Source organism: Lytechinus variegatus, chromosome 15, assembly GCF_018143015.1.
Source record: "Lytechinus variegatus isolate NC3 chromosome 15, Lvar_3.0, whole genome shotgun sequence".
NCBI lineage: Eukaryota > Metazoa > Echinodermata > Echinoidea > Temnopleuroida > Toxopneustidae > Lytechinus > Lytechinus variegatus.
Window position 1 is genome coordinate 27,332,562 of NC_054754.1, and position 144,179 is coordinate 27,476,740.

The following is a 144,179-nucleotide window of genomic DNA, read 5'->3' on the forward strand; positions in this document are numbered from 1 at the left end:
GCGATGTATATGATGATTATTGTGACTCATGATCGCTTCAATACACAAAGAATGGTGTGTCACCGTATAAGGATGGTGCATTAATAAGATGATATCATCCATGTCCTCATTGTCCTGTGCTGCATTTGCTTTTTTGTTTTCATTTTTGGAGGGGATACAGCTTGTTTTCAGGGAGGATATATACGAATGGGGTAATAAGCTTATAGGGTTTCAGTATATTTCAAAGAAACAGAAGAGAGGGTATGGTATTTTAGAGACGGGAGGAAGGGGAGGGGAAAAAAGGAGGAAAATTGATAGAAAAATAAATGAAAAGAGAGGGGAATGAGAAAGGAGGAGAGAGAGATGGCGATGGTATGACGAATGTGAACTTCTTTAAGGTGATTGGTTAACATTGGTTTGATTTTTAAAAAATCTGAGCTAGAAGGTCACACTTGTCACCTGTGTCTGTGATATGTTACAAAAATGAAGCCCAGAAAAAATTGCGTTCGAAAATAATTATTTAGTGCTTCAAAAATTGAAATATAAGGTGACCGGAAACACCATCTTAATTTCATCCCATACACTTATGTGTACTATTTAGGCGTCTATAAGACACCTATTTACAAAATCGGGTTTGCCTTGTAGTTTTAGCTTTTCATTCTCAATAATGGTTGTTTTCAGGGTTTATTAGTTCTAATACATGCACTTGTACACATGTTTCATCTTGGTTTGAGAATTTTTTAAATCGGCTGCTCACAAAGTTAAACAATACCTTTAATCTTAAATGTTTATTTGATTACGTGTTTTTCCACGTGCTTTACTTTTTTGGTAAGAGAGAACTTAAAAACAAAAACAGATCACGCAGACAGGGCGCGGGTGAAGCCATTTAGGTTGGGCGGGCAGGGCGAGTTGTAGGCTATGAGATACTCGTGTAATAATCGTACTAATTAATTTGCCTCCTGGCCCTAATCATAATCAGTTTTATCAAACAAAAATAAGAAAGAAGGGGGGGTGGGCGGTCCTAGAGTATTCATAAGGACCGGGGAATAAGAAGACCTATAAAGGAGAAGAAAGAGACATGGTTGAGGTAAAGGGGATGAAAGGTTGATACCCCTTTCAAAAGAAATAAAGGGGTCATAGCTCATACATGTTTATTTACTTGAATAATGACCATTCATCATTGATATTGTTGTTATTATATATTTTCAATCATCCAGAACAGTTTTCTTTTATTTGATGATAATCAATTATAGTTGTAGGTTTATGACAGTCAATTCTCACTTAAATATGAATTTTCTACCCCTCCCCTCATATTTGACTGTGAACATCGCGCATGCGTTGTCTGTTGTGCACGCGCTGACTTGAGTGGTCTGAATACGCAGCCTACACAATGTCTTGTGTATTAAAGGAAAAATTGAAACAGCAGGTTATTTTTGTGCTAGTCTTGTGTGAAGACCCACTTGTTGATCAAAATTTCAATTCATTTTTAAATCTCGAAAGATTTGAATTTAAATCATTTGAGATTTAAATTTAAGTCTTTAGGATTAAAACTAAATCCAGAAATCGATTGGTCCCTAACTACAGTCCATCTGGACTTATTTTAAATCCCTGTAATTTAGAGTGCACACACTATGGAATGACCAACTTCAATCCTGGATTAACAGTAAACCTCAGATGAAATAAAGCCAGGAGCAATTGTCACTGGAGCAAATATCCTTCCCGACTATTCCAACATTATCCCATGCACAGGCATGACAATGGGACAAGGTAACAAAGTCCGCACAACTGCATGCGTATTGCGTAATTTTCCATTTTAAGGTTATTTTAGATTATTCTGATGGCAGAGTATAGAACGGGGAATGCTTTGGGGATTTTTGCCAGAATGGATAAAAGAGAAAATCATCATATTTTCCCGGTCGTGCTTCCTTTTTTTGCCTCCATGCTTTTCCAGTGACCGAGAAAACTACTTGTATTTTGAATAGTGGAAACGGGGAATTACATGGGGTTTTATATGAATAGAATGGAACATATACAAACAGTTTATTTTCCTCTCACTGCTTCCCTTTTCAGTTTGATGAAAAAGGTCATTGTGCCGTGTCGAGAAGAAGTAACTCACTTATCATGCGTGTGGGAACTCCCCCAAATAATCACAATTTTTGTCGAGCGAAATATTTTCCCAATTCCTATTGTAAATCCGACTTTTATAGTTACACGCTTGAATAGCAATATTCAATAAAATAAATCGTTGACATAATGTGAAGAATTTCATTCATATTGATCAAAACAAGTTTCCATGTACATCGCGGAATGAAATAAAAACCGTGCAAGACAACAGTCATAGTAGATTTTTGTAACAGTGGTAAAATGTGTTGAAAACGATGACAAAATATGTATCATATTGACCAAGTAAAATATCACGTTTGATATCAACATCGCCCTATTGGGATACAGTACTCATTATCGTCGCGATTGTCGTGCGAAAATATGATATTAACCTAGTAATTTATTCAGTTGTGGGATATTCATATTCTTACATGGTCGTTTGGAAAGAAATATTGCACTGGAAATCCGGTTAGTTCCGCCTCAATAGCATCGAAGCTGACCATGATGTATCTCAAACCAGACAAATTATTACACCATGAAAATGCAAGCATAGTACGAATGATACTTATGTATTTTGGTATATAATTTCCGATTGAATATGTTTTCTTCATGTTTGCAATAAGCTATACAATTTTAAAAATGTAATTCATGTTTGGAGAATTTATATCAATAGTGTTTTGTAATACGTTACGGTTATCTTGTAGGTTCGGTGTAACCATGGACCTGGGTGGCAACGATTCCTTGTGTAATCAAACCTATTGGCTGCAAGAATTTTCAGTATTATTGTTTAATAAAACTTTAGTAAATCTAGCATTCAATTCATTATGCTAAAATGTACGAAGGACAGTAACATTTTTTTGCCTTACACTAAAAATTGCTGGGATTTAAAATAAATCCAGCTGGACTGCAGTTAGGGACCAATCGAATTATTCTGGATTAAGTTTGAATCCTACAAATTCGTTTCAAAGCTCAAATGATTGAAAATCAAATCCATCGAGGTTTAAAACTACAAACTCAAGAATTCGATTGGTCCCCAACTACACTCTAATTCGATTGCTTTTACATCCCTACAATTTAGAGTGTAACAAGCTGTATCTTAGGGTATAAAATGTAAACCAGGTATAATTTGGCCTTTATACACTCTAAAAAATGAAGTGCTAATTCAGCTCTTAAAGAGCGTGTATAGCGACTGCACTTCGGAGTGCTGATTTTTCTCGTTCAAATTTGAACTAGACAAATCAGCACTCCGAAGTGCAGTCACTATACACGCTCTTTAAGAGCTGAATTAGCACTTCATTTTTTAGGGTGTAGCATCACAATGATTACAAAATTCATTAATTAGTTATGAAACATGATCGAAAGTTTTCTGAATATTTTTTTTTTGTCGTAATACGTGTCACATAGCTACAGGTGTCTTCGCCCAAGCTCTCATGGTGTCCGAGACGATGGGTCTATACTCTTCTATTTTACAATCGGTGCATTTTTTCATGTTCTATAAGCTAATAGCAAAAATTAAATTAGACTTCAACGAGTATGATTGTCAGTAAGAAATCACACTCCCATAATGCAAAACAATTGATCATTTATCATCTTTAATCAAACTTTCGTCATACATAGAGATAGTTTCGGTGATAAATTACCTTCTATAAATACGACTGATTGGTAAACAGCACAAATTCATGTAATTAATCAAACCAGAATTTATGGCCAAGTATTTTCGTTTTGAAAAAAGTGAGATAAAGGAATAGGCTAGAATAGAAAATGTCTTGTTTAAAAAGTTGATTTCACGTTGGAGTTAATATTTTTAACATGGATGAAAAAAAACGTAGCTAACAGATTCAACCCCAAACTTTTAAAAATATAAGAGGATAAAGGTTACATAAAAAAACCACATAGTGTAGATATATACTAGTGTAATATAAATTTTGTTCTCTAGCATTCACATTTTATTATCACCTACCTCATGCTGTATTTCTATCAGGTTGAAAGGTTTTGGGTTTCGAAACTGCGTGGATCTAAAACCACGACCCAATAGGCCTACTGAATATATATTGTCCAACCCTTGTCCTTGTTTTTCTATCACTATTATTCACAGGTTTAGAGGACGAAATTCTGAACAGAAATCGATATGGTTTATTGTTCCGACATAAACCTACGAATTCGTACTGTATCTATACAGATATTCCGTTCATGATGCCAATTACAAGGAAACAAAAAAGAGACGGGACTGTCGCAAGAGAAGAAAGTGAGAAGCAGTTTCCTGTATATGTATAACGGATATTTCCAAAGGCAAATAAATGTATTATTACAACGATTACATCGCTAAAAATAACGGATTTCAAATGATTAATTTGCTTGAAATATTACGGAGGAAAAGATGTGGGCAGCAATTCTCCATTTTCTTCAGGTGAAAGATGATACTCTAGAGATTACATGTAGGCCCTGAATTGAATATTTGTATTCATACAAAATGATCAAATGGGTAAAACCATGGGTTAATAATGATTTTAAATCAGAAAATAATGGTGGTTCCTGATCTCACAGGCGCGGATATATAGTTTGGAACGAAAAGTGCCCCCTTAAAAATCCTAGATCCACTGCTGTGCAATATATCCCCATGTTGTGGGATTTCACAAATCAATTTACTGATTATTGTCCCATGCACATGATAATCGTCATGACAACGATCATGATAATCGCATAATCTCACATCATGCACCTAAGGCCTATTATGCTACTACATTGTACAGCCCTTGGGGTTGGGCTCCAGGGGAGGGGTGGATGGTGAAATGGGGTGAGGGTCATGTGTTCCGTACATGTAAAAAAACAATTCGAAGCGTCCCCTGTCATCAGTTACTATTTTGGTCGTTGTTTATTCACCGATTCTTATCATAAGATAATGATTGTGATATGTTGATACAATAACATCTCAGGGTACATAGTATGCCTCGAGCAGGAACCCAGCTATATCGAGATACGTGTCGTGTCAAAGATCGTGACTTGTGACTCCGGAGAATGAGATATGCGGGTATATCTTGAGTGAATATATATATTTATAGGCCTATGTTGTACAACGACTGGGCTCATTATTATTGCTCTGCAGTTTTACACTGCAAAAACACCGGTGTTGATTTAACACCAGCCCGGAATCTATATTATGTCCACACCAGATAGGTGTTTATACATTACCAATTATTATTAAAACAGCATCGGTTTGATTCCAAACTGGTGTTGTTTCAACACTGTCAATACTTCCGGGCTGGTGTTAAATCAACACCTGAGTTTTGCAGTGTACAAGAATAACTGAACTTACTGATGTCCATGGATCCTGAAAACACCGTTCAGTTATTCTTAAGCAAGCATCTGAGATACATTACCAAAGAAAGAATTAAACTGGGTACCATAGGCCATACTTGACTGTAAAGGTTTGAAGTAAAAACAAAATGGTAATCTCCTGAGTTTGTGATAATCATGGACTGATGGAAGGCTACAATTCTCCTCTATTAGGTTTAACCAGAAATTTTCCATTTAGTACAAATGATATTTTTTTAAGAGGAGTGCTGGTATTGGAGAATTTTTTTTTAAAGAATTAACAAAAAATGTTTCGCTCCAAGATGAAGGTAATTACATTTCTATTTTTTGCATATACACTCAGCAGTACCCTGGAAATCAGATTGGTATACCAATCTGATTTCCTGATTTCCAGGGTACTGCCGAGTGTATGATGTACGCAGCACACACGTTTCCCATGCGGAGCCATGATCAAAGATAAACGACCCAATGTGACCCTAAGAATATAGAATCCCGCAAACATGATTTTTTCCGGGGGGGGCTAAAAAGAATCATTGTCAAGAAAAAAAATCATGTTAATAATGGACCATGGATGGATAGAGTCTTCAGGCTTTAGCATTGGCCTACATACATATCACCTGCCATAAAGTGATACACTTGGTACACTGAAAAAAAATAGTAAAAAGTAGGTCCATGGTATGATCACATCAGAATTGCTGACCTTGAATGCACGCCTATACACATCCACGCATTCGACTGCAGATGTCATTATCTACTCGTTCCTGTCACAAAGCGTGCAATATGATTCGGGAACGATAGTATCATGGATAATAGTTCCTTGATAGTAATATTTCACTTACCTTGCACGTTTGAACGATCAAAAGTTGTACGAGGCATGATGATGTGCTTCCTTGTCCCTCAAAGCTGATCCTCAAAATGACCGCTTTTTATCGAGATGATTATAATACTCAACCCAGATTCCGGTTTTCCCCTTCTTTTGTTGATACCCAAATGGACCCAAATATACACCAACACGTGCGATCTTCTATCCTTAGGCGTGACGAGCGCACACACTTTTTTTTTCCACCGCTTATACACTGGATTATAATGCGCTATTTCGGCGACATTCGTTCCTTATTTTGACTCTCTTTCCTCACCACGACCACTTTGCGATCCTGCTTGGATGTGTAACTGAATACGACGATGACCCTGATATGCTCGAAAGCATTCATTTACATCTTGTGTGTGTGATGTGTGTGTGATTTGTGTGTATAAATCCTTGTCTCGGCATCCAGCTATCGATAGTTTAACAACATGCTGCGTATCGTCTGCTCAGCGAGGGCAACACGGAAGTAAGATCGCTGGGGGAATATTCCTTTCGTTTCCGTATTCTTGAAAATATTATATTTGGTTCCCACTTCATAAAGCGGTTCAAGCAAAGATAAACGTAGTCTGAACATTTAGTCCTTCATTGTAAATATTAATCTTGGTGAAGGTCCAATTTATCCTCTTCGATTCTCCAGCAGATATATATACACGTCTTCCTTGTACAAGTTCAGTTTCGAAAACGATACTAGAATAATTATTATTAGGTATACACCCCCTCCCCCCTTTGAGGAGGATTAATGAGGGGGTAGGGGTAACAAAACAGTAAAGATTGCAATCTGTTGACCTTGTAATTGATCTTTCAGAAACATTTAGGAAACGTAAAGGGTACTTTATATGCCTTAAGATTCAAAGATTTGCTGTATCGCTCTGGGAATCGCCGAATATTATTGTTTTGAAATTAAATATATATTTTGTGCTTGAACCTATATACTCTGCTTCGATTGCGCATTTACTCTGTGATTTGTTGTTATAATGTGTACAGTTGAAGTGGAAACTCAAAGCAAAATCATGTATGTTTATATGTGATATATGGTGTGAAATCAACCGGTGTTAACTACAAATTTACATTTTCCTCTTCCAATACAGAGCTCTATCTGACGAATTTCTTGAAAGATATGTATTTTTACTTTCTCTAGCAATTAGCAATGCATTCTTTCAATATCGAGGAAACAGCTACTTTTGAAGTGGTTCTTTTTGGAATCCGGGAAATCATTGTGTGGTTACTTTCATTGGTTAGATGGTCAGTTTATTTCCATTTCGATCTCTCTTTTTTTTCTTTTAACATAACACACTCGATATTTCTTGTAATTATTTTTTACAGACTGATAAGATTTCAAATCTATATCCAATTAGATATATATTATTGTTTATTTTTGGTGTTTAACTTGCTATATATATATGTATACACACACATATATATAGCAAGTATAAATGTAGGTCTTAATGTGAGGCTAAGTTGTTTGCATTGTTTTTTGAATGATTGAAATGTAAGGCAAGTTTGGACATGAATTGAAAAATTGTTAAAAATCAATGTGCCCTGATCATGCTGATAAGAAGAAAATTATAGTTATTATATTCTATACGTGGAGTTGGGATAAAAAGAGGTTTATTGGCAGCATTTCTAGTCGTGCAATAAATTGGCCTATTCGATATTAGCTTATCACATGTCTTTATTATATACGATAGGCACGTATGTTGATATTGCTTGAAGAAAGGTGTACTGGAAGAATACTGTGATATTCTTTTTATATTTCATTACTTAGCACCTTTTTCTTTTCACCAGTATCACTTGGCACATTATTTTTTTAACTATCTAAACAAACACTTGTAATATTATTAGACTCTGGTAATCAATCAACACCACCTTGGCATAACTTTCTAACAATGTAAGAATAACATACCGAGGTTTTTTACCCGACTGCTAAGAAAGCACGAATGCCTGTGAGCAAGCAACCAGGGGACCAACGGCTTAAGGTCCTCTCCGAGGGACCTGGTAATGAGGATGAATGCCTTACCAAAGGGCACTAGCGCACCACTTGGGAATCGAACCCGGGTCACCGGAATCCGAAACCCCCGCTCTACCGACTGAGCTATCGTGCCTCTGTTTCGAACTATTTTTTGTAACCGTCACTCCAGTGGAATAATTTTCAATGAAGACTTTTTAAAGTTTTGTTAGAGGTTCAATGATATTATTATTCTAAAAATTTAACATTTAAATATTTCTCGGTCACAACCTCTTTTTTATCAATCGAAAGTTGAACCGGAGGATCATATCAAGAGAGCTTAGACCTCCGAGGATAGATGAACGCCCTCTCCCGGTATAGTTTTTATAGTGTAGGGATTTGTTATGAAATCGTCCTAGCGATTTTCTTTTGAATTCGTTTATTGTTTGTGAGAAAGACGTGGGATTTCATACCGGGGGGGGGGGTGTTTTTTATGTCAGGTACTCGCCACGTGTTAACATTGGTAGTTTTTATCAAAAATCTTCCGTGCATAGGCCATATCATGATATTTTTTTTCTATCGAATCTTTCATACGATTCTCTTATTTCTTTAAAAATATATATATAATATCCGCATAAAAAAACCCATATCGTTAGAGGGGTCATTATTGTGTTAAAATGTTGAAAGTCAAGAGCTCGTCAAAAGGTGCTCCCTCTTACACTAGAAGATATTTATGCAACACGAAATAATATAATACAACATAGACTCTAAACAGATTTAATGTTAAATCAACACTTGAAAGGTCTGGTCCCATTGCCCTTACGGATTCAAAGCATAATTATGCTGTCATCCGTAGGAAAACGCTATTATGGAGTATATACATCCGTTACTCATCGCATACGTGTTACGTACGGTAAAAGATGAAATGAATGATCCATTTTACAAGGCGTAGCCGAATTGAATGGATCGTTCATCTTTCACCTCATGAGTTATTCTGTCTATTGCACTCATAAACATTCCTTATTTGTACACTTTATATCATGTCATGTTATAAGAATTTTTTTTTTCATAAATTTGTGAAACATGATTTAATTTGGCCCTATGTGTTCATCATAATTATTAATGGTGATCGCATTGTCTGTTTAATGGGATATATATTTCTGTTGTACTAAAACGTCCCATTTTCAAGACAATATACACCAAATATATTTCCTCGCACTTCGAGTTATTGTTTTACGTGGTGACATATGTTTCTTTTCATGACTATTTAAAGCGATTGCCCCCTTTAAATGTCTGAATATATAATACTTCCAGTGCGTGCTTACGTTCGCATTAGTGGATTTGTGAGATATGTCTGCTTTTCATGAATTCCTAAAAAAAGTCCTTAAAATTTTCACTTTTCTGGACAGAATATCAAAAAAGTTCAGCTCGCTGCGAGCGCGAAGCGCATCATTTGGTTAGTGAAATACGTATGGTCTTTGTGAGCTCTTACAAACAGGCCTTATAATGTCCCCTTCAGGTCGGAATTTCAAAATTTTCAGCTCGCGCTTCGCACTCGCAATATTTGATTAGTGAGATACGTATCATGTTCATAAATGCAATGACTTCATGTGTTAAGGTGTAATTCAGACAAAATCTGCATGCAAGCGCTTGGTGCTCACATTAGATGACTCCGGTGAGATATACTATGCTCTCCATTAACTCGTGAAAAAAATATTCCTTAGAATGTCACTGTTTGGGGTCAATATATACACAAATTTCAGCTGGCGCTTCGCGCTCAGATTGTTTGTTTAGTGAGACAGGTACGTATCATGATTACAAAAATTTGCTTATAATTTCCCTTTTTTGGGTTTGAATATACAAAATTTTCAGCTTGCGCTTCGCGCTCGCATTATTTGGTCAGTGAGATACATATTCGTTTAATGGCACAATCCTTAACATGTATCTATTACGTTAGTGTACCTGTCAATTGAGCGCGTTTCCCGCGCACACTAAGTTACTCAAAATTTTTGGTGGTGCCCCCATGCCGTGATCCAGTGCATTGTCCACTGCAGCGGAACAACGGGAAGAGGGATGAAAGATAAGGTATACGTACATGGAACGTCTATACATCGTTAGTAGCGCGGAAATGGAAAGGATGTAAGCGTACGCATCTGGTATATAAAAAAAGTTTTTAAAACCCCCCGGTGACCCTTTCGGAGCTTCTAACCCCTTTCATTCGCTAGGCTCCCCATGAACATCCGTTTAAGGCTTGGTCCCACTGCACTTACGGATGCAGAGAGGATGTAATACTGAAAAGAATCTTGCCATCCGTTCGGAAACGTTATGTATCCGTTGTGCACTCTTTGCATACGTGTTTCTTACCCTCAATATCTGTCGACCATCCGTCCACTGTGATTTCATTGTTCGCCCATTTTGTCCATTGTCTGGAGCTTATGAAAACGGATGGAGCCATCCCTAAATTTTCTTGGTCCGCTGTATCCATTATGAATACGTTTTGTGTCCGTCGGCCAGTGGGACCAGGCCTTTACATCCCCGCTAAATACTACAAACATCTGTTAGTTTCCGTTCTGTTTTCTCAAAATTATCGTTTTTTTCCATTTCTGGAACGGATGAAAACAGATGGAGCCATCCCGATAATTTGCTCGTCCGCTGTGTACTTTTATGAAAACGTTCTCCGTCCATCGGCCAGTGGGACCATGGAGCTATTACTAGTTCCATGGTGGGACCATGCCTTAAGCATGTTAAGGAGTAAAAAGTATTTCGATATTGTATCAAACCTTGTATAAAGCTTAATCGAACAAAGTACTGGGTCGCGTTTTAAAGTGCTAAATGCAATTTTTGTAAAGTTTTTTCACTCCTACTGCAATTATCAAGTATATCTGGGGGCGTTTTATGAAAGGACTTGTTGGACGTTTTATCCGACAAGTCCCATTTTATCAGACAGTTACCATAGGAACAGTGCCCCTCAGCCAATCAAAATCATGGAAAGATGTCAGATCTGACAACTTGTCAGATGAAAATATTGATGAAACGCTCTCCCGATCCCCATCGCGGGGATCACTAGATTTAACTAATTGCAGACAAAGTGCCCCCTGAAAGTGAAAGTGCGACAAAGCTTTTGTAACGTTACGATTAGGCCGCCAAGAATAATTACGGAAGAACCGGTGGGAGATTTTAAAGACAGATAATACGCCAATCAAAAGAAATATGTTTCATGGTAACTGCCGTAGGAGCTGACAGGACAGCTTTTTGTTGGTAAACGCCAAGCTGGTACCAATTAACTTGGAACCTAATAATTATTCATAAAGACATGCCTAGAACTATTTCACCGGAATAATGCAAATATTTAAAATTCAATAACTTTGTTACTTGTTACCCGATTTTTATCAAATTTGTAGCATTTTGCTCTGTGAGTTTTACTCTATTTATTGAGATATGAATATTTCCAGCCTGGACCATCCCTTAAGTAAATCTACAAATTAAAAAGTGAAAACACCGACTACGAAGTATTCAACAACAACAAAAAAAAAACCTCACGAAACGGAAGAACGGAATTTGTAACCTTTGTCTTGAGGAGCAATGTTCATGAAAAAACACACTCTCATCAAAAGATCTGAGCTAATCACAATATGCAGACTCTTACATGAGTACAAAGTCACCTGGACATCATATCAGGGGGGATATATACTCCCAACTCCCTGATCAGACCGCCTGTCGTATGTGGGGGGAAATGGGGGCCTTTTGATAAAAGCAATAATAATAGTAACGGCATATTTACCAAGGGTTGCCACTTCAGTTCCGAAAACTGTTCTCCCAGCGGGCCCTGCTATTATTGTTACCCCGGATTTAGCCTGGCTACCTTAATCGGGCGCTCGAGCATTCGAGGAATTTCTTCCTACCGGGTACCCATTCACCTCACCTGGGTCTAGTGCAGCACAATGTGGATTACTTTCTTGCCGAAGGAAATTACGCCATGGCTGGAATTTGAGGTTACATTTCGTAATTCCGAAGGTTCGTAATTCCGAAACACGTAAATTACCATTACCTCGATGTTCGTTAATCCGAAAACGTAAAAGGGTTCGTTAATCCGAACATTTGTGGCGTTATTCCGAAGGTTCGTTAGTCCGAAAACGAAGTAAGGTTCGTTAATCATTACGTTTTCGGACTAATGAATAATAATAATAATGAAATAGGGTATTTATATTGCGCACATATCCACCTTGTTAGGTGCTCAAGGCGCTCCTATATTACCCGGCTAAGCTAGGCGTTCATAGCGCGCACAGCTTTTTAAGGAATTACTTCCTACCGGTACCCATTTACCTCACCTGGGTTGAGTGCAGCACATTGTGGATCAGTTTCTTGCTGAAGGAAATTACGCCATGGCTGGGATTCGAACCCACGACCCTCTGTTTCAAAGTCCGAAGACTAATCCACTGGGCCACAACGCTCGGAATTATGAACCTCATTTCGTTTTCGGATTAACGAACCTTCGGAATTACGAACCTCACTTTGTTTTCGGACTAACGAATCTTCGGAATAACGAACCTTCGGAATATCCGAACCTTCGGAATAACGAAGCTTCGGAATTACGAATGAATGCGGGGATTTGAACGCAGGACCCTCTGTTTCAAAGTCTGGAGACTAATCCAATGGGCCACAACGCTCCAGAAATTATTTAATATTTCTCTAGAAATTCTCTAATATCCCTTTTCTCCTTGTCTTTCTATTGTTTTCATGGTCTGGTGTTTTTTTTTTTTTGGGGGGGGGAGTCGCCAAACCTCACTTGTATGCCCAAGGCACAACACATTAAAAAAATTGATGATTTTCTATCTCCTTTAATGAAATACAAAAAGAAATTAAAATAAATTATGTTTGGATTAATTGGCAGCGCAGTGATGATGATACCCTACAAAATCATTTCAGAATTTAATTAGTTCCCTTAAGCGAGGCATCGACCCTCGTTACCATGGTTTCGGTGTCCTTTCATTTGCTTAATTGGCATCATTCCTGGGGACGGTTTCACGAAGCTGTTCGTAAAATTACACTCAAACGTATTAGGTGAACGAAACTTTCGTGTATAACATTACGAGAAGCTCAGCAAAGGTTTCATAATGCACAACTTGAATACAACGCCGAAAAGTGAACACATTTGTTTTTCTGAAGATTTATGTATCTATAACCAGGCATAAAACTTCCATATCTTCTCATTTGAATCATGGCAAACTGGCCTAATATTACTTGAGACAAAAAAAACACATGTCAACATTGACCTTGACTTTACAGTGCGTATCAAAAAAAAAGTTTACACTTTAAAAAAAATCCTGTAAAATTATATATTTGTAATATCCTGAAGATCTTTCCACATTTTAACATTGGTACAGATCCATTTAAGCAAATGACGATATAACTGTCGAAAAATATTTCCGCTTGAGTGAGCACCGCTTACTTTTTAAAAATTTACACTCTTAAAACAAATCAGTCAAATTGACTAGACGAGTAGTCAGCTGGGAGCAACTGATATGGCAATCACTGATATTCACATTTCTGACATATATTCTAGTCAGATATTGTCAAGAAATCAATGAATTTATGGATATATATTCATATCTCGATTTTTTTAAACAAACATACATTTTATATGTTGACTTTGCTGGCTTTCCATAGTTGCGATTGATCGGATCAATCGCAACTCTTTGTAAGATTGGCCCAGGTGTTAAACGCTGTAAACATATTGTGAACACATTATAAGATACTTTACAGCCGGGATGTCTTGAATATACAAAGTCAAGCAATGGCAAACTAATTTAGATTGAATTCCATTGTAAATTATATATATGAAGGAAAAATTGGCAAGTTTTGAAGAAATAGGCATATTATGCATATTCAAAAAGGGGGTCTTCGAGAGAAAAATCCCCTTGCAAATTGGATGAATAATATCATAATCAATGCCAGAGGGTAAACCTTTTTGCGTTTCAGAAGTTTTCATTATTACTACCCCCACAGATTAATTATCTAGGCCTAAAAAACTAGTACGTCTTGACGTTAGGGCCCTCTTACACAAAGTTTACCTACTGATCACGGATAGGGACAGATTTCTACAGCCCGTGCCCCCCCCCCTTTGTGAATCAAAATTAAAATTTGTAATGTAAAAATGCCATTAAAACAAAATTGTGCCCCCCCCCCCCCTTTTAAAGTGGTGACTTTTTGGGGGGAAAGGGACGAAATATCATTACTTACTTTGTTAAAAACTTTTTTCCCTCCGAAAAAAGTGCCCCTCCCCTTTGGAAAATCTTGGATCCGCCCCTGGATTGATTGCACTGACTATTGTGTATGATCAATCGATCTATCTTAAATGTGACCGGTGTTACTGTGCACAGATTCACCCTTATATCCAGAGATTGGTCAGCTGCAGTGTCTTTGTGTACCAATCAAATTTGTTGTTGCAAATAATTACAAAATAGAAATTAGCCGCTCTCCTCTCGTCCAGTGACGTTCACTTGTCCTGGCGCATGCGCACACCGTCTTTCTACGAAGTCGCCCCGAAACAAGTTGTATTAAAAGGGGCGTGGCTTGAATTAAAATATGAATCCTTCTAAGTTATAAAGGCATCATCTCATGCCGCGAGTTGGCTGCATGTTTGATGACTTGCAGATGTAAAATACAACTTGCTTTACTTATCTCTTGGTGCTGAATAAGAACAGGCAAAGATAGCGAACAAGGGCCATCAGAATTCTTTACTACAAATATATTTTCAATCTCTTTCACATGATTATCTGCATAATGATTGATATAATATTTCAGTGAGGTCTCTTCTGAAAATATTCCTTCATTTTTAATGGTGACTTTTTCTAGATCATGATGGAAACTCCACATCTATTGTTTGTTCTTTTAGCTTTCTTATCGTCAAGCCTTCAAGTCAACTGTGATGTACCAGGTATGATACTTTCATCTTTTCTTCTCTTGGGATATCATTATGCTGTATTGGTTTTCTGTCTGTAAACAGGTGTAGAAGAGTGAGAAAGCGCTGTTTTGTGATTATGTCCCTCATTATGATTGAATTTTCCTTTAGTTAAGATGTACTGATAAATTCTAATGAAAATGATAAAAAAAAATCAACATTCAATGTTATTTGTTTTTAATTATTATCACTATCACCACCGCGATCATCATCACCGTCATATTATCATTTTGTCATTTTTATTATCATCATAATCATCTTCATCATTTAGCATGTAATTCTGTTCCTTCTTTGTCCTCTTTTTCCTCCTCCTTCTCTTTTAATCTTCTCGATCATCATCCTCGTCCTCCTCCTCATCATCACCATCACCAACACCACCATTAAAAGTTTGCGAGCGCGTATTTCCTGCGAGAAATAAAATATTGCAATTCTTCAATGTTTCCCCTTAAAATCTCAATCTGCTTTATCCTCAAACCAAGTCAATTATATCGAAATATGATAAGTTTATCATTTTGTCTCCCTGTTTACGTCCATCTCTGCAGAATAAAGATCTAAATACACTTCGTATTGAAAGGTCAAACTTAGAACATATCATTTTTCATGAAAATATTTGTAGTATCTCGATTTCCCACATTGGCATAGTTTTGATTTAGCAAATGACAACATGACATTCGGCAACCATTTCGGCTTGAGTGAGCACCACTGACTTTTCAATAAAATCTAAAATTGCAGGGATTATAAATCAACCCCGAATGGACTGTAGTTAGGGGCCAATCAAACTCCGGACTTAGTTTGATTGCTACAGATTCGTTTTAATAATCTCATATATCTAAATTCAAATCTCTCGAGATTTAAACTAGATTTCTATGATTTAAATTAAATTCAGAATTCGATTGGTCCCTAATTACAGTACATCTGGATTTATTTCAAGTCTCTGCAATTTAATGTGTAGTTTGTGAAAAAACACTGGTGCTAAAATATGAGCTAGTTATATGGATGAAATAATTAAAAGCACATATTTTAGCTAAGGAGATTGTTTTGAATTTTTTTTCCATTTTTTTTCTCCTTGCAAAACAATTCTTTCCATTTATCGAGCTTCGATGATAGGCATTCTTGTGCTTTTCTCCGGCCTCAAGCCCGTGACGTCATGTTGTGTTAAAAGTGTTGTGATTCCATAAGTTTGTACATAGAAAAAATGGGCAATTTTTCTGCTTTTCAGATTACGTATTTCATATCATAAATAGTTTTCCCTGCAAGCTTGAATGAATGAAATTTATAATTTTCGACTACTTTCTGCCATAATTTATTGCCCGCTTATGTGGCACAGCTTTCCAATTCTATTGCATTCAGATTATGTGCTACGTGCTTGATGAAAAAAATTGTCGAAACCGGTCGTGAATTTGTTTTTTTTTCTATATGAGATCCGCTACGAACATCAAAAATCGGCCTTTCATAGTTGTTCGAGAGAAATCTTGAACAGTCCATTTTTTTCTACGATCAATTCAATTGGAACTACTGGGGCCCGTTGCAGAAAGAGTTGCAATCGATCGCAAGTCTAAAAATCATGCGCAAGTCCCAAATGCGCGTTGTTGATTGGTCGAAAATGAAATTGCGCATGATTTTTAGAGTTGCGATTGATTGCAACTCTTTCTGCAACGGGCCCCTGATCTGACACGATCTGATATGGTCAGTAAGATACCCTGCGAGGTTTATTTCCAATTCGTCTAATTCCAATTAGTTCAATTGCCAACTCGAGTTCTATCGTTTGGTCTACCATCAGTTCGTCCACTATCCACATAGCGCAATTGCCAATTCGTCCACTCACTATTTCGTCTAATGACCAGTTGGTCCAATAGCTACTTAGTGAATATACCATTTTGGACTAAGTGTTAATTGTGAAAATTAAATGGACATTAGACCAACTGGTTATGAAATAGTTATAGACGAAATGGTGATTAACCGAAGTGATGATTAAATCAAATAATTATTGGACCACATGGTTGTTAGACAAAATGTTGATGGACGGAATGGCATAAGACTAAATGAAAATAGACCATTTGGTGAGTGGACGAGTTGGCAGTAGACTAATTGGCGATTTATCCTCTGCGATAGTGTAAATTAAGACAACGGTCTCAATCTGACGCGAATGGTGACAATTGCAACTAGATTTAAGCAAAATACTTTAGTTAGCTGTCAGGCGCAGAATATGCATAAAACTATATAGCTTTTTTTGTCAATTTCAAGTTTAGCTGGGGTCTGGGTCTTTAAGTCCTGCTTGGAATTTTTTTAAATGCAGAAATGTAAACTCCTTATCAAATGACGAAAAAAAAACAGTTTAACGGAAAATGCTAGAGATGTCTGAAATCAACTTTCGCTTATAACTGTTCTGATCACTTACCTCACTCCTCAAATTCCTCTGAAACAAACAATTTAAAGTTGTGATAAAGTTTCAATGTACCATAAACCAGAAACGCAGAGAAATCATGAGAGTTCGTTTTATCGCTTTCTTCCGCATTTGCATAACATTTAAGTGAGAATCTTTTGAAAAACCGGTTTTGTAGAGCTTTTCAAGATTGGGCAATGCTTACCCAAGCGTACATTTCTTTGATAATCATAATCAATAACATAATGTCAAACAAATTATTCCCATGTTGTATTCTAAAATTCACATGTTGTATTTTAAAATTCAATTTTGAATTTCAAGTATTTTTCAAAATAACTTTTGATTAATATAAACTGTATAGCTATATACATGTAGGGGAAGGCGGGGTAAGTTGAGCATAGGGGCAAGTTGAGCCACCACCCCCAGGCCAATAATGAATGAGTCAGATATTGTGGTGGTGTCATGTATTGATGACCCATTACATAACCCTTAACCCACCACATTGTTTTCAACTTTGAAACAAAAAGTATTTTTTTAGAGGGAAAAATAAAAATTTCAGCAAAAAAAAGTAAAAAAGGGTTTGAAATAGATAAGTGCTTTTTATCTGCACAATGTAATGTGCAACGTAATGTATAATAATAAGATAAAAAAAACTTACAAAACCATTGATATGCAGGCAGAAAGAAGCAAATTCACATGACAATTATTTTACTTTTAGCGGATGTTAGTATTTATAGAGAATTAGCAAGTGAAAAGATTTAAAATAAAAAATGACATTATGGCTCTTCCCGCATACATTTTGTACACAGTTTTTGTGGCTCAGCTTACCCCAGGAGGTGGCACAATTTACCCCATAGATGAGGCAAGTTGAGCCATTTAACATTGTTTTTTCAAACGTCACAATGACTTTCAGTGTGGGGTTAGAAAGTTAAAGGTGAAAAATATTTCCCAATAATCAAATCTAAAGGCTAAGTACTTATTTCTGCAATATTATTAGTCATATCAATTCTAACAAGCAAAATGCAAAAAGTGTCACAACTTACCCCACCTTCCCCTATATATTTCTTCATCAAAATTTTTTCTTAGAAAAAAATCAGCCTGGAATCATTTTCCAAGATAGTATGAAAATATAAGAGTTTGATCTTCATAATACGATTTAATTTTGTCTATATTTTTTCACTTACATCTAGATGATAGTTTGGGTCTTGAAGAGCTGTTCAGCATTTGCGTGAATGAATCAAGGCATGAATTTTCCTGCAAGGATCGTTGCGGTCCGTCGATCCCATACTCAAGGTGTTGCCAGTGTGACTCGGAGTGTCTTAGTTTGGGCGATTGTTGTCTCGATTACGAACACTTCTGCATCCTTCCACCGAACCATCACCATATAACGAGGTGGGTACCGCCAAATCCTCCTGTACCCGATCCCTGGCAAATCTCATCGGTGAGTCTCGACGAGGAAGGTGATCAAACTCGATTACCTGATGACGAGTTCTGGGCTGATGATTTCATGATCCCACCGAGCGTTATCGGGTCGTACTTTTCAGATTTTGACATGGCTCTTAGGAGATCCCGTAGGTCCGAGGCGAAAGATTGTGTTCACGTGGGGTTTAACAGATACTTCAGATTGGTGAAAAGATGCATGGATGCGTCTTACTTTGGCAGCCAACTGGAGGAGATGTGCAAGATGGCGGAGGATTGGGACTTCTTATCGTCATTGCCTGTGGCAGTGACCAATGATACGCATTACCGGAATATCTACTGCGCCTTCTGCAGTGGAAAACAGTTCAAAGACATCTACTTGTGGAAAATAGCTTTCGACTGTGAGACCGAAATAGGTGATGCGCATTTGCATCGAGGGGATTTGTTGACTACAATAGATGTACTGATGAAACTCTGTCATTATGATATCATGCCAACCTTGGCTCCAGGTACGCAACTACCTCGATCTTGCATGCATATCGATGGATTCGACAACGAATGCATGCAACATGGAGGATCGACACAGAGCACTTGCCATCAGTTATGCGACGCGTATACATACCCTATACTTGTTAACGGAAATTGGTACAAGAATGTCCACTCTGCGTTCTGTGGAGATGAATTCCTTGGAAAATCGATCAACGTAACCTGTTCCTTCGAAAATGGAATACCAGATTACAACATCAGACCACTGTCTCTCCCGCTGCTTTTCACGTTTTCTGCCAAAGATGGTGCATTGTTGAATAACAGGGGCGAGGAATTGTCGACGGCCCAAAATTCGTTGTTTTGTGGCATCAATGAGTGGTTCGATCCATTTCTCAGAGAATGTAAGACAATTCACTGTCCCGGCAACTCCTTGGTCATCGACGGGGTTTGTGTAAATGATGTTAATAAAAGTAGTACCTTTGAACAGTGCTCAACGAATAACTCCTTCTGGAGACAGAAATGGTTGCAACAATCCATCAAAAACAGATCAAGATCAGCGTTGCTCAAAGTTCGTGCTGTTTCAGATCACCAGTCAGCCCTGAACCTTATAATGGTAACGTTTCGTGTTATTCTGGCAAGCGAAAAACTGAATGTTAAGATACACAATTTCAAATCTGTATCTTCATCAACACGAAACTCGAGCCATCAGATCTACGATGTTGCCTTCGAGCTTCAACCGACCGATGACACATCGGACTATTCTAGTATGCCTTCTTCGATCCGAAGGGCGATGCGTCTTCTGGTTTACGACAGCGAACTCACCATGTCGGTAATCTCTATTGAATGGCAAACCTATGATTCCTTGGACATCTATTCCGATGCCTGCAAGGAGTCTCATGGGGATCTGTTTCTTAAGGTGCTATGGGAAAAAGACACCACCTTCTACTTGGATGATCAATACGATGAATTGTTCCTAAACGAAGACATGTTCGACCAGTTTATACCGAGGAAACTATCCATCTTCAGTCACAACGACAAGGAGTGGTCCCGATTCGATTTTCAATGTTGCAACAGCCCATTACTTTGCAAACAGATAACCTTTAATTCCTCGGAGTTTGACTGGGAAAACTCGGTCAACGGAAGTCTTCTGCATAAAGCGAGTGGCATAGTAATTTCGCCTGATGCATTCTCCTTAGACGGGAATAGTTTTGTCCGGGTTTGTAAGTTTATATTTGACAATGAAACAACTACGGGCAACCAAATAAAAGACTACTCCCTCGATAGTCAGACATACTTGACTCTTGTTGGTAATGTCATATCCATCATCTCTCTTCTAGCGACCTTGGTCACTATGTGTACCTTTGCGAAACTTCGAAATCTACCTGGTAAAATCATATCCTGTTTGAGTGTTTCGCTTTTGCTTGCAAACATTCTTCTTTTGGTAAGTTTCCCGACATCCTCTGAATGGCTTTGTCTATTATTTGGTGTATCGCTTCACTACGCGTGGTTAAGTGTCTTCTTTTGGGCGAATGTTCTGGCCGTAGACCTCACCCGGACATTTCGAGTCAACTCTAAAAGAATGGTCTTCAGGATCAAGGGCAATGTTCAGTTCATTTTCTATTCCATGTACGCGTGGTTGTCCCCGGCAGTCATTGTCACGATTGGTCTCCTGGTCCATTTCCTGATAGGGCGAAATATCTACAGCACCACCGGCACCTGTTGGCTCTTACCCAGTCAGCCCATCATATATCTCTTTCTAACACCCTTCACATTCTTCATGGTGGTCAACACGGCGCTCTTTATTGTGATTATGGTCAGTATCAGTAAGACGAAGAACGAAATGGACAACGTCGCCGAATCAGCCATCAACATCCAGACAAGGGCACTCTCATGGCTAGCTGTAAAGGTAACTTACAGATTTTTATTCAAAGTAAAAATAATGGAGCAAATATTTCAATAAATGTTTTGAAAGTGGATAGTATCTGAAAGCGTCAAGAATATGCTCTTCCGCAAACAAAAGCACTGAATAATACTTTTGTTCCAAATTTCAATAAGACGGTTTCCCTCTTTATGAAACACCGCCTTTTACGGCTGTTAACACATTGTGGGCCGACTCAAATTTCAGTGGTCAATCTGGAACCAAATATAATGATCCGATTGCAACATGAGTAATTATTATCATGTGATTTTTTTTAATGGTATTGCAGCTTTCGTTTACGTTGGGAATCACTTGGACACTCGGACTGGTTGCTGCTCTCACTGACACCCCGATTACCTGGTATATTTTCAACGTTGTCAACTCCTTCTCTGGTCTTGGTGTCTCAGTCTCCATCATGGGAAACGGCAATGTAGGTGGATATTATGCTTCCTCTAAAAAGTTCCACGACTTATCACAACACTAGTTGGCTAAGGGCACCCAGTCAAAGTTAATATTCTGTAAAATGCATCCAATAGAATATGTTTTGTTCATTACCATCCAGACCATGCAACAAACCTTCTATTCAGGGAGTCAGCAATGTGCAATCAGTTGATGCAGACCATAACATTCTTAGGAAATATGCCTTAATGTAATTAAGTAATGAACTTGAACAATGACATGCACTCTTTTTAGGGGATTTTATACCAAAACATGAGAGCCATTAGGATTAACAAGATTAATGGCTTACACTAATCACTCGTGTCGCGTGCGAAATCACTCGGGTTTTGGATTTTTGGCGATTCTTTTTATTTCTAACGGTGTCTTCAATGGGTCAAACACGCTGGGAAAATATAAGATAAAATTGAAATTCGAGTTTCGTTTTAAGCAGGTAAGTGCCTTAAATGAAATATAATGGACTACTGTTTTAACATAACAAGCAAATCAGCCATTATGTGGCTCAACTAACTTAGAATAGATCCGGACTGTGTCTTATACGAGGACTCTGAGTCGGAACTTGTCATACCGTTGGTTAGCCACAATATCGCCTTGTCAATCCCTATTATTTACTCCTCCTTTAGGGCTCTCCCTTTATTAAAAAAAAAACACGCTGAAATCAAATAGACGGAGCCCTAAAGGAGGACTAAATAATACGGACTGACAAGATGATATCGTGGCTAGCCAACTGTCTCAGAAAATGTTTTAGCTTTTCAAATCAATTCAAAATACGATTTTCAAATCGATTTTAAAATCATAACTGTCTAAAAGTGGCAGAGTGCTTTTGAAGAGGAGGGAAAAGAGGGGTTGATGGAATAATTAGGACAGGTATTATAACGATTTTAGATCAGTTTAAGTATTCGTTTTAAAAGTCCATTCACATTTTTACTGATGCTGATGAGTTAGTTTGGTTGTCTGAGCATTATTTGTCCTGCGTCTAATCTGTGTCCGAGGGACTGTTTCTTAAGAGCAAAATTTTAAAACGCGCCGATCGGAAAGATCGTCTTCACACCTCATTACGCATATGCATTAAACCATGGATGGCTATGCATACCGCTGAATAAAATACTTTCGGACGGCTGCGCGGGACTGACTGGCAATGTAACGTTGGGTCTACCTCGTCTCGACTCACGTTAGCTTGCTCCATGCTACCGATACACGTCGTGTCCGACCGCGGCCGGGTCCCGCCTTCCATGGGGCCATTGCATGCAGGTATGTCCGCATATGGGAATGATACGATGTAATATCGATGTGGCAGGTATGGCATGTTCCGACTCGGAGTCCTCGTATAAGACACAATCTAGATCTTTTCTAAGTTAGTTGAGCCACATGGCTGATTTGCTTGTTTGATATGTTAAAACAGTAGTCCAGTACATTTTATTTAAGGCACTTGCCGTCTTAAAACAAAACTCGAATTTCAATTTCATTTTATTTTCCCAGCGTGCTTGTCCCATTGAAGACACCGTAAGAAAAAAAATTCTCATCGAAATAAATCGCCAAATAAATTTGATGATTTTGGCGAAATAAATCGCCAAAAATCCCAAACCCGAGTGATTTCGAACGCGCATGCGACCCGAGTGATTAGTATAAGCCAGATAAATCTAACAATTAACATCAAAGTTGACCCTAACATAGAAAGAGCAAAAGCCTTACACTTCCACCTTCTGATTCAATTAAAACTGATAATTTTTTCTTTGAAGTAAACTAAAAAAAAAATGACCGTTTTGTTTTTGTTCTCCAAACCAGGTTTGGAAACTCTGGCGAGCGAAAATAAAATGCTGCAGCCGTACGGACGCAGAAAGCGCCAAAGAAAGGAAAAGTGTAAACCTTGAGAAGGCTGCGTCAGAATGCAGGGTTAGCAGTGCCACCAGCTGGGAGCAGAAAACAAGTGGGGTTCAAAAAATAATCCTGAATAGTGAAATCTGAACCCATCTCTTGTCTGCAATGAAGGATACAATAGATGTTCATGATCCATTTAAGACAATTAAAATTGTTGACCGCGAGCAAATGCGTTGGTATACTTCAGACATACGACAACAGAAACAGTGCAGTATAGGAGGGCTGAAAGACGCTGGAGGAAGTCTCGACAATCAACCGTACTTTAAAATGGTTGATTTTGCGGATAACGTGACTCTCCATTTGTTGTGCACAAATTTTCAGATTTTCACCATTTTCTTTAAAATTGCATCTTGCCTCCATCTGAGCACAACATATGTCATGGGAAAATATAATTCACACATCATATGTCAAGGACATGAGAAGATAATGTGATATAAGTAAAATAAAGGGGCAAATCTGAAAATTTGTGTACAAAACAAAGGAGAGTTTTCCACAAAGTCAGCCATTTTTAAGCACATTTGCCAATTTGAGAATCCCCAAAGAAAGTACAACACGACTTTATAAATGTCCATAACTTGCTTAATTCATAACCGATTTTGACGAAACTTGTTTTAATTTGTTCCTCTCATTTTACTCTTTCTAAAAATATTACTTCTCTCCTTGGGTTTTGTTTTCCTTTAATTAGAAATAAGATTTATTTTAAGAAGTTGATCGTACAATTTTGTAGGTTATGCCAATTTTCTTCGCGATCACGTGATCAACGGCCGAGATCATAGGGTGATCGAGGGCGGCTGATTCAGCCCCCCCCCCCCCCCCGTCTTCAGGGGTGTTGAAATAGCCCGTCTCTTTAGCGTTAAACTGTATCCGTTTTAGATAAACATGTACAGAGAACGATTTAGCCTACAATTCTATTCCCACTTTAATGATACTAGCAACACACAAATTAACTATTCAATACATCACATCGTAACCATTGTTACCAAGTATCAAAATAATAAGCCTACTTACTCTCGGTAATACCACAATAAGCTTGTAAACTATACAAAACGACATCTGATTAGGCTAATTGTCATCATTCAAGGTGTTTTTTTTAATTAGCCAGCGGATATCAATACTAATATCATCGACATCATGATATGATGAAACAATTTTGTTTCGGATGGAGGGAATATATTCACGACTTTTGAGATTGTTAAAAACAAGTGGAGCGCCTCTGGTAGTCTTGCCTGCATTACGCGATAGCAGTAGTACTGACTTTGGAAACGACTGTGAAGTAATTATTCACAAAAAACACCATTCATACAATAATATCATACTAGTACCCTAAACGACATTTGACCTTGACCATGTGACTTAAGACTTGTGCAAGATTTCAAGTGATACTTAATTACCCCTAATTTCATATTTCATGAACTATATCCATAAACCTTCATAGTAACGATGGAAATTCAACAATTACCTCCAAATGGTCAAAGTTGGTCAAAGTTCATTTACCTTAAATGACCTTTGACCTTGGTCATATGACCTGAAACTCGCACAGTATGTTAGTGATACTTGATTACTCTTAATGTGTCCAAGTTTTATGAACTACATCCATAAATTTTCAAAAAGTAACGATGGTAATTCATCTAATACCACGAATATGGCCAAAGTTCATTGACCGTATATGACATTTGACCTTGGTCATGTGACCCGAATCTCGGGCAGGATGTTCAATAATGATGTCCAAGTTTCATGAAGTAGGTTTTTATACTTTCTAAGTTATGATATTTCAAAAACTTAACCTTAGGTTAAGATTTCGATATTGATTCCCCCAACATGGTCTAAGTTCATTGACCCTAAATGACCTTTGACTTTCGCCATGTGATCTGAAACTCAGGCAGGGTAATCAGTAATACTTGATCATGTTGATAGGCCTTATATCTAAGTTTCATGAGCTAGGCCCATATACTTTCGATGTTTTGTCGTTACAAAAACCTTATACTTAAGATTTCAATGTTGACGCATAAAAATGCGATTTCCTTGTTGATTTCAAAGAAGACTTGGAAAATAATAAACAAATATTTTAAAATCACGATATAAAATCTCGCTCGCGCCTTCGCGTTCGCATTGTTAAAAATATGCCTAATGCCTACAAAAGTGCTTACAAGGTCCAGTTTTCAGGCCTTGATATCAGCAGATTTCACTCTCTCATTCTAGGCTTATTAAATTATTAAATAAGATAATACAATTTTCATGAATTCCTAAAAACTAAATTGTCACCTTTTCAGAATGGAATATCGACAAGTTTCATCTTGCGCTTAGGAAGAGGAATAGGAAGAAAATCATCATTTTCATGTGATGTTAAAATGTCCTTTAGAATGTCCCCGTCCTAGGTCAAAATAAAGGGAACAAAAATATTAGCTCGCGCTTCGTGCTTGCATCATTTATTAAGTGCGACCCTCATCCACTTTATTTACATCCACAGTGCTTTGAATAGTGCTTATTTTTAGTTGACCCTTTTCCAGATCGGAATATAAAATATTTTCAGCTCGCGCTTCGCACTTGCATTATTGATTTTCCTGATTTTATTTTTAACGCTTTTCAGTTAATGATATTTTTGCAAAGTGTACATAGATAATTACTTTTATCATTATGAACCTATTTTTTATGTATGTGTGTGTGTTTGTGTGTAAATTAGGTACTTAAACTAAGTTTAGGGCTTACCTTTCATACAAGTTTAGCTTCTTTTCGGCAAGCCCCTCCATTTTACTCTAAAATGAAGAAAAAAAAATCATCTGAGGCAGCTTGATATTTCTAATTATGTTCATCAAACTATATGCCTAATTATGCTATACAGTGCGTATCAAAAAAGGTTACACTTTGAAAAAGCCCTGGGAATTGAATGATATACAACATGTGGGTATTTTTTTTTTACATATAATCTTAGGTTTGGATCTCATCTATCTGATGAAAGTAAAAGTTTTGACAGAATGTTACACTTGAGTGAGCACTGTCCATTTTCGTAAAGCTTGCAGAAATATGTTTGCGCTGAAATGCTCGTTTTCACGCTGTGTAAAGGGGAAAGGGCGGAATCAAACTTACCCCGCGAAACATTTCTTATACATTTCCCTTGCACTTTTAGTAAATTGAAATAAAACGGATACATTAAAGCATTTTGTAGCATTTTTGCCACCCAAATTGAAATTTCAACATTTACTAAGCACAACTTTTAGCCTTTTTTATGCCAGCTGGATCTGAGGACATAACTGAATCTGAACAAAAGTTTTTCCAGACATCTCCAGCATTTTTCACTAAGTTTGTATCATTTAAAGTGGATTTAAATTTCATTTTTCATTTGATATTTGTTTCTCCACACTTTTCCCAAGCGTGAAAATAATGAAAATGAAGCCTAAGCCATTTTATGTAAATCACAGCTAAGTGTAAAGCAAATATCGTCACGATGGCCTCGTTGTATGGAGGAATGGGGTGGGGTGCAATGCACTATCCGAAGTGTTTTGGGCTAGGAAACGAGTTAAAGGTAAAAGATATCAAATCAATTTTACTAGCTAAATTCCACGTGTTCTTCATGATTAAGGTCTACTTTTATTCTCATAACTATTTCAAAGTTCTGCGCAAATAATTCACTAACTTTTCAAAAGTAAGTGGTGCTCACTCAAGCGGAAATACTTTGTTTACAGTTATATCGTCATTTGCTTAAATGGATCTGTACCAATGTTAAAATCTGGAAAAATCTTAAGGATATTACAAATATATAATTTACGGGATTTTTTCGAACTGTAAACTTTTTTTTGATACGCACTGTATAAGATATTATGTCTTGTAATATTCTTTACTTTAATATGTTATGTTTAGTATAACATGAACAACATTGTGAAACGGAAAATATTAAATGAAAGTATTAAAAATTATTCAGAATGACCAGGAGCCAGTAACACAAAACTTAGCAATGATCGTAGAACATTTTTCTACGATTGATTCCATTGACTACAATGTACAATCAATCGTTAAAATCAAGCGTACGATCAATCGCTAACCTTTGTGTCACGGGACCCAGATTCTAGGTCTAAACATAGGTCAAAATCTAAAACGCGCACGCATGTATATTGAGATAAGCACCTTTTTTAATTCAAAACGTGCTTAGATTATCCAGTTTCAGATCAGAAAACAAAAATATTCTGCTCGCGCTTCTCGCTCGCAGTAATGTAGGGAGATAACTAATTACCAATCCTTTTCATGATTTACAAACCATAAGTAGAGTGTCCATTTTTAGGTGTGAAATCTCAATTTTTCCGCTCTCGCTTCGCGCTCGCGTTAATTGTTTAATACCCATCCCGTTCATGTTTTAAAAATAAGTGCTTAGTATGTCATTATTTTTAGGTCGGAATGTCAAAAAATTTTAGCTAGCGATTTTGCGCTCGCAATATTTAAACGTTGAAATATTTATCGTCTTCAAGACTAATTGCAAACATTCCTTAACTGTTCCCTTTTCGATCAGGCCAGAACACGTATACTAAAAATTTCTGCTATAGCTTGGCGTTCGCAGTGTGGTAACATACGCATCTTGTTCAGGATCACAAACATTGCCTAAAATGTTAAAGTTTCAGGACATGAACCCCCCCCCAAAAAAAAGAATAGCTTCGCACTCGCAATATATGATGGCTTATGAGATAATTACATATTTATGTTGTTTGAAAAGAATAAAGCTAAAAAGTGATTGTTAGGACTACCCCTTCTAAGAAACATAAAAATAAATTTTGAGTGGCCGATCGGGGAAAATATGGGTGAACAAAATTGGGGCCCCTCCTATTGGCGAAACTGGATCTGCACCTGGTTGAGAAAATCATGACTAGTCTTATTATTTAAAACCAAAGAAAGTGATTACTTATTAGCTGATTTGTAAAAGAAAACATTCAAACAGAAAAAAGGCCGTTTACATGTTTTAACAAGGCAAAAGCGGTATGTGTCTCGCCCACTTATGAAAATTACCAGAAATATCCTGATTTGCGAGGGCACGCAACAGAATTGTATCGAAACTTCATTGTGAAATGACTGGGATGGAATAACTCTTGCCATAAGAGCCTTGCGCATAAACGTTAATGTTGACCTAAAGTGACTTTCGACCTTCCCATGTGACCTCCATCTGCAGGAGTAGAACATGCATGCAGGTCGCCTAAGTACATCTACCATCCAAGTCTGGTTGAAAAGTTACTTACGGTTGCGGAGTTAGGTGTCATAAGAGAGTCTTGCATGTAAACTTTATCGTTGACCTGAAAATGACCTTTGACCTTACCATGTGACCTCCGACTGCAGCATAACATGCACGTCTCCCCAGTCCATCTACTATCCAAGTTGGGTTGAAAAGTGACTTACGGTTGCGGAGTTAGGTGTCATAAGAGAGTCTTGCATGTAAACTTTAACGTTGACCTAAAAATGACCTTTGACCTTACCATGTGACCTCCAATTACAGCATAACATGCAAGTCCCCCAAGTCCATTTACCATCCAAGTTTGGTTGAAAAGTGACTTACGGTTGTGGAGTTAGGTGTCATAAGAGTCTTGCATGTAAACTTTAACGTTGACCTGAAAATGACCTTTGACCTTACCATGTGACCTCCAATTACAGCATAACATGCAAATCCCCCAAGTCCATTTACCATCCAAGTTTGGTTGAAAAGTGACTTACGGTTGTGGAGTTAGGTGTCATAAGAGTCTTCTTGCATGTAAACTTTAACATTGACCTGAAAATAACCTTTGACGTTACCATGTGACCTCCGTCTGCAGCATAACATGCACGCCCTGCCCCCCCCCCCCAGTCCATCTACCATCCAAGTTTGGTTGAAAAGTGACATACGGTTGCGGGGTTAGGTGTCAGAAGAGTCTTGCATGTAAACTGTAATGTTGACCTGAAAATGACCTTTGACCTTACCTTGTGACCTCCGACCGCACCATAACATGCAGGTCCCAAAGTCCATCTACCATCCAAGTTTGGTTGGAACATAGAGCTATGGTTGGAAAGTGACTTACGGTTGTGGAATTATGTGTCATAAGGTTTGTGACGGACGGACGGACGACATTTGGATCCCTAAGTCTCGCCTTCAACTCTGGTGGGCGAGACTAAAATCAAATTGTTAAATTTTCCCTTAGAATATTATTCTCAGGTCTGATTGCTGCAATGATCGCATGTAAGATAATTTACTTACTCATAATTATTCCACTACACTTAGACAACGTTCACAGTGTTCGGTGTTGATTTAACACCAGCCTGGTATCTATATCGATCCAGACCAGAGAGGTGTTGAAACAATACCAGTTAAAGATCAAACCGATATTGGTTTTACACTAATTGGTGTTGCTTAAAGGACAAGTCCACCCCAACAAAAACTTGATTTGAATGAAAAGAGAAATATTCAACAAGCATAACACTTGAAAAATTCATCAAAATCAGATGTAAAATAAGAAAGTTACGGCATTTTAAAGTTTCGCTTATTTTCAACCAAATAGTTATATGAACGAGCCAGTTACATCCAAATGAGAGAGTTGATGACATCACTCACTCACTATTTCTTTTGTATTTTATTATATGAAATATTTTTATTTTCTCGTCATTGTCATGTGAAATGAAGTTTCATTTCTCCCTGAACACGTGGAATTCCATTATTTTAACATTTTGTGCTTCAGGCAAGGAGGTCCTAATCGTCAAATTCGTAAAAATTGAAATATTGTATAATTTAAACAATAAAAAACAAAAGAAATAGTGAGTGAGTGACATCATCAACTCTCTCATTTGGATGTAACTGGCTCGTTCATATAACTATTTTGTTGAAAATAAGCGAAACTTTGAAATGTCATAACTTTCTTATTTTACATCCGATTTTGATGAAATTTTCAGCATTGTGCTTGTCTGATTTTTCTCTATTGATTCCAATCAACATTTTTCTGAGGTGGACTTGACCTTTAAATGCCAAATTGGTGTTACACCAAACCGGTATTGTTTCAACAACTATCTGGTGTGGACCGATATAGATACCAGTGTTAAATCAACACCGGTGTTTGAGCAGTGTGTTCTTCTTTCCCACTATAAATCAATAAGAATACATCCAAAACTTGCGACTGATTGTAAATCTTTGATGTACGAGGCCTTGTTTATCGATGAGTGAAACTGCAAGTTAAATGTATACAGTATATCATGATATTACATAGGTTATGTAGATTCGAATCAGTGATAGATCAATACACCATCGCGTGACCATAGGGGCGAGGATCGTGTTATATTCTAGGTTTTGACGTCACCTCAGTGAATATAGCTGTGTTGTATTGTCAATTGCGGCGCTATATTCACTAAGGTGACGTCACTCGCTGCTTACAAGTAGCATAATCGGGTAGTTTATTTGACGTACGCGCTAGTGCTAACGGTTGATTGCATGAAGAATGCGCTTGATGTATTTAAAAAAAAATTATATTATGATGTAGATGGATCAGAGCTGTAGCAAGAATTTTGGATTGGAGACAGATGATGAATGTAATCTCTGATGGCCAATCCACATAGACTATATAATATAACAGATATTGCCTGGTCTTTTATTTAAATAAATAACATTTCAACTCCCCTCCGAAGCTATATTTTTCCCTCGGGAGAATATTTTCCCTCAGCGCTGCGCGCTTCGGGCAAAATATAATCCTGTAGGGAAAAATATAACTCCGTCGGGGAGAGGAAATGTTAAATTCAAACTCTAGGTAGGCAATATCTGTATAATATTACATAGGCTATGTAGATTCGAATCAGTGATAGGTCAATACGCCATCACGTGACCATAGCTGCGAGGATCGCATTTGTTATATTCTAGGTTTTGACGTCACCTCAGGGAATATACTGCGTAGTATTTTCAATTGCGGCGTTATATCCACTAAGGTGACGTCACTCGCTGCATACAAGTTGCGCAACAATATAGTGTACGCGCTAGTGTTAACGCGTCGATTGCATGAAGAACGCGCTTTATGTATTTTAAAAAAAAATCTGTTATGACGTAGACGGATCAGAGCTGTAGCAAGAATTTTGCTCTTGAACCAGATGATGAATGCAATTTCTGATGGCGAATCCACATATACTATATAATATAACAGATATTGCCTGGTCTATCGTTTTAATAAATAACATTTCAACTCCCCTCCGAAGCTATATTTTTCCCTCGGGATAATATTTTCCCTCAGCGCTGCGCGCTTCGGGCAAAATATAATCCTCTAGGGAAAAATATAACTCCGTCGGGGAGAGGAAATGTTAAATTCAAACTCTAGGTAGGCAATATCTGTATAATATTGCATATCATATAGCCAATATAACAGTATGTGGAATATTTTCATTTGTGCTTGTATTACACAAAGCACATATACATTGAACAATCACTTTAGTTATCACCATGTTAGTTCTGTATATATGTTGATTATTAAACAAATAAGTATAAGCTATGATGTCGGCATTAGTCTAGTCAAATGTATAGTAAAATGTAAATCCCAAGAAATAAATAATGATATCACTGTTTACTTTTGTGTGTGTTTGTTCATATTATTGTGGCATATCATTGTGAACAATCTTTAGTTTCAATCAATCATTAAACTAATCAATGAAACAATCAATAGATCTATCACTCAAATCAATCTCTCAACCAATCACTCATTCACCTCATACCTAGTTCCCGCTTTCACAATTCGCGCCAACACTGGAACAGTGATCTTAGTCATGTAATCATTGTAGTGATCCTATCAGATCAATCGTGGCAATCGTACTGATCACGTAAAAAATTCGAATAAAAAATTCTTGCGATCTGTTACGGGAGGCCAATCGTGGCATTCGTATTTGATCACATGACAGTGTGAACGTGGCAAAACCAGTCAACTATTCAGTTGATTAATCAACCCATCGATTTGATAACAACTGTGGAACGCATCTGGCAGTCTTACCTGCATAACACGATTTGATATAGCAGCAGTGCTGACTTTAAAACAGCTATTCACAAAAGAAAACTATCATATGATAATAAAATATGTCCATAGACCCTAATTGACCTTTGACCATAATCATGTGATCTAAGATGTGTGAAAAAACAATCATTGATACTTTATGTCTATGTTTCATGAACTAGATCCATAAGATCCATAAACTTTCTAAGTTATGATGCCAATTCAACAAATACCCCCAAATGACCAAAATTCATTTACCCTAAATGACCTTTGACCTTGTTGATGTGACCTGAAACCAGGGCAGGATGTTCAGTAATACTTGATTAACCTTATGTCCAGGTTTCATGAACTAGGTTCATATACTTTTTAAGTTATGATGTCGTTTAAAAAACTTAACCTTAGGTTGAGATTTGATATTTATGCCGTTGCTGTCGGAAAAGCGGTGCCTATAGTCTCGCTCTGCTATGCAGACAAGACAAAGATGATTGACAGACTGATGCTCAATGACAAAAAATCAATGTAAACAGAACAACTAAATATCCAAAGAAAAACACACCAAAACAAGTACAAATTTTACACTACCATCATTATGTTTAATTCTGACACGCATTTGAAAACATACTAGGGTGGATGCAAATTGATTACTCACAAAAATACTCTGCAAATATAGTGAAATTATTCACAAGTGTATCACAGTTCAATTGAAACAAATAAAACTTGGAGAATCAGAAGTCAATAGGATGTTTGAAATCTAATAAATAAATAGCCAACAATCGTTGGTGTCTCATGTCACATATTCGCATATTGATGAGAATAAGTACAATATATTCCCATATCCGCAACATATTCTAAATATATTTTTAAGCTCTTTAGGATATTAATTTACAGCACTTTATACTGGGCATGTCCGAATAAAAAATGGATAATACATGGATAAAGTAAAACAGTATCTGAAGCTCAACATGAATCATGAAAACAAAGTACTTTGGTCTCTTCAATAAAGAATGAAGCTAATTAGCACAACAAAATAAATAATAAAAAAAATGCTCACATGTTGCGTTTAATAATAACGACAATCGCTCTTTGTTAAAATTATCGTGCAAAAATGGAAACCCGTATCTTCACTTGTGATTAGCGTCTGTACTTTCCACATCTTAAATGTGAATGCAGAAAATTGGCATAATACATGAAGAATATAAAATTTTGTCATTGAGAGTATCAATTCTGTTCAAAATACAAAGTGTGGTACACAGTCCTCCATAACCATACTTATACACACAAGAATAAAAACAAAATAAATTGTTGGAACGACTGTAAACCTTTGTTTATAACTATATTGTTAATTAATTTAATGTATTGTGGGAGACTGGTAATGTGTCATCAATATAATTCATATCGTATCACTATAATGAAATATGATACACATATATTGTAAATTAAAATAAGGAGCATTTGTAATACTTATTTCATTATCAAGATTTTGAAGTTTTATATATATATATATATATATATATAATATTAGTATTGATATACATATACATACTCCGTCTATTAATATAAATAAAATCTATGAAAAAATGATATTCCCGTAATAATCTTTATCTTGATTAGACATCCACCTATTAGAATGTATTTGCATCTAAACTGAATATAACTTCTCTCAATTTCATATTTACAAGATCATTTTTTTTGTCATGTGTATCTTAGTACTATAGACAATCACTCCATAATTTATTCACATTCACAGTGATATTGATATATATATATATATACATACAGAAATAAGTTAAAGGAAGGAAAGTAAAGAGGTGTAAGGATGAATAGAGACATTTTTTTATCCAACAGATGCAGAGATTATTCATAACTTATTAGGTTCGATAACAATGGAATCATGGCAGTCTCTTTTCAGTGATTATATAGAGTCCTGTTTGCCTCAACACTGCAAATCTTTGCACATTATCATACACATAAAATAGAGAATTCATGTATGAAGTCTCTGCAGAAGAACGGTAGTTCTAAGCACACTATTTGTCATTACGAACACTTATATTTGCCAAATGCAAGTAATGAGATTCACAATAGCCTACTGCCCGAAAATATCACTTGGTGTACATTTCGTCCATCTGTTAAAGGAAGGTGTCGAGCTAAACCGAGTTCACAGAGGAGAGAGAGAATGTGATATTTCTCAAGAAAAGATCTTGAAAGGGTCTTTGTGATATTTTCAGCTGCATCATAGAAAGCTAAAAAACAGTTTGACATTTAGTTCCAAAGACTGAAAGTGAGAATCTAAAATATTTGTTTTATTTTTAATGTAATATTGGAGTATCTGTTGATTGAAGTATGCTAAAGAGAGGAGGAGAAGAAGCAAAGAGAAAAGTATAAGTTGGAGAGAGTGAGAAAGAGTGTGTGTGTGGGGGTTGTAGTGTATGTGTGTGAGGGAGTAAGGGGGAAAGAGAAGAGAATAAGATGGATTGAGAGTTTGTGTGTGTGTGTGTGTGAGAGAGAAAGAAAGAAAGAAAGAAAGAAAGGGAGTGTGGGTTTGAGTGAAAGAGGGGGAGATAGAGGTTAGAGTGAAAGGAAGAGAGAGAGAGAGAGGAATAAAATTAGAAATTATCCTACACTAATCAAAATATTTCTTATTTACAACATTTTTTTTCTCTTTACATCTTTCTCAAATAGAGAATAGTAGTGGTAACTAATGATAAGAACTACAATTAAGTACAATTAAGGGATAACAAGCACAACCTGCTGCTTAAAGCACTGCCTCATATACAGGAATTACTTGCTTCAAACATAAGTGATGTAACTCACATTGATTTACAGTGATTTTCATGTGCTTGATAAGTACATAACACTTGAAACAGGGTGATGAATTAGACAATGGAATACTGAAATGTAACTGACCTTCTTTTGATAACCTAACCTAAACCTTTAGTGATACATACACTGTAATGCCACCACTAATTTCACTAATTCAAAATGAAGAAAGCTCATTGCCATGTGATATGAGATTAATGATATAAAGATAATGCTTTCTTGCATTTATAGCAGTTTCAAGTCATCAAAGTAAAGGCCGATCTGAGTCGTATGGTTGTGTCTTGCCTCCAATCTTCAATTGGCAACTAAAAAATGGCTAAACCCTTTGACTACTAATGTTGGGTGTTCACTACACAAAGCCAATGTAAATGTCATGATTTAGATGTGAAAGGGTTAATATTGAGTGTCATAAATAGCCTACCTCACATTTTCTAATTAGGATATAAGAGAGAACATAGCATAAGACGAAGAAACTTCACAAATAAAACAAAATTGTTCCACCAGTATTACATGCTGCGCTCATTGAATATGATGCACTGCTACTGCAGAGAAAATAGTGTCTTGGTATGTAATAATTGTCTTCAGAACGCTTAATGATGCACTGTGCATAATCATAACACAGGTCAATCTATACCACTTCGCACTAACTCTAGTTAGGATGATTTGTGAAGTTAAAAACAGAACAAACTAAAATAAAATGAACAATACAACACAAGCATTAAACCACTGTTTGTAGAATTCTACATAAATAAATACTCATAAACACTGAACTTATACATTGCACGTATACGGTCGGCTAAGACATGATAAAACAAAAATCACAAAACTGAAATCGTAGCCTGTGCATGTAGATGCAGCAGCATTCCGAAGCCCTACTTGTTTTGGTATTTGCATTTTGAAGACTCCATCTAATGCACGCTAGCTGTGCGGAAAATTATGGCTTTGCTACATCCAAGTACGTCTTAATAACATCCAAGAAACAAAACAGATATCGGCACGAGAATGTCGCTTCTGCCTCCCCTTCTATTTTGGGGAATATATCAACTGCACAGAGTGTAATTTAAGAAATTCAGTCTTTTCAAGCAATTGTGAATTCTTAACATAAAAAGTGTACATTCAAGAAGAAATTATCAGCTTGCTCAACTGATATAACTAAAAGAATTATGAAAAAACCTTGTATACTTATTTATGGATCCCAAGAGGTTCTTCAAAGTGAATTTTAAGAAAATAAGCGCATATTCTGTTACTTTAAACATGGAAATCTGAACGAGCTTGTGAATTGATAAGAAACCCATCTACGTGCCAATGAGCAATGCTGGGCATTCATCATACAAAAATTGGTCCTTTCTAAAATGCTATATCATCAAAGTTAATGGGCTTTTTTCTGGTTTCTTTCTTTCTTGACCAAACTTTTTTTTTATCTTTATTTCAGTATCATTATATATATGTATATATATATATATATATATATATATATATATATACTTCTTTCATGATGATACCAAAAACATAAATGAAGTCAGCTTGCTATGCACTGTTAAACATAATAATCCTGATACTTTTTAACCAAAAACTTTTTGATGCAGAACACACAACCATTTTAACCGAGTATCATAAGTGAATAAAAGATTATATTAAATGTTAATGATAAGTATAATACGATCCCAATAGATATGGACCAAATTTTAACTATATTATTCTTTAAACAATTAGACTTCATCAAATTAATCCCCAGAGCAATATCTCAATTACAGTGTATATATTCTGTCAGTATTAATCACTCAAATGTATGACGTATCTCCTTCGTACTTCGTACACAAAAAAGGGAAATAATTATATTAAAAAAAATTATGGTGATATTTTCTTAGCCCAGCTTAACGCAGAGCATGGAATTGGAAACAAAATTGCACATAACCCAGAGATTCCACAACAGTAACAAGGAACTTGAATACAAATGCTGAGACTTGCAGTGGCATAGCAGAACAAATTGGGAGAAACCAACACTACGCAGCATAATTACGTCAAGAGCCCAAAACAGTCCCTTGAAACAAAATGGAAAAAAAAATTGCAGGCCAATAGAAGATTTTGTTATCCAGTAAGGCAAATTGTTAGAAGTCTCTGCAGCATATTTAAGCAGGAATTCTGCTTTAAGGATGCTATGCATCTTTTCATGGCAGCTTTCCCCCAGTCCCCATTGTTTTGTCTGCGGAGACTGTGATGATTTCTAATGAAAAGACGCTTGCAGGATTTCTGCGGGGAAAGATGCAGCTTTGACATTTAATAAGGTACCTTACCATAGCTCATCTGACTACAAAAATAAAATAATTAACATTTCATATTTTATTTATCTAATCTAAGGGCAGATGAAAGTCCCCTCAAGACCCCAAACAATCATGTTTGTTCACATTGTCAAATTATGACTGAACGGCATTTTATGAAAATCAGCATCTTGCGCACACTGTGGAGTGGATGCAAGTGCTTGGCTAGTGATCGGTAGCTTTCTTGATTTTTCGTTCATTTTCTTTTAAACAATAAAAACCTTAAATTGACAGAGGAACCTTGATTCTTTACAAGGTGATTCTGAGGAACAGGAAGGATTTTTTTTCTTATGTCATGAACACCCACCACTCCATCCCTCAGGTTTACCCCCCCTCGCCCCACCCCAATCCCTCCCTGATTCTATTGCCTAGCTATGCCACTGCAATGATGTATAAAGACCCTCTTTCAAAATGAGTTGCGATTGATTCAGTTCAATCTCAAGCAAGGAAGGCCAAAGAAGCCATGATTTATCATCTCAAAGGTAAATGTCCTGGGGTCTGTTGCAGAAAGACTTACGGTTAAAAGCAAGTCAAAAATCAATCGCAAGTCCCAAATGCACGCTGTTGACTGGTTGAAAATCAAGCTGCGCATGATTTTTAGAGTTGTGATTGATTGCAACTCTTTCTGCAACTGGCCCCTGTCCACGTCACACACAATCCAATGATGCAAGGATGGGTGTATGTTCTAAAACAAGAGATCGATCTGCTGCAGACGATTGGCTGGCTGGCTTGCCATAGTTGAGATTGATCTGACATCGGTCGCAATCATTAGGGTCCTGAAGTTCCTCAGCAATGTGATCATTACTGCTTCTCCTCTCCCTCAGGGTCTCCTCCCTGCTTTGGGTAAGCGTCTTCCGCAAACAGAGGATTCTTCACCTGCATCTCTCCGGTCTGGGAAGAGAAGAAAAAGAATCAGAGAATGTCAAGTCAACTCATTCCTACTTGAACTGGGTGATCCCTGTACAAAGCCTATGGGTATTACAGATTTCAGTAGTCAAAAGATTAATCCGTTGCTCACTGGAACCAGGCATTTCCTGTACAGAGCCTATGTTTATTACTAAATTGAGTATTCGAACAAGTTAAAAGTAAATGATAGTTTTGGTAACAATATCAAAATGAGTTCGTACAGAATCCAATGAAATGACCACCAAAGTGTCTGTTTGTATAAATAAAACGTATGTGCCACAGGATTCTGGAAAAATTTGTGTAATTGCTGAGAAATCAGCAAATAAGCACAGGATTCGGGTAGAGCGTCGGGCCCGACATTCGAAGCAATAATTATACACTGTCCCATGTGCGCTTATCTGTGTTGGGGATCTTCAGTCTGAACATTTTTCAGCGTCGATTTCAAGATTTCACAAAGTTCAGTTTATGTAACTTTACCAGATCTAGATCTTTGATGATATTCTGACAATTAAGCCTTGTTTTACATACTTTCTCATGAAATCAGTGTTTACTGCAACTACTGGAATTTCTCTTTAACCCATTGCCTACTGGAAGCAGATGGTTTCTGTAAAAGCCTATGGGGATTACAGATTTCAGTAGTCAATAGCTTAACCATTACCCACTGGAACCAGCCAGTTCCTATACAGAGCCTATGGGTATTACAGAATTCAGTAGTCAAATGGTTAACCCATTACTGGAACCAGATGGTTCCTGTACAATCATTCATGATTTTACTCAAAGGGTCAACACAATGCCAACTGGAACCGAGTGATTCTGTACAAAGCCTATGGGTATTACAGAATTCAGTAGTCAAAAGGTTAATCCATTGTTCATTGGATGCTGTACAAAGCATACAGGATTTTACCCAAAGGGTTAACCCATTGCCTCTTGGAACACACTGAACCATGTAGTACAAAGACTTGGGGAAATTGGTAATTCATTAGTCAAAGGGTTAAAATCCACTCAATCCATAACTACAATGGAAGTTTGAAATATCAGGATGAGCAGAGACAGATGGGTTACTCTGAGTACGAGTTATTTTATTGAGCTGAGCTATTTTCTTCAAATGGTTCGATATATCTATACTTACGGAATTCACTTTTTTAACGATGTACATTTAAATGTCTACTTTTGTTTACTTTGTATCAAAACAGTAAAGACCTTATGCATATGATGGCACGATCTCATAGCACCCTTCCTCAGAAGATATAAGAATATGCATAAAATTGTTAGAGATGCACTAGCTGCAGATCATCAGTGCATGCAATTCAATGGCTTCAGCCTCGAGGATGGCGGCATGATGACGTACATGCACAAGATTTTTATTCAAGAAACCCTTGAGATATCGATGATGATAAGTGCCTCTGGTAGTCTCGCCTGCATTATTATGCAATTTAATATAGCAGCAGTGCTGACTTTGAATACAACTACTGAATAAATATCCACAAAAACACCATTCATATGATAATGGAATACTATGTTCATTGACCCTATACGACCTTTGACCTTAATCATGTGACCTAAGACTCTTGCAAGACGATTATTGCTACTTGATTATCCTTATGTCCACGTTTCATAAACTAGATTGATAAACTTTTAAAGTTATGATGGCAATTCAACAAATACCCCAAACATGGCCAAAGTTCATTGACCCTAAATAACCACGACCATGATCATGTGTCCTGAAACTCAACCAGGATGTTCAGTAATACTTGATTACCTTAATGTCCATGTTTCATGACCTATTACTAGGTCCATATACCTTGTAAGAGATGATGACATTTCTAAAAGTTAAGCCTGCATGGTAAAGATTTTAATGTTGATGACGCCGTCGCCATAGAAAAAGCTGCGCCTACAGTCTGTCTTGCTTTACTACGCGTGGATGGTGTGCTGTAGTGTTGTCTGCCAGTTAATCTCAGTGTAGGGTTAAGCAAGTGGGGTTGCAGGTAACAAAGCACAGTTAGCCCAAGAAACTTTAAGATCATGTGAAGGCTTACCAAATTTATTTTAGTGGTTTGAGGATTCCATGACATTTGCTCCAGTGACGATAGCTCCACTATAAATTCCACACACTAATCAAATGACTAACTTCAACCATGAACTTAACACTACAACCTACCCTAAACCCAACATAAACCCTTTTGCAGCACTAAACCTACACATTAGACAAAATAAATAGCCTTGCGCAATTGTAGTGCCGCCGGTGCGAGACCAACTTTGAAACTTCCTTGCTCTTGATTGGCTGAAAAGCACAGGTTTCTGCCTGTTACTATGGTAACTGTGGATAATGATAACTTGTCAGAGCTGACAACTGTCATGAAGCTACCTCCTGGGTTTAAACCCGAAAGGCATCATGAAAAGGGGGACAGGAGGATCTCCACAAGTAGAAGGAAGTAATGTCAAAGTTGATAAGTGAAATCTTACCGGAGCAAGTCCAGGGCATTCGTAGACGGTCAAGTCGCCATCTTCATTCTCTTCTTCTGAATCGTAATCCGAGGCATCACGGGCAACGTCTCCCTTCTCACGCCTGTATGATGGAAAACAAGAATACAACATAAGGAGAGAGAAATATCACCATCCTATGTAGAAAGGTAGTTATTGTAATTTAGTTTAGGCATTGCTATCCCTGCAAGAGGAAAGTAAAATGAATTTACCATAAATCAATAAATCCATAAATATCTTTATATTGGAATTAACACATATACCACAAAGATGCAGCTCTTTTTTAATATGCGAAGGTCACTTTTCTTTATATATGGGAAGATGATAAAGGTCATCTTTCAGGAATGGGCATCTTAAAACTAAATAAGCTTCAACAGTCTATTAGTGTTAGAATCTTAGTACCTATGTTTTCAGAAGCCAAAGGTGCAAACTGGTATTATGTCAATATATTTAGGTATCATCTTAAGCATCAAAATCATCATCATAACCATCAACATCATCATCAACATCATCATCATCATCATCATCATCATCACCATCATCATCATCAAAATCATCATCATAACCATCATCACCATCATCATCATCATCATCATCACCACCACCATCATCATCATCATCATCATCATCACCACCATCATCATCATCACCATCATCATCATAATCATTACCATGACGCATCATCATAAAAACCATCAACATCATCATCATCATCACCACCATACATTATCACAATCATCATTATCATCACCATCACACATCATCATAAAAACCATCATCATCATCATCATCATCACCACACATTATCACAATCATCATTATCATCACCATCACACTTCATCATAAAAACCATCAAATTCACACTCATCATCATCATCATAATCATAAGCATCATCACCATCAAAATCACTACCATAACGATCATCACCACCATTACACATCAACACCATCATCACCAACATCGTCATCATCAGCATCGTCATCATTAATGATCATCATCGCCATTCTCCTCATCTTCATAATTGTTACCTTTTCTAAATAAATACATGATATTCTACTCACTTTTCCATGGCAATCATCTGTTGTTTCTGGTGCTGATAGTGGTACATCTGGGCACTCTGGGCAAGTTTTCTGTCCCCATTCTTTGAAAAATAATATATACATAAAAATGATATAATTATACATGTATTTACAAAAACACTAGACTATAAAAAACATACACAGAGAACACCTAATTACTTTTATTCACCTTTACAAAGCGCTAAGTTTCCCCTCTATGTGTACCCCAGAGTACAATGTCAGTTTGACAAGACCTGCAATGTCTATATGATGCTTGTGAAACACTTCCATTCCATTCAAGGTACTATTACATGTGAGCTCATTTTAAATAGCATTCCCTTTCCTGTACAAAAGTGAGCACACCACTCAGATATGCTTATTTAATGAGAAAATTCTTATGGTTTGATGTGCACAACTGAACAGGGAGGAAAGGATCATGACAGAGAATGTGAGAATAAAGGGTAAGAAAGAAAAGAGAAAAAGAGGGTTTTCAATAAAGATTGTATTTTTAGCACAGAAGTGCACAGGCATAAGTGTCGGGGCCACAAGGAAATTACGCCTCATATCAACAATGCGCTTGATTATTTTTCAGAAGAGATACTTCTGTTGGTTGGCCTAAACATATAAAAAGTTAATTGATTGGTTGATGATAAAATATTGGGCATGTCAGAGATAAAATAGGGGACGTCCTTACAGAGATAAGACAATTTTCAGAATACCGATTTGATACAATTGTAGCGAGCTGTTATCTTGCTGAGTTACAAGAAAATTCATTAAGACCATTTTCAGAATACCACCCCTGGTGTTTAGATACGTAAAAGGCTTGAACATATATCATAATTCCAAAGTTAAATTTACAATTGATTTTAAAATTAAACTTAAAATCAATTGCAATCCTTAGAATGCTATACCTTTTGTATGTTTTCAAAATCAAGTCTTCATCTTGTTGTGTGAACATACATGTATCAACATATTGAGACTTACAATGCCTTTAATTACAATGTTATATATTTTGAATGTTTTTAAAAACAATTATAAGGGTTCATCTTCATGTTTGGCCAGCTCTACAACAAAAGCTCACAAAATCAATATTGAGCCTTGTTCACTACCAAAAACATTAACCAGCTGGTCAATATTTGATTGGGTATGAAAACAACATTAAAAAAAATGTCTGTAATGAATATCATGTGACCAGCTCTTGGCCAGTCCAACGTTGATATCTGTTCTAGCTATCTGATATTATAAATTATATTAACCATGCTGTTGGAGACTGGACGGCAAAAAAAAAATTGTAATTTGAATGACGATTCTAGTGAAAAATAAGGCTAATGATTAATTTTTAGCACGTGTGAAACCAAACTAGAACATGATTGAAATCAGGAACGCCTGCTATCATCATTACAATGATGATTCAAGATTAACGTGTGAAAAGGCCGTATAACACATTTTTCCATAGAAACCAGCCCATATATGCAGGCTCAGTTGACAGTGGGTTGTGGGGGGGGGGGAGGACGCCCCCCTTACCAATGCCCTATCTGCTCGATTACTTACATTCATGGAGGGCGTGACCTGCGCCCCTGGTCCAGTAACACCATAGGCAGGGTAGTCGGCTTCGTTCTGGGCCTTGGACGTCGTCTGAATTCTGAAGAGATAGATAAAGAGAGAGAATTGAGATTCATTAATTCACCGATATTTGAAGGAATACAGTTATCGATACCTGAGTAATAGCCTTCCCCCTTTCTGTAAAATTTCTATGTTGTTTAAATTGATGCATGTATTGATTCATGTTCTAGTTCATTCTTTTTCTTGTAATCTTTATATAAAGAAGAAGATAACTGATATTTTGGTTTATTCTGTTTAAACACAGCAGATATCTGTTATTCATATGTGTTTAAAACCTTTCGGGGAAAAGGGTCATTCATTTTCTATTTGGGGCCATAGCGAGAGCTTTCACCGCACCTGGCTCATGGCATAAACCTTTTGAAAGTGACTTTGTTCTTTCTTTGGAAGCTTCCCATTAAGGGGCACCATAAATTACTGTGTTGAGGGGGGTGTTTCACAAAGATTTAAGTATGAAACCTATAGCTATGGCCCTAAATTGAAAATGAATGACATTTTTCCCCGAAAGCTTTCAAACACATTTGATTGATGGACATCTGCTGTGTTTGAACAGAATAAACAGAAATATCAGTTATCTTCTTTATATAAAGATTACAAGAAATAGAATGAACTAGAACATGAATCAATACATATATCAATTCAAACAAAAAAAGTACAGAAGGGGGGGGGGGCAGAAGAGGTGGGGTGGGGGTTCTATACATACTGCACATATTCAACATATTTAAAATTAGAGGAAAACATTATAACATGATTGAGAAAACAAAGCTTACAAAATGTGGAAATGAGACTTGAAAGCAAAGAGTGATAAAAGTAAAAGAGAAGTAGAGCAATGTATAACCCAACTATAAAAATATAACAATCATAATGAGAGTGGCTGTGGCAGGGTTAATGTTTAATCAATAAAGTCACGTTGTTTAAAGGGAAGAGTGTCACATGTACAGGCACTGGAGGATGTAGAGGGAATCGATTTTTCATTAATGGAGGAGAGTTAACGAGGGTGGAACTCTCTTCCTGCAATGCAATGAATTAGTAATAAATTGCCAATTCATAGGGGAATGGTTTTGGAAGCATGAGGAATGCTAGAACGCTGTGTGGGTTGGATGGTACCCTTTTTGTATACACAACAATCACATGTTACACAATCTAGGGTAATATCATGCCAAAGTGTAGTTTGTTGAAAGACAGAGGGGTTGTATACCTTAATAAAAAGGTTAATATGCAATGCCTCAGACTACAAAGATGTTATGTATTATAAACAAGAGAGCACTATTGCTGATTTGCAATAAATGTGTAATCTTTTGAAACTTGAGAGCAACAAAGACACAAGATACAGATCTCAGAACAAATCTAAAACATAATATATTCCAAGGTTTAATGAAGATAGAATAATAGGATGTAGAAAGAAAGAATTGATACATATGAGAGAAAATATAAATATTGACACCACAATCCCATCCCTAAATCCCATTTAGATTCATTCCTAAGCGCTGTTAACCGCAACTGCAACGAAATGTCTGTGGCTTACAGGCACTGTGCATCTCAATGATGCACCCGAATGCATACATTACACACTACTTGACAAATTGGATCTCATCTCTCGCAAGCATTACACGGTTGATGCATTTCTGTCTCATTACAACATTCAGATCAAGGGCAATCAAGCACTGTTGATGATAGATCAAGTAAATATCAACACTGAAAAACAACTCGTTTGCAGTTACTTTGTGCATCACGTGTATAAAAATGTGCAATTCACAGATTTCCCTCAGTAGACCAATGTTGCCCATGTTAAGACTCGGGACAATATGAGACTATTTTGGGAATCGCTAATTCCCAGAAATCCATTCAATATTATGTTACATAAAATGTATGAATTCCTCTCATTATGGCTAAATCCATATAGGGAAAACATATTTGGAAGGACATCCTGTTGTCTACACAAGAATTGAAGGTCGTGGACATCAAATTTATCACAAGAAAGCTGAGTTTAGAAACCTTCTTAAATATCTCTTCCGTTCCTCATCAAAACTTGAAAAAGTAAAAAATACCATTTTGGGTCAAAATGGAGTAAATGCTCCAAACAGCTTCTAAACAATCATTTTGAACACAACTTATTTAGAAAGTTCCTAAGGCGTGTAATGGCATTTAATGTGGGTCTTAGCTGACAAATAAGACTTCACACCACATTGATGTAAAACCTAAGGATGTTGGGTAGATACATGTAGAAGAATGGATGAGGTTAACGGGGTGTGAAGGTTACACTATAAGAGAATACATCACACGGTATGCGATCATACCTGAACTAATATATTACAGCCAAGTTGCGTTTAATTCGAAATAGATGTAGCGTGCAGGGAAGGCCAATGAGATGTGGAGATGGGTGGAACAGGCCTACATTGGAAGAATGAGAATGATGATGTGATAGGGGACAGAGGGAGGATAGAGAAAGAGACAGAGAGAAAGAAAGAGAGACAGAGAGGGTAGGGGAAGGGGATTGGGGAGGGCGAGGAGAGTGGGAGGAAGAGAGAGGGAGAGAAGACAGTGAGAGAAAGGGAGACAGATACAGAGAGATAAAGACAGAGGCCCGTATTCTGAAGTCGGTTTAACTTGAACTCATGTTTAAAGTTGTGGTTTAATTATGGATAGCCAACTGTTACATAATCACTAACAGTAGAGATATCTTACTTCAGCTCATTCTGCTCTCAAATCATTCATAATTGTCTAGGAAGTATAAATAGATGATCGTTTTAACCATCAATGAATCAGGAAAGAGCACACTCAACGTAATAACACATACAACTTAATAAACATTTTGATATGTTTGGCTTCCCATACTTAAACCACAACTTTAAACCTGAGTTTACGTTAAACCCGACTTCAGAATACGGGCCAGAGAGAAATAGGGTAAGGGGGTGGAGGCGGTTGGGAAAGGGGGAAAGAAGGGGATAGGAGAGTGGCAAATAATGAGAAGGGGGATGGAGTAAGAGAGAGAGAGAGAGAGTGAGGGTGTGGGTGTGTGTGTGTGTGTGTGGGTGGGAAAGAGCTTTGTAGATGATACAAGCTTGAATTTTAATGTTTTCCTATCTTCAGTAGATCACACTTATCTTCGAACATGTAACTTGTAAGTCATACTGAAATGTTTGGTTTGTGAACCCCCCCTACAAGTAGGCAATGAACTTTATCTAATGTCCCAATCAAGAAACTCAAAATCACACAAAATCCAGATGAATAGGCAAAGATACAAGGAGGCTAGAATGCAGTACAATCCCTGCTTCCATGCCACCTAACACAAGATAGCATTCTGAAAGACCAGGTGGCCAAGTGGCCAGAAGACATTTCAATTTCCTGCTCAGCCATCTCTTAACACGCCATAAATAGGGTGTGATTTGCATACTTTATGAAGTTATGTGTGCAATCCTCTCTCTCCCCTGCACCGGGTAAAGTGTGTAACATGTCCTACAAATCTGTGACATGCCAGAAGGAGGAGGAGAAAATTTACAAGGGCAAGTTTCCTTGTACTGTCCCCAATTTTTATTAAGTGACAGAAGAAAAAACTTATATACAGTGCATCCCACAAAAAAGGAAACCCAGTTTCATAGATAGATTTCACAATTATAAAATATGTTTTTACTTTAAATTTGGTACTTGTGGCAAGAGTGGAATCTCATCTGTAATTTGAAATCATCAGCTTATCAAATTGTTCATGCATGAAAGATTATAAACAATAAATATTGAGGCATATCAGAAAGGATTTGCGCAGAAACTCATGCGTGAATCTGAATTCATTCTCATTTCAGGGATCAGTGAGAGAATCTCAATAAAGAATACAAAAGAAATGCTAATGAGCAAATCTTCGAATAAGCATGGTCGTTTTGTAAAAAAATATCATGTTTAGATTAAGAAGTTTGTTCAGGAATCCAGCGTCAAATTGAACAAGAATGAATATCTTATATAGTTTCTGTTATGTTTGGTTGATGAAAAGGTAGTCTGAAAATTAGGACATGTAGACAATCACTAAAGATGTCATGATAACAGAATGCCTGTTTTCAGAGATGGGAGGATTAAGATAAGGATTCAAATTGTTTAGTGATAGTATAGTATGTTTTGACATATAATTGTAATATTCCAAAGTTGTATAACACGTATCTTGTTGTTGTCTAAGGTAGATGCGGTTCCGAAAAATTCTGGATAATATATGAATTGCAGAGTGACAGGTTTGAGGTTGGGGTTACAGTTCATGATGTCAATGCAAGAACGCCCTTAACGCCATACTTTTGAAATCGCATGCAAGTAAAAAAGCAGCATGCATTCGGGCATTGCAAAAGGGCGTTTCTGCACTGACACAAAGAGTTTTTATTGAGTTTCCGGTGACCGTTGAGGAATGGGATAAAGTTCAGTTCTGCTTTGGCAAAGGTTTAATCAGCAATGCAGAACAACTGTATAAGAAATTGTTGACCGACAGAAATAGGCCTATCTAACTATCGATCTATCTCTATCTATCTATCTATCTCTATCCATCCATCCATCTATCCATCCATCCATCCATCCATCTATCTATCCATCTATCTATGAATACATTTGTGCTCAAAAGTCTAACAAAAAGAAAAGTATTTTTAGATGCAAATTTTTACTCAATTAAGAAACTTTTGTTCATGTGCACTAGATATGCTAGATGGGATATGTAATCATGCACCATTGTGCTCAAATATTAGTAAACCCCACCAAAAAATGCACTCCTTCATACTGAGTGTTGAATGTAGATAGCAAGAAACGATGTTCAGCAAACCCATAGGCCTGTATTCTGAAGTCAGGCTTAACTTAGACCACAGTGTAGCTCTGTGCTAGAATTATGGGAGGCCAAAAGTGTCAAATTTTTTATTGAGTTGTATGTTTGTTGTGTTTACTGTGCTCTTTCCTGATTCATCGATGGTGAAGACGATCATTTATTTATACTTCTTGCACAATTATGAATGATTTGAGAACCAAATGAGCTGAAATATTATATCTCAACTGTTAGTGATTTATGTAAAAATTGGCTGTCCATACTTAAACCACAACTTTAAACCTAATTTTTAAGTTAAACCTGACCTCAGAATAAGGGCCAGAGAAACAAACTTGATTGAATGTTATATTTTATCACCTGACTTCACAATTATATTTCATAAATATGGCAGAACTTGAACACTTAAAAAAGGGTAAATTTTATGGTGTGGTTCACCAACTTTTGAGCGGCACTGCATAGGCCCCAAACACCAGAGGTTGACTGGTGTTTCAGCCCTGATTGATTGATACTTGTCTGATATGGCATATATCAATTATGCAGTCTAAATCATCCTTAATACTCTAGGGCTTGTGACATGAATGCAACTATCCCATTCAGACTGGAAGAAAAATAAGCACACTTGCATAAACAGCACGCTGTGAAAACAGATTAAATTGTAAAATGGGATTAAATTGTAAAATGGTACAACTGGTAAACATCATAAAGATGGAAACGATGCCATCCGAAATGTAATACTCGATTATTTTGTTAATATGTTTCACGCTCTAAATGAGCCATATAAAGTAGGCCTATTTATAACTGGTTTTATGAGGGTAATTCACACAACAGATGGGAAATTAAATAATGTGTTATGGTACAATTAGGTGCTCCTGGTACCTCCAAGCGATTAATTCCAGACCAAGCTCAATAGTGATCTTAGCCAGATGTTGCTCTTCAACATTTCATTCAGACCAGAATAAATGCTAACTTATTGTAAGTATAACTAATCTGACTTCATGAAAAAAATAACAGTCTAAACAGGGAATATTTGCATGTTGGAGAAGAATGCTAAGATCAAGTGTATGCCACATGACGGAAAAAGCCCATTACACCAGCGCACGTTCATGACAAACCCCACTCTCTGCATATTAAGCAGCAATGTCCCCAAATTGAGTTGGCAGTGCAAATTTGTATGGGTAATGTATTTGATATTCCTGCTTAGTTTGTGGTGAAATGAGAATGGAAATGACTAGATGTTCTGTTCAGGATTTTCAGATATTGGATGTCGATCCGATCTAGACAATGAAGAAAAGCAACGATTGGGCTTTTGAGTTCCTTGTACTTGTACATGAATCGAATGTGGACAGACAAGTTATGTATATTAACTATGTGGCTATTCTCATATTGAGAATCCAGAATTATTCTATTATATATTATATATTAAAATATATAATTTCAATATAATAAACACAACAAAATGATATATTTTTTTTAGGTCAGCAAGGAAAAAGTGATAAAACATGTGTTCATATTGTAAGCCAATTGCTATGAAGAATGACTTATTACAGGGCTTTCGCAGGCAGAATGGGAATGGATCGTCCGGAAAATCTCGGCAGGGGGTCCCCCAATCTCCAGAGATTCCCCCCTACCACCGAAATGTACAACTGTACTGAGCCAAACTAGCTGTTGGTCCTTCCATGATACCTCTGCATGGAATCAGCAAATCGGCACTGTTGATGCAATCTATGCAAAAAAAGGACAGGACTTATGCAATAAAACTACATGCATAGCGCTAGCTAAACTCACATGTTATGCTGTAACTTCTGATGGCATTTGCATACACACAACTGCGATTTGGTCAAGGCGGAGGTTTGTTTGGGTACGGTCGCAGCTGACCGATTCCCCGTACTCGACGCTCCTGTTGCCATTTCCAAAAACTCCGGACCTAATTTTATCTACAGACATAGATTTCCAAAAGCTTATTACCTGTGTTTGTGATCATTATATAAAAAAGCCAAATGAATTGTTTTCAGTAGTTCATTTGGGTTCAAAATGAAATATATATATATATATTGTAGATCATTTTCTTTCTGAACTCTTTTCTGAATGGTTTCCTTCTGACCATTTTACTATTGGGATATCAGAATAGAAAAAAAAACAGTTCTGTGAAGCCTTGTATATAAAACCGTACATTATTACTTTTCTGATGGTTGAAATCAGCATCAGCATCAAAGACTAAAACAATATTCTTTATGAGAAAATGTCCTATACCACCCCAACCCCACTTCCCCCAGGTCTTGACAAGCATATTCAGTAGGTGTTTCATAGAATTTTAAGGATTCTATTTTATAACTGCAGCTAAAATTCAATACATCATTGTTCGGCAAGTAAAGATTGTTGATATTATCAAAACATATTGCTTTTCCTTTCTTTACATTTTCTGAGAAAATATTGAAAGCCTTTTCTGGAGATGTCTCCAAAATTACCAAAATTGCCATATTTTTGTTGAAATTTGATGATAATACGGATAAATTACCACAATATGACAATTTTTGGCTGGAATAAAGGGCAAAACTGAAAAAAGAGCAATACCCAAGGCCCACCCACTGTTACTCACTAATTTCAATAATGTAGTTGCTGTTTTTTGATAAATTATGTGTCCAAAAATAAGACACTAGCTCGTTAATTTTAATTAGCATTTGATGTGTTGAAAACAACTAACCTTTCTCACGTAAATTTTTTTCCCTTTTGTGTTTATTTTTCATATACTTATTCAGGGTTAGTCAGACAATTATTTCACATTTTTGATAATGCTATCTAGACTCTAGTCTGCTTTGCAAACCCTTCACTCGATATACATGTAAGTGGTCTGAAAATGTAGCATACAAAGTCTTGTCTACTGATAGGCCTCTTACTCAGAAATTTTAAACAGTAAGTTTGCTAGTCTTGCATGAAGTCCCATTTGCTGATCAAAGTTTCAAAATCAGGGCCTTTGCATGCAGACTATTAAACTGACTCTGGAACGATGATGCCTTGGTCACATCCACCCTGCACCTCAAGACGTGTGATCTCCAGCAAATTTTAAAGAAAATCCTAGCGGCAGATGCATGTGTCTAGTCTAGTGAGTAAGAAAAACATGATAAAACTCTTTATCAAAATAGCTTTCTGTCAGTCACTCTTGACATATAAACAAGTAACATGAACAATAGCATAAACAAATATCAGAAAACAAAAACAGAAGTAGTTAGAAAAAACCCACATAGGATATGCAGCTCCTACATTAATTCCTCAAGAAGACAAGATCATGCTACAAACTAAATAATTTTTTAATAAAAATAGAATAGACTGGGTTTCCATGGAACAAATCTCCATCGAGCCGTTGAATAAACCAAAGATTTGCCAGATCCTTGAATGAACTTACATTGAATCAGTTTGCAGATTTGCATAGAAGTATTCTTTGGCATTGCATATGTGTTCCTTTGCAGACTCCTTGGCCGTTGACATGTAGGTCTTGGCCCTCATAAAATAGTCTGAAATGTCATCCATTCTCTTACAGAAGTCTCCGCGGACCCTCGTTACGTTGCAGCGCTGGAGATGGTGCAGACTTTACGATGTCTTTGAATAGTATCATATAGACTGTCGGCCATAATGCAGATATATTTGTTTAATGTTGCCTTTCTATTCTGTTCGGCTTCGAAATGTTCCTTCAAATATAGGTGCACCATTCAAGTATCAAAAAGAAAACCAGTACAAGTTATTGCTTAGGTACATGAACATTTCAGTCTACTTGAACCATGGCAATTATTGCTCTATTTTGTTTGCTACAAAATCAAGTTGATTTGGGAGCTGATTTGACATAATAAATAGTTTAATCAGATCACCACGATCTGATCATCCAGCTAAAACTTGTTCATTTTCATTACCTTCAGAAAGCAGAAAATCTTTCTGGAAATAGTATAAAAACCAAGCTAATTGAGATGAATTAAAGTCCTTCGACATCTACTGCAGATAGCAAGGTCATGTGATTAAAACAGATAGTAGGATAGAAAAAAATTCCTCAATTCCGAGAGATGAAAGGGATGCTTCCGACTGCCAATGGGTTTTTCACCAAGCTCTGATCGATGAAACTCTAATCAATACCTGACAATACAACCTTGGCTTTACATCCGGCATCTGTTCTCCGTGCTGTTACACCGATGCATAAAAAAAATGATGATCTGACTATACCTCAGGACTGAATGATATGCCTTGTATTTTCTCTCGGCGATCACGATAGGCTTGCTGCATCTTCAAGTTCCAATAAGATGCATCTCATATATTCCTTCCGCTCCAAGAGGTCCGTTAAAAGGCAATCAGTGCTGCTTCAGTGTTAGTCTTACAAGACCCTGAAGAGGTACTCCCGACTTGACAGAGATACATGTATAATACACAATACAATGTTAACCGTCCATATTTTCCCCTGAGCTTTGAATTTCCTTAATCACCAAGGCTACAATCAACCCATCCAAGGCACTGAAAGCCAGGATTTCAGGTGATGTGTACTCCTTGTTTCGACCAAAACTCTTGACTGGAAAATGTACATTCAGCGGAAGCACAGTGCATGGTGTGCCGCACTTGGCAGCCCCTCTCAATCAATGCACGGCAAATGTACAGCTCTCTCTCTCTTCTCATCATCCATGCCCCTGCCAATAGCTCGCCCTGGATCTGATCGATGCCATTAATAAGGATGACAAAAACACCGTGTGAGGGTGTGGGTGCATGTGTGTGTGGGAGAAGGGTGCGCGAGTGTGTTTTAGTGCGCACACACACACCCATGCATACACAGAGACCTTGTGAGTGGCCCTGCATGTACTCCTTGCATTAATAATTACGTGCCAGGGACATAGGCATAATCAATAGGCAGCATGGCTCTAGTCCAGTGTGTATCGGTGTGTGTGAGGGTGTGTATGAGGGTGAGTGAAGAGTGTGTTTGTCACCATAATGCCAGCAGTTTGGACTTGGTTGATACCATTCCAATAGGGCTTTGGGTATTGCTCCTCTTCCAACGGAAAAAAGAATCAGGGCGGCTTGGTCACCCGAAACGAATCGTGTCAAGTGGTAGGATCCAACCGCCAGAGGAAATTCCTGCCCTCTACCAAACTAACACCATTTCTGCACCCTGTGAAAAGCTTTCAAAGCAACTATATCATTATATATTTGAAATGATTCATCCATAAGAAAAGTGAAATTGACAAAAGTATTGCCAATAAGCAGGAAATGTGGATTACATAGAGTCTGTAGTGGAAAATTGAAATGTGATTGGGTTCTACGCAGAATATTTGATATAAATATGAAATTCAATTTCTACCATCACAGTATTGTAATTTAAAATAGAGAATGAGAATATACAGACATTTTGCTCTAACTATTTCTATAGTTAGTGATCACATTGGAAAATAATAAATTTAATTGAATCCATCATAATTAAAGCAGAATGAACTCATAGCAAGAATTCCTACTAAAGTTTATAAATATTCTGAATTCAATTGAATTTTCCACATCTTTTCAATGAACTTGCTTCCATGGAAATCTAACTGATCATGCAATTCCACCAAGAAATTTGCCACCTTTCTACAGAAAAACATGGCTAAAACATGTACAGCTCCATTTCATACATGGTATTGCAACTGTAAGTCTATATGAAAATAATAGATTCCATTCTCAAGTTTCATATAAAAGGGAAAATGTATCAATAATATATTGACTCTTCAGTAGAATAAAGGAATAGATGAAATCCAACTGCTAAGAATTTGTAATCAGTCTTTATACCTCAGTTTGTATCTGGTGCTAAATCATTATCACATGCAAAAAGGTGGCAGGAGTTAATATTGAATTTCAATATATGATCCTAACTAAGCCTGATCTCATGCATTTTTGATGCTGTATGCACCCGTCAATTTACATCACGCCACCTCAATTAAGAACCACTTAAATACTACTGCAGCTGGGAAGGGCGAGGGGGGGTATAAAGCCAGTGAGGGGCTGTGGGGTAGAGGTTACATGTCATTTGCTCCGGTCTTAAAGGTATTGTTTAACTTTGTGAGCAGCTGATTTAATAAATTCTCAAAGATGAAACATGTGTACAAGTGCATGTATTAGAACTAATAGAGCCTGAAAACAACCATTATTGAGAATGAAAAGCTAAAACTTCAAGACAAACCCCGATTTTGTAAATATGTGTCTTATAGACACCTAAATAGTACACATAAGTGTATGGGATGAAATTAAGATGGTGTTTCCGGTCACTTTATATTTCAATTTTTGAAACCCTAATAATTATTTTCGAACGCAATTTTTTCTGGGCTTCATTTTTGTAACATATCACAGACACAGGTGATAAGTGTGACCTTCTAGCTCAGATTTTTTAAAAGTCAAACCAATGTTAACCAATCACTTTAATATCTTAGAGGGCATAGGAGCTAGGGTTCCAATAGAGTTTTTGGTTCAGAATAATGTAAAGATAAGGATTAGGGTTTATTTAGTGTTGGAAGGTAGATATTAATGTTTGGCTTAACACGCTGATTTTCCTCTGGAACGATTGTCACCAGAGCAAATGTCATGGAACCGGGGTGGGGGAAATCACAATATGAGAAAGAGATAGTTGAGACTACCAGAAGAAGGAATGGTTAAAGGAGAGAAAGAGAAAGAGAGAGAACGAGAGAGTGGGGAGGGGGAGGGGGTAGACAGTGACACACAAACAGCAAAGCAGAAAGTACCAAAAAGGGAAAGAGAAAGAGCCTTGGAAAAAAACATAGAAGGGGTTGAATGAGAAGAGGAAAGACAATTATAAAGGAAAGTAGAAGAACTGAAGGAATGGTTAAGAGAGAGAGAGAGAAAGAGAGAGAATGAGAGAGTGGGGAGGGGGGGGGGGGGGGAGGGGAGGGGGTAGACAGTGACACACAAACAGCAAAGCAGAAAGTACCAAAAAGGGAAAGAGAATAAGAGCCTTGGAAAAAAAACATAGAAGGGGTTGAATGTGAAGAAGAAAGACAAATATCAAGGAAAGTAGAGAAACTAAAGAGAAAATTGGGTGAGATAAATAAATGATAAAGGAGAGATAAAGAGGGGAACAGGGAATATGTAATATATAGGAGATTGCCAAGAAAATAAAAAGATACTTGAGGATGGGATCAAGGGGGAAGAAGAAAAAGAAGGACACAGTATTATTTACAACTTAATATAGAAAGAGAACTAGATAAATTTTTTGTTATGATATAGAAACTGATAGATGACAAGGACACACAGGAAATTAAAATGCAAGAAAAATATCAGAAATATAGGAGAACAAGAGAAGAGGGGAGTGGAAACGAGTTGAATTATTGAAAACAATGTCATCTAGACATGAGTGGTTAAAGAGAGATGTGGTGGAAAGATAATTAGTTATAACATGGGCATATCAATCACTCACATCCAATAAAAAGCGCAAAATACCAGGACGTTATCACATATCTTCTGCACGAGACTAATGAAGCAAGCATTGGGAGAATTAGCTGTAAAGGGATTTTCATATCCTCCCCATATGGTCGACTGATGTAATAGAAGTGTGTTCAGACAAATATTATTTATATGACAGATGATTCATGTTTGTGTTTTAAACTGCAATTCATAATGATGAAAAAGAATGATGAAGTATATATAATTACTGTACATTCTTTGGTATCATATGTTTGAGATTGAAAATGACAATGTATTTATTTTGATTGAAAATATTGAACTGCTGTGACTGAGAAAACAATAAATAAAATACATGGGGAAATGTTTACACTGTATTAAAAAATGACATTATGACCTTTTTTTGGGGGGGATAACTTTTAAGAAAGATAAAGGAATGAAAATAATGATATAAAAGAGTGTTCACACAATTATATTCAACCTGTGATTCTAAGCAAACTTTGTATTAGGCTTAACCTCATGAAAAACATGAAAACATGAAAAAAACACTTTTAAGGCAAAAACAAACCTAAATTAAGTTTACGTATGACTAAGAAATATATTTTCATGATTCTTGTTTTTACCTTGTCATTAGCTACACAAATAAAAAAAAAACAGAGATCATGTTAAGTTTTATCCAATCAAGATAGGGTTACTTGACCTGTGCGGTGCATGGACAAAATTGTGAAAAGATGGAATAATAAACTATCTTGTACAATACAAATCTTTCATGTGCTAAACCTTGATTGTATTGGAGAATAAAACTGAAATCATAATGCTGATTTAACATATTTACTTATATGTTAAGTTTACCAAAACCAAGTCTCTTACAGTTTACCAAACTAGACTGATATCAATTGAAAATCAATTATTTTTTTATATTGTTTATCTTTAAAATTCTGTTTATCATGTCTAAATCATACGGTCATACCCATAAAGTTATGTAGTACGATACACAGTGAAAACGCAATTTAAAATTTCATACAATGCTATTTACTATATGAACCTTACAGCACTTGTTTAAACAACCCTCCTTAATTTATTGAATTATATATGAAAATCAAACTTTGTTGTTTAATATTTTAAACCATTTTAACTACTACTGTAAGGTTCATATAGTATTAAACAGCAATGTTTAAAAAGTTTCAACAGTGTTTTTGCTACATGTATGTCGGAGGCGGCTTCAACCGACGCATGTGTATCTTTGGCCTAGTTAAATATAATTGGCTGGCCTCTCTTGAGCCAATACTACCAACAATTTACAGGACCCAAATGTCAGATACTCCACGAAACTCTGGCATGAATGTTCTATCCAAATTTGAAATGAAAATGAAAGAGCACCCTTTTAAAAAATGCAAATGCAACTTTCATGTAGGTGTTCATCTGCATAAAAATAGACTTTTCAATGAGATGTCTCTATCCCATGAATTGATGGTGTCCTCTCCCATTACAATCCCTACCCAGAATTAATTTTCATAAACCAATCAAATCTAGTGTGAGTATTATTAGCCCATTCTTTGTCCTATTTCAAGAAACCAATCAAATCTAGTGTGAGTATTATTAGCCCATTCTTTGTCCTATTTCAAGAAACCATGCAACACTATGGTTTCTTTCTAGGTAAATTAAATTAGCTAGCCTGGCTTGAGCCAATACTATCAACAGTAACGTACATACTCGTAACACAGCAACCAAGGGGATTTCGTGCATCTTATTAGCAAACTACACTAATGAAACTTTCTACAGCTTTGATAGCATGTATCTGTTCACTTATCAGTATAAAAGGACCTTCAATGGATATCATTTTCTTTTCAAAGAAAGACTGAACCAACTAGAGAATATTACACCATGAAAAAAAAACACATGCTTTCAATATTTTAATTTTAAGGATTTGAAATGAATCAATCGGCTGTGAATAGTGACCGGCTGAATATTAAATTTTAATCTTACGGGTTAACTTTTAAATCTCAATAGTGCTAAATTCAAATCTATGAGCTTTATGTTTTAATCACAAATGTAGGTTTACGATACAGTCCATGGCCATATGCAGAAATTTTTCGGGGAGCAAAAAGGGTAAATTTGTTTGAAGAGACTTGAAAGCTATTCCCAAGTAATGACTGTTAAAACGAAAATCTAGAACGTGATTCATTTTGGATGTGCCAAAGGAGTAAGACTTTGGTTGGTTGTCAAAAACATCTACCTCAGCTACTGTACATTGTATAAAAAAGCATCAATATCAATTAAATAAATATATAACAATGAAGAAACTGAAAGGAATGTTAAAGAAAGAAAACAGTGCAACCCTAAGATAATTTCCTTAATACAAACATGCAGTTAACGCTGATACAAAAACTATGTATAGGTTATATTATATTGCTTTGTGAGTTGATATTACATGCAAGATATATCAAAGTGACCTAGATAAAAGAAATTATTAAATTGTTCCTCTCGTTAAAAAAACAATAACCTTGGTTTTGTTTCCCATATCTGACAGGAGAGATGATGAAGGTTAAAACAATTTAGAATAGGGCTTTTTTTTCATCTTATACTGGTATGAACATTGGTGAGAAAGCACTTAACTATCCAATTAACAATACAGGTCAGTTGAATTCTATCTTACGTATCATAAACAAAGCAAATTTCCTTCAAAAAGAGATTTAGATCATGGTCAACATGACTCGACAGATGAATATAAGATGCACATGTAGTTTATGAACCAATGAATGTTCAATTCTCTGAATTTTATCAGAGTTAACATTTTGGCATAAATGGATAACATATAGCATTACTGAACTTCTAGATTTCTGATACACATGTATTTCTATAGTAGAATCATTCTTGTTTTTGTCCCAAATATATCATATTCCAACGGGCATGGGATTGCATAGAGCTATATATATTGTATAAGTTAATAGCAAAATCAACCAATAGGTGGTTTCAAACCGCCTCGATCACAAGAATCCCCGTTAAATTACGAGAACTTTTTAAGGCTAAAAAATACCCGTTAATTATTCCTGCATTCACACCGCCCCGAAACACATCCTTCGGGATAAGTTCCCGAAGTTACGAGCATGCGCAATATGGTCTGATAAGCAGGCAAGGCGCGAGATTTAAAATCACTAGCCCAGCAGCCACCCACGCCGCCGCGCCCAACGACACGCTGGGCTAAAAGTTCCCGTAATTTGCTTTCACATCGCCAAAATACCTGCGACCTTGGAAAAATCCCCACGAAAGTTCTCGTAATTTCGCTAAGTACCTACTATTTAGCGGGTATTTTCTTTCGGGGAAATTACGCGTAGTTTGCTTTCACATTACCAAAATACCTGGTATTTTCTGATCGGGGTAAATTTCCCGATCAGAGAATACCTGGAACTGGCGAACTTCGAGGCGGTCTGAAACCACCTAGTGACTGGTGATCCATTTTATGAGGAACTACATCAACACGGTTGAACATCTAGAGTGTATCATTTACCACAAGAAAGAATCACCAGTCATGTGCAAAGTTGCTTGTAACTGATGGACAGGTTTATGAAACACACACCTGGAAGTGCAATGGCAAAACAAGAAGGGGAGGACCAAAGAATACCTGGAAAGATCCAAGATTCGGGAACTGTTTAATGAAAGTGGTCAGAACTGACAAGTAGACTTCTCTGACAGTTACCATAGTAACAGTTAGAGGCCAGTGCCTCACAGCCAATCAAAACCAAGGACTTTACTGAAAATGTCAGAGCTGGCAATTTAGTCAGCACTGACAACTTTCATGAAACAATCCCCCTGGTAAAGAAGGAAAGCAGTAAGGTTGATCTGAAGGAGAAGGATGCTCAGGACAGGAGGGAATGTTATTGGTAAAATAAGGCTACCTCTTAGGTGGTTTTAAACCGCCTCGTTCACAAGAATCCCCGTTAAATTACGAGAAGTTTTTTCAGACAAGCAAATACTAGTTAATTATTCCCACATTCATACCGCCTTGAAAAATACCCTTCGGGATAAGTTCCTTAAGTTACGAGCATGCGCAGTATGTGGTCTGATAAGCAAGCAAGCCACCCATGGCGCCCGCGCCCTATACTTAAAGTTCCCATAATTTGCTTTCACATTGCCAAAATACCTGCGACCTTGGAAAAATCCCCGCGAAAGTTCACGTAATTTTGACAAGTACCTAAATATTTAGTGGGTATTTTCTTTCGGGGTGATTATGCATATTTTGCTTTCACATTGCCAACATTACTTGGTATTTTCTATGGGTAAATTTCCCCATCAGAAAATACCTGGAACTCACGAACTTCGAGGCGATCTGAAACCACCTCTTGTTCTAATTTGGTCAGGTAAAAAGGTTTCGCTAATTTAGGCATAGTATGAAGAAAAGGGGGCCTATAGATTACATATGATTTTTAACCTTCTTTCACTTCCTTTTCAGCTTCTCAGCTTCTGAACTTATTTTTTGTCATGACCTCCTCTACAGTTCTTCATGGAATCAAAGGGTTAAACCTCAATTTATTAGGTTTGATTACTTTCTCTAGGTTTTCATGTCATATGTTAAGATGGACTTTGAGGCGATCGAGGAAAAGAGGGCGGATGGAAGGGAAAAGCATGTGGAAATGTACATCTGAGAATGAAACAAATAGGCCCGGGTCAAGTTTGAAATTACAGTTATCATGATGCAAATCAATAACCATTGGAGGAAATGCTGATCGATATAAGCGACAATGAACGTTCAGAAAAACAGTATTCTTAAAACCTATCTTTTTACTTCTTAATTTACCGGTGTGCTGGCTCAGTTGGTAGAGCGTCCGTCTCACAACCAGGAGGTCGGGGGTTCAAACCCCGGCCGCGTCAAACCAATACCCCTTTCATAAACCCAATTACTATGAATTAGGCGGCTAATAGCAGCATAATTTGGTCGTAAAATTGGAGGACAAGAGTTATCCGCATTACTCTGATGCTGCTATTATCCGCATAATTAGCAGCATCGGGATAAAATTTTGAGTTTATGAACGCATTTCCAAATAATGCGGATAATTGCCATGGTGCGGTCACAAGGTCACCCTTTTCCAACACAACCGCATCGGGCGCTCGTAAAAATAATGCGGCTTATTTTCGGAGTTTATGAACGCAATTTTTATTGAATTATCCGCATTACTCTTAGGCGGCTAATTGGAGGATAGGTTTATGAAAAGGGTACAAAAGACGTTAAAACATGGGAGTTGCTGCTACCCTGTTTGGCGTTCAATGATTAAAGGGATAGTGCCTCGTCGATCTGGTACTGCACAGCGGCTGCCGGGCCCATGATTAATTGGGCAAAGCAAATTTTCAGAGTATTTCATTTCATGTCTATTTCGGACAATAAGATATGGATTTTCTTTTTTTTTCCATCAATTTCCTTATGGGCCTTGTGCACTCGACAGAGTGGATTTGGTATTTTGTTATAGGTCCCATGCATCATTATTATAGTAGAATCATTGATGCTTTTTGTCCCAAAATATTATATTCCAAAGGGCAAGGAGCCTGGAAGTGACTAGCAAAACAGGAAAGGGAAGAACAAAGATTACCTGAAAGATATACTAAAGAAGGAAAGCAATTATTCTGGTCCAAGGGAAGAGGGTGCTAAAGACGGAAACAAGTGGAACAAGTGGGTGTCATCATTAAGCAGATCAGTAACACTTTCATCCCCTAATTTACAAACTAGCATAGATATCCGCTGGTCTCCAAAACACGATATTGAGATAATCACGTTCCATGTTTGGATGTTTATCAGGCGCTCATAGCTTTGTGCTTTAAAGAACCTAGAGCAATTATCAATACCAATTTAAAGAATAAATTGTACCCATTATGATATGCAAAAAAATTGTTCACAATTTGATTTTTTTTCTAATATTTGGAATGAACAGCAGGTAGGCATAAGAAAAAAACTGAGTATTTTTACGAAAAAAGGGGGCTTAGGTCACTTCGCAAAAGCATGTATATCATGCACATTTTTGGGGGCAGCATAATGGTTCATAAATTCACTCAATGCTTACATGCAACATCTAGGGCTGCCTTAATGCGACCTCAAGCTAGAATCATGATTTGAATCATGATTCAAAACACAAACATGAATCAGAGTTTAGACGACCTCCATTTTAACACTCTTTCTTCTCGGATTCGGGCCGATCCAGTGCGCATCACAGTGCGTGTTTTGGCTCTCAAAAAATCAATCTTTTTCAGTCTATAATATACCTCATTTTGTTTACTCTCATTTATCTCGTCAGTTTATTGAAAATGGTGTTCGGAACTGAATTTCAGCATAATCCAATTTAATATTGACATTGTCAACTCAACAACAACTGAGATTAATGTCTGTCCAGTTAGTTAATTTACTAGAACTTGCAGTTAAAGCCATGACAAAAAAGAAACGTGGATGATGCGATGACCAATTATATACCTCTATGTGACCAACACAGGACTTGAAGTTAAAGGTAAATGCTAGTTTTGGTAACGATATCAAAATGAGTTCGTACAGAATCCAATGAAATGACCACCAAAGTGTCTGTTTGTATAAATAAAAAGCATGTGCCAAAGGATTCTGGAAGAAATTGTGTAATTGCTGAGAAATCAGCAAATAAGCACAGGATTCGGGTAGAGCGTCGGGCCCGACGCTCTAAGCAATAATTATACATTGTCCCACGTGCGCTTATCTGTGTTGGGGATCTTCGGTGTGAACATTTTTCAGCGTAGATTTCAAGATTCACAAAGTTCAGTTAATGTAACTGTACCAGATCTAGATCCTCGATGATATACTGACAATTAAGCCTTGTTTTACAGACTTTCTCATGAAATCAGTGTTTACTGCAACTACTGGAATTTCTCTTTAAATGCACGTGACAAAAAATGCATGCGTAGCACATATAATAGTGCATGCCTTGAGCTTGGCAAGAGTCCAACCAGAGGAAGCCCTACACAGTGACGTCATAGAATCATGATTAAAATCACGATTGCGTTTATACAACCATTTTCGTTCATGATTCTACAGAAACGTCTTTCCAAACACCCCTTTTTCTGTGTTTCATGTTTGTGATTTGAAAGACGTTTATTTTCACTTTTGACTATAAAATGCAATCGTAATCCTGCAGAATCATGATTCAAATCATGATTCTGGGGTAAAAAAGTGGCGCATAAATGCACCCTAGGTCGGGTTCTTGACCACCATTGCAGAGAAAGTTGTAGTACAGAAACAATGGTTGAGGATGCTTTCTGAACTCGAAGGTAGGCGGTGTGCCAATTCATGCAAAATTTCAAAATGCTCTTATTCTTTCAATGATAAGAATTTAAATCTGAAATTTGGTTACTCTATAGGTTTAATTATGAAATTTCAGAATATGAAAAAAATTTAAGAAATATGATCAAAACTTATTTGTAAAATCGTGTATGCTTTGTATGAGGGAAAATGATGACTGCAATAAATGAGGATGAATATTAATTAAAAAAAACAGTAGACACATCACATTCACATGTATCTGATACATTATGTCATGACTGTTACACCGTTGGTGGTGATCTCGAGCTTGAAACAACAATCAATAAGCTGATTAATGAACAAAATAAAGGTCAACACTAATCCTCCAGCTGAATTATTTGTTAGAAAGTTCATAACTGATGAAATCCTACAATGTGCTGCTGGATTTTAGGCATGCATAAAGTTTAAAGGTGAATGAAACCCTTGAAACCAGTTGAATTCATATAAATCAAAGAAACCTTGAAGAAGATTGACTGAATAATAAAGTTATCAACATTTGAATATTGAGATCACTATTGTAATGCACATCCTCCAATTGGCAATGCGAACCAAGAACTGTGATGTCACACATGTAAAACTTTCCCATTAATTTAGTACACATTTTATTCAAATTTTCTTATTCATCTAATCTTATGCCAAGATCAGGTTTTATTTTTTTTAATGGAAAGACATGTAATACTGGTATAAAAACATTATATCATGGATGAATTGTGTGTCTTTTCACTAGAATGTGTAAAAAAAATATTTGGGGGTATATTTTCATTCTCAAAAAGTGTGGAATATCATGACTGCATGAATAATAATGCTAATAATAATATTAATAAAAATAATGATAACACTACTACTACTAATAATAATAATAATAACAATAATAATGATGATAATGATAATACTAATAATTATAATAATGATAATAATAATTTGTAATACGCCAAATCCACTCTGTAGAGTGCCCAAGGCTAATTAGAGAATCTCCACAGCAGCAGTGTTCTTGGCATTCAAATGCTCAAGACTTTCTTCTCATGTGTTCAATTTTACTCTGTTTATCTTATTCTTTCACTTTTTCAGCTTTAACATGAGCTACCTTGTTTCATTCTTGTTTAATTTACTCATAGCTTTGTGTATGTTATTTGCATCTTGTGGACATACCTCCTTGAAACACAAATCTTGATTTTGATTGATTGATTTTATTTAAACACGGTAAAAAGCCCTCAATCAGACAATGGCTGGTTTTCAGAGAGGCCGTGCAATATATAAACAATATAAAGAATAACAAATCATAACAAAGTAAAATAAGTAAAACAAAAATCTATATACAAAACCAGTGGGAGGATGAAACAAAACAGGAAAAAATCAATACAGAAAAACAAAATCAAAACAGAAAAACACAATTGTAACAAAAATAAAAAGAAAATTTGGTAAAAAAGGATAATCAAGATTTCAGGACTTTTTCAATTTCAGATTCAAATGAATTTAGATTTGGGAATCTTCATGGGAAACTCTGCTTTTCATCTTCCAGCCAACTCTTTTTCAATAAATTACCCCTTAATATCTTCTTGTTTGACTTTTGTTGAAATATCATTAACACACTATTCAAACCAACCATCACTATATTGAGGCATCACAGAGGTGAAAGTCACTTACAGTCGGCTGGATTCCTTGGCCGTCTTAGCTGGGATGCCATCCACCACAAGGGGGCGCTTGTCATCATCAGGATAGCAGAAACAACAACTAAGGCAGTAGAATTTTGAGCTCTTCATATTCTGAACATTATATTTCTTCACAAAGCGGTGTAATTTTTTGTTTCACAGTTTTCTTCTTAGTCTTGTAGGTGACATCATCGGACCTAATAATTACAATAAATTCTTAGGGTACACCCTTTCATTTATCATATTTTCAAATTAATTTGATGGTATTTGAAGATTGCCTATATCAAGATGATTTTTCTGATCATTAAAAACATACAGCATATGCTTTATATTCCTTTTAAAATATCAAAGTTGAAGTGATTGTAATTTGTGTTCATGGCAACTTGAAAACAATTTGATGGAAAGAAAATATGAGTTAGCTGGCACTGAAATCCTCCTGAAACTCATTAGCGCGATTTGTTGGGTGGGTGGAGTTCTAGATTTATAAGGTTCATCCTCGGGAAGATCAACCAAATCAAGCCTAATTAATTAGCCATTTAGTCCTCAGGCACTTGGAACTGGGATGGTTGCTCCAACGTTTTTAACCAGAGGCAAAGGAATAATTAGTCATGTAGGGAAAACAATATTATCCACAGTAACCCTGGAAAACAAGCACTCATAATGTTGTAGAATCTGTTCTCTTTGGAAGTTAGGTTCAGAGTCTCAGCTAGATCCAAGTCTCGGACTAGTGTTGTAAAATAAAAAGAAGGTATTAGTCCTGGAATGGTGTTGTCATTGAATATTCAAAGAAGAAAAGGAACTGCCTATGATCTGGGACTCCTGGAGAAAATACAATCACACTTCACTAGAATGCTCAGCTCTGCCTCATGTTGGAATAGATCTATCTTTTTTTAAATCCAGGAAACAAAGTCTCTCACGTCATAAGTTCAAATAAGTTGCTCGCAAGGATCAACTGTCTCTTTAGGACCAAACTCCTCTTTGGTCTGCAACTAAATCTAACTCAAAATCCAGCAAAAGTTGGAGACTGTTCTCCACCAGCAATGACGTCATATATGAGGGAATCACCTGGGTGTCCTTTGAGGATACACCTGCTACTTGAAGGTTCCACATGCAGGTCTTAAGAACAGTTCAGTCCCCTAGCATGTAAACACCAAACTCCCTGTTAACACCATGACTTGCATAAAGTATGCCCTTCTAAGGCATCTAGAAGATGGCAAATGGAGTTTCTATGTTCCTTCATTTACAAAGAGCAGTGTTTACTATCCAAACTGCCCATTGATAGGTGTGGGTTGGGTGATATGTTTGAAGAAAGGATTATATGTGGTTGGTCTGAGGGTACCATCAGATCTATGGATTCTTTCTTGTATTCTCTGAAATAAATTCTGTCTCTCTCTCTCTCACTCATGAGTCCCCAAAGTCTCTCCTTTCTCTTTTTTAAACAGAGAATATATCAAACAGACTGGATCTTGTTTTTCTTATCCATTTTGGTATCTATCTATCTATCTATCCATCCATCCATCCATCCACCTATCCATCCATCCATCCGTATACCTACCTACTTATCTATCTATTTATCTGACTGTCTGCATGTGTGTTAATTTCACAGATACCAAATTACCAAAAATAAAATTATAAGCACCAATTTTCAATCTATCAATACACATGGTGTTAACATTTTACTAGCTTTCTGGTTAATACCATAATCTAGTTGCAACCTATCAATTCTCTCTAGAAATTCACGAGTAATGCATCAACGACCGGAGAAAATGTGAACTCAATACATGGCCTTACCTGGAAGATTGATTGGAACCCATCACAGTATTACAACATTGTAATGGTTCATGTAAGCTGCATCGAATAACGTGTGAATGTACACCACTAATGTGGTAGATCAATAGCAATCATGTGCTGGTCCAATATACATATGTATGCACATCCCATACATTAAACTACAATGTTTGACACTTGACAGACACGGTCATTATGGGTAAATACAGCTGATGAGAAAAAGACGCTTTGCAGGTTTGACAGGCAGCATTCACTGGAAACTATAATAAACCGATTACTACGATATGATCTCCAGATACTTTTTATTATCATATAGCTCTGTCCTTGGATTCTTTATTTTGCATGCACTTTGAACGGAGAAAACGTTTGCTTGGAGAAAATATGAAAAGGGTCATTCAGGTTTGAAATATATGCTGGTATACTTGACAAAAGACAACGATGTTATGTGATAGGATACTTGCTTGTACATCAGAAAAGGTTAGGGAGAAAGAGAGTGAAAGAAAGAGGGTGGGTATATACATGTACTGGTATATTTTAAAAGAGGAGAACACATGGTAAATATTCACTTACATATGTAGGTGACATGTGTGTGATCAAAGTGGATTGAATCAGTGGTCCATATAAATAAATGAAATAAATAATAATATAGGATTTGTATAGCGCTCATATCCGCCTTGCTAAGTGCTCAAGGCGCTCCTATATTACCCCGGCTAAGCTAGTCTACCGATTCTGGTGCGCACAGCTTTTTGAGGAATTACTTCCTGCCAGTACCCATTTACCGATATACCCAAATTCCATAGTGAGCAATTAATAAAGGACTTCTGGAAGATAGTCAAATAATTTTCTGAGATATTTGACTGTTATTTAGACCAACTTGGGAGGGGACCCTTTCCCCTGTACACTTTACACAATATTGCGATAAGCTGTCATATATTTATTGCTTCTTAGAAAGTCATGTGCATCTTTTGTTATTAGGTTAGAAGCATTCAGAACTTAACTGTATTACCCAAACTTTTTCAAACAAAAATTGTAAAAGGCTGGGTTAGAGTTGGCTATGATATAATAGGGAAGTATTAAATTAGCAATGATTAAATTAGCATAACTTGTCACTATGATCAAAATGTTTCGTTTCAAGTGAAAACCTGAAGGGATACTCTTTACACCTCTACAAATTTTTGTTTAATCAGAAACATTTGCCCAACATTTGGAGGAAGGGGTCAAACTAACCACCAATCCCCCCCCCCCTGTAATCTAAGCTTTGCTCTAATTGATATTAAGGCTGAGCATGAAAATAAGCTACAAACAAAGTTGTTACACACAATAAAAGAAAGGTTTAGCTAAACACACATTTGAAAAATAATAGAAATTCAAGGAAAAGAACATTTACAAGTCCAAAGAGAATATAAAAGTGGAAGAACAATATTAAATCATAAAGCTATAGGCCTAAATTCAAAAAGGTGGATTTGAAAACCTTCGGTTGAAGCCATGGTTTATGTAGATTTCCTGTATAAATTATGCCTATTTACCGCATATATAAAAAATGTCAAATGCTGATGCACGCTTTTGTCACATTGCGCAAACTTGACGCCTGTTGCCATGGTTATCCATGCTATTTTATTCATGACTCCACTGTTTTCAATTAATGAGTCCACTCTTTAAACAGTGGACTCATGAATGAAATAGCATACTTAACCATGGCAACAGGCATCATTTAGGCGCAATGTGACAAAGGCGTGCATCAGCATTGGACACTTTTCAGTTTAAGCGGTAATTCATAGAGGAAACCTAAATAAACCATGGGTTCAACCAGTGGTTTTTAAAGCCACCTTAGTGAATTCGGGCATTGTATTCTAATGCGACTTACTTGTACCAGCAGATAAAGGCAATGGCAACACCTATGATTGCTACAGCAACACAGCCAACAACAATCACTGCAATAAGAAAAAAAGAACAGAAAAAACAAAGAATATATGAATTATGGAAGATTGACAATGAAAAATTAAAATCCATATTTTATTGTTCGAAATAGAAATAATACCCTGACACTTCATTTTCCCAATTGTGCAGTGCCATCTCTCTGTTGCTCTATACCTTTGAAAGGCAAACAGAGTAGAAGCAACACCAATCTGTTATCATTTTTTTGCATATTCATATTGCCTAAACTTTGGGATTATTTTCTCAGACAGAAACTTGATTTTTATCAATTTATTCAGATCAATATTTTCTCAAAGATAAGTATTCATACTGCATTTTATTCTGCTTAACCTGCTCTCAAGAAGAAATCCAATAATTTCTATTCATATTTCTTGAATGGCGCCCTCTTGTGGAATTTACCAGCCTGCACACAATAGGGAAAATGCTCTTACTTCCCAACACAGTTGTATGGCTAACAATGATTTCTCTTTGATCTAGAAATGCCTACCATATGTTACATGAATATCAAGGGTCATGTGAAAATATTTTCAATCTTACCCTTAGAAAAATTACAATTTAATGTCTTGATGACAGCTTACATGATATCTTTTAATTAAACCAGCAAATTTAAATTAGTGATTGACATAATGAAGTGGATTACCATGTACACAATATGGTGCATGCTTGCATTTATGTCTGCACAACTACTGTGCTTATATGTACTCTATGTCTTGGGTAATCAGGGATTGCTCAATATTGCTCAGATGTGATATCGTGACCAATCATAAAATGATGGGGTCTTTGCTTGAAAATCACATGAAAACTAAATTTCAAAGAACAATTCAACCCCCAAAATAGGGAATGTTAAAAAGTACAGTATAGGATAAGAGAATGAATATCATTAGCAAAATTACATGTAAATAGACCCTGTCTATGTTTTCCTTTATGTTTATGTCAAGCATGGAATCAGGACGGCAAAAACAAGATGATATTAGTAACAGTAGTCAATTGAGCAGGGAAAAGGTAAGTCTCAACTGCATTGGGATAGGATTTATTAGTAATCTTTTTTTTTTCATTTTCCAAATATAATTAAAAATTTCACTGACTAGGTGTAAAAAAAAAGATTGATATTGTAGGATAACAAGTATATGTTTAGTGTAGTCACAAAAAACTCTTATCAGTAAGCTACTAATTAAGGATGGACAAAATACAATTACATTGAATGGTAAAATATAATCTTTCAACAATAATTAACAGGTCATTTTTTAGTTTATACAATGCCACACAGTATATATCCCTTGTCCTTATTTTTTTCGTTCACCATTGATAAGTTTGCGGCTCACACGTGACAGTGTTAAACTTTTCTATTCCTTTGCCAAATACAAGTTTGTAAACTTCAAATTGTGTAAGTTTCTTGGTCAATTTGGCACTCATTTTATCTGGAATGGGGAATACATTAAATACGCAGTCTGACTGGAATTAACCAATAGCTCTTTCATCTCCCTGCAGCTGCAATAAATGGGTATAATCCTGGAAGCATCATTAGGCTCATATTATTTTTTTATCCTATCTTTTGCAGTAAACCACAACAAATTGTTATAGTGAACACAACCGAGGGGTTAAAATCATGCTTACCTAAAAGAAAACAGAGTTACTATACTCTTATACTTATATTACATATCATATTCTGACTCCGAGAATAAAAGAATGTAGGAAAAAAAACACCTAGCATCCAGGACAAGGAGGTCCCTTTAAAAAGCATAATTACAGAAATCAGTGGTAAATGGGTAATAGGACAAGTAGATGATTTGAATAGAAAGAGAAAAATCAAATCAGAATAACGAAGAAATTTTCATCAAAATCGGATCTGAAATAAGAAAGTTATGACATTTCAAAGTTTTGCTAAATTTCACAGTACACTTATATGCACATCCTGGTCAGTATGCAATTGAGGGGACCAATGACCTCACTCACTCACTAATTCTTTTGTATATTATCATATAAAATATGAAATATATGAATTCTATCCTCATTGTCATGTGAACAAAGTTTCATTCCTCCTTTAACATGTGGAATTTGATTGTTTTAATATTTTGAGGTTCGAACAAGATGGTCATAATTGTCAAATCCGTAAGAAATGAAATATTGTATACTTCAAACAATAAAAAACTTAAGAAATAGTGAGTGACATCATTGACTCTCTCATTTCCATATCACTGAGTTAAGCATAGAACTATTTTGTTGAAAAAAAAGCGACACTTTAAAATGTAATAACTTTCTTATTTTTCATCCGATTTTCATGAAGATTTCAGCATTATTATTGTTTGTTTTTCTCTACTTATTCAATCAACTTGTTACTGGGAAGGACTTGACCTTAAAACAAACTTTGAATTTAATAGATAATAGATAAACTTACAGATGAATTGCCATTCTGCTAACAAGATAACACTGCCATTGTTTTCAGCCTGGTGTGCTTGAACGTCTGCATTAGATTCCTGGAAGTCATCGCTGGGGAAGGTTTCTTCATTATCATCAGGACCTGATAAAACATTAATAAAAAAAAAAGATAAATGAAGTTGTAAACCATGTCACACCTAGAAGCAGAATTAGGATTTTAAAAATCGGGGGCCAAGTTGGTGGCAATTTCGTCATTGTTTTTCAATCTAATGATTTATTTAATATTTAATTCATTTTAAAAATTTATTTCTTTCAGTTGAGGATTGAGGCACAATCATTATTTTTTTTAGTTTTCAAAATTCTGGGGGGGGGGCAATGATCCTGATGGGCAAGGGCAAATGCCCAAATCCCCCCCCCCCCCTTGGTGCCGCCAATAGTCCATATAGTCACACATCCCCCAGTGCCCTAATCTCAATGAGCTATGTAGCTAAACAGATGTGATTGGCTGCAGATAGCAACGCTCTGCAATGTACCAAGTTTTTTTTCAATTCAATTCATTTATTTCCATATTCAAATTCAAATTTTACAATACAAAAGACACGATAAAAATACAAACAAGAATTAATTAAGAATGACAAAAATACAAAACAACCAAAGAAGCAGAACATAATATGTAATCTGAATACGGAATTGCCAAAAAGCCAAAGATGCTTATCGAGGGCAATCCCAGTTCAGGTGAAATATAGATGATGGACATAAGGGAAGGAGGATGAGAATGTGAATGTAAAACAAATATATTTGACCAAGTCATGTACATCAAAGGGATTCAATCAGAGAGGAAATGGAGAGAGTAAATTGAGAGTTATTTTATATTTCCCGCAAAAACCTCCAACATTATCACACCCGTACCAAACAATAGACATGTACATACACCTGTGAATCAATGGCCCGAATTCACAAAGGTGGTTTTGAAAACCATCGGTTGAACCCATGGTTAATGCACATTTTCCTGTATAAATAACATGTAATTCACTGCGTATACTAAAAAGTGTTCAATGCTGATGCATGCTTATGTCACAGTCAGCCATATAGATGCCTGTTTCCATGGTTAAGCACGCTATATCATTCATGAGTCTACTGTTATGAACAGTGGACTCATAAATTCAAAACAAATATGTGCACTGTGACAAAAGCGCACATCAGCATTGGACACTTTTCAGTGTGCAAGGTAATAAGTATAATCTATACCGTAATGGCACTAGTATTCAACCCATTTGGAGAGTTTCCTCAAATATATAGAAATATGGAATTTTTCTTAATTTCAGACCTGTCTCATATACAAGAGCAAATGCTGGTTATTCTTTTTTGCGTTATTTTTTTTCAACCAGACGATCGATTACACGGCGATGGTTTTTGCACTAGTTAGTATTCAACCCATCGGCACTAGCATTCAACCTAGCAATGAAAGATGGCCCTGTCTCTCAATCTGCCCTTGTCCCATCCGACTATGGGCTATGGGCTAGACCATTTGAGATGAGACCAAACAGGGAATCTAAAACATTTTGCGATTCGCTATCTATCATCACTAGGTTGAATACTAGTGCAATTCAGTGCAATAGGTCATCGCCGCATAATTCAGATCCTCCACGCATACAGTCCACAGAATGATAAAGAAAATACCGACAACAGATTACCCTGGAAATAACAAAGGTACGAAATTAAGATAAATTCCCCATTTCTAAAAATTTTGGGGAAATTTGTCAAAATCTTTGAATTATGCTGCGTTTAATACTAGTGCCCATACGGTACATGAAATCTGCATAAAACCATGGGTTCAATCAATGGTTTTTCAAACCATCTTTGTGATTTTGGGCCAATGTCTTTGGTTCCAATCTCCATAAAGCATTTTTCAAAAATATAAAAGTGCAAGCTGAAAGAGAACCCATATAAACTGTCCCAGATTTTTTTATTTTTTTAGTTTATATCCCCCCCTCCACTGCTTTGTTTATTTCAAAAAAGTGATTTAGAAGAGGAATACTTTTTTTCCAATATCAGCTGAATATTGGATTGTGTTGAAACCCACTGTTCATTTGCAGTTATTATCACAATTCATTCACAGCTCCATGTAATGTATAGTATATGAAGGACAGAGTTAAAATATATTGAATTTCAACTCATTTGTGAATAAGGGCTTTACATCTGTGATAAAAGTAGAAAATCATACAGTATATGCACATTACACAGGCCTATATACAATCTGTACGTTACCCCGCACCCTTGTGAGATTCTTTTTTGTTCTGTTAAAATGGTCTTGATTCCCATTTTGGCATGATGAGTCTTCGCAGTATTATGAGTCACAAGTATAGCATTGTAAAAGTCATTATCGTGCCCTAATAATAATAAAGCAATTTTCAATGTAAGGAAGAGACTCCAGAGTAACAATATAAGGCTGAGATATGATTTTGAATAGGGATGGATGCAGAAATTGAGGGAGGGTGTGGACCAAAATGTACAGTTATAATTAGCCTTCGACGAGGCATTTATCTCCATCTCCCACTCTCCATCTTGGACCAATCCTATAAAATTGTTTATAAAGTTGCAAACAGCATGAGGAATCAGAAAATGGGATCTGCATAGTTGCCCCCAAAATTGTCTGGGATCAGATTTTTAAAAACATAATAGAAGTCCTAAATCATTATTTGTTACTTACTTCCTCCTATATCTCCTTGACCAGCTGTATCGGCCTGGTTTCCTTCTGCTCCTACATCGGCCTCGGTCTCCTGGTTGGCTCCAGGAGGAGACTGACCATCTGCGGGAGGGGGAGGAGGAGGCTGCCCATTACCTGTATCCACTTCTATACCATCAGTACCTGTAAGAAGAAAACAAAAATAAACAATGGTATAAATAAATTGTAGATCAGTGGACAGGCTCCTGGTTGGCTCCAGGAGAAGAGCGACCATCTGCAGGATCAGAGAAGATAGACTTGTTCACTCCTGGTTGACTTCTGGTGGGGGGGAAGTAGAAGTCTGTCTATTACCTGTATAAATTTTCATACCACTGGTATCTTGAAAAAGCATAAAGAGTACTTTCAATATACATATATGCCTATGGATTATGATAAGAGATCCTAGCTCCTTCTGCAATCCTGGTTGGCTCCTGGAGGAGACTGGTCATCTGCTTGAGGAGACTGCCAGTCAGGCCTCTAACTGGTATCAACTTTTATATTATTGGAACCTAGATGAAATCTGGATATTATTGCTGGTGAAGGGTGAGGCCTTGGTTCCTTGAAGAAACATACTATTTACTGTGGGAAGGAGGGTTATACTGTGCATTGAGAGTAATGAATCGTGTCATAAATCATGGCCACTAGGTTGAAAATTACTCTATGGCCCGAATTCACAAAGGTGGTTTTTAAAACCTACGGTTAACTCCATGCTTTATGCAGATTTCCTGTATAAATTATGCTTAATTTAGCGCGTATATTAAAAAATGTCCAGTGCTGATGCGCGTTTTTGTCACAGTGCGCGAAATTGATGCATGTTGCCATGGTTATCTTTTTTATTCATGAGTCCACTGTTTTGAATAATGAGTCCACTCATCAAACAGTGGACTCATGACTAAAATAGCGTATCTAACCATGGTAACAGGCGTCAATTTGGCGCACTGTGACAAAAGCACGCATCATCATTGGATATTTTTTATACACGCGCTAAATTAAGCATAATTTATACAGGAAATCTGCATAAACCATGGATTCAACTGTGGGTTTTCAAAAGCACCTTTGTGAATTTGGGCCAAAAAGATTAAAGGGATGGTCCAGGTTGAAAATATTCATATCTAAATAAATAGAGTAAAATTCACAAAGCAAAATGTTGAAAATTTCATCAAAATCGGATGACAAATAACAAAGTTATTGAATTTTAAGTTTAGCAATATCTTGTGAAAACAGTCATATGCACATCATCATGAATATTCATTAGGTGGGCTGATGATGTCACGTCCCCACTTTGCCTTTTCTTATTCTATTACATGAAATCACAAATAATCATTTTTTCATACATGTGTAAATGTTGTGTCTCAATGATGAAATAAGTTTGGGCAACTATTGCACATAATCAGTTGTTAATCCAGTTGTTTTAGTTTTTGGTAGAAAATTTTTGAATAAACCTAATTTCATATAATAAAATACAAAAGAACAAGTGGGGATATAACATCATCAGCCCAACTAATTAATATTCATAAAGACATTCCTAGAACTGTTTCACCGGAATAATGAAAATCTTTAAAATTCAATAACTTTGTTATTTTTATCAAATTTTGATCAAATTTTCTGCATTTTGCTTTATCAATTTTACTCTATTTATTGAGATATACATATCTCCAGACTGGACTATCCCTTTAACCATAATTTACAGAAGAAGGAAGGCTAGAAGCTCGTCATCTTCCATTCCACTGGTATTGACATGAAGATTGAGTTAAACATGAAAACTACTAAAGCCTCTGGCTCTAACTTGGCTCCTGGTGGAGACATGACCATGTACGAGAGCAGGGTTGGCCTAACTTTACCCCAACAGTATCTGGTTAACAATTATCACACCACATGGGGCCATGCGCATAAACATTTCCCCATATGTAAAACAATAGCACTTCAAAAAAAAATTACAAAAAATAAGAATGTAATTAGAGGGACTAAGGTTAACTACCATTGGTTTGGAAATAATATCTGACATTTGATACAACATACTGACATACATGTATCTGACCAGAAAAGGGTATACTGACCAGTTCATTTATAAAATAAATCAACTTTTATGAAAAAATCTCGTGACGAAATCTCACTCATCACCTGAAAGTTTAATAATAATGTATAGCATTTAAACGTTAAAATAGCCCTAATTTTTCAGCCAGTCAAATGGTTCCAAAAGTAAAGTGAGATTTCTTTCCCATTAGGATAAAGGAAGATCAGTGATTGCCTTCCAAGAATCAGTGCTAGGTGGTGAATCATATATGCATACAGTTTTGTCACTCAGAAATCTTGGGGATGGGCGAGTAGAATGAATATATTTTGCCGTCCTTTTGCAATTAGGCTTGTGAAACCATAGCCATGCTTAAGCTATTTATGGAACCTTCATTATCACTGCTGAGACAATGTACACATTATCTGAAAGATACCATGCCTATTAACATCGACATCATTTATATCTGTTTCGAAAAAATGTATGCAATTTAAAGTCTTCTCCATTATCAAGACTTTTGTGAGCATGAACATTCATTGCAAAATTCCAGATCATTTGCAATAGATCTTGCCTCATCCATTTACCATGAAATAATGCATGCATCTTCTCCTAATCCTGGCCTATAGAAATCCCCCTAAATTCCCTCATCGGTAGGGCCTATTAATAATTGAGAAGGATTACATGCGCCTGCGTTCTCTATCATTAATATGAATAATACAATAATCAGAAATTATAGACAAATGCCTATTTTTACCTCTTTCCCATTCTTCACTTCTTGTTCAGTTTATCAATTTTTATTTCTTACTCCCTTCTTCTCTCATTACAGAATGATAAAGATAATAAAAATATAGGACAACTGTTAATTGCCACTACAACTACTGCTGCTGCTGCTACTACTACTACTACTACTACTACTACTACTACTACTACTACTACTACTACTACTTCTTCTTCTTCTTCTACTGTTGCAATTACTGCTACTTTTACTACTACTACTACTACAGAACTATTACTGCTACTACTACTACATATTTGTTTTCACTGTTGGTGTTGTAATTGTGGTTGTGATTATTATGATTATAGATTTGATATCAATATCATTACATTCAGAATCACCAGCATTGGCATTATTACACTATGATCATCATCCATCATTATCATCCATCATCATCATCATCATCATCCATCATCATCATCATCATCCATCATCATCATCCATCATCATCAGTATCATCATCATCATCATCATCATCATCATCATCATAATCATCATCACCACCACCACCATCACCTTCACCATCATCTTCATCCACATCATCATCTCCGTCAACATCATCATAATCATCATCATCCCCATCAATATAATCATCATTGTCATTATAAACATCATAATCATCTTTATCACCATCATCATCATCCATCATCATCATCATCATCATCATCATTATCATCTTCATCATCATCTTCATCACCATCATCATCCATCATCATCATCATCATCATCATCATCACTATCATCATCATCATCACTATCATCATCATCCATCATCATCATCATCATCAATCATCATCATCAATCATCATTATCATCATCATCATCATCCATCATCATCATCATCATCATCAATCATCATTATCATCATCATCATCATCCATCATCATCATCATCCATCATCATCAGTATCATCATCATCATCACCATCATCATCATCATCATCATCACCACCACCACCACCATCACCTTCACCATCATCTTCATCCACAACATCATCTCTGTCAACATCATCATAACCATCATCATCCCCATCAATATAATCATCATTGTCATAATAAACATCATCATCATCATCACTATCATCATCATCGTCATCATCACTATCATCATCTTCATCATCACTATCATCATCATCACTATCATCATCATCACTATCATCTTCATCATCACTATCATAATCATCACCATCATCTTCACCTTCATAAACTACCCTCCCCTCTCTGATTATCACCCAGTTCAAGATCTCTTTCCCCATCCCCAAGCTGATTTGCTCTCTAAGAATAATCTAATGAAGGTGTAATCACCATCTATCTCAAGAGCTTTTTCTAGATTGGAAAGATAATCATTTTTGCTCCTTCTAATGGATGAGTCAAGTCAACACAAAATTGAATTATTCATCGTCTTCCTATTTATCTCTGTTTTTTGAAGGTACCAAAAGGATGTAACAACTTTGCCAGTCGTGACCTTGTGAACCCTTTTGCAAGTACTTTTTAACCATGTTTTAACATAGTGACTGAGCCATGGAAATACACACTCGAAACAACTAGATAAAAATTACCACGGCTCCATAACCCCCCCCCCCTAAAAAAAAATTGCAATCAATCACTAAATACCAATGACAAATCAAGATCTTTGTTGCATATGCACTTTGTTCAAACTACTAACCAGAGGCCAATCAGAGTTGTTCTTTCATACCAGCTAGTATACGAAATTCATTGCCAACAGAGTGTAAAGTTCTTTTAAATTACTCATCTCAGAATATATTCTAAACTTTAACTAGAATGCAGCCAATTTTAACTGAAAAATATACAATTTTTTTAATATGACTACACTTTAAAAACTCAAAAGGTGAAAGGGTGGAAAAGAGCCAAGAAATGAGAGCTTCTCCCACCCTTCTTAAATAACAACTGTCACTCTCAATCCTTAGCCCTTGTAATGGGTGATTTACCCCTATCCATCCTCATTTGCACCCAGCTTAGTACTGGTCAGGGGCGGATCCGACAGGAATACTCTTTTCTTTCACTGAAATACAAGGTCATGAAGAAATAAATACCCGATTTATATGCTATAAAATCATATTAAGGGGTGTGTGTACCATGCATATGAAAAATTGTTGAATTCAGATCGATTTAAAAGAACATCAGAATGAACTAGAATATTTGTACATTTCCTTGAATTTGAGCTTACAAGCGTCAACCAAATGGGGTTTTCCCTAACTCCTGATTTCCATATACTAAAAAATTAATGCTAATTTCACTGTCAGTCAGAATTCTCCACATGTAATATTAAACCCCACGCAAGTAGCTTTACTCAATCATAAGCTCATGCTTTTAACTCATTGAGCAAACACTGATTTCAGAATGATTTACATTTCTCATTAAAGAGAAATGCCAGTAGTTGCAGTAAACACTGTTTTCATGAGAAAGTCTGTAAAACCAGGCTTAATTGTCAGTATATCATTGAGGATCTAGATCTGGTACAGTTACATGAACTGAACTTTTTTAAATCTTGAAATCACACTGAAGATCACCAACACAGATAAGCGCACGTGGGACAGTGTATTATTATCGTTTTGAATGTCGGCCCGACGCTTGACCCAAATCCTGTGCTTATTTGCTAATTTCTCAGCAATTACACAATTTATTCCAGAATCCTTTGACATATATTTTTTATTTATACAAACAGACACTTGGGTGGTCATTTCATTGGATTCTGTATAAACTCATTTTGATATCGTTAATGCTACATATAATTTTGTTGAGAGATAATGAAGCAGTTGCTCTCAAATGAAAGTATATTAGTGAGAGAAAATGAGACGATCGGAATATCATGAGTGCAAATACAAAGAAAAAAGTATTCAAGCTCAAGTGCTGTTGTATTAGCAATTTCAAGTGCTAGAAAAACTACATGTATGATATGTTTGGATTTTTTTATTATAATTCCTCCCGAAAATTAAAACGTAACAGTTCAAGCCAAACTAATTTGCCTAATGTCAGCAATCATTTTGAAATAGTCTCTAAATTCAAGGTGGATTAGTATCATATAATCAGAGTTATAGCTAGCAGCTAGCAGAATACAATGTAGCAGTTGCCAACACAGGTAAGCACACATGGGCATGTAGCATATCACACAGGTCCTTTTGAGTAAAGACCTTCACATGGCGAAATCCCTTGCATATTTGGCCAAGTATGACTAAGCAATCATTTGGCACACAATATTTATTTAAAAATATAAACACTTGGTAGTCAACTCAGTGGATTCTATTACTATTCATTTCTCTTACAATTCATTTTTTTTATGTTAGAACTCAAATCTTATATCAAATATAGTAGATAGCAATAAATCTGAAACAGACACTGATACATCATATAAATAGTCGATATCTACCATAAGGCCTATGAACATCACCAAAGAGAAAAAATCAATCCAGACAAAATAATAGAAAAAAAATGGGTGAGAGATACAGAGAGTGAGACTGAACAAGTAAAGGAAGTAAGATACAAAGGAATGAGGAAAAAATACAGATAACAGAAAAGGAGAGAGAGATCATATTAATCAGATTAGCACAAGCCCCCCCCCCCTCCTCACACACACACACACACACTGGGTTGAATCATCAGACAAACAAAAAAGATTCATGAGAAAATAACAGATGTACAAACAGATATTGATAAGATAACAACATCATGGCATTGTATATAATTTATATGCATGCATCTCTTCTGTATAAAAGAGGATTACACTGTACAAAACAACCCATAGATATTTTAAAATGGGATTCATTCAAGAACCACTTTACAATGAATCAGTTTTGGATTTATTCAACTCATTCACGATGAATCATTTTCGCTATATTATATAATTATTGAAAGACAAACAAAGAAACACTATAAATTAAATTATCTGGGAATACCTTCTTGAACCTGACTATTAGGACCCTGTATACACAAAAAATACAATCAATTGTATAATTAATTACACAATCAATCATAACATCGGAGGTCATGCGAACCGTCAAACCCATTTTAGAGAAAATCGACTTTGAAATTTACTATAATTTTCACACTTAGTTCCCCAGCCTTAATCATTGCTAGAAAAATACATGGTTGGAAAGACCAAGAAAATTGCTTGACATTGGTATCTTTAATTTTACACAAAACTAAAGATCCGAGAAAATTTCGCAAAAGAACTACATGCTTGTTAATTAATTTCGGTTTGAGCGGCTTAGAATTTCCCAGTACAAAAATGCCATAGGGAAAAAGTGATACGACGTTGTGACTGACCGCGATTTTAACTCACGCGATTAGTCAAAACGTATCGCTGTTCATGTGCAAAGTCAATGCAGTGCCCAGTGCAGATACGATGGTTTGGCTGACCGCGTGCATTGAAATCACAGTCAGTCAAAATGTTGTATAGTTCTATTACAGTACACGTTTCCAAGGGATTTGTGCATTTTATCAAAAATGGCATCACTGTGAAAATCTTCTCATATCTCAGTTAAAATGAAACAAATTGCTGCCTAGAAATTTAGTTATGAAGAGAGTAGGACTGACTTGTACTTTAATTTTCTGCAAAAATCTCAAAATCAATTTTTAAAAAATAACCAAAATTGACTTTTACGATGGTTCAGATGATCACCGTCAATAACTGTAAGGCTATGGCAATCCATGTACAATAAAATTGTTTTGTGTTATTTGGACCCAGTATGGAGTACATGGACCCAATTTACTCTAAACCATTTTTCTCATCTTTTTGATGGAATTTTTCAAAGCATTCCTAACACTTAACACACACCATTCATGATCCTCTAAGGGTGTGTTTATGCTTCCATTGCGTAGACAGAATAAGCGCTTTCAAACGTCGTTTCAGAACGCCGATCATAAACGTGGGTCTGGGAGTGTTGTTTAATCTTAACTTTTCAGAGGTGAAATCACAATCTCCAGCTGGCTTTGCATTGTAATTTTCATAGAACAGGAAAGCGAGATAAATTTGGGCGCACCCTTTTTCGAAAGTTTATTTCTTTTGTTTTTTATTGTTTGAATTATACAATATTTCAATTTTTACGAATTTGACGATTAGGACCTCCTTGCCTGAAGCACAAAATGTTAAAATAATGGAATTCCACGTGTTCAGGGAGGAATGAAACTTCATTTCACATGACAATGACGAGAAAATAAAATATTTCATATAATAAAATACAAAATAAATAGTGAGTGAGTGATGTCATCAGCTCCTCATTGCATACCGACCGAAATGTGCATATAACTGTTTTGTGAAATGAAGCCAAACTTTAAAATGTCATAGCTTTCTTAATTTACATCCGATTTTGATTAAATTTTCAGTGTTATGCTTGTTGAATTTTTCTCTTTTTATTCAAATCAAGTTTTTGTTTGGGTGGACTTGTCCTTTAAATGTGATTTGCATTTAAATGTCATGCTTGTTAGTCCTGATAGAGTGATTGTGAACAACATTATTGTAATACTCATGATCCAAGATACTGTACGCCTACATCATTACTTTATCTTTTTCTGGAATAGCATTGATGGTCTCTAGGGCTTCATATGAAATTTTATGGTAGACTAATTCAAATTCAAATTTGAAATAAAATATTCTCAATTGCACTTGAGAGGGTATTGAAACTGGTCATTTCCCTTTGAATGTGAATACCAGACACATGCATTTTAATATCATTATCCCACTATCATTATCATCCCAAACACACACAGATTTGTGATTAATCAGATACAAGTAAGAGCCCAATCAAAATCATTGTTGCATGAGCAGTTTGTTCACCACATCGAGCCGTAACCAGTAAAAATTGCTCTTTCAAATCTGTAATTGAGCTTGAAGCTTCAAGCACATGGGACCCTTGTGAGATGATCACTATTTGGGAAAAGGAGGGTTAATTCCCAGTTATCAAATGATTGATGCATCCATAATACATGATGCCTAAGGGACAATAGAAATGAGACACGGCGCATTAATCATGGCTTCATTTTTTTAGCACCCCTTCTTCTATTCTATTGAGGTATTAAAGGGGTACATCAGGCTAAAAAATAACTATATTTAAATAAATATTGTAAACATCACAGGGCAAAACATTGAATATTTAATCAAACTGAGATTTAAAAAATGATGAAGTTATTGAATTTTAAAGTTAAACAATATTTTATGAATAGTTTAAGCAGAGCCCTTTGAAGATTATAGAAGCATGCGATCATGAAAACGCAATAGGTTGGCTGATGATGTCATGTCCCACTTTCGAATTTCTTATTTTTATTGCAGATAATCATACTCATTTCATATTTTAAAACATGTGAAAAATACATCTTCCTTGTAAAAAAAAAAAGTTTAAACAATGATTACCTCACACATTTAATCAGTAGTCAATCTTTTTTTTCCATTCTTGGAGGAAAAAAACGGGGAGAAATGTATTTCATTATAATAAAATACATAAGAATAAGTGGAGATATGACATCATCAGCTTGATCATTGCATATACATGAGCACATGCATCACACTGGTTCACAGAAATACTGCATATATTTGAAATATCATCACTTTGCTAATCCTTGTCAATATTTGATTCAGTGAATCGTTTGTCTCATTAACTTTAAAATTGTTTTAAAAACACACAATTTTCAGTATGGAATGCCCCTTTAAACACAGATATTCTCTAGCCAGAACGCTTAAATCTCACGACGCAAATCACAAATAAACAAACCCACTCAACTCCAAAACATATCAATTCTGCTCACAAAATATGACTGATAGCTTAGTTAGTAGATTTGCTTTGAATTATCATTTGTTCCTTTTCTAATCAACTAATCTGGATAATGCTCCAGGGAAATTGTTCAACAATCACAGAATATTGAATTGAAAAATGTAATCATCAATCTGAACACAGTGCCATTTATTAATGATAAATGACAATAAAATGCTTTATATTTCATGAAAACCTGCATTGCATATATGATAGTATGATTCGGAAGAATCTAGGGCAAAGGTCAATGACAATGTACATGTATGGATCTCTTCAAAAGATGGCAACACTTTCAAAGAGAATATTATCATTCTAACTTTTATGAGGGATCAACGCAAATTCTTGTTCTATAAATAGGCACATTGCAGTCATTTTCAGTAATCATCAGCCATGGGCATCAGTACAAAGATTTAACCTTTTTCGTGTGTGGAGAAATCTATTGCTGTGTGCACCCCTCCCCCCAAGAAAAAGAGAAGATAATCCTGTGTACTGATAACATGACTCAACTACACAAAAAAAAATCAAATTTAATATTTTATGGGTAATTTTTGAACATTTCCTTTTCCAATGCTTATGCACAGTAAACTTTGATTTATAGGGAATATTATTTTTTTTACAATGTTTAATAAAATGAAATATTAGTGACTTACCTTCATCTCTTTTATTTATAACATCCAGTATCTTCTGAACATTTTCATCATTATTTTTAATCACTGTAAGTGAAAGGAAAGGGGAAGGAAAGCAACCAGACAGAGAGAGAGAGAGAGAGAAAGATATAAAGGAAGATGGAGAAGGGAGAGAGGGAGGCAAAATGATAAAGAGAGAAAAACATGATTAACTGACATTTATCAAAATTAGATGTGACCTACAAATAGATTATAATTGTGTTTTCATAATTGGATAATAATGCTTATTACCCAAGGGATACAATCACGAATGTGTATTATAATTTGTGTTATTCCTTGGAGGCATCATCTCATTATAAAACAAATGAAAATTATTAGGACAAGGTCTTGCTAGATAATGGACCTTACTACAAATACACGATGGACGTGATCAATGCCATGTGATTATGAGAACAAATGCGGAGGAGGGGGCAGGGTGTTCCCTTCCAAGATACATGGTATGAGGAGATAATACTTATGCATCTTCTTCCTTGTTTTACAAAATCAACTGTGGAATTTATTGGATGTGATAGGGATGACAATGATCAAAGACTTTGATGATCTGATCATGGTGATGGCAATAATTGAGGTTGTAGTGGTGGTGGAGTGGTGGTGATGTCAGTGGTGCTGTGGAGGAGTGGTGGTGATGAAGATGATGATGACAGTGGTGTTGGTGGTGATGGTGACTGATGATGACCATGATGAATACAACAAAGATGACAACGACATTTGCTGAGAATTAATACAAGAAAATAAAAATATAAATGCAAGTTTTTACTATTCTAATTTCATATCTTTTTTACACAAAATTTCCACTTCAAATTCTCAGCCATTCTATATAGAATAGTTGCCATTCTTTTATTGTAAATGTCAAGATTGCAAATGGTTCCTTCACCAAAAGAGAGTAAGCATGCAATTAGAGTGACAGATTCTATGCAGATTTACCATCAGCAACTATGTCTACAAGGCCCCATCCATTTTTAAAATAATATAATCATGGATAAAACCACTTTCATTTGCCATGTCTTGTCTAATAAACGGGGCAAACACATGAAAACAAAGAGTCTGTTATTTTGAAGTCCTATTCTTTCTTTACACTGTATTGTCAAAAAGTAAACTGAAAGCTGCACAATGTAAATCCAGGACACATTTTTCTCACAAAACTGAAAATAAAAAAAATGAAAAGTCCTTCAAAATAATGAGACATCTCTTCCCCTTTCTACCTCTCTCACTCTTTCTATCTATGTGGATCCTCATTATCCACCTGTCTTCTCCTTCAATTCCTCCTTCTATGCCACTGGAGAGAGTTAATTACTTAGATCTGACCTCATCAGCAGTGATTATATGCAGAACCACCTGCTAATTAACACACCCATTAGGCACATTTAAGATGCTCCATGGATTAAGACCCACGGCCCTGATTCACAAATACCGTGTTTACACATTGACTCAGCTCGGGTGTTGAATCCGCGAGCCGGGTTGAACACTGCGAAGAAGGGATCAGAGATCGCGTTTATACGTACATATAAAAAGGCGAGTTCAACACGGCTCGCGGATCTCGAACGGAAGAAGAATTATGACGTCGCAAATTAAACGCGGGAAATTCACCGCCGGAATCAAATCTTGTCCGTGCGAACAACAACAATGCCAAAAGTGAAAGCGCGCGCAGTGACCTGGTCAAGAGAGTTCGACACGGCTTTCTGTTTACACACGAAAAAATTGCCGAGTCTGACTCGGCTCGCAGGTTGAAACCTACGATTTTGGCGGATCAAAAAAGCCGTGTTCGACACGGCTCGCGTGTCGAACCCCCGAGCCGTGTCACTGTGTAAACACGGTAATAAACACATCAATTATAAGTTTATATCCACTGTTTGTAGGTGCCAGCTAAGCGAAAATGATTCCAGGGATACTGATATGGATGGGCCAGGATTTTTTTTTAAAATAGGGCCCTAGTAGAAAAGATAGTGCTAGTTCAAATTAGGTACTCCTGTTTCGTTTAAGTAAGTTGAAATTCAGATTAAGTTTGATTTCCGGAGAGGCGATTGATTGTAAATCTTCCTGCAATGGGCTATAGGGGCAAATTTGATTTTTTTTTTTAAGTCCCAGGGCCCTGTTTCATAAAACACATACATTTTATTTCATATCTCATGCCCAAAACTACAAATGCCCATCAAGAGGAGAATATATCAATTGTTCAAGAAGACAGATTTAGATTATAGAAACTAAAAAACTAAGATATCTACATGTAAGAAAATGGAGAAATGCTGTATATAATGATCCATTGAATATTGTAATCTGTAATACATATTTTGAACAGGGACCAGCTGTTTCTAGTACGAAACATTTTACAGTAGGCATTCTCACACCCAGATGATCACAAAATGATTTGGTACAGTTGCCACTTTCAAGTTCTTGTAATATCCCTGAAAGAAAATAGTTTCAGCTTACTAAAAAAATTTACAAGAATGTTTGGTGAGAAGAAAGAGGTAAATATTTATGTTGGGAAACTTACTAGACCATAACACTTGGGAGTTTAGTGGGAAACTTACTAGACCATAACACTTGGGAGTTTAGTGGGAAACTTACTAGACCATAACACTTGGGAGTTTAGTGGGAAATGGTCTAACATTTATTTCCTAAACTGTACATGTCAGTGTATTCTTTTTCATTGGAATAATTCATGGTATCTTTAGTGTGAAACTATCTTAGCAAGGTTAGTTGAAGGACAAGGGCAATTCCACATGTGTTGACATGTACATGTACATGGGACATTTCGACAACAATTTCTAGTCTCTTTATATAGCTGAATGCTTGAGCAATACAATTTTCTTTTTTTGTCAATGATAAATTAATAATGGATGAGAAAAACTGATAACCAACAAAAAAATTGATTATGGATGTATGAAAGGGGAAAATGTTGTGTGTCGTACGGGACTCAGAAATCTCCCGTACGACACGCAATACTTTCACCTGTAATTCAGCCATGGGGGACATATATTTGGTGGTTGTCATTTTTTTTACATGACTACCCAGTAGTACTTTATTATTACCACAAAACAATATGAAGTTCTTTGTTTGTTTGGATGGCATATTGAAAAATGCTGTGAAAATGGCTGACTTTTCCAGCATGGAATCGCCCACAAAGAAAAGAAAATAAAATAAAAGAGAAGATAAATGAAATGAAAAGGCATAAGGACACCGTAGAGAGACGATTCTAAATGGGCACTATTTTCTTTTGAACGTAACGAGGTCAAAGAGATGGGAATGCTAGAAACCTATCAAAATAGAAATCACTTTAGCACCAGAGTGCCCTGGATTGAGGCAAATGTTAAAGCTGCATTCAAATGTTAACCATCTAATCATAATGTAAAGAGCAAAGTAAAACTGGATAAATGAACAATATTTTGTGCATTAAAGCAACAATCTGACATAGAATACATTGAGCCTTTTTTTCTACTGATATCTTAGAAGTGTCTTTTTTTCATAGTCTGTTTTATTTCTATTATTTATACATATAAACTATATCATTGAGTTAAATTTTTTAAATCTACATAAGAAACATTTTTGTTTAAGAAGGAACAAGGCTTGATGTACTCCAGATTCAAGCAATTTATGATGAGCGTCTATAAATAGAGAGAAGATATATTGAAATGGTAGTAGCAACACTCTCCTTGTTTCCTCATCTCCTCCATTGATTCCTCCCCCCCCCCCTCTTTTTTAACTTTTGATCTGTCTCTTTCTCACTCTGTCTGTCTCTCACTCTCTCTAATCTGTCCACCCCCTCATCCTCTTTCTAATCTGTCCACCCACCCCTCATCCTCTCTCTAATCTGTCCACCCCCTCCCCCTCATCCTCTCTCTAAAGATTAACTGCATAATTACAGTGTACAATCACATTTAATGCATTTACTAACTTGCTCACTGCATGTAAACATGTATGGACTTCAGTGACAGGCTGAAGACTTGTCACGACTATCAAACAAACAATATGTCAAGGGTAAATTTCAAAATATTGATCAATTTCAATCCAAATACCGTTGGTCATGAACACAATTAAGGACTGATTGTTTTATAATCACTGGTCAACAGAGAGATGGTACTCCGAAGACAGAAAAACCTGTTGGCTTTTGCGACATCTCTATTTGTCACATTGGTCACTATCTAGAGTACCTTATTATCATTGTGGACTTCAAAAACTGACAAATTGATATTTATTTCATTTACTCTTTTAGTGTTACTGATTGACATGTCTAATAAATGTATGTTATTAATGTTTATGTATATATCTATTCTGCTTATAATGCTTCAGTGGCATTATCATCACTTACTGGATAAATACAGGGCAAACATATAGGCCTACCAGCGCTACACTATTCTTGTGGTGGTGATGATGATGATGATGATGATGAAGAAGATGGTAATCATGATGATGAATATAATGCAAGTTTAGCATCACAATCTGTCAAATCTGTCTTATATAAAAGTATAACTTTTATGGCATTTCCAAAAAAAAAACAATATTGCAATTTGCAAATCTATATATATCATGTAGGAATGAACATTTAACAGTTATGACAAGCAAACAATTATCTGTTTTATTGCTTCTGGGTGTTGAATGGCTATCCACGTGTATCTATATTGGTTATTTACAAAACCAGCCAATGATATAATATTAAGTATATATCAGGGACTGGTATATATGTTTATTATCATATATTCCTTGTGAAATTAAATCATATTTCTGGTTATGCCAAATTAATCATAGAAGTGGCTCATAAGCATATCACCATCAGTATGCTCAGAAACACATCGTCACAATGAATTACATAGTACTCTAACAGATATAACTCCAAATACTGTGAGAGCTATCCAAGAGAATGTCTCTATATCAATATTGATATATACATGTATCAATGTGAAATGACAACACTGATAATATATCAATATCAATACAGACAATCCTGTTTCACAACATACAAAAATGGCGCAGGCTTCCCCATACAGCTACAGATGATCATGACGTTTGGGAGTAAAACTTCGCAGGTTCTGATCAATAATTTGAAAACTGACACCTGAACCAATAGTCCTTCCGCACATCACCTCCCCATAAGGACCATCTACCACCAGGGTCGTTTCCCCGCTTCAGAGTGAAATAGACGATGCCAACATGCAGGGTGTTTTTAAAGGGTGGAATGTAAACAATCTGGGGCGAGGTTGATGATAATTTGGAGAGCGCTAATCAATTATGCGGCCAACACACCGGTATTTTTAGGTGCTGATGGATGCGTTTTTGCAGTGGAGGGAAATATGTAATTAACCTACTTGTTGCACAAAGTAGTTAGCAGCAGTGAATAACTAGACATTTGGGATCACATATTGCAAAATCTGACTCAATTCCACATAGTCGTAGCATGGCACCCATGCTTGGCTAATTGGTTATCAAAACTATCAAATAATTTTTTTTCTTTATAGAACTTGAAAAGGGACTTGGAAATTATAAAAAAATTACCAAAAGCAAATTGTACTTAAAATGCATGTAATATTAAATGTTAAATAAATATTGAGATATGGACTAATAATTAATTGTGAAAGTTTGTTTTCTTGGTTTGTAAGTATTTCTAATTAAAAACAAACATTAAACTGAAGTGGGAATTTGTTGTGTATTTCACAAAATGATGAACAAATACAACAGATACAAAATCTTATTCATGAAAATTTTAGATTTAGGATTTTTAGAAGTTGATATATCAGTGTTATCAACTACTATACTAAAGAACTTCAATCTTCTCTTAATACTTTGCTAAAAAATATTGAACCATATATATACTACCATGAAGGAATATACTCCATGATGTAATATGATGGAGAAACATGCACTGACAGAGAAAAAAATGGCTGCCGAAAATAATAAAAGAGACATCATACATCGCATTTTCCAGAAGAATCCTCCCACCTAAACATATCATAAATTCATATTGCTTGTCAATCTTTTGGAATTACGATTTGCCTCAGCCTTGCTTTCAGCATGCAGCTGCATTTCCCTGAATAATAGAAATACTTCTACACCAGAATCTCAAGAGCTGGGCACTTATAAAAGCAGACATATGACAGGAAATTTGATTTCTGTCTTATCACAGCACGTAGGAAAATGTTCTAGCCCCATGAACATAAAACAGCTGGAGAATGCATGTCTCAAATCTAGTCAGTATCTATCCTTTATGATACAGGGTTGCAGGGTTGGCAATTTTTTATTACAAAAAACAACTATTTTTAAAAATTCAAATCAGATATGTTCAACCCACATTAACACAAAGCAGCTGGAGCAAGCATGTCTTAAATCTATCCAGTGCTAAGTAATATTCATCTCTATCATTAAGTGATACAGGATTGCAGGGTTGGTGATTTCTTCATTTAACGAAAAAATATTTATTTGATTTAAATCAGATATGTTCAACCCACATGAACGCAAAAATACTGAAGGATGCAGGTCTTGAATCTATGATGAACAATGCAAGTCTTGAATGTATTCAGTGTTCAGTAATGTTCTTTTTTCCTGTATCAACCGATTCTGCTCAATTTTCATTTTCATTTGAGCGATGCAATTTAGCGTTCTCTAATCTTGATAAATGTTATCCAAGTTATAATAAAACAAAACATTTCTAGCACTTATCTTATAGACTTATTATCAAAGAGAAATTTATTGGAAAATGTATACTGATTTTCTTTCTCATTCCATGAGTGAAACGTGTTCTGAATTTTTACCATGAAAAGAAAAATATTACTCTAACTCATAATAAGTCTCCCAACCTTTTATTTGACATTTTGGTTAAATTATGCGGGTAGATTTTGCAAAGATCTTTCCAAAATATGTATTGTAAGATAATCTTTCATTTTACCTTACGATACATACAGCCATATATCATCACAGGTGTCATAAAGGACAGACCAGGGGAGAGTTTCATCAATATTTTCTTCCCGGAATTTTTTTCGTTAAATCTTCCGGTCCAGGTTCACACACCAGGTTTTCTATCCAGGCCCCGACGTTGGTTATCAGATCTGACACCTTTCCTTGATTTTGATCGGCTGAGAAGCACCGTTACTATGATAACTTTCAGGACTTGTCGGATAAAACGTCTGGCGAATCCTTTCATGAAATGCTCCCTTGGATGCGTTACAAGAAGCCCCCCTTATCATTAATTCAAAACTTTGAAGATGACAATGGACACTGTTTAGAGCGATTTGTACCAAACATTCACACCATTAAAACTTGCAATAATTCATGTAAGGTTATAGAATTGAAAACACCCCCTCCAACTAAAAAAAAGGAAACCCCAAAAGTATCTCGGAAAAAATGGAGGCTTTCTATTCAAATGCCAAAGGTAAAATGCAAAAGGATTAAGAATTCCTTCCAACACAGGAAGCCACATATCCTTTTCAGATAGTCTTTTCAAACATTTACATCTCTTAGGTAATGTGCAAAGAATAATTGATCCAGTTACAAGATACTCAGAAAACACATAGAAAAGAGACTTCAAGTGTTGCATAGTGTTGCATACACAATTATGACTTGAGAGTAGTTAGTTAATGCTTTGCATCCTCACTTGGTAAATCCATGATTTATCCTAAAGTTCAAGCATTTCTCATTCAAAAACACTTGAGTTCAATGTGAATATAAGCAAAAGTATTTCCGATCACCCTATTGTCTGCATACTTCAGGGATTCATTCATATTCATACATAGAAAATTCCCAGAAGATTTAAGAGGTAACAGCAATGGCAAGGACAGCAAGAGTGATAAAAAATAGGAGCACTCTCAAACTGAAGGAAGATTACTTGTTAAATATCAAGGAATAAAGAGATGTTTTCCTCATTAGGAACTGAATTTCCTGTTATCCAGTAAAGACTAGGCAAAAGCGATTTTGTGTCTCGCCCACTTATGAAAATATAAACCAGAAATATTGTGATTTGCAAAGGCACACAACGCAATTGTATCAAAACTTCATTGTGAAAAGACTGGGATGGAACAACACTTGTCATAAGAGTCTTGCATGTAAACTTCTATCTTGCACAGAAACTTTAACTTTGACCTGAAAATGACCTTTGACCTTATGTGATCTCTGACTGCAGCTTGACATGCAGGTCTCATAGCTATATCGACAATTCAAGTTTCATTGAAAAGTGACATACGGTTGTGGAGTTAGGTGTCATATGAGAGTCTTGCATGTAAACTTTAACGTTGACCTGAAAATGACCTTTGACCTTACCATGTGACCTCCGACTACAGCATGACATGCAGGTCCCCCAAGTCCATCTACCATTCAAGTTTAGTTGAAAAGTGACTTACGGTTGTGGAGTTATGTGTCATAAGGTTTGTGACGGACGGACGGCATTTGGATCCCCAAGTCTCGCCTTCACCTCTGGTGGGTGAGACAATAAAACACTGTAAACAGATCAGGCAAGATGAGGTAGATGTGTAAGAGATAGATCTGAGAAATAAAGAGAGGAAACACAACTCCGCCTCAAATCCCTCGTAATGCCAATGACTGAATTTGCGATTCTGAATCAATGAAATGCAAATACTTCGGCGGTAAATCGGACCATTCTTTTCAAAGAACTTTGCTGCAATATCTGGAATCCTATGAAATAGAGATAAAACTTTGGAAAGCAACTTCAAAAAAGAATTTAGAGAAAATTGTGCCAACTGCAACATACATGCTATTCCGAATATCTGGAATGTCAACTTTTTAGGATAATGAAAATTTCACAGTTGAAGCTGCCTAATTCAGATCTACTGGACCATATAAATGGGTTCACCTTGGGCAACATTCGACTTGGCAGATGAAATGAAGCTTCCAAAACCCTGTAGAAATGGAGAGACCCGTCCTGGCTCCTGTTTCATAAAGACTTGTTTTAATATAAAACAAATTTCTATAACGAACCACCAGCCAATTAGAAGGAAGGATTTCAGTAACTGTTATTGTTAATTTGTTATAATAAAAAGTTTTATGAACAAACTCCTGTAGGGGACAGCTGGGGAGCGTTTCATCGGCATTTTTGTCCGTCAGGTTGTCAGATCTGACAACTTTCCTTGATTTTGATTGGCTGAGAAGCATTGTTAAGGCCTGGTCACACCGCCCGAGCGTTGTTGGAGCGGTCGTGAAGCGGAGAGAAAAAAATCATCACCGCTTGCTACCGTTTACCATTTTCGATTTCGATTGATTTTCTTGTTTTTGATTTTTTCCCAAATTTTGTGAGCAAAATTTGACCCTCTCTCCCTACCGCTCCACAACCGCTCCAACAACGCTCAGGCAGTGTGACCAGGCCTTTACTATGGTAAATGTAACTGACAGAAAAAAGGAATTGCCAGATAAAACGTCAAAGAGTCTCTCCAGGATATGAAAGCTGAAGAACAGAAAGAATTATGTTGCTGGATGGATAACACAGGCTGGCACATAATGCCACAACAGCATGATCAAGTTTCCGAAGTTCTTAATCGAAAATGTTGAACACAACCTATTTAACCTATCTGCCCATCTCTCTTTCATTCAGAGAATAACGTCAAAGTAACCAATTCCCAATGGAAATGTAAGGAGACTACTAGGAGAGAGTGAAGGTCACTCAGGAGAAAACAAGAATAAACCTCTTCGATTGAAAAGACAAAGTACTCATCGAATGGCAGAGAATGGATTGCTTCAAAGTGCAAATCAGACGACTTTAAGATGCTGAAGTATTCTATTGCTGCTCGTCTTACAAGCTTAAGTTTCTCTCCCGTGCATGATTACTGTCCAATCAAGCCCTCTGTCCCACTGATTCCCTATATTAATTCCCAGGAACACGTGATACACACATACCAACAGAAGATGCTACTCTCAAGCTGTGTTAATTGAAAAAAACACTCGAATGTCTTACTTTTGAGTCTTATTGCATCTCAAAATTTATGTAAGCAAAAAGAGAAACCATTAATCAGTGATGAAAAAATTATCTTTATAAAACCCTGAATATTCTGCCACATTTTCTTGGAATTGATTCTTTTTTTTAATAATAAGGTTCATGAGCAAATATATATTCTTGCTTATTTGTGAAAATAAATTTATCATACAGTCTAATGAATTCCCTTGCCAAACAAGTGGAATGTGGGAAAATATTCATTGTTCATTTTCATCAGTGGAATGCAACTTTTCAAACCTTCACATTTTCAAATCAATTATACATTCATTGACATTAAAAACAATAAGCATCGTAACACCCATGCAAAGATCTGTTTTCATGAAAGTCACATTTTGATATAATTGTTATTTTCTCAAATCCTCCCCCATAAAGAAAGAAGAAAATTTACATAAAGAATGGGAAAATTGAAGATGAAATCAAAGAACACACAATGACAAAATAAGGAATATATGGCAATTATGTCATCTCCTTTTTCTGTGAACGTTGGCATTAAAGTGCATTAGTTTCCTCATGCGTGGGTATACAGGGATGCTGAATGTGATTAAAGAGGGAAAATTAACATGCTGAAATGTCTTGCCGGTAAAGCTTTTAGGCCTGATGATGGCATTTAGTGTTATTTAATGGCTCGGTATCTGAGAACCTCATTCCTTTTCTGTACAGTAACAAGGCACTGTAATTGAACTACAGGGAAACCAAACGTCGCAGGCAGATTTCAGAGAAATCAACTCTACAAACAGGTAAAGTTTGAAGAATACAATTCCTTATACTGCTATATTTTCTAACATTTACATGTACACATACATGTAGGATGAAAATAATTCAGATTTGTTGTCATAAAACAAACTGTAAATAATAGATCTGAAATAATATATGAACATTTCTCATTAATTTTGATAGCCAACTTTCAATTTAAATTACATAAAGTTGTTTTAAATTGGAATAAAGTAAGAATGCAGCTTGGCTCTACATGTATGTTAAACAACTTGATACAAGATATTTACTTTTTTTTTAGATTGAACTTAAATGTAAATGATTCTGGCTAACTCTAAAATAAGAAATCAAGCATAACTTCTCCAATGTGGAACATTCAAACACTAAAAAAATTAATTTCCTTCATTTTACAAAAAAGGGCTTTTATCAATGACAAATATGCTCATACAGTAGTTAAAACAAATGGCCAATTGCATTGCTTTGTCAACATGGCCATGTTGATGTTATGAAGAAGTGGATATCTTTGAAAAAGTAAAAAGAATTGGAAAAAACAGTAAGAAGGTACAAACGAGTTAAAAATAACCGATCCATGAAAGTAGTAGTATCAGAATTTAGTTTTTGCAATGACAATTGTATCAATACAATTAAAACCTTCAAGAACAAGCTTGCATTATGAGAGTTTCAAAACATATCTCATATCTATTGTTCACTAAAATACATCTAAAAATGCATAAACCAAACAGAATTTGTCGATTCAGAGAAAGATTAGATTTTAATGTCCAATCGTTGCGTATCGATTCCCACTGGATTTCATTTTCATCCGCATAAACTGGAAATCGAATAGAATGAGGGACTAGTGGTCAATGAAGAAGATTACAGGAACATTTGAAATAAGATATCTTCCATGGTTGTGGCTTTTACCTTTTAATTCAAAGCTTCCTGTTATCTGCTAGCTAGTAAAGAGGATTTGTGCATTGTTCGAGCTTAATATCATTTTGTAATACACATTCATGAGTAGAGAATTGAACCCCATTGCTTTCTGGAACTGGCTGGTTGCAGCACAAAATGTATGGGAATTACAAATTTTACTTGTCAATGAGTTAACATGAATTAAACCACTTTGTATTCGTAATATTTTCAGGGATTAAGTCACCTGGAAGAGGTCCAAGAGACAGGGGAAGAGAATGAGCGATCCAAGGTGATTTGTTCAATTCAATTGATATTGAGATAAACAAGATTTAGGCTCAAGATCTACTGATTTTTTTAATTTACACATATATGTAAATGAATAAGTTCATAGAGAGAGAATCAATCAGAGACAATCAAGAACACAATCATTAAATGTATTGGCTTAACAAGTAGTTAGGATAAAACACAACATGAAATAAACAAGGTTACTGCTGAAGAAGCCGCAGATCAAAGTAATGATTGCTGTGCTTTGTATCCTCTTTAAAAAGTGCTGAATAAATCCAAGTACTAAAATGATATACTACTTTATATATATCACAAAAACTTTGTGCATACGTCATAATCACTATTACATTTTTCATTTATCAAGTAAAAAAACAACTTATAAGAAACTTGTGTTTTCATATGATATGTTTAATATATGTTCCTCTTTAAAGGTCAAGTCCACCTCAGAAAAATGTTGATTTGAATCAATAGAGAAAAATCAGACAAGCACAATGCTGAAAATTTCATCAAAATCGGATGTAAAATAAGAAAGTTATGACATTTCAAAGTTTCGCTTATTTTCAACAAAATAGTTATATGAACGAGCCAGTTACATCCAAATGAGAGAGTCGGTGATGTCATGCACTCACTATTTCTTTTGTTTTTTATTGTTTGAATTATACAATATTTCATTTTTTTACGAATTTGACAATTAGGACCTCCTTGCCTGAAGCACAAAATGTTAACACAATGGAATTCCACGTGTTCAGGGAGGAATGAAACTTCATTTCACATGACAATGACGAGAAAACAAAAATATTTCATATAATAAAATACAAAAGAAATAGTGAGTGAGTGATGTCATCAACTCTCTCATTTGGATGTAACTGGCTCGTTCATATAACTATTTTGTTGAAAATAAGCGAAACTTTAAAATGCCATAACTTTCTTATTTTACATCCGATTTTGATGAAATTTTCAGTGTTATGCTTGTTGAATTTTTCTCTTTTTATTCAAATCAAGTTTTTCTTGGGGTGGACTTGTCCTTTAAATAACAAAGGGACTTACCATTATCTTCAATGGCTCTGGCGTATACCACACAGAGGTATAGAGATATAGCTATACATAATATACTGAAACGAAGGCTTATCATTGCAGCTGTAATTAAGACACTGTTCTAATTGTTCAAAAAGTAGATGAAATAATCCAATATATTCCAAACTGGTCAGAGATAGCTGCTGGGTGGTTACAAAATTCAAGGCATGGGTTGAAGCTCTGGTTGTATAATAATTGAATGGATTCAGAAGAGATTAAAGAGAGAAATTAGAATCGGATGAAAAAAGCCATGAAGAACTACATGTACAGAAGATGGGCGATCCATTAACAGGCAGGAGCAGCCGCTTCAACACATGAGCATTGCCTGGGAAACACTGCGTCTGTCGCCGGTGGAATACCCTACACTTCTGGAGGACGTACGTTTGCATGCAACAGGCTGTTTGCTTCGCCAACGCCAATAGCCTCTTCAAAGACTTTCAGTCTATTATATATTTCCCCCTCCCACCAACAAACCCTTATACTATTCAATGACAGATGCCAAGATATCAACTAGTCAGGGCTAATTATTTAATTTTAAAAAGTCTTAGAATTAGAAATTGCAGTATTATGACTCAAGGGTCACAGAAAAAGATGTTTGCGTTTTAAAATGAAATCGTAGAGACAGGATGTGAGGCTGTTTGACTAGATTGCTTTCGTCAACATGCTTGCCAGATCTATCTGTGCTGGGATTAGGTAGTTGTGAAAGGATGGCCCACTTCTATAACAAATCAATAACAACACTGCTATTTGGCTACTTTGGGTATTGCAGCTCTCACTGACAGAATAAAACTTTTATCCTAATCAATAATAGACGATTCCTTCTACTGTATAAAGAGAGGGAATGCTCTAATTTTCAAAGGTGTTTGATGCTGCTGTATTTAGCCTGCAACTATTTTTCCTCTGAGAGACAAAAGGATTTAAAACCTCTATCAATTCATGAAGAAGAGACTCCTTTCTCCGAGCAGATGCAATGACGTACGTGTAACTATATTATGATAATGAAAAGAATCAAATTGAATAACAGGTTTTGTTACTGTAAAAGTTCATTAGGGATGTAACAAACATCTTTAACATTCTACTAATTTGGTAAAGCCATCTAACTGATAGAGAACAGTTTTGTGTCATTACCATCTAGAGTGAAAATAATTCATTAACTCAAGTATAGTTCAAAACTCATTTCTTATAAGTATGAAAAGGTCAATATGAAAATGATTTTTTTTCTAAAATAAAATGTGATGATTTTGTACTTTTTTCTTTCTTTCCTTTCTATTCCAGAGAAAAATAAGAGCATTTTTTCACAGCACATGGGAAGAATAACAAATCCTATTCTTCTACTTACATTATTTTACATATTCTCTTCAAAACAGACAATTTACATTTGTAACCTATCTTTATGAATGAAAGAATACTAGTGATGCCTACTTCACAATAAAGTCACATACAACCCCTCTTTCTTATGAAATTCCTCACATTGGTCGTTTTTCACAAAAAAATATACCTTTCACGATCAAAATATCTCTCTACTTCCCCTCTAATTTTAATGAGATCAAAATGTGGTTATTAATTATCCATCTTCAGAGAAAATTCACCAAAGTTAAAGATAACAAGTAACAAACTATAATATGTAACTTTTCAATGCATATTCAAGGCAAGAAAATGGGGTTTGTATTGACAGGTTGCACATCATGATTGTCATACATAGTCATAGAAGACACAACTGGTCATTTTACTCTGATGTTTAGTGTTTGCTTTTAACCTACAGGTATATATGGCTGTCATGGTTGTTATTTTAAAACCCTTTGGTGTTATCTTAAATCTCTATGGTGTAATTTTAACACCTTAGGATGCTGTTCTAGAAGGACATCAAGTGGTGTCAGCTTTAACAAACAAGTTTGCACGCACTCCAGTGTGCATGTCTTTACAGACAATACTCTTTTTTTTTACAAGTTCAGCTAATGTAAAACAAAAGTGGAAACAAGATATGTGGACTTTATGAAAAGGTCACAGCATGAAATTGTAATGCTTTTTTTTAAAGACTTATTGAGTTCACTGTTGTTCAAGAGTAATGCTTCTGTCACAAATACCTTTGTGAAGACCATATGATTGATTTTTATACACGTATAGCAATAAATGATATGAAACCATATTTTTTTACCATAGCATTACACTGTCAACATGGGAGATGTGACCTTAGTTGCATTTCAATAAACATATCAAGCCTTTTCACAAAAACATGTTTACAAGTCTATAGCTGGCATATACTACTAGTACAGGAAGACTTGATTTGTTTTTGGACCTTCAACAAAAGACATCATTATCTCGAATCATTGGAATATGTGGTAACAGCTGCAACGAGGAAATGGAACTCTGAGAAATCTCATTCCTTTTTCTTTGATACATCGTTAATCGTGATAAAGTTTTGGTAACCATGAAAATAACACTCAAGTAGATGTGAACGGATATTGGATCTTGATTTCTTGTTAAATGCTTCATTAAAATAAATGATTAATCATATAGATTAATTATCTTAGTTTATTACAATGTTAAGATAAAGGAGACACTTCATCCAAATAAGTTAATTGCACTTCAAATCGTCATTGAGATATTTCATCTGTAGTTTCCTTCTTATATGTTGGAAGAGTTGATTATGTTGGAAGAGTTGATTGTTATTATCATTATTATTATCATTTATCATTATTATTATCATTATTATTATCATTATTATTATCATTATTATTATTATTATTATTATTATCATTATTATTATTATCATTATTATAATTATAATTATCATTATTATTATTATTATTATTATCATTATCATTATCATTATCATTATCATTATCATTATCATTATCATTATCATTATTATTATTATTATTATTATTATTATTATTATTATTATTATTATCATTATCATTATTATTATTATTATTATTATTACTATTATCATTATTATTATCATTATCATTATCATTATTATCATTATTACAATCATTATCATCAACATCACTGTTTTTACTATCATTTATAATCATTATGATCGATACTACATCACTATTACCAGTATTAATCAAATACAAAAATTGTCATTAAACCAATATTAAATTCAAAAGAAATCCAAATATCATAATTACATTACCAGATGCATCATAAAAAATTCCTATTCTTTATATCGTTTATAGCTCTGCCCTATAGTATGCTGAATGAAACAACAAACCAGATATCTCTAGTTTAATACCTTAAATCATAATAAATTAGCACTAATTTCTCCTTCAAATTTCATAATGTAAAATTTCCAAACAAATAAATTCAATTTTTGACATATCTATAACATTGGCATTGTGGGCATCAGAAAGAAGATTATTTATTCACCTTCTAGCTTTCTAACGCAACACACTCAAAAGCACTGCAAACAATGAGACAAAATGCGGAGGCACGATTGATTGGAAAACTACTGTAACTCCGGGGCAAAAGACATTCTATTATTGATTAAGGGAGTTATCGCTCTCAAACCTCCTTTCACTATCTTGCTTTCCACTCTCAGGTAGCTAGTCTTGCCTAAAGGAGTTAACACTTTTAGGATGAAGAAGGAACACAGGTAAATATAGGGGTAACTGTAGAAATTCAATTACAAAGCTCATTGACATCACTTCCGAGGCATTAAAAATGTTGTGTTAAGGCTAAAGAAGTAGGCTGGGTATAAAAAAATGTTCTTGTATTATAATCCAACAAATTCCCTAGTTATTTATTAAATCAACATTTCCACTGGTTTTTTTTTCAGATGTATCTAATACCCCTTTCATACTGCCCTTTTCATTTTTCACCGCCGAAGTTCTCCACCTCGCATTCCTCACTTCACCGGCGAAGAAAAAAATGTACCCTTTCGCACTGACATTTCTTCCCCGGCGAAAGTTAACGGGCGATTGCAGAACAAAACGAAAGAAAATTGTAAACATTACTTCTTACCTTTTACAGAAAGGTATCAAAAAATCAATTACAACATATTTTGGAAGTATTACGAGAAAAACAAACAATATCACCTTGGTTTTTATATTTTAGCGCATTTTATACATGTACATGTAAAAGTGCTTTTAAATAAATATTTTTAGTAAAAAAAAATTATGTTCGAGGGTATCTACTTGGCCATAGCATTCAGCTGAGCTTGCAACTTATCGCGTGCGAAATCTCGGTAAAGGGGACTTCGGTAGAAAAAAATTGACCTCTGACGTCATTAAAGAGGAGAAGTTCTCCGGTTTCCTTTCATACTGGCTGTTTCACCAGCGATGTTCTCCACCTCTAGAGGTGGAGAAGTTCGCCGGCGAACTTCACCGGTGAAGTTCTCCTGTGTACCTTTCATACTGGACACTTTCCCCTTCACTGATGGCGAACTTCGCCGGTGAAAAGCGCAATATGAAAGGGGTATAAACTTCAGTGTCTTCTGATGAAGATGATGCTAAAGTAAAGCAAATTGGTAGATGTGTCATTACACTAGATCATATTTGGCAGGTCTGGTTTGACATACAGATGTATATACAGTACCCTTTCAAAAGGTTCTAGCATCTTACTATGAGCAGCCGCAAATACTCTGAATGAGATATAGTATTAGTAAGAAAGGCTGCTTTATGTATACAGTAAAAACATGCAATTTAATTTCAAACATTCATGCATCTTTGTCTTAAAATTATTCTTAATGCAGTTGTTAGTTCAAATAACCGTGCTCAATTTATTGAAGATTGAGTACCAAAAATTTTACTTTCAATTTAAACTGTTAGAAAACTGTTAGGAACTACTTAAAAGTAAAATGGCATACTTGTAGTATAATGGCACAACCCAAATTTATGAAAATATGTTACTCCTCTAATTTAAATAATAATGATCATGATTTAGTCATGACATAAAATTTAATGAATATCTCTCATTTTAATGACACACTTCATTTACGATTGAAACAATTAGAAACACAATATAATCTGTATTGTGTTCCACCCCTTCTCTTTGACTTCCCACTCCTCAACCACCCTCAAAGATGAAAATGATCCACCCACCCCCTCCTTAACTCACCCTAGTCTGCAAGCACAGACCCTTGTTTTTCACAATTCACATAGTGTATAATGCAGAGTCTGAAATAGTAAGACTAGATTCCCTATATGCACTGTGGTTGGCTCTCCCAAGATTTTTTCATTTGATACATAGGCCCGTATTCTGAAGTCGAGTTTAACTTAAACTCAGGTTTAAAGTTGTAGTTTAAGTATGGGAAGCCATAAGTATCAAAATGTTTATTAAGTTGTATGTTTCTTATGCTTACTGTGCTCTTTCCTGATTCATCGATGGGGAATGCAGTCATCTATTTATACTTCCTAGGCAATTATGAATGATTTGAGAGCCAAATGAGCTGAAATATGATATCTCTACTGTTAGTGATTTATGTAACAATTGGCTGTCCATACTTAAACCACAACTTTAAACCTGAGTTTAAGTTAAACCTGACTACAGAATATGGGCCAGAGAGTTTGGTATCTAGTCTTCTCTCCAGACATGGTTATGGTTAAAATGTTAATTTTAGAGTCTGTGCCTGCAGTCTTCCTCCCACCAATCATTGAAAACAGTCCTAAGGGGGTACGTGACATTTAAGAGTGGATATGTGTGACATGTTACGAGAGCTCCTTAGGACCGTCTCCCCTCTTGCTACAAAACGCCCCTCTGAACAAAAATGAAAGACCTACCATCCATAGAAAAGGAATGAAAGACCTACCATCCATAGAAAAGGGATGGACAAATTGGTAGAATTTCATTAGAGGTATTAGATTTTGGAATGAAGTGATTTTGTATTGGGTCCATAGAGTGTAGGGCGCAATGATTAGAGTCACTGAAAATCAGATCTAATTGTTTTGAGCATGTACCAAATGTAAATTTCATAAAAAGGCATGCATGTACATGTAGGTAAATACTCCTCTGAAATTTCATTTCAGCTAGATTAATTCAAATTGCTGCCATTGCTTTACAATAAAAGGCAATTCATAACGTAGTGTGGTATATATACATGTATACAGTACACGAGACATTTTATTCCATTCTATTTCTTACATGTTCATATATCTACCCGTTCCCCAAGACAATAAAATAAATATCATTCATTCTAATAGCAAGATACATTACAATTTTATACTCATATGAAGTTTTATACTCATATGTTGTTCTAATCAAGATTATAAGTTCAATTCATTTTTAATATTGTATGAAGTTTATTATATGATGATCAATTTTAAGAACGCTTTTCCTACTGCAAAGATAACTTAGGGTGTTAAGCGTCTATTAAGAACTGTATTATTATCATCATCATTATAATTAAACTACTTATATATAGGTATTGACTGTGAAAATAAGCTTCATGTATGCTCCACAATAGAACATAGATATTTAGTTAAGTTTAGTTTACTTCGATGATGTTGTAAGACTAAGCCTGTTCATCGATCACAGTAGAATGTCTATTGCTGCTCTCTATCAGACAAAATCCTATTCTTGAATGCAATCACTGAACAAGCAGTAACAACATCTTCTGGGAGACTGTTCCACACATCTATCACTTGGTTTCGCAAAAAAAAACTTACGCACATCAAGACGTGAATATTTAGGTAGACAAGCAATTTGTAAGTGAAAATTTGATAATTTCAACACTTCCTCTTGTATACAACTTCATAACCGTACGCTCCTCACTCTATCTATATATATATCCATAAGAAAAAAGAGAGCTCCCCTCCCCTTCTTGTAAAACAAAGCACCTCTGGCTCACCCGAGGTAACGGTAAATCGATCGAGTGTGAACTCAGAGGGCACCTGACATATTTATCAAGTACCCTTGTACTCAAGTCAAAGGGTGCGTTGAAGCTACTTTCATAAACATAAATTCAAGTTGCAGTAAGGACTATAAAAAGAAATTCCACCAGAATCCAGGAAATTGACCACCCAATACAAGTGTTTGTAGTTGTATGAATAAAAATTTGTGCCAACTGAGTGTGGTAGAAAGTGAATATGTGATGAGTAATAACATAAGTATAGCATTACATGTATGTCGGGGAGACAGGTCCATTTCCAAGCAATAATCATACACTACCCATGTGTGCTTATCAGTGTTGGCAAGTTTTAGGTTGCTTCAATGACACTTTGGCCTGTATTTGCATCTCCATGGATGATGGTCTGATCAAATGTTGATGTACTTGACTATGTGACTGACTAATTTCCTGAAAGGTACTCTGTCTACATGTTCATCAGTCTATTTGTGTACTGTGAACCCATACAAGAAAGCAGTTCATATGTAGTTAAGGTTGTTAGTCATCACAAAACAAGGCAAAAGCGATTTTGTGTCTCGCCCACTGATGAAAATAACCAGAAATATCGTGATTTGCGAGGGAACGCAACAGAATTGTCATAAGAGCCTTGCACGTAAACTTTAATGTTGACCTGAAATTGACCTTTGACCTTACCATGTGACCTTCCACTGCAGCAAAACATGCAGGTCGCGTAAGTCCCTCTACCATCCAAGTTTGGTTGAAAGGCGACTTACAGTTGCGGAGTTAGGTGTCATAAGAGAGTCTTGCATGTAAACTTTAACGTTGACCTGAAAATGACCTTTGACTTTACCATGTGACCTCCGACTCCACCATTAGATGCCGGTCCCCCAAGTCCATCTACCATCCAAGTTTGGTTGAAAAGCGACTTACGGTTGTGGAGTTATGTGTCATTAAATTTGTGACGGACGGACGGCATTTGGATCCCTAGGTCTCGCCTTCACCTCTGGTGGGCGAGACAAAAATACACCAACTAGGTTACACACCCGAAACCCTGACAGCCCCCCCCCCAAAAAAAAAAAGAACAAATTACCAAGCAGTTTAAAGAAATAGGTATATTCATAATATTCTTACATTTCCTATCCAATACTAGAGATTTTTTCTCCCCACAACTAGCAACACACATTAATAGAGACACTTGGCAGGTTTGAGGTTGTTATATATGAACATGTACATATCTACATAAGATATACATTCTATATTTCATCATACATGTTAACAGCTCAAATACCATGCCATTGATCTGACTGCAAGTCTGGCTATCTCCTTTATATCTGAATAATTAAATCTACATCATTTTTTCATATCATTTTTCACCCACATACATGAATGTGCACAATGCATTACATCAGCCCAAAGCTAAAATAAACCTACACTGAGAAAAGCATGGGGTTTTCCATAAAAAACTAGCACTCACATTGCTTTGAGGAAGCATTCCTCAGAATTACCATAACAAGACAACTTTTTTTTTTTACTTTTCAAAGACACAAAGTGTTAGAAAATAACATTAAGTACTGTAAATTCCAACCAAAAAGAAGAGTGCATTATTATTTGATTAATAAAGTATTCATAGCAATATATGGATCCTTCTAATCTGCCAAACCCTCCTCATCTTTATAAACATCTTTATTCATATCAAAACACACCATACATGTACTTTCCTATGAATGCTCATCAATGATCATTTGTAAAACTATAGGTCAGGCAGCCAAAATGGCAAGTCATTGTATACTTGTCTAATCATTTGTCTCCATACATGTATGTTTTTGTTGTTTTATTATAATTATCTCTCTCGTATTTTTGAAATAACATATGTGTATTGCATTCATTAAAACATCATCAGAGTGGCATACTGCATATTTGTAAGATGTCCAAGAATTTGGTTCAGTGACAGCATAAGTTCACTCTTCTCCAGATCCATTTTGAAAATCCAAAACAAAAAACACTGGAATGATCGAATGTATACTTGTTTAAATCAGTTAACGATACATCAACCTGTTTGAATCACCTCTACATTACACTGTACATGATGGATCACACCAAAGCTTCAGGCCAGTCATTAAATATTGATTAAATGACAGATGTTATAAATGACTGATATGTATATCAACTGGTACACAGTATTGAATATTTCAAAGGAAGCCATTAAATATCAATTAAAATGTGACAACTGATAATGGATGGCCTACACGCCGATGCTATGTAAATATAAAAACAACTTTGATTGCATTCGCCTTTTTCAAGGGACATATTATTACTTTAATTTCTGTCATTGAAAAGCATGCATTCTATGTCTCATGCAATAGTATTTTGTTTTGGGTTTTTTTTTATGAAAATAAAATAAAATTAAAAACATTATTTGTGATCTAAATGAATAAAGGAATGGGCATATTCATTGTAAATTAATTAGAATGAAATAACATGCACAAGACCTGTGTTTGCCAGAAGGTTTACATAAATAAGACATAACAAATATGTTTTGGTGACATATGGTGATATTAATGAAACACCAAAGTGAAACATCTGGATTTGAAATAAATATTTTCCGCTGTTAGTGTAAAAGTTGATGGAGAGTTCAAGTATTCCCAATTCAGCCTGTAAATCTCTCTTAAAATCTCTTGATATGAAGTTATTACTTCCTTTATCAATCCAGCTTGTTTTGGGCCCTGTTGTTCAAAGAGTTACGATTGATCCGATCAATCGCAACTATGGACGGCCAGCAACGTCAACATCTATTATGCATGTTTGTTCAAAATATTTTCTAGCTGTGATGTATATTCATGCATTCATTGTTTCCTTGAAAATTTACTGCACTTCTCTCTGCATAAAAAGGACATTGTGCAAATTTTTCGTAGAAAAAATTATGACAATGATGGATTTCCATAGAGTTAAATTGATCGGATCAATCGTAACTCTTTGGACAACAGGGCCCTTGTCTTATCATCAACAACGGAAGTCTTTCATGAATCATTTTGTTAGTGATTTTCCCCAGCAAATTTATCCTTATCCAATCAGAATACATGTACATCAATTTCAGTACCTTTGAAATAGTCGTTAGTAAAGATCACTGGCATATCCTTTCATGAAGCCCCCCCCCCCACCTCGTTATCCAGAAAATAATCACAAGAGACTGCTGACTGCCTTTCTCTGATCAATATCGAATTCTGCAAGGTGTTCACCAGGGAGCATTTCATAAACATATAGTCTGTGATTTTCACTGACAACTGTTAAAAGCTACTGAAATCCTTGCATCTGATTGGCTAAGAACAAATCAGTACGTGAAAAATCACTATTTGCTTTCTGAAGTACTCTCCTGTGCTTGGCTAACAAAACCCTTCTAAAGTTATCACAATATGGTGATATACACGTGGCAATGGTTCCAAGATATGTTATATTATGATTTTGATCCGATAATATAATCGTAAATATGAACTGGGGATGAAGTAGACAGAATTCAACTACAATTTTTTTTCCAATCAAATCTTCAAAACAATATTTTAACCAGATTTGAAGAAAAGAACGAGAATAATGAAAGATAGCTAGTGACAATAAGAAGCTCCCATTAGCATATTATGAAAGATATTTCACACTTACAGATTACATTACTTAAACGTACAAGGATTTGAAATAAATCCAGGTCAGCTACGAATAGTCACTATTTGAATGCTTCATTGAATTTGTATTCAAAAAATTATTTGTTAACCTTAAGGATTTAAATTCAAATCTTAAAGCTTTGAATCTATCTTTACGAATTTTATCTAAATTTAGTGCTCAGCTAATTACTATTCACAGCCGATCTGGATTTATATTTTAAAATCATGAAATTTAAAAGACACATAGAAAGTTCAAGCACCACTGATATATGTGGCTCAGGATACTCTGTCAATAATTACAACCATTCTCTCTTTTAAATTAAATATAATATTGAATAAAACCCCTGTAGGCCATGAGGTATAAATATGGCAGTTGAGTTTCAGCTAAGGTTAAAGGTTACAGCCATTGGTTTGGTCGTGGATCAACTTAACTCAGAATACAGTCAATGCACCGACCATGGAAAATCGTTACCAGAGCACATATGGCAGGACTACCCTCGCCACTGATGACGGGATCTCGTGGACGATAGAGAGTCAAACCCTACTCTATTACACAGGAATCAATACACCACCTACAAATGTCAACAGCGATGCCTCTTTGACATTTACATCCAGCCAATCAAACGCCAATCACCAAACAAAAATAAATGCATCGTGCTGTTAAGAAGCCTGTCCCGCTAGAGAGGATCCCTTAACTAGCCTATTTGCTCTGACGATAAGCACCAACATCGCATGGGGATAAATTGTTTGTCATAAAAATATCCCCAGTAAGAAAATATACATGTATGGATTCGCGCAAACAAAATGTAAATATTTACAGAGAGGGAGAAGGGATGAACATGTTATTGCGTACCTGTCATCTATGTATCATTGCTTCAAGATCTAAGTATAAAGAAAAATAAATTGCACAAGCATTTCTAAAAATATCTCAGCTTATTTTTGATGAATATTTGATTTTAAAAAATTATAAATGGTTTAAGCAAAAAACCTCAATGAGGAAATGTGTTGTATATTTTTTAATGTCCAAATCATAGATTTCTGATGTTACATGATGAAATTTGATAAATCAAATAAACATTAACCAGTGAACACAGCTTGTTGAAAGTTAATAAAATTATACCACAATTAGCTTTGTACTTTGTCAATTCATTTGCTGTCACACAATGGTAAAGAAAGGATTAGCCTTCTTGTCTTCGAGAAAATACTATTATCAATGAATGCCACAGCTGGCATTTTACATGATGATAACACTTTGCAATGTGTTCAACAATGTTTAAATTCTATTATTGCACGGTGACATGTTCAATCCTTGGGGTACCATCCCTGGGGTACAATCCCAAGATCAGTACCCTCGACATTTTGGCGCCAATTTCAGGGCCTACAAGAGTATCACACTGAGTGGGCTCAAGAGGGCACTTCACACCCTTTAGCATGTTCAGTGGAATGATTGAACAATGTGCTCACCAAACCAAGCATTGGGAAAATTTTGAGAAGCTTATGACCAGTGACTAAATGCTCACATCACTATGGACAGCTATTTAAACATGACAATCCGACAGGAATTCTAAGACTGTTCTCTTTAAATTCTACCTCATCTCCATTTATAACTGATAGGAAGGTTCATATCTACAGAAGTCTGACACATAATCATGAAATCATGATTCCCCAACAAGTGTTGATATTGTGTCAATTGATTCAATAACACAAGATGCCTCTGCCATTGACACCATGAATAGAGAAAACGATAAAGATGGGTAGAAGGCAAAAAAAGGTTGTCTTCATAGGATTTGGATAGTTATACCTGGAGGTGTCCAATATTCCTAAAAGCATGTTTTTCAAATATGATATACCTGTCTAATATATCTTTTCAAAATTGATTAATATTTTTATGCTTCTTTATTTCTATTTTCAATGTTTTTTGTTTGTTTTTGGTGTCAATGGATGTATCATTTTAAAAATTGTTATTGTCTTTTGTAATTTGCCTAATCTGATTGTGGAACTCAATAAATTTTAAACTTAAACCTGAAAAAGGCTCAATAATTAATAATTGCATAAACAATGCTTCAATGTTTTACAGTAACAGAGAAAGAATATATTATAATGGATCTGTTACCCCAGCTAAGCTCGTCTGCCAATTAGGTGCTCACAGCTTTTTGAGGAATTACTTCCTGCCAGTATCCATTTGCCTCACCTGGTTTGAGTGCAGCATATTGTGAATAGATTAATTGCTGAAGGAAATTTTGTCACATCTGGAATTCGAACCCATGACCCCGTGTTTCAAATTTCGGAGACTAATCCACTGAGCCACAATACTCCACAACATATACCTGGTTGTAGGAAATAATGCGCATTGCAAATTAGTTCAAGTGCATCTACAGCATACTCCAATTATCATTCTGCACTACTTCCAACTTACTACGATAAACATGTTTCTAGACTTTCCCTTCTACTTCCTCTTTTGTCTTCAAATAAAAAATAACTTTAATAAATGTGACAAGATAAATTGATATCCATCTCCAGACATGCACCGCCTGCCAGCTTAAATCCAGAGCACACCGATCACTATCTGCATGTATGTATGCCCATAATTGGTATCTAATAATATTTTGCTCTGATGGTAAAGTCTGATAAAATGCAATGTTATCATGAGTGTTTGAGGTGGATACTCCTTTGAACATGAGACAGAATCCAAGTGCATGGATAAGAATACTCCTGCTGAGTGATCATTTCATTTAAGATGAAGGTGCATGGATATTTTTGTTTATAATGCAAAAAAGTGAGGTCAATAAAAAACAAGCAAAAAATATTTTACAGGATTTTATATGAAAGTGCTATTTAACAATAGAAGTAAAGTACCATAATGCCAAAATGCAAGTCAAATTTATTTTAATTGATATATTTTTTAAACAGACTATTACATTTAGTCCCCCCCCCCCCCCCCCTCTGAGTCGTAGATGATAATTCATCTGATACACATTGAACAATTGTATACACACAATCCAATTGCACAGACCTACAATGTCCTCCACCGTACATACATGTAATACCCCTCAAAGAAGTTCCATTTATTTTCATTTGGTCTAATGCTAAATCGTCCAATTGCAATCTCAACTATCATTTGTTCTACTATCAGTTCATCCAGTATCCACATGGTCTAACTGCCATTTTGTCCACTCACCATTTCATCTTTAGTATGTAAACGGCCCGTGAAATACAGGACACGGTTTTCTTTGCGAAGCCCCCTTCAGCTTCCCAAAGCTAGAACTGAATATAAAAGAAAATCTTTAGCATATTTCGGACCCAAATTATTTAATGCACTTCCTTCAAATTTACAAGCCTGTACCTCCTTGTTAGTTTTTAAAAAAATTATCCAAAGCCTATCATATGAATTGATAAAGAGCAAAATAATATTCCATTGAATTACAATGCTATGCACTTGTATGTTTAAATTGTCACTTCCCACTCTAATTTTTTGGTGTTAATTGTTTCTGATGTTAAATAGTTTGTATTTTGTATTTTTGACGTTGATTTTTTTTATGATATATTTTATAGTTATATCTTGACATGTATTTTAAACTGCAGGGCGGCTTTGTAAGCAGTTTTAAGAATTGAACAGGCCTACCCTGCAGTATAAAATAAATAAAACAAAATAAATAAATCTAATAACCATTTGGTCCAATAGCCATTTAGTCTTTTTGGTCTAATTAGACTAAGTGCTAATTGGGCAAAATGAATGAAAAAAATAATGGTTATTAGACCAACTGCTTTTGAGACAAAATGGTTTTCTATAGATGAACTGGTTATTAGACAAAGTTTCTTTTCTTCATAAAACCTCATCACACAAACCCACACATGCACACACTCTAACGTACATAACCCTCTCAATCAAAATCACCCACACACCTTTTACCACAAGAAGATCCATTTCAAATCTGTGTGCTCACCTTTCAGGTGGTTACTTCAAGCACTCACTAAAAACAGTAACCTTCATCATGGCATTTCACAGTTCTCCACAGCCTCCTGCTGAGAGACAGAAGGGCGCTAATCCTTGCTTAAACAAGAAGATATTCACTGCCCTTTTAGCTCTGACTGATTAATGGAGACTGATCAGTTTCCAACCATTAACCCACATACTCATCCTAAATCTCATAAATCACAATTAATGACTGTCCCATGAATTCAACCACTGCTCTGCCAATATCCATTCATCACACGAGATTGGAACCAAAACATTTTAACGAATCATATTTGTTTTCATTATTTTTCTTGAAATAAAATAAGAAATACCACGTTTAGACACTAGAATGATATCAAATATCATTCAACAACAGTGAAGCACTTCTGATCATAAAGTTCATGAATGAATGAATGAAAAAGGTAGAGCTTTATTCAGTTTGTGGTAAGAAAAATTTCTTCATAAGGTAAGAAAGTAATGACCTACCTGAATCTTCTTATTTCTACAGGTACATCATTTTGATTACTACATAGAGTGAATAGCCCAACAAGTAACTTTATTTATTATGAATCATATATAGGAAATCAAATGATTTAACTTTGGAGACTTGTTGTAACAAGTCTTACATTCCTCATTATTTTTCTTTTTTGTTAATCTTAGGTAGATAGTAACTTATCATATATTTTCTCAAAATACTTTGTTTTTATTTTTATAATCCATCTTTCAATTATAATTATACCATATTATATATTACACATTATACCATATCATAATTAGAATTGTGTATGCTATTATGCCTGGCAATGACCAAACAGAAATCTGTGGAAGATTCCCACATAGATGAACTTTAAGGCCCTATGAAAAATCGAGAGCCTGTGGTTTGATCCCCAGCACGGCACTTCTGTTTTTTTATAACACATTGAGCAAAGGAAAATGGTACAAATCATTACTGGTAGAAATGAATGTAGATTTTTTTTTGTATCTAATGTTTCTAATGAGTAGATAGAGTCATTGTATCCTATAGTATTGCAGGTTCTTTGGCCCTTTGCTTGACACACTGAGAAGGTATGAAATCCTGGTTATGGGATATGGGCAAAAAATCTATTAATGAACACGATCCACCATCGATAATGTCATTTCTGAAACCTTGTGGATTATTAAACATGTCTGTGAACATACTCATGCTGAGCTGTAACATGAAGAGCCACAGCTAGGTAAGAGACACAGACCAATATATTGTAAAGGGTATAATAGTTTTAAAATCAATTGTTTGTGGATGCCATAGTGTTTTTACGTGGCATACGCCCTAGATGATAAAGATGTCCACCTCATCTGACACAAATTATAGAGAATGGCTGAGTTAGTCTTTGTTCAAGACCTCTTGAGGACATGTACTACAAAATGTAAAATTAGTCTAAAATTACAGACTACACCACAGGGCCTCACCGTCACCAATATCCGTGCACATGTATCATGAATGTGTCATCCTAGAAACAGTCAAGTAGACCCCTACGCACCGCATCTCCCGACCAGGCAATCATCCTCCACCCACGAGACGACGCAGAGAAAGCATTCATCATGCTCACGGTCCATTCAGCCTGGTCGCGGTTAACCAACCCCCCAAAATACCACACCACAAAGAAAATGGAATGACATTGTAGATGGGCACCGGTCAGGCAATCGAGTTTCAAGATTGAGAAATAAACTTTCTACAAGCTGCTGGATTACTATAACTATGTACTGCAAAAATGAATGTCATTACATATTTCAAATATCATATACAATACTAAAGAGCTAGAGATTGATATTACTTTGAAGTTTACTTCAAATATGGGATCAGATGGAGATACTTCTGTATAGGGAGGCACTATCTTTCTTTGCAAATTCATGTGTACATATACTTCTCTCTTTATCAAACAAAAATATACATTCAATTTAATTTAAAGCTCCCTTATTGAATAATTGACATTGCTACTGCATTATTCTGATAATGTATAGCATCTCAATGAAAAAAGGCTTTTCACTGAAAATTTAAGATGTGATCTCTTGGAAAAAAATGATTAAGTAGCTCAAAATATGAATAAACAAAGTGTGATTAAAACAAACCCTTCTGGTAGATTTATGGAGATTTTTAGTTTGTATGTATGAAAATTTATATTTGAACCATGCTAAAAGTTTCTGAAAGTGTGAACTACTCCAGAGATGAGGGTTTATCAGGACAGAGACAAAACCACTATGATGCAAAGATGAGGATAAGATTTAGCCGATAGCTGAAAGGCAACGAAGAGGAGCTGCAAAGGTCACCAAATACGTTTCCAGGATAAACTAAGACAGCTGGATTCATGCCACAGCACAGGATGATTATAAAATCTCATTAAAAAAAGATGAAGATGCATTCTCCCCCAAACTGTCATACGTGTATTTCTGTAATTAGTAATGATGTCACATTTTTGCTCCACTTTAGTGTAAAGGCATAAACACTTTATTCTTAGAATTTTCTTAATAATATATTTATCAATGACATCATTTTGTAGATCAGTTTCAGTGTAGGCCTACATGCATTAATACAAGGCTTCCTATTGGGCGAAAAATATTATACATGTGGATGCAGACTCTAGAAAAAAATTATAAAAACAATAACATAAAAAAACTTAATTTTTAATAATAAAATAAAAGTATTCTTGTAAATAACTTGTTTTATCTGGAGAAGGTTGACTTAAATGAATATGAGAAGACATATGCAGTTACATGTACTTTCATGTGCAGTTGCATTTTCAATTGCATCCATGTTCAATTTATTTGACTTATAAATGCCCATGCTAGACTGTGCAAAATGTACCAAATATGTACCTGGAATGAATTTTGCTTGAATTGCAAATGGATATATGGATCAATTGAAACTGAGAGAAATTGGGGGTAGAAGACATGGTTTAAAATGCTCACATACTTTTGGTTGTTGTTGGCACAACAGCTATTTTGGAACCTTGAGCAGGGCATTTTCTATTCATACCATTGTATGCCGTTTTTAAATCCATAAAGTTGGTCTGGCATGTTATCAAAACAGTTAATAAAGGCAGGGTTGATAAACCTCAAACACATGTATCACATCTAGAGTAATATAATGCTATAATAAGATCAGGGGGGTCACAAAGCTTTAAGTGTGACTTAAGTCTCACTTAAATGCTGACGCGTACACAATATGCAACGCGCAATCTTTTTGATCAATACGCAGTAGTGCGCGTCCTCATGGCATGATCTGACCAATGCAGTAACACTTTTATACTGCACGCAACTAGACATTTAAGAGCGACTTTAAATCATACTTAAAGCTTTGTGAAACACCACCAAGGACAGTATATAGACAAGATATACACAGTGGGAAGGTGTTTAAGGAGTATGTGGCTACTTACTTTCTAGACGTTCTAGATATTTTAAAGCTTTTTCGATGGCAATTTCATTATCTTCATTTTCTCCAATGAAGGCTGAAAGAGGAAAAAAATGATAAATGGTTTAAAGTTGATTGACACTGCATGCAATACTTGTGAATAATTCAAATAGCGCATAATTATACAAACTATACTTTTGACATCAAGAATACAGATACATATTCAATATTTAAAACAAAACTGTATTTGATGGTTTCCATTTATCTAGGTGAATAGAAAGTTTGCCTGGTATTATAAAATGCAACATGCAATAAATGTCTACTTTGGTAAGAACAGAAATATACCTTATAGAAAATATGTATCAAAACCACAACATATTGTATACAAATGAGGTAGTTTGCACACTACATGTATTGGGTTGACAAAAGTAGCTTCGATTGAAATCCAAAACAAACATTTCGAGAAGAACCCAATGAACCCTCCATCTTTTTACCGTTTGTTTCTTTGTAATAGTAAATATGTATCTCTGTCATTGTTTTTAATTGACAGAAGATAAATACAAGACAACTGAGAATGTTAATATGTTTACTGTACATGTAAATATCCAATAAAGCATTGAAAACTAAATATTACACCACAATGAAATCGGGTTTACAATCTGTGAAATATGTTACTTACTTTCAAGGTTGTTGAGATATTCCAAAGCTTCATTTTCACCAATGGCTGTAAATAAAAAGATATTATAAATATAATCAATATTATTCATTTTGACACTTAAGAAATCAAGAACAATAAAAAAAAATATTTCAAGACCCTTGCACATGAATTATGGTTTTAAATGTGTTAATTTTCTTCTAAGCTTTTGACAAATCAGATGACAACATTTTTGGCAAATGTTATGCAGATGACACACACATTTATTTTACGGACATTCATAGAATATGCACACACATTATTTGGTACGCATGTGTACAGTGTATACAGGGGCAGATTGAGAATTTTCCAAAAGGGGGGACACATTTTCCCGATGAAAATTTGACAAGCAAAAAAAAAAAAAAAACGTTTTCACATAAAATTTAAGGTTGTTTCGTCTGCAAAAAATTTGAGAAGCAAAAAAAAAGTTTTACACCTAAAATCTAAGATCATTTCATTCACACAAAAATTGACAAGCCCCCCTCCCCCCCCCAAAAAAAAAAGGTCCTTGCTTTGAAATGGGGGCACTTTAGGGTAAAAATGGCACAATTTACGAACAATTTTGATAATGACTCTCAAAGGGGGGGCACAAGCCGAATGTGCCCCAGCCCTTAGATCCGCCAGTGATTGTATATGTTTTTTTAATGATTTGACTCAGTCTTCTCAGAGTAATTGTATGTAAAAATCATAGGAAAGGATAATAATAATAATGGGAGCTGTGGTAAACACTAAATATCTATTGTTGCAGAGATTCAACACAATTAATATCCACTGTGTAATGAAATAGAAATCATGTATCAATAAACCAGAGTAGACCAAAATCGACACTGTGCATGTACTTCTGTACCTTGCTCAAAATCCATACATACACTGTAAATATTAATAAGCCCTTTTTTGTACATGAAGGAATTTGGGAACTATTAACTCATTACACCCCACGGGTTCTTTTCATAACAAATGCGTTATATTCTGTCTCAAATTTCAGGAACCTGTATATTTGCTGTAAACATAATGATAATGAAATTTTAGACTCATAAATGCATAGATAATTTCTGATAATACTTATGTGATGATACCAAAAAAAAAACTGAACACTGTCTTGCCTGCATGGTTTATTAATATACTGCACATGAGCAAGATGCAATGAGGCAAACTCGAATTGCACCATATGGACAATTTCGGAATCCAAAGTACTCTGCATCTATACAGTCAATCTTACGCTCTAAAATGGCACAGGTAGCGTGAACATGAGATAGAGAGAGAGAAAGAGAGAGAGGGACCTTCACACGACACTAAAGCACGCCTCTACCATTTCACATTCCTGTATACACAACGCTCTCTTTCATTTGCATGCAATTCATCAACCCTCACATTCATTGGAGGTTTTATAAATATGCGCTATTTTTACTTAAAACACAGCTATTATTAGGAACAAGCGGTACTAATGGTGCAAGAGAGTGATACCATACAATATAGTTGAGAAGTGAGAGAGTATTCATTTACAGAGAGAGATGGACTAACCAAAAAAGGAATCCTTGTAAAAAATATATTAATAATATTCACTGCCAGAATAAATGCTCAGTAATATCTGCATTAAAATCTCTATTCATATTTTCTTATATAGTATCATAATTTAGATCAAAAATGATGTAGGAGTGACCTATTACTGACCTACATGTATACAATATACCAACAAAGAAAAAAAAACATATTTTTTTACATGTTGTCACAGCTAATGAGGCTCCAATATTGTTTATTGATAGTAAACCAAAATAAATTGTCCTTGATATTATGAAAATATGCACTCAGGAATGTGCAGATACACCATAGTTAATCATTCTCAACAATGCCAACAGATTTTTAATGTATTTCAGAGGTAATACCATTGATTGCAATTTATCTGGGGGTTTATCTAACAAAGATGTAGGAAGGAAGAAATATGCTGTCACAGACACTTGCAGCAATTGTCGTAGAGAAAGAACAGTACTTTTCAAGAGGCAATATTAATTAGTAAATGTTGGATAGAGTCTTCCAGGGCAAACATTCGAGAAAAATTTGTGTACGGTCCTACGTACATTTCGCTGAATGATGTACCAATCTAAATGCAAAGCAGAGGAATGCGTAACGCGAGGAGCAGCAAACCTCTTTATTCTGTATAAGCAAACACATTTAGGTCAAGAAGTGTCCATTTTCAGCAGAATTTACCAATTCTGGGAGACATTTAGGACGTACTTCAACTGCAGAAAGCACCACCAAGATTCTGTGTTACTAAGCAATTGGGATTCAAAGGACTGCTTTACATGAGTTTAATTTGTTTTTTTTAAGTACAGAAGATGTATTAATCCACAACTTAAATCCACAAAGTGGCAGTGTGCGATAATCTTGAACAAGTCTTTATGAATAATTGATGTCAGTGTTCAAAACATTGACAAGAAACCAATCAGAATTACCTGTTCTTTAATCAATTCCAAACCTTTACCAGACAAGCAGGTAAACGGTTGTTTATAAATACCTTTCTATAATTATTAATATTAATGACCCATTTTACCTTTATATTAGGTTTTGCTATATTGTTCTTTGAATAATAGTATTGTACAATTTATGTTTTTTTAAATCACTGAATCAATAAATGAAATAAAATGGGGAAAAATGTAGGTCTACATGTACATGTGTATTGGATGGAGAGTGGGACCAATGTTGACAAATATTCAGTACAAATATTGGTAAACAAAATCAACCTCAATTTTGTTTATTTATGCTGCATACATTTGTATCTCATCTCACTGAAAGGCAATTAAGAAACCAGTAGCCTATATTCATGTACTACAAGTAGCAGTACAAAGATCCTAGCTGTTAATTAAATCTGCAATTCATTATGAGCTCTCAAGTACATGTTTGTATCCTTCTGTTTCAACAACAAGAATATTCTTCTCCAGAAAGCCTTTAGATTTATACAAATACAGATCATATGATGGGAGTGTAAATACACATGGTAGTATGGGAGAATAGGTTTTGGAAAGCTGGTATTATCCAATGCTATATCTTTCTTAAAGGAGAAAAAAATGTATAATCAAAAAACAAAAGTTGACCTATGAGATCATCTACCGGTACTCCTAAGTTTATTTCCTTGATTAAATTGACATAAGTCTGCAAATTTCCAAGGCCTAATACCTATTCAAATGAATAGTAAATACAAACTTTGTTTTCTTATTTTAGATAATGTCTTTGTGCTTGTAAATTATGATTTACACAATTTCAAGCAAAGATGCATTACTTTAAATTAAATTTCTTCTTCCATCTGAACTTTGGGGGGCACTTGTAAATTCATCTTCTACTCCATTCTTTTTTAAACTGATGTCACAATGCCACTCATAACTGCAGAATCATTCACTCACGCTTTTAGACAATTCTATACAGTGTCTCATGGTTGTTGAATCGACTGTAAATAATGTAATTTACATATTTAGCGACTGAAAAGGAATGTTTAATTCTACTGTAACCATGACAATTTTTTTTAAATAAGAATTTTAATTTAATTCAACAAGAAGGAATCTGTAGTGGTTTGGGGGCACAAACAAATTTTGAAGAGACAGACTGCAGAGAGAGAGAGAGAGGGCTATTGCGTCAGCGCATTGACCCTGAAGTAAACAAGATGTTGTGCCGTAACGGTCGATCGCGCATTCCGTATTCAGAGTCCTATGTCCTCATTACGCCATATGGACAGCTCCAAAATAGAGAGTTGAATTATACACTGACCTAGATAGGAGATGATACTGATAGCCTTCACTACATGAGCCTGAGGTGGCTTTATTTTCCCTCAAGTTAAAGACTGACGATTTCAACAATTTTTTTTTTCCAGAAACTAGAGAGTAATTAATGACACTTGACTATGAGTTTACATTCTCAAAATACGGGGCGTCGTGGTGTAGTGGTTATGACTCTCATCTTTCAATCCGAAGGACGTGGGTTCGATTCCAATCCATGCTTTCCTTCAGCAAAATTCATCCACATTGTGCTGCCCTCAACCCAAGTGAGGTGGATGGGTACCCGGTAGGAAGAAATTCCTTGAATGCTTGAGCATCTATAGGTAGCTGAGCTAAAGCCGGGGTAATAATAATAGCTGGGGGAACAGTTTTCGGAACTGCAGTGGCTATAAATATGCCATTATAAATTATCATTTGTGCTCCATTCTAAGGTAAAATGGTTACATCTTGGCCAGACTACAGGAGCAGAAGTGGTCTGTACCTTACATTACAACGAAAAATTCAGATCCATACTTATATATTTTTTTCCAAGATATATTGCTGATATCATCGGTTGATGTACATACATGTACACACAGATGCGTATCATTTTAATTTTGGGAAAAATCTACACAAAAACGTAACTGTGAGATAATGAGCGTGCAAAATAAAACAATAAAATTGGGGAGATACAATTGTGCTTGATACTCAAAGCTAAAATGACATGTTTGAAACCTACTGTAATGTTTTCTAATTTACATGTGACACTTGGATAGTGGATGGCAAATGTACTGATGACTTGCCACAAGATGCTAGTGCTGTGATTATTCTTCTTAAAAAGTGGTTGTTCATCATGCAGACTGCTATGGCATCATCGCTTTGCTAACTTTTCAGAAAAGACAAGACACTCCATGGATTTCATCTTATAAGAACAGAGGGTGCACTACTTGATTTTAAATCAATGAAAGTGCACATTTTGGACTTATAATTGAATTCCTTTTTTAACAAAGCACTGACCATGACTCTGAAAGTAAGATTCTCTCTTGGAGATACAGTACATGCATCTCTCAAGAGTCAGTGGGTCGTTAAATGACAACAAATCAATACCTTTCTAGCTCTAAATGACCAGACCAGGTCAGATTGTACAAGTGGGATTAATCCTTATGATTGAAGCAATGATCAAAAGTCTGAAAGGTCAAATCATCCCTTGAATATAGAAAGGTCATCTGGTCAGAACCAGAGAGTCATAAAAGGTTTGTTACGAAACAATGAATTTACTCTTATGGTTCTGTATATGTGGTAATGAGAATTAATTACTGAAGCATTGATCACGTCGACAAGAACTAAATTCTTCCTTACATAGAGCTAGATATTATTCCCTCAGTGCCAGAAAGGCAGAACTGCTGTGTTATGAGTTTACAACCTTCTACATGTACATGTACAGTAGCTCTGAAGTGATCAAATCATATTACAAAGAGATAGTGTGGGGCCTAATTAATGTATTACTGACTGAAGCATGCATTAATATGATGCTAAAAAACAGTCTACCTTGGATGTATGTAGATGTCAACTAATCAGAGCTAGAGTGGTGTTAATCCTACATTATATGAAATACTAATGAATATACCAGTACATCCTTCCAGCTCTGACAAAGCCAAGTCCAAGTGTAGAGGTGGGCGAACACCTGAGCAGTTTTACACACCCCTGGCACTTGGATAAAGAGGTCACCTGATAAACGCTATAAAGTCGTTAATGCTATGTTACAAAACAATAGTGATATACATCCTTCTGGCTCTCGCAAGGCCAAGACAAAGTGTAGAGGTGGGCTAAAGCCTGAGCAGCTTTGCACACCGAGGGTTGAGAAATCAAATAACTATCCACCAGAGACACTTCCTAATCTAATAGAGCCATCGGCTTGTCAAAATGAACCAGGCAAAAAGCAGAAGTCGCTGTGGACAGCGTATATGCAGCTATGGGAGGCGCTTTAATCAGACTCCTGGTAATGTTTAGTTTCAATCGACTATGGAAATTAAGATTGGGCATGGTATACGGGCATCTCATGAAAGTATCTGAATGATAGATTAAACTGAAGTATGCCACACTGTGGTCAATACCACTTGGTAGTTGGTACATATGTAGAAACCCACTGTGTAAAATGTCTGATTTTAGTCTTATGCCACAAGGACTAAGATAATATGATCCTCTCTGGTTTGGTTTATTTTCAAATGGTCTAATGCCAATTCGTCCGATTACCAACTCTTCCACTATCATGTGGTCTACTGTCGGTTCATCCACTATCCACATGGTCTAATTGCCATTTCATCCACTATCCACATGGTCTAATTGCCATTTCATCCACTCACCATTTTGTCTGAAAACCAGTTGGCCCAATAGCCATTTAGTCCATAGACCATTTGGTCTCATTGGACTAAGTGTTAATTAAGTGAAATGAAATGAAAATAGAATGGACATTAGACCAACTGGTTATGAGACGAAATGGTCATAGACGAACTGGTGATTAGACGAAGTGATGATTGGACCAAATTGTTGTTAGATGAAATGTTGATGAACGGAATTGCATGAGACTAAAAAAAGGTAGATCATGTTATGAGTGGACAAGTTGGCAGGAGACGAATCGGTAATTTACCTCTGATTTGGCCAACAACCTCTGTGCCAGGCCAACAACCTCTGTGCCTAACCACGCATTCTGGCTACTTTCCAGTTTCGACTTGGTCTATCCTGGACTACCAACTTGTTCCCAAACCAGTTTATGGAATAACATGAGATGAGATTAACTGGCAGTATCTATAAATGTTTATTAATACAATTTTAAAATAAAATGGGGAAAGTTACAAAGACTGCCAGACAAAGTAGCAGTTACACTATAAGAGATGAGATTAACTGGTAGATCTACAAATGTTTATGAATGCAATTTTAAAATGAAATGGGGAAAGTTACAAAGTGGCAATTACACTAAGTGTATTTCATCACTTGAAAAAGAAGACAATTGATGACTAAAATGAATATTAATAGTAGTTCGACAAATTAGTGCTGGTAGTGATTTCATGATAATAAATCAAAATACCATTTTAGCAGGCTAGCCCGGTTTAGGTTACCAGGGTAACTTAAAGAGAAATTCCAGTAGTTACAGTAAACACTGATTTCATGAGAAAGTCTGTAAAACAAGGCTTAATTGTCAGTATATCATCAAGGATCTAGATCTGGTACAGTTACATTAACTGAACTTTGTGAAATCTTGAAATCTACGCTGAAAAATGTTCACACCGAAGATCCCCAACACAGATGAGCGCACGTGGGACAATGTATAATTATTGCTTAGAGCGTGGGGCCCGACGCTCTACCCGAATCCTGTGCTCATTTGCTGATTTCTCAGCAATTACACAATTTCTTCCAGAATCCTTTGGCACATGCCTTTTATTTATACAAACAGACACTTTGGTGGTCATTTCATTCTGTACGAACTCATTTTGATATCGTTACCAAAACTAGCATTTACCTTTAAGTTACAAATCTGCTCTACCACTACCAGCAAGCCCTGCATACCCTTCTCCGATCTAAATGCCGTGCCCCAAAGATTGAAGGCAGAGGTCCCCTTTGTTAGAAGTCTTTGGTATGACTGGGCCGAGGATTGAACCCCCCCCCCCCCCCCCCGTTCATGAGACAGACGCTCTATCACTGTTATTTTCTATTCCTTTCTAAGAGGGGTGCTGCACTGCCTTGAATAATCTCCGCCTTCAAGATGGTGATGAAGTTTTATCCCTAAGTGAAGCATTAGATTTAAATAATAATGAGTGCTGGATGCTGATGTACACGAGATACTTTTGATTGCTTCGGTTTGCATTATGGTGTGAGATTTCTACCTGAAATTTCAGCTACATGTACACATACATGTATATATTCACCGACATCGACACAGATGCATTAATCTGTCGGTCTTTTTGTCATATAAATGCAACCTTTCTACAAAGAATGCAATGGAAAAAGGCAAAATAAAGGTAAATTAATAATGCTTTCTACAAAACTCACTGGAAATAGAATACCCAAAAGTGTTTTTACGCTTTAAGGTAATTACCTGTCTAGTATTATAGAAGGTTACAACGTACATGTGCATAGCTGACTGGTGAGTCGTTAGTAAATTGCTCTCACATAATTAGCCCTCTTGGTCAATTAGTATAAGGAACCCCAAGGTCTTGTGCGCTGGCTGTACGTGAAGGTCTACTTAGCATTTGACATTTGGAAAGAAAACAAGGTTTTAATGCTTTTCTACAATGGCCTTAAAAACAATTTCATGCACATTGGCCTCTGAGATTGTTTGCCTAATACTAGAATAATACAAGACCTCCGCAGGTACATGTAGATTTCTGATTTTCTGCTTAATGATGTGTTGACATTCTCAATTATATCATTTACATGTATTTCATTGTACAAGGTCTGATAGAGAGTTTTCACACAATTAATTAAATGCAGAAATTATGCAATATTAAAACAGCTTCTTTTGTAGTCTACTTTGGCTTATATACAGGTAACTAAGCCCTATCTAGTGTTTTATACATCCATGCCATACAAGAAGTAGGAACAAATGGAAAACACATTTATTTTTTTAACAATAATAAACTGGACAAAATTTCCAAATTATCAAGTTCTTTATTCATAATCCGACTTATATGCACATACAGCTCACTGCAATTTGTATACAAGTACTGTATACATACAACAGATGAAAAGTTGGTTTGGTATCACAAATTCGAAAATGCATATTATCTACATGTATATTGATCAGCTCTCAATCTTTACTTCTTGGAGCAAATTTCGAGAATAAGTAGAAGGGAAATCAATGCTGAAAGGAGAAAAAAAATTTAAAAAATCAAGAGCTTTGACTTGCTATCAGATGATATGCACAGGTACAGTAGATGAAATTTGACTATTGAAATAATAAAGTGTACATAAGAAAATTTCCATCCATATTCCAAAGAATAGGGTCTAGTAAACTTCAAATTTTCTTTAGCTCTGGGAGAACAAGTGTACAGCTTGTATCAGCTTGTATGCTTACATGTATAACATAATTTCTACGCACTACAAAAACATGGGCAAGAGTTTGCCTTAAAGAAAACTCTTAAGTCAATATCTGGGACTGCAATGTCACATGTCATTCCAATCTTATTCCCTTTCCTTGTAATGTCATTTCTGTATTGAAAGTAAAACATCCTAGAGCTTTATTGATTCAGGATGTCCCCTTACATGTCAGTGATATCTCCGCTAGCTACCCATGATCCTCTTCCTCCCAGTTGATGATTTTATTTCATCTTCTGCCGCAGGTTGTCGGAGTTTGGTCTCTATCTTGGGTACAATGGGTGAATCAATAACTGACAACTTGACTTTCTCTTGTGCAAACATTTACCGTATACTAGCAACATGATTTCTACTTGTTTTTATTTGGGGGTGGTTTTAAGAGTTGACAATCTACAATGACGGTTATGAAAACAGATCCAACCTGTGCAAATGTTTTTGAAATACATTATGTCAGCAAAGAAATTTTTATTATATTTTGAAGAATTTCAATGTGTACTGGTATGTCATTTTTACATCTTCGCTAAAACATGAAAAATGTGTACATGATTGTTAAAGTGAATAATTATACCAAGGAATTCAATTGATGGTAAAGTCGTGAATACAAAGGGAGTCATTTCATTAATTGTTAAAGCTGTTCGTAATTCAGGCACAACTTTACACATGCCTGGTGCCCCCGTCTTGTGCTCCAATAGATACCCCAAATTTTATGTCAACATAATTGGTGCGCATTTCCGAAAACCTAATAAGATATATTTTTTTTTATATTGCATCTCCATTCTGGTGTTTCTTACAAGAATGAGTATTTCTATCTCAACAGATTGGATTAAAACTTTGAATAGCTGATAGGCATATGGATTGAGGTTTAACAACACTTTCAACACAATGTGTCATATTAGTATCAAATTTGTAAAGTTATGTTAAATGGTAGGATTCTGTTTCCTTAATGTTATTTAAATGATTTATGGATTGAATGGCAAATAAAATGGAGTAAATACAAAATTAACTATTTCACTAGGAAAAAATTCTCTACTCGTTTTGAGCAGAGAAGTATGTTCTGTAGAGAAGTATAACTGTCTGTTCTGGAGATCTTAATTTGACATTAATAGTCCTCCATCCCAATCTGGTGGGTGTTTCATAAAGCTGTTTGTAAGTTAAGAGCGACTTTAAGAACGACTGGTGATCCTTTCTTGTGGTAAATGATATTCACCATTAAATGTCAATTGATGATTATCTAGCGCATAGGAAATGTTCACCAGTTGTTCTGAAAGTCGCTCTTAACTTACAAACAGCTTTATGAAACAGCCCCAATGTTATATAGAGCCAACATAGACAGCGTAAAAACCAACATACCTCTACAGAGAATGAGGCTTTTGGTCTCGTTGACACTTTAAAGCAAAATGAAAAGGAATGCGATGTGGCACCCAAGGAAGGGTCACCAGATATCATGCATAACCTACAGCTTCATGAAACACAACAACCAGGGCCCCATCTTACAAAGAGTTGCAATAGATCCAGTCGATCGCAACTATGGACGGCCAGCAATGTCTACATCTATTATGCATGTTTGTTCAAAATATTTTCAAGCTACAGGGTGTATGATGTATATTAATGCATTCATCGTTGTCTTGAAAATTCACTGTGCTTCCGTTTGTTTACAAAGGACATCGTGCATATTTCCTGTACAAAACATTATGACACTGATGGCTTTCCATAGAGTTACGACTGATTGGATCAATCGTAACTCTTTGTGAGACGGGGCCCTGTTCACTCCCTGCTCTGATTTTAAATGCATGTCATTACACATTTACAGGGTGACCTTCTTTCCATGAATTCCCGACAAAACCCATAGATGCATTATTGATACCTTAATCACATTCACATACTACATGGAAGAATCCTTGTAGCTATTGTAGCTACTGTACATCTCTCTATCCTATATTGACAAAACAGTGAAAAGGGAGCTTAGATGGCCATTGCCAGCTATCATTGTCATTCAAATGGATAGAAATATATTTCATCCCCTTTACCCTAGCCTGCCAATCACCACATAATGCAGTAGGATCGTGGCGTTGGGTTTCATATATTATTCTCCGCTGAGCGTTATTAGATCGGCTGACCTCACCCGCCGCATCGTTATTAGCCATGCAAACAGGAAATGCTACCATTTGCGAAAGAGGAGAGGAAAATTGGAATGACCCCATTGATGAAGAGGAAGTCACGTTCAGCGAACGGCGTTAGTGATTTATGGAATATTTTTAATAATGTACAGTGTATGATGAATGTGCATTTTTCTATCATAGTGATGCCTTTTCCCTGTAAATCTGACCTTAAAATACCTTCTTAAAATTAGTCCTGCAAACATAAAATTTACAGAAAAATGATATATATATATATATTTCATTATTTTGTGAAGATAATACAAATATATGCATACATCCTACGTATAATGTAAGGGAAAAGTCTATTAATGGGTTTATTCCGTTATAATACACATTTAGACGTTAAGTCAAAGGTAGAGGGCGTTAAGGCGCATTTCGAACATTGAAAAAAGACAAAGAAATTCGCCATAAAAGATAATGTCAGCTCCATCTTAATATTTCATAGAGCGAAGAACACACACTTTTAATAGTGTGTGTTCCTATCGCTGATGATTCATCTTAGAGCTACATATATGTACTGTCCAGTATGGATCGATATTGAAAAAAGATGGTTGCAAAATCAGACTGGTACAGTGGGTCTATCTTATTGTGAATGTACAGTATTGCTCAGGAGGTTGGCTCCTGTACTGGCTAATGTCAACAGTAATTGTTTCCTGAGAAAGATGATAGTAGTACAAAAATTGAAATTCAAGTTCTTTTGTTTTACCACTTCAGGGCATGTTGTTCAATGTGTTCAATCTGAAATACATGCAAATCACAAAATTTATGAACAGGATATAAGTAACCCAACCCATGACTATGCTAAACAAGTGGAATGCCTCTGGCCGTCTCACCTGCATCACGCGGTTCAATATAGCAGCAGTGCTCACTTTGAATACTACTCTAACTCACACAAGATGTTCAGTGATACATGGTTACTCTTATTTCCCTTTTTTATGAACTAGACCAATAAACTTACAGAGATATGATGGTTATTCAACAAAAAACCCCAACATGGCCAAAGTTCATTAACCTTACATGACCTTTGACCTTGATCATGTGACCTGAAACTCGAACAGGATGTTCAGTGATACTTGATTACTCTAATGTCCAAGTTTAATGAACTAGACCAACAAACTTTCAAAGTTATGATGGTAATTCAACAGATACCCCCGATTCGGCCAAAGTTCATTGACCTTTGACCTTAATCATGAGACCTGAAACGCGCACAGGATGTTCTGTGATACTTGATTACTATTATGTCCAAATTTCATGAATCAGATCCATAAACTTTCAAAGTTATGATGGTAATTCAACAGATATCCCCAATTCGGCCAAAGTTCATTGACCCTAAATGACCTTTGACCTTGGTCATGTGACGTGAAACTCATGCAGGATGTTCAGTGATACTTGATTAACCTTATGTCCAAGTTTCATGAACTAGGTCCATATATTTTCAAAGTTATGATGGGAATTCAACAGATATCCCCAATTCGGCCAAAGTTCATTGACCCTAAATGACCTTTGACCTTGGTCATGTGACGTGAAACTCATGCAGGATGTTCAGTGATACTTGATTAACCTTATGTCCAAGTTTCATGAACTAGGTCCATATATTTTCTAAGTTATGATGACATTTCAAAAACTTAACCTCAGGTTAAGATTTCGATGTTGATTCCTCCAACATGGTCTAAGTTCATTGACCCTAAATGACCTTTGACCTTGGTCATGTGACATGAAACTCTGATAGGATGTTCAGTAATACTTGATTAACCTTATGGCCAAGTTTTATTAACTAGGTCCATATACTTTATAAGTTATGACATCATTTCAAAAACTTAACCTCAGGTTAAGATTTGATGTTGACGCCGCCGCTGCCGCCGCCGCCGCCGTCGCCGTCGCCGTCGGAAAAGCGGCGCCTATAGTCTCACTTTGCTTCGCAGGTGAGACAAAAAAACAGGCAGTTATTGGTCTTACTCTGACATTAATAATTCTTTTATTTTTTTCACTTTCATGTTTCCTAAATGTAATATCTTTAAAACTTCAGACATCAGTCACATTTGCATGAACTTGCATGAATATGAATTATAATGTGTTTTTAACAGTAAGTTAATATCTTATGAAGATAGATCAACCAAATGTGAAATGAACTACATTCATGCATATGTACAATGTACATGTACCTAGGCATCACCATTAAGTGGGGTGGGGGAGGGGTTGGTAGGCAGGGGAGGTGATCTCTCCCGACTTCTTCAAGAGGTTAGGGCTGGTGAGTCAAGACAAGCAAGTACAAAAACCCCAGTCTCAAAAAGACAGAGCAAGCACCATCACCGTGCCTGCTACACTGCCGCCATTTGCTTGCCTATATACACTGCACTTCGGGCGAGGATTGGTTTATTCAGCTATCTCTGAACCCACAGGAATTTTCGAAGTTGCGGTCGTCTTCGCTAGTGAACATGGGCCGCGGAACGGTTTTCAAAGTGGGGGAGCTGAGCCAAAAGTGGGGGGGGGGCTAAAAATCACAATCATATAGTCATTTTTTACGTTCTTGTACACGGTTTTGGAAATCACTTCAAGTAGTGAAGAAAAGGACAGGAGAAAAAAAGAGGATGTACAGTAAACGACAAAGGAAAAAAGAAATGTAAAAAGAAGAGAGGACAATATATGAGAGGTTTCTATTTGCTGAATTGCTTCTTGCAACAGGCACAAAGATTTAATCTGCCGTAACATGTATATGAACGTGTGTCTATACACTGTACAAACACATTCTGAATCTGTTTTGTGGGATCCAACTTCCATTCACCATAATTTCTTGGTATTACGGTACACTGTAACAAATCTATGTCAATGAACAATGCACACTTGAGCATGTGGTTGATATTCATCTACTATGCTACAAATAGATATTCTACATGTACCCATGTTGTTGTACAATGCCTAATAGCTTGTTGTACGAGAGCAGATGGGAGACTGAATGTCAAACATTCGTACCGTTGCACACACGACGTACCATCCAAAATGTACCACTGCACGGCTTTAGGAGGTGACGTCATAATACGATTCAATTCATATCACTCGGTACAAAAAGGAAGGTGAAATACGCATATAGCCTGCTGGCTAAATGCGCAATGCTGCCCGCACCCGAGATCATGTGCACTTGTATAATTTTGCTTTTCACTTTCAATATTTTTGCTCCCTTTCCATAGATTACTGCAGGGAAAAACTCTTGTTTTTTCATATTTTTGTTAAACCCAGAGGCAAGGTACAACACAGATAGCGAATATTATTATCCGTGCAATGGTGCGAGATTTCGCATTTGGTGAAAGAATCCGGGTAACGCCTCGTTGAATAGAGCATCTTTTTTTCACCTCATGTGAAATCTCGCACCATCGCACTCGTGCCTATTCGCTATTTGTATAATAACGCATTGAATGCTTACTTGTGCGTTGACATCGGCCATCGATTTCCTCGTAAAAAGGTACAATGCACGTCCCACACCCTTGAGATCCGTCCAAACAGGTCGGGAAACGTCTTAGATTATAAACACATGGCTTGAGGCATTGCTTGAATGACAGATCGTCAATAATTTCTGGAAGAAAAGAAAGAAAACAGATCAAAATTTAAAAAACTTATAATTTTTTTAGATTTGGTGCAGCATGTACTGTATGTTGACCCATTAGCAGGTGGTGATGGTGATGACAATAACCATGATGGTAAAGATGTTGACGAGAGTGATGATGGACATGATTATGAGGATGGTGACAACATTTATTACAATGATGATGACTCAACACATGATATTTGAAAAAAATTGTCAGTTACATTGTACATACAGTGTATGCAAAAGAATGTCTGCTGGAAAAGGTGAGTCTTTGGGTGAAGTAACAATGTGCTACAGATGGGCATTCCTATGAAAACGTACTGTATACATGTACCAAAATAGTATTGGTTGTAAAGATAGTAACAATACTAAACTGATAATATAAGAGCACATTAAAGTTTGAAGATGTCTGATCACAGCTGAAACTAAAAAAGCTGGATAAAAATAAAGCACAATTGCAACCATTAGTAATATTTGTTGTTTTTTATAAATAAAACACCCAATGTCTAAGGCCTTTATCCATGAAACTACGTATTTGAATGTATTATGTACATGTATGTATTATCTCTGAACATGTACATACATGTATCTGTACCTTTTTTAAGTGACCATGTGCTGGAATGGCAGTCGAGCTTATGCCAGGACAATATACATGTAATTTGAATGACTTGCTTGAGCCCTCTACAGAGTGGATACCCACCTTGGAACTCTTGTTGGCATGCTCCCCAGGGAGTGGAGAAAATGCATACATTGTATGCAGTCGTGACACCCAATATAATAATGAGGACCCAATGACAGGGTTATAATAAGTACATGTACAGTACTGAGAATAAACACAAAGTATGAAGCTCTAAACACATGTAAATGTAACCGTTATCATTATCCCTTATTATATTCATTTTTATCGTTGTAATTGTTGATGTGTTTATTATTAGCACCCTTAAACACAATTCATATTTCAATGTGACATTTCATCTAAGTGCATTTACTATGTTCTATACAATGAGGTATATACCTCCAGATTGTAAACATGACCTTTTAGCCAATATATTCTACTTTTATATTGTATGAAAATGGATGGACACAATTGGATCGGATAAGCAAAGTGGATGCACGAAAACTGGGGGAGGCATTAATTGTCATCCTGAGAGGGTTCCTCTATCATGTTCTTGAAGCTTTCATCTTCATTTCTCTGCTGCCCTCAAGCGCTTCGGATGAAAGGGCAGGTGGGAGTCTTACTAATAATGCCATGGCCTTCTTAGAGATGGATTTCAAAGTTGCACTTGTCACGCCAGAGAGATATATTCATGTACTTTCAAGAAAGAGGGATTATTTATAATTCAAAGTTACACTTGTCATGCAAGAGAGATATACTGTACATGTACTTTCAAGAAAGAGGGATTATAATTTCAAAGTTGCACTTAATTGTCTTGTGAAAGATGTGAAATGCCAATTTTGCAATGCATTAATATGTGTACATGTATCTCTCAGCAGATTACTTGGCGATTACACTGCATTTGTGTCAGAAAAGTTTTCTGATTGAGGAGATGGGGTACAGTTAATGCTTGTTTGCATTCTGGTACATGTACATCATGGTCAGACTATGACCTTTTCATTATGAGGGAATAGGTAAACGTAATCAATAAGTTTTAATAATAATAATAATAATAATATGTCCATTTATATAGCGCAGTTACTATGTGCATATACTCAACTGCGCTTTGATACTTGGTATCATATTATAACCCCGGCTGTAGCTGAGCCGCCATATTAATAGGCGCTAAAGCGTTCAAGGAAAAATCCTACCGGGTACCCATTCACCTCACCTGGGTCGAGTGCAGCACAATGTGGATAAATTTCTTGCTGAAGGAAATTACGCCATGGCTGGGATTCGAACCCACGACCCTCTGTTTCAAAGTCTGGAGACTAATCCACTGGGCCACAACGCTCCACGTTTTACCCTTCTTGCAGCATACATGTATTTTTTTAATGATGACCTTCAAATTATCCAACTGGAAATAAGTTTTTTATCAAATTAAAAAAAAAACTATTAAGTCCCATAGGTGTGTTTTGGGTACACGTGTACACGCCCGGTCAAGTCAGTGCAAGTGTACTGAATTCCATGACCGTGTACACGGTAGCATCTGTATAAAACTTGCGTGGGAGTTGTAAACAAGTGAACAATTATTTAATTGAACACAATTCTATTACCATGCTCACAGCCTCACATTAATTCTAAGTAAAATTCCACATTCATACCCACCCTTGAAGTTCTCTATTTGCGCTAGAATTTCACTCACATATTTTTTATGAATGAAATCTGTCTTGGGCCGGCCTGGGGCACGGGCAGCGTGCATGAAGTTTACATACAATACAGTGACGTTATGATTGATAAAACAAGCTCTGAGCTTTTTGCCACACCTTAATAACTACTACTTGATTTCTATTTCCCCGCAATTAAACCATGTGTAATTATGATGCCTATTCACCATTTGAAGTTTATTTTGATTCTTATTTGAGTCTCGCTCATCTCTTCATGCTGAGATCATTTATGCACCTTGAATTCATGAATGGAATTCATCGTCATCGATCGCGCATGCGCATTGTGCTTTAATCATACCAGATCAAAATTGTTCTGAAAGGAAAATCATGATCACGATCAACGTAAAATAAATCTTGCTTTCATTAACAATATTTCTATTATGACCATAGAACATTATTTAATCTTAATATTTTAACAATAATTTGCAAATGATAATCAGTGATATGAGTTTAGAGTTTGATGTAATTCAATTTAATTAAATTTGTATTTCGTTTCCATTTTTAAAGATGGACATCACAAATTCTGTAACGAGTGATGGGTGCACTTGTCTAAAATGAATTATATCATGTCAGGATCGATTTTCAAACATCGCCGTTGCAGAAACTCTTCTCACGATGGTAATGTCATTATAGAATACAATTTTACATGACATAGCAGAGTAAATTACGTTTGATATTCATTCCCATCAATTTGAAGCTTGTTTGTGCCCAACTCATTAGAATTCATGAATGGAAAATTATGTCATCAATCGTGCATGCAGAATGTGCTTCTTTATCTCGGAGACATCCGGAGTACTTCCATATTCCAACATAACATAACTTTGCTGACATTACCAATATTTTTAGTATCATGGCCTTAGAATTTATTAAATCGTAATAATTTAACAATAATTTACATCTAATAATCATATAAATTTAGAGCTCAATTTGAGACATTTGTATTTATTTTGGTCGAGTCAGTGGTCTGCAATTATCTTGAGTCTAAAAAAGGATTATCAAAAATATCATTATCAGGATTAATTCTTGAACATTGTCGTAACTCATATTCCACAAACTTTTCTTACAATCATTATATCAGCATAGAATACCAATTCAAATGACCATCCTGAGAAAATTATGTATATCTATTCCCATGAATTTGGAGCTCATTTTGGATCCAACAACATCTCGGCCAAGTTGGTCTCCGCTAGACTCACTTGTTGGGCGGCAAGCACGCCTCTCGTTTCGGGCGGGAGAGTGAGTGTAGTATAGGGGCTGTAGTGTGTGTGCGAGTCTGGACTGTGACTGTTTTTTGACCAAGAATTGTTCGGATCGACTTGATTCTGCCTTCCATATTGTTTTTTTTCAAACGTAAGGCCTAAATGTTGTCATCTGCAAATATCATTATTTTAGATATTTTAGGAAGAATTCTGCTAGGATACCTTTTTTTTTAGTTGATGTTTTGTGATCATGGAAAATACAGACGATCTTCACTGCTCTGCATCTGGCTGCTTGTGCAACGCTTAACCCGGCCTTCAGCGCATTTCAGAGCGGTCATGACAGAACCAAAAAATTACTTGATTTACCCGCCTTCAAATTTTGATGCATCAATCGAATTAAAGCTGTTGACAAAATAATTGATATGGCTACAAAGGCCTAACGCAACTTATCATATTATGTAACATAACTGGCTCTTCGGGTTTACAACGTGTACACGACCGAAAAACAGGCTGTGCACACGTGCATCAAAAATAGACTTTCAAAACAGGCCTAAAGTCCCATGATTTTTTAAGTTTTGACTCCACTCTTAGAAGACATGTAAGAACATTTTTTTTAACTACATGTATGTATGTACCCCCTTTGTATTATGAACTTTCTAGTGAGTTTTAATCCAATTCTTTTTATCTTTTATTTGAAATAGAGCCAATACGATAATTTTGAAAATGTCCACTTTTGCTTGGACATTTTTTAAATTCTCATCAATCATTTTGGAGGTTATTCTTAAGTATTACACTTTAGTGAATTGCTTTCAAGCACTTGATTTTGAGACAATTTTAAATGTTTAATTTCCCAGTCACCCCCATTCCCGCGTACCCTGTTTAACAGGTGTACATGTAGGTCTTATCTTTATCTTGAATTTTGATGATAGTTATAAATGCCCATGTAAATGTTCATGACTGTATGCGAAAGTGACAGAACACACTGTTCTCCTAAGTGAAGAGATGTGGATACGTACAGTATCTGTTCCAAAACAAATTTACATCTCTGCCGAGGAAGTGATGAGCCATGTTTGAACATTGAAGCCTTCTTTGGGTTCATAAATGGTAACAAACTACATGTACATGTACAGTGTACATGTAGCTAGACAAAGATAGGGTAGATTGCTTTCCAAAAAGGCAAAATCACTAAATCCTCTAACAAGCTTCACAAATCACAACAATAACGTGTAATTCTTCCAAAAGTTGATTTCATTAGGTAATGGGCAATACATTGTACATTTTAATATAGGTTTCTGACAGTGCTCATCGAGTCATGATGAAGAAGGAAGAAATACTAGAAAAAAATTGAATCGAAGATACATGTATGCTGCATATGCATGTAAAGCAACATAATAATATACTGCAGAGTGCAGACTTGCCAGACATGTAATTTCATGCACGCTGGTACTTGGCATGGATCAAAGCTGATAATTTGAGGAGTCAGCAAAGCAGCACCATATGATTGATGGGCTCGGGGCATTAATTTCTATATTCTTAAGGCAAGGCCACTTTTCTATAGGGTATATTTCTTTATAATAGCATAAATGAGGAAAAATATTAAAAGGGCACTAAAAAGTCTCAGGTCATCATGGGCAGTCTGGGGTCAATATCTCAAAAATTCGAAGGCCCGTATTCTGAAGTCAGGTTTACATGTAACTTAGACCATGGTCTAACTCTGTGGTAAAATTATGGGAAGCCAAAAGTGTCAAAATTTTTATGAAGTTGTATGTTTCTTATGTTTACTGTGCTCTTTCCTGATTCATTGATGGTGAAGACAATCATCTAGTTATACTACCTAGACAATTATGAATTTATGAATGATTTGAGAGCCAAATGAGCTGAAAAAAGATATCACTGCTGTTAGTGATTTATGTAACAATTGGCTATCCATACTTAAACCACAACTTTAAACCTGAGTTGAAGTTAAACCCGACTTCAGAATACGGGCCAAAAATTCAATCTCTCAAGACATGTTAACTTTATATTTTGCCTTTGATCTGTCTGTCACTCTCTCTCTCTTTCTCTATCTCTTTTATATTTTCTTCCTCTCTCTCTCCATAGATACATTCTTTTCTCTCATTTCTGCCAAATTCAATGTACACTGTGCAAGCAAGCATTAAGCTGGACTGGATTATGGTTTGGATAATTTCCATTTACAATCCAACCCTGGCTTAAAGTTGACCTACTTCGCAATGAATGGTTAAAAATGCCTTGGAAATTAATTTAATTTAGGAAATGAAGGACGGCGTAATGGAGGCTTTCAAACTAAGAGCTCATCATGAAAAACCTGACAATGGACTGGTTCATAATGCATGAGCGATATCATGCTATTCATTATATTCATCATCCGTTATGAATACAGATGTTGAATACACAACATACAGCTCATATCTGCCTGATTTTTAGAAGAGGAAATTTACCTTGGGGCCAAGTTGCTTTTAAAAAGGCAGAGAATTAGAGAAAATCCATTAAATACAGTAATAAAAAAGAGTTGTGACTTTTTTTCAATTTTCATTTTGTAATAAATAACTTCCAATTTTTAATGGTTCATGATCATGAACAACATCTAGCATTTTCTGAAAGCATAACGGGAGCTGCTACTGTATGTAACGTAAAATGAAAACTTTAAATCCCTAACTCTTTATACATGTAATTATTCTGATGGTTTTGATTGCCAAACTCAATGAAAACTTTTTCCTCATTTTGTGATTTTGTATTACACCCGACTTGATATAAAGGTTTTGTCTGGATTTTGAGGCATAAGAAAAATCGTGCTGAGGCAAGAAATGGAATTGCTTTTGACGAACAGTACATGTATAACTACTTATGAAAACAAAAAAAAATCACATGAAAATTTTGTCCAGAGTTTCAGAGACACCAGATATTCAAATAACCAGGATACTTTAACACCAGAAAGCTCAAATTATTCACTCTATTGTAATTGTATTGTAATGTAATAATGTATAGTATGTGCTGTATACATGTACATGTATTTGTTCTTATAATTGTTTTATGTATTGTGCAGGGCCCTGGTTGACAAGTGTGTCAATCACTGAGAAGCTACCTGGGTAAAGAAGATGAATTAAGTAATATAAAAATATCTTAATGATGATGATGATGATGATAATAATAATAATAACTTCATCTTCTTATAGCACTTTTTATGAAATTCATATCAACACACTTTAAAATATAGATAATTTAAAAACGTGTGAAGAAAAGATTGAATTAGAAATGGTGTAATAAAAAAATAAATGATCATGGTCTTTTTTAGATACTCATTAATTTTTTATCATTTATGATTTAGAACCAATTTGATATTAGGGATAGCATAAATGGATGCTGGAAGGTAATTCCACAGATGTGGGGCACACATGACATCATACAACATATACATGTACATGTATGTAACTCATACCAATGTGAAATAATTAAATCAAATAGTACCATCCATATATTGTCATTACATTATCAGTTTGTTCAGACAACTTCAGAAAAAAATTATTAGACCTTAAATGTATATTTACAAGCATGATGCTTTTTCGTATTAAAGCTTTAATAACTGGAGGATTTGCCTAACCATGTTAGAACGTTAAGAGAAATGTTTCTGAGCTTTCATACACTTTGTATGAACGAGGGCCCAGGTACATAATTTTGTTTAATGAAGAGAAAACACTGCTTATGTAGGTGGGGCAGACCAATTTCAGACCAATTCCTGATGGGTCTACATGTATAATTAGATATTCAATATTTTTTCATATATATATACAAGTATGCCATCCTCAAATACATCAACTTGACTAAGATAGGATTATTATTCAAACCTAAAATGTACATGCATAATGCTCTTTCATAAAAGCTTTAATAAATGTTGGATTTGCCTAACCACGTCTGAACATTAAGAGAGATGTTGCTGAGTTTTTGCACACATTGTATGAACGAGGCCTTTGGTTAGCCGGAAATGAACCCAGGTGGCTTTCCATAATTTTGTTTAATGAAGAGAAAATACTGGAAATGGTCGCTGCACTGGTGTAGTGGGGCAGGCCAATATCAGACCAATTTCTGATTATAATAGATTGTAGATGTAAATACATGAATTTTGTAATATGCCATCCTCAAATACAACTTGACTTTTAAAGATACAATGTAGGATTAATATTAAGACCTGAAATGTACAAGCATGATGCTTATAATAACGGTTGGATTTGCCTAACTACTTCTGAATGTTAAGAGACAAATGTGTATGCTGCTAAGCTTTTGCACACATTGTCTGAACGAGGCCTTTGGTTAGCCGGAAATGAACCCAGGTGGCTTTCCATAATTTTGTTTAATGAAGAGAAAATACTGGAAATGATCGCTGCATTGGTGAAGTGGGGCAGGCCAATTCGGACCAATTTCTGATTATAATAGATTGTACATGTAAATACATGTTACGCCATCCTCAAATACAACTTGACTATTAAAGATACAATGTAGGATTAACATTCAGACCTGAAATGTACAAGCATGATGCTTTTTCATATTAAAGATATATATGTAATAACGGTTGGATTTGCCTGACTACTTCTGAATGTTAAGAGACAAATGTGTATGTTGCTAAGCTTTTGCACACATTGTATGAATGAGGCCTTTGGTTAGCCGGAAATGAACCCAGGTGTCTTTCCATAATTTTGTTTAATGAAGAGAAAATACTGGAAATGATCGCTGCATTGTTAAAGTGGGGCAGGCCAATTTCAGACCAATTTCTGATATAATTAGATTGTAAATATTTAGTTACATGCCATCCTCAAATACAACTTGACCATACATGTAGAATTAATATTCATAGTGTCAAACATTATATGGATAGCTTAAAAATGCAGGTTGGGTTTACTCCAATGGTGTCCTTGAAATTGGGTGACACCATATTGACATGAATGCCTTTTAATGTACAAAAATATAATGAATTAAAATAATTCATTTTTATGTGTCTTAACACCTTACACTCACTCAGCCATGGTATCACATATCAATTAATACACAGCTCAGAAATAACCCCCCCCCCCTAAAAAAAAGTCAAACCACACATACATATAAGGCGGTGCTGCACCAGCCCAAATTCTCAATTTCAAGATTTTAGCCCGATCAGCCCTCTTCGCGATTAATCTTGAGATTCAAGAAACCCCGTCTCCACCAGCAAGAGAAGAGCAATTAGTGCTCGAGCGAGGCATCAATAAATATGGTGTGATGCCGCGAATAAATAATTCCGAATGCGTCTGCATCTGCGAATAAGCTGGATAATTTGTAAATAGCACATCATTTTGCAAATACCTGAAGCTGACTTGGGATTGCAATCTCAAGATCAATCCAGCAAACTATCCCCATGATTGTATCTCCATTACAATAATCTTGACATTGTACAGATCAAGATAATTTGCCAGTTCAGAAATAGCGCGCTAATTTGAAAACTTGGGCTGGTGCAGACAGCCCTTGTACACACCCTGTACATGTACACAGCAATTTTGGTTAAGAATAGCCTCCCCCAATGGAATGCAATAACAATTTAAGGTTGAATAAATAATTGTAACATGGTCTAATGGCTCTCACTCTCTTCCCTTATTATATTCAGACTGATATTCGAGGGGAGGAGATGGTCTCTCCAATCTTATTTCATTTATCACTTTTACTGGGCCCTGTCCTTCAAAGATTTAGTATTGATCCAATCAACTTCAACTACATATGGAAATCCATCAGTGTCGTATTTTTTTCTTCAGAAAATTTGCACAGTGTACTTTGTGAGCAACGAGAGGCGCCCTGACTTTGCAAGAAAATACAGTACATCATATCTAGAAAATAATTTGAATAAACATGTGTTTTAGATGTTGGCATTGCTGGCTTTCCATAGGTGTGGTTGATCAAATCAATTGCAACTCCTTGTAAGACGGGGCCCGGGTGGGTGTTTCATACAGCTGTTCGTAAGTTAAGAGCGACTTTAAGAACAACTGGTGATCCTTTCTTGTGGTAAATGGTATATTGAATTGGCGATGGTTTAGCACGTGAGAAGGGTTCATCAGTCGTTCTTAAAGTCGCTCTTAATTTACGAACAGCTTTATGAAACGACCCCCAGATCTGTTTCTGTATCTGAACTGTAGAGAAAATATTTAAATTGTGCATATTAGGTTTATGTAAGAAATATGACACAAGGTACATTTTTTTTTTTAGATTGTAAAGGGGAATGCCACTGCACTAAGTTCATATCACATACTACATCTGTAGCATACCTTATCAATTCTTATTCAAGGCCCCTACCTCTAAGATCTCTTGTCTTGGTTGACTGAGAAAAGACTTTTCTGCAGCCACAATAAGACTGAAAGAGAATTCTCTGAGGCATGGCAACTGTGTCCCTTGGACAATAGTCTGAACAGAGGATATATACTGTGGAGATCACTTTGAAAACAGGACTGTATACTCAACCAAGGATCCTGCTTCAACTGTGCACAGCCTGTCTTGTCATGCATCAAGCTTTCGTTACATTAAACCCATCTTCTAATTATCAAACTTTCCTTTTTTCAGAGTACATTGGTGGTATATCCAATATAGATCTTCACATCTGGCTGTCACAAATCAAGCAATTTTTATGTTATTTTCTGTTAATCATTTCCCAATTTTTGTTCTGAACTGCAACAAACCAAAGTGTCATTGTCACTATCATCATCAGTTGGCATTCTAAAACTATTCTTACTTTTATTGATTGATACATTGTTCAATCATCGTACCAGTTGATTCAATAATGAATATCATATGAGTCTAAAAACTACCTTATATTGTCAACAATAGGGTAGGCCTGTCACATTAAGGAGAACCAAAATAGGAGAAGAGAAAAGATTTCTCCCCAATGTTTGGTGTACTGTAATTGTTATTATTTTCACTATTGTGTTATTATAACTCATATCATTATTTTATAATCATTATCATCATCATTATTATGAAATTATTATATTATTATTACACTATTATTATTATCTATTCATTATTAATATTATTATCATCAATATAAAATGAAAAAAAAATTATTCTTTAAAAAGACATTGAACCATTCCACTGATTGCTTATAAGAAATCTTTATTTTAATGTATAAAAAATAGTATTATAAAAAAAATACTGGTCTCTTTATCACAATTTTAGATACATGTTCAGCAAAAGGACTTCATCCAGAAGTCTGGGTCATATGGATTTTGTCTTCTATTTTTTCAAAAGTTGTTTGTTTGTTTGTATTTATTTACATATAAAAATAATATATTCAGTGTGTTTCTAAAGAGACTGTTTCCGCACATGTGATATGATTGGTATCATGGTCCCATATTTGAATATAATTATAAATGAACAATATTTGAAGAGATGTACTGTATCCACACAAAATGGTGAAATCATGTGCATTCGTGAAAATTGATGCTCAATTTATTTCAATTAAAATAATTTAGAATGATATATTGTGAGGGAGCACATACATTTCAAAAGGGAATAAAAAGGTAAATATCTTGCATTTTTCATGCTTTTTGGCTTGCTTTCCTTTAATGTGTATTCAAACAGCTGATAGGAGTCACTCATTTAATGAACAAGGTTATGATAGGAGTAGTGGTCTGGGTAGTTGTCACTCTTTGAGGTCAAAACATTAACATTTAACATGTGTACCTCGTTTAGTTTCTTTTTAACATGGATATTTGTCCCACAAACACCCAATAATTACACAAAACCCCGCAAATACCAATACGTGGGGCATTAGGAATTAAGCCAACACCCTGCACTGTCATTCACTCACTGGAATTCGCTCAACACGAATGGAGCATAGCCATACGGCAGACCATGGCGTAAAGTCAAACAGCTGACGGCCGAAACCACCTGTAATAATGCGAAGGATTTTACACTTACCAGTTTCTGAATTATCTGGTTGTATGGCGGTAAGTGGGCAAGGTAAATGGAGCACAAACAATAACAACAGCAATTTTATAAAGATGATATAGGTAGCCATGTTTCTTCTCGCGAATAAGCACAATTTGGAGGAGTTTACACGGCAAATTCCAATTTAAACATCCATGATTCGGTGCCAGTAGTGTATTGAATGCCGTTGCGCTACTCGAATGAATGGGCGAACTACGGCGATGAGAACTGTGCGAAGCATGCAGTGCAATGGTGGTACAGTACTTTCGTACACACTATTTTGTGTGTCGTGTTCACCACAGAATCCCAAAATACAGAAAGCAGATGAGGCGCCACATTAAAGTGGCGCCTTTGAGGGTTATACATATTGGGGTTGCCCACCCGAAACTTGCTTCAAGTTTGCCTTCCTGTTGTCATAAAACCCAATACCCATGAACTTCGTTCTATCTTGCTAACGAGGTAAAAAGTATATAATTAATTTGAAGTTTGCATTGGCATATTAGTAGGCCTAAATTACGGACCATTGTCACCACCACCACCATCATCATCATCAATGTCGTCGTCATCTACCTGATTGTCTGTTTATCTTATGTCGTTGGCCTAATGAAGGACCCCGGGAAACTAACACTGACGAGTGGATACCATGCACGACCCCCAAAAATACGTAAAAAGGATGTATTTTCAAGATAGGGCACGTTACATACGTAACGTAATAAGGGTGTCAAAAATAATGGGGGGAAAGGGGATAGGCCTATCTATTTCGCTAGGAAAGCTACGTGTTTAGGATCAAATTTGCGAGGGTATAAAAAATACAAATGTTTTATAGCCCCAACAGTCAACACTATACATGTATAGAGTACGATGTGCGAGAGGCGTGGGAGGTGGGGCCGTAAAACCCAATGATGTAGGTAAAGGTACAACCGACGCCCGTGACATTATGTTAGGGGTTTCAATTCAGGGAATACATGCCAAGAGTATCGTTTTGTTCCCAATACTTGTTAAGGGTAGGGTTTCACACGCCAATACTTGTTAAGGGGTGCAGTTTTAGAGTATGGAAAATACTTGTTTAGGGTGGTATTTTAGACCCCACAGTCGCGCATAGTCCCAGGGGGGCCACTTCCATTGACGAGTGGATACCATGTGCGACCATGGGGTCTCGGAAAGCACCATAAACAAGTATTTTCCGTATTCTGAAAATGCACCCCTTAACAAGTATTGGCGTGTGAAACCCTACTCCTAACAAGTATTGGAAACAAAAAGATATTCTTGGCAAGTATTCCCCGAATTGAACCCCTAAACAAGTACAGCGATATTTTAATGTCACGGACGTCGGTCGTCAGTGTTACCCTTACCTACATCAATTGGTTTAGTACGGCCCAACTTACCACACCTCGCGCAAATCGTGCTCTAAACACGTAGGGTTGACTGTTGGGGCAAAAAGTATATCCTTTATATAACATTTTAGTCTTAATTTTTTATACCCTCGCAAATTTGACCCTACACATGTAGCTTTCCTATCGAAATAGATACCATTTTTTAAACATTATTTTGAGTGTTTTTTACACCCTTATATTACGCTACGTATGTAACGTGCCCTATCTTGAAAAAGACATCCTTTTTTACGTCAATGTAAGTGGCCCCCTTCTTTGGGCGCATGGTATCCACTCGTCAATCGAAGAGCCACCCCCCCCCCCCCCGATTTAGCCTAATATACTATACAATGTACACTCTATAAAACAAATCAGTCAAATTGACTAGACCAGTAGTCAGCTGGGTACAACTGATATGACAAAGACTGATAATCACATTTCTGACGTATATTCTAGTCAGAAATTACTATGTTCTAGTAAAATACGACTAGAAAATAGTCAAATATGACTAGAATAATAGTTGCTCCCAGCTGACCCTATTAACTAGTCATTTTTGAATGATTTGTTTTTAGAGTGTATTTTCCTTTCTTTGTTCTATAATTCATTTATTTTTGCATTTCTTTCATGCTTACTCTTCTCGTTTCCTTTTATATATCGAAACAAAAGAAAATTTGGTCTCGTAAACGGTGCTTGGCGTTATGAATATAAACAAACGCAACAAAAGCTTGAATTATAATAAGATTTCTAACAGTTATGTTTACTTTTGAAATTATAGCCAAACATTATGAACGCTTTTAGCAACGAGGACCCAGATCCATTCGAAAATCAAATAATCACATTTCATGTATTATTCATTCCATGTGACGGAGTAGTAACGTGTTGCTTTTGGTCATAATTTCACATCCGCAATATCTTATTCTAAAGAGCTCTGTTACTTAGCAACCAAATCTTACATTATTTATTGTGAAGTGTTGATACGCGTTCAATGCTGGAAGCCAGGAGATAGAGGGGTAAATACGCAAATAACGACGTAGGATAGTAGATAGGAAGTCTTGTTTCTCGTGACTACTCGGCATGTTTGTCCTCCATATCGTCTGTCCGTAACTAGAAACGATAATACCTCAAGTAATGTTTGCTAAGGCACCATATCCTTGCTGGCTGGCTGGCTGGACAAGGATAAAGAACTCACAAAAATAAGATAACATGGTAATAGAACATAATGATAATGGGTGCACGCTGTTGATATAAATATAGGCGAAAATTCGTTAAGATATTATTGTCCACGGAGTTTTGATACTTTTCTTTGTTTGA

The 144,179-nt window shown here is 35.8% G+C and overlaps 4 protein-coding genes across 4 annotated transcripts in view; 1 reads left to right on the top strand and 3 right to left on the bottom strand.

Moving 5' to 3' along the window:
* The window catches only part of LOC121428596 (allograft inflammatory factor 1-like), a 26,534-nt gene extending 19,852 nt beyond the window's left edge, over positions 1 to 6,682 (bottom strand). Inside the window, exon 1 of the mRNA XM_041625351.1 lies at positions 6,234 to 6,682. Coding sequence (XP_041481285.1) covers positions 6,234 to 6,270 — 37 coding nt within the window. The 5' untranslated portion in view covers positions 6,271 to 6,682. The remainder of the gene's footprint in view (positions 1 to 6,233) is intronic.
* An 8,041-nt stretch (positions 6,683 to 14,723) lies between these two features.
* On the top strand, positions 14,724 to 24,341 carry LOC121428351. The gene is made up of 4 exons (XM_041624930.1): positions 14,724 to 15,141; positions 18,739 to 21,359; positions 21,661 to 21,801; positions 23,613 to 24,341. Exons 1-4 carry the CDS (start codon positions 15,063 to 15,065, stop codon positions 23,790 to 23,792), a joined length of 3,021 nt encoding a protein of 1,006 aa, XP_041480864.1. The 5' UTR covers positions 14,724 to 15,062; the 3' UTR covers positions 23,793 to 24,341.
* A 12,605-nt stretch (positions 24,342 to 36,946) lies between these two features.
* On the bottom strand, positions 36,947 to 97,366 carry LOC121429231 (neural proliferation differentiation and control protein 1-like). The gene is made up of 9 exons (XM_041626193.1): positions 96,948 to 97,366; positions 84,035 to 84,097; positions 73,821 to 73,979; positions 71,130 to 71,252; positions 68,664 to 68,730; positions 43,795 to 43,885; positions 42,247 to 42,326; positions 41,167 to 41,269; positions 36,947 to 38,688 (listed from the first exon to the last, which is right to left on the bottom strand). The coding sequence occupies exons 1-9, from the start codon at positions 97,030 to 97,032 to the stop codon at positions 38,599 to 38,601; spliced, it is 861 nt and encodes a 286-aa protein (XP_041482127.1). The 5' UTR covers positions 97,033 to 97,366; the 3' UTR covers positions 36,947 to 38,598.
* Positions 97,367 to 112,120: 14,754 nt separating this feature from the next.
* LOC121429141 lies at positions 112,121 to 141,835 on the bottom strand. The gene is made up of 5 exons (XM_041626063.1): positions 141,490 to 141,835; positions 129,860 to 130,009; positions 115,434 to 115,478; positions 114,780 to 114,851; positions 112,121 to 113,639 (listed from the first exon to the last, which is right to left on the bottom strand). The coding sequence occupies exons 1-5, from the start codon at positions 141,587 to 141,589 to the stop codon at positions 113,629 to 113,631; spliced, it is 378 nt and encodes a 125-aa protein (XP_041481997.1). The 5' UTR covers positions 141,590 to 141,835; the 3' UTR covers positions 112,121 to 113,628.
* Positions 141,836 to 144,179: the final 2,344 nt, after the last annotated feature.

What these genes read in the sequence shown, in the direction of transcription:
- LOC121428351 (XM_041624930.1), top strand. Translation starts at nt 15,063, where the DNA reads ATGATGGAAACTCCACATCTATTGTTTGTTCTTTTAGCTTTCTTATCG. An exon ending in AGTCAACTGTGATGTACCAG is followed by an intron (nt 15,142 to 18,738) that starts GTATGATACTTT and finishes ACTTACATCTAG; the next exon opens with ATGATAGTTTGGGTCTTGAA. An exon ending in CCATCATGGGAAACGGCAAT is followed by an intron (nt 21,802 to 23,612) that starts GTAGGTGGATAT and finishes TCTCCAAACCAG; the next exon opens with GTTTGGAAACTCTGGCGAGC.
- LOC121429231 (XM_041626193.1), bottom strand. Translation starts at nt 97,032, where the DNA reads ATGATAAGCCTTCGTTTCAGTATATTATGTATAGCTATATCTCTATAC. An exon ending in CAGAGCCATTGAAGATAATG is followed by an intron (nt 84,098 to 96,947) that starts GTAAGTCCCTTT and finishes TTTCACTTACAG; the next exon opens with TGATTAAAAATAATGATGAA. An exon ending in TATAAATAAAAGAGATGAAG is followed by an intron (nt 73,980 to 84,034) that starts GTAAGTCACTAA and finishes TTCTTCTTACAG; the next exon opens with GTACTGATGGTATAGAAGTG.
- LOC121429141 (XM_041626063.1), bottom strand. Translation starts at nt 141,589, where the DNA reads ATGGCTACCTATATCATCTTTATAAAATTGCTGTTGTTATTGTTTGTG. An exon ending in ACCAGATAATTCAGAAACTG is followed by an intron (nt 130,010 to 141,489) that starts GTAAGTGTAAAA and finishes CTTTTCTTCCAG; the next exon opens with AAATTATTGACGATCTGTCA. An exon ending in TGGCCGATGTCAACGCACAA is followed by an intron (nt 115,479 to 129,859) that starts GTAAGCATTCAA and finishes TTTTATTTACAG; the next exon opens with CCATTGGTGAAAATGAAGCT.